Below are 144179 nucleotides of genomic sequence, written 5' to 3' on the forward strand. Positions count from 1 at the left end.
TATTAACCCCATGTCCTAAATCAGGAGCCTCTGGCTTTTGTTACTGAGTCGTGTATGGTTTTTTTTTTTAAATTTTAGTTCATTTATATGTTTTGGAGTTTAGTATGAAGTCCATTTTCACTGAACTTTCTTTTCTAAGTGTTCTTCGACTAGTTTTGAAGAGCTATTAATTATTGTAGAAAGATTATTTCCTATGACCTTTTATTGTTTACCATTTATGTCTATTAAATGGGCAGCTTTTATTAATATGTTCATGTTTAGTAATATTTTTAACAGTAATTTCATTAAATATAATAAACAAAATGTTTTATAGATTTCCGTATAAAAAAATGAGTGTCTAAAAAAAGAATGTAGGACAGAAAGTCACAGGACAAAAAGTCACAGACAAAAAGTCACGGACAAAAAGTCACAGGACAAAAAGTCACAATTCATTTTTTCTGAATATTTTCTTTGAATAACAAATGCTTATTTTTACAAAAACATTTTTGCATTTTTCTTGAAGTATTGTATATTACCCAATTTTGTAAGCAAAATCAAAAAAATATAAAAGATGATCAAATAATTGTTAAGAAAACAAAATGTCAAAGTAGATTGGCACTTAAATGGCTTCTTAGTGCCAAGAAATATGTCTTTTGCATGATTAAAATGAAATAAATCTTCATTTTTCAAGTAAAATGATAAATTTCATTAACTTTAATATGAATATATGTATTAAAAAGTAAATATTTAAAGATGTTTCTCTGAAATATTCAAACAATTGTAAAAAAATTGTTTGTGACTTTTTGTCCTGTGACTTTTTGTCCTATCAAATTTGTGACTTTATGTCCTGTGACTTTTTGTCCTGTGACTTTCTGTCCGTTTACCTAAAAGAATATGTACCTTCTTAAATCTAATCAAACGAAACAGTTTTGTTATCACTGGATTGTGTCTTGCAAGTTTTCAAGTAAAAAGGTTAATATCAGAATAAAAGATTAGAGAAAAAGATAAAACAACAACCGTATAAGAATATAAATCTTTCAAAATTTCTTTTTCGTGCATGAATTAATTTATAATTGTTTTGAACAGTCATGAAAATAACTTTTATTGCCTTTTTCCTGTTATCATGGTTATGTCAACATTTATTGGGGGAAGTTTTTATAGCTATTAAACGTCAGTCATATATCACAAGTAAAGCTTTGATAATCTGGTCACCTGTAATTACATAATCATTTAGTTGTTAAAATCACTCATTTTTGTTCCGGGAAGATTTAGAAACAGAACGAAAAGCTACTCTTGCCGAGGTTTTCTCTTCTTTCTCAGCGAGTACACATACATTTAGTATTTCCGACAATGTACATCTATTGATTATATTCTACAATTTACAACTGGGGCTCTAAAGTTTATTATTTAAATCCAAGTCTCTGATTCTTAACATTTTTCAAAGAAATCTACATAGTATAAACGCAGACCGCGAAGTGGTCACGACAGAAATAGAAATATTCTCATTACCGTTTGCTGATCTTTGCTCAATATGGAGTTGGAGTAACAAGAGACTTTATTTGTACAAGTAAAAAAAAACACTTTATTTTTCAACTTGTTATTTTTACAATAATTGGCTGATTGCCGGATAAAAGCAGGTGTTTCGTAGATGTTTTTGTTATTCATATTTTCCACTGATCTAGTTCAGCTACATGCTTGCAGTAAGGTATGATCATCGTAAATAAAAGCGCTCAAACAACTCTTACATACAGGTGGCGTATTTATTAATATTAGAAAATGATTTTTTCATATTAAAAAATCAACCTGAATATGTAATATTAAATATTCATTTTTTAATATTAAAAAATAAGACCATTTATTGATATTAGAAAATGATTTTTTAATATTAAAAAATGATTTATTAATATTAAAAAATGATTTTTTAATATTAATAAATAGGATCTATTTTTTAATATTAAATATTATTTTTTAATATTAATAAATCGAATATTTAATATTAAAAAATGATTTTTTAATATTAAAAAATAAAACCTATTTATTAATATTAAAAAATGACGATTTTTTAATATTAAAAAATATTTATTAATATTAAAAATTCGATTTATTAATATTAAAAAATAATATTTAATATTAATAAATGATTTATTAATATTAATAAATAGGGAATAAATTCCACAACGGCTTGCCATACTAAATAACGTTTAATTTATAAATCCGGGGCGAAATGGCCAGATGCGAACGGGAATAGGGGCGAAACGACCACATGGACTCAACAGGAAGTAAGCCCTGTACATGTGGTGCTGTTACATGTCAACATGGCTAGACCTCCGAGGACATCTTCTCTCCCAGATCTCTCTCGTGACTTTACAAAGCTAGCATTGACTAACATTGACGAAAGAGAATTTGTAGAGAAATCAGAAATTGTAAAAAAACGATCATATAGCTCACAGCTTCCATTTTCTTATAAGTGGGTATCGAAATGGGAGAGGCGGACTGTCGAGGATGTTTTTCAAATATATTACAATGAAAATTTTTGTGGGAGCCCTTCGGATATAATGAGCAGGATTGGATTTGTTGGAAACCTATCAATAGAGCAGAAAGAATACATTGAAACTATAAAAAAATATCTTCACATTAATGTTGGTGTTGGAGAACTGTCGGAGGTGTATATTGCAAATGTACCTCGGGACAGGCTAGTTGTTGACTCAAAATTAAAAGAAAGTTTGGAAAATCTGGATAATGAAAAGGAAGAGTATGACAATATTTGTTTTATTTACAACCGAATAATACCGTTTTATCCGAATAACACTTAAAATTTTAATATTAGCATTTATTCCATATTGGTATTATTAGCTCACCTGGCCTAAAAGGCCATGTGAGCTTTTCTCATCACTTGGCGTCCGTCGTCGTCGTCGTCGTCGACGTCGTCGTCGTCGACGTCGTCGTCGTCGTTAACAATTTTTCAAACATCTTCTCCTCTGAAACTACTGAATGGATTTGAATGAAACTTAACATGATTGTTCCTTAGTATATCCTGCACAAAATGTGCGCTTCGATTTTTGATCCGTCAAAAAACATGGCCGCCGTTACTTAAAATAGAACATAGGGGTCAAATGCAGTTTTTGGCTTATATCTCAAAAACGAAAGCATTTAGAGCAAATCTGACATGGGGTAAAAATGTTCATTAGGTCAAGATCTATCAGCCCTGAAATTTTCAGATGAATCAAACAAACCATTGTTGGGTTGCTGCCACTTAATTGGTAATTTTAAGGAAATTTTGCAGTTTTTGGTCATTATCTTGAATATTATTATAGATAAAGATAAACTGTAAACAGCAAAAAAGATCAGCAAAGTAAGATCTACAAATAAGTTAATATGACCAAAATTGTCAATTAACCCCTTAAGTGGTTATTGTCCTTTAATGACAATTTTTCACAATTTGTTCATCATATTTGCTAACTTTAAAAAATCTTCTCCTCTGAAACTACTGAATGGATTTGGTTAAAACTTAGCATGGTTGTTCCTTAGATTATCCTGCACAAAGTGTGTGCTTTGATTTTTGATCCGTCAAAAAACATGGCCGCCGTTACTTAAAATAGAACATAGGGGTCAAATGCAGTTTTTGGCTTATATCTCAAAAACGAAAGCATTAAGAGCAAATCTGACATGGAGTAAAAATGTTCATTAGGTCAATATCTATCAGCCCTGAAATTTTCAGATGAATCAAACATCCAATTGTTGGGTTGCTGCCACTTAATTGGTAATTTTAAGGAAATTTTGCAGTTTTTGGTCATTATCTTGAATATTATTACAGATAAAGATAAACTGTAAACAGCAAAAAAGATCAGCAAAGTAAGATCTACAAATAAGTTAATATGACCAAAATTGTCAATTAACCCCTTAAGTGGTTATTGTCCTTTAATGACAATTTTTCACAATTTGTTCATCATATTTGCTAACTTTAAAAAATCTTCTCCTCTGAAACTACTGAATGGATTTGGTTAAAACTTAGCATGGTTGTTCCTTAGATTATCCTGCACAAAGTGTGTGCTTTGATTTTTGATCCGTCAAAAAACATGGCCGCCGTTACTTAAAATAGAACATAGGGGTCAAATGCAGTTTTTGGCTTATATCTCAAAAACGAAAGCATTAAGAGCAAATCTGACATGGAGTAAAAATGTTCATTAGGTCAATATCTATCAGCCCTGAAATTTTCAGATGAATCAAACATCCAATTGTTGGGTTGCTGCCACTTAATTGGTAATTTTAAGGAAATTTTGCAGTTTTTGGTCATTATCTTGAATATTATTACAGATAAAGATAAACTGTAAACAGCATAAAAGATCAGCAAAGTAAGATCTACAAATAAGTTAATATGACCAAAATTGTCAATTGACCCCTTAAGGGGTTATTGTCCTTTAATGACAATTTTTCACAATTTGTTCATCATATTTGCTAACTTTAAAAAATCTTCTCCTCTGAAACTACTGAATGGATTTGGTTAAAACTTAGCATGGTTGTTCCTTAGATTATCCTGCACAAAGTGTGTGCTTTGATTTTTGATCCGTCAAAAAACATGGCCGCCGTTACTTAAAATAGAACATAGGGGTCAAATGCAGTTTTTGGCTTATATCTCAAAAACGAAAGCATTAAGAGCAAATCTGACATGGAGTAAAAATGTTCATTAGGTCAATATCTATCAGCCCTGAAATTTTCAGATGAATCAAACATCCAATTGTTGGGTTGCTGCCACTTAATTGGTAATTTTAAGGAAATTTTGCAGTTTTTGGTCATTATCTTGAATATTATTATAGATAAAGATAAACTGTAAACAGCATAAAAGATCAGCAAAGTAAGATCTACAAATAAGTTAATATGACCAAAATTGTCAATTGACCCCTTAAGGGATTATTGTCCTTTAATGACAATTTTTCACAATTTGTTCATCATATTTGCTAACTTTAAAAAATCTTCTCCTCTGAAACTACTGATTGGATTTGGTTAAAACTTAGCATGGTTGTTCCTTAGATTATCCTGCACAAAGTGTGTGCTTTGATTTTTGATCCGTCAAAAAACATGGCCGCCGTTACTTAAAATAGAACATAGGGGTCAAATGCAGTTTTTGGCTTATATCTCAAAAACGAAAGCATTAAGAGCAAATCTGACATGGAGAAAAAATGTTCATTAGGTCAATATCTATCAGCCCGGAAATTTTCAGATGAATCAAACATCCAATTGTTGGGTTGCTGCCACTTAATTGGTAATTTTAAGGAAATTTTGCAGTTTTTGGTCATTATCTTGAATATTATTATAGATAAAGATAAACTGTAAACAGCAAATATGATCAGCAAAGTAAGATCTACAAATAAGTCAATTTGACCAAAATTGTCAATTGACCTCTTTAGGAGTTATTGCCCTTTAAAGACTTTTTTCACAATTTGTTCATCATGTTGACTTACTTTAAAAAATCTTCTCTTATGAAACTGCTGTATCAATTTCAGCCAAACTTAGGCTAAATGAGTTTCAGAGTTTCAGAGTATCTAGTATAAATTTTATATTTCATTTCCTTGTATGTCAAGAAACATAGCTCCTATGGCTAAAATAGAACATAGGAGAAAATGATTTTTTTTTGCTTTTGAAGAAAATAGGACGATTCAAAGAACATTTAAATAAATTGAAAAGCCAAAATAATCATTGATGAGAGATTAAACCAAAAAAATTCAGGTGAGCGATTCAGGCTCTTGAGAGCCTCTTGTTTTAGTAGGTTTCTCTATATGAATTGGATTTTGAATAAAAAAGCATATTCACCTGAGAAAGTGTTATTCACCGCGCTAAACGTCTCGCGCTTTTACATGCAACGTTATGGTAAAATGTTTCATGTAAAAAAAAAATTGGTATATGTTCATGATGTTTGTCATTAGATACATTTTCTTCTCTCGGACTATGGAATAATACAATTACTGTCTTTTGTTTCGGTAAATATGGGGTTTTATTGACTTTTGAAAAACTGATATTCACTTCGGCCATCGGCCTCAGTGAATATAATTTTTTCAAAAGTCAATAAAACCGCATATTTACCTCATCAAAAGACAGTAATTGTATAACATTCATGTGTATTGGTGACTTTTAAACATTGATTATTAAATATTATTATACCTTACATATATTTCAAACAATTCTTTATCACGTGAAATGAAATAATTCAGTTAATTTTCATTCAATTGCAAGGAAGGACAAATAACCCCAGACCTGCCAACTTTTGAAAATCCCCATGGGGGATTTAGTGCGCGACCAGATTTTTAAGGGTTACAGTTTTTGCGGCATTTCTGCGTGCACTGTTTTTTACTCTTAAAATAGTCTCATATCTCTTCTTTTTTCTTTTGGTATACTGATGATAAGCTTATAAGCCTTGACTTCTTTTATTTGCATGATTCTTGTACTTATTTTAAAATTGACAAAACAATTTAAGAAAAGAGAAAAATGACAATAAAAAATGAAGGATTTAAAATGAAGACCCCCCCCTTTTCCCCCTCCAAAGTCCTGCTTGTCTTTAGACCAAGACTCAAAAGACATGCACCTATATGTCCTAAAGTTAGAAAAATAAATTCAGATTTTTATTAAGTCTGCCAGTATTAATGAGAAAATAGATAAAATTTGAGTTATCTTTCTTTGTGTTCAGAGGTGCTCTTACAGACTACACGAAATACGTCGGACCGTCGGACAAATCCGGTGAATAATGGATCGGTCTGGTAAAATTTTGTTGAATTCCGGTCCGAATGTCCGGTGTTTTTTTTTCATGGATTTTTCTAACATTCTAGCAAAATTGCCTAACGATCTCAAATTCATTTTCATCTTTATTATTCATCACAGCGATGTTTATTTTGTTCAACCGCTAGCTTTATGCCGAACATCGCCAACCAGTAATGTGTAAAAACCGGGTAAAAACATATCTGACTGTCAAAAACAACAATGGATGCCATCATTGGCACAACCGGAAATGTAAATAAAACCGGATCAGATTCTGGGAACGGATAAGGATAATTCCGGGTTTGCCGATTTAAATACAATAAATGAATAAAAATCCAAGCAGATCACAAAATTTAGCTATGAAATATAACCACAAGAATTGAAAACCAAAAGATATATGAAAAAGAAAGAAGAAACAGGAAATAATATTTTATACAGAAACTCTAAATTATGTTTAGTTCACAAACATTGTCAAAATCCAATAAAATGGGACATTACTCTTCACTGAAATACATTCAAGCAATTGTGCACAACTTTCATAACAATATCCCCTCTTGTTACATCATTTTGTTTTAATTTGTGCATTTTGGGGAGGAGTAGGGCACAACAAAGTCATATGTTTGTTGTTTTTTGTCGGATAATATACAATTAGATGTAAAAAAAAATTGGTCTGGTAAAATTTCATTCGGTCTGGTAAAGCTAGGATGCTTACCAGACCGAATGTCCTGTAAAAATAAAATTCATTCGCGTAGTCTGCTCTCACCGACGGAGGCTTATATACACTTCTACTGTATACAAAATGGCATCGATTTTAAATCAACAGACTCATGTCTGATTTCAAAAATTAAATGGATTTCAAGATAAACGAGTTCATTACACTGTTCTCATCTTTTAGTTAATATGATTTTGTCATGGAACTACGGTAAACGTTGCAAATTGTGCTTACAGTATATGATAAATTGGTTAAAAATCAAAGGCCGTCTGACTAAATTTCTGTTTACAAATATTAACTAATTTTGAGGATTGTTATGAACCATCAGGTAATCCGATTACTTGCAACAACAAATTATGACACCTGTTGTGACCGTTGATTAGCACAGGGTTAATATAAACTTGTCATAATATGTCCCCAGGTAAAATTATAGATTTTTAAAAATTGATCAGAAAAACTTCAAAATCGATAACCAATAATTTTTTCGGGTATATTTTGTGAAAATCGGGTTTTTTACATGTTTTAAGATCCCGATATCGGGATTCAGGTTGAGGGATGAAAATCGGGATGATACCGCGAAAATCAGGATAGTTGGCAGGTCTGTAACCATAAAAATTTACACCAGCGGTGAATAACCTTTTAAGTTTGTCTTTGTACTTGAGTCTGTACCTCCAATGAAAATTACGTCACAGACGTAAATAAACAAAATGGCAGCGTTCACGTTACATATGAAGCCCATCGCGAGATGAGGAAATAAGACATTGGACATGAATAAAGCTGAGAGTGCCAGAAGCCGGTGATATCTCTTATAAATGGTCCTTTTCAGGGCCATCAATATTTTACAAAAAGATTCTACTTTTGTTGTAAATTTGAGTAATTTATTCACAAAAATGTCAGTCTGTGTGTTATGTTAAAAATATAGACTATACAGTGTAATTGTTCATGCTGTTAGTTTGGTATAATAAAACAATTGTGGCCCGTTGAAAAGGTGTATATATATTCAAAAATGATTATACTTCAGTTATCATTTTTATACGACCGCAAAAATTGAAAATTTTTTGGTCGTATATTGGTATCACGTTGGCGTCTTCACACTACAAAATTCCAAAAGTCTGAAAAGACCAGTTTTTGTCTCGATCTGCATGAACTTTTACTCGACATTCTCTTTTTGTATGAAATTTTTGTAAAAATTCTCGACACAGTCTTAATTTTTCTGAAATATGTATTTATATTCTCGACATTGTTCTCGACTATCTGTATTGTTTCTCGACATATGTCTCGACAGTATTAACATTGTCTGAATATTCTCGACACTTTCTCAACAGTCTAAAATGTGTCTTGATTTGTCTTCACCTATTCTCGACTGTCTTGAATTTGTCTCGATAAGTCTTGACATATTCTTGACATTCTTAATGATGTCTGAATATGTCTCGACACATTCTTGACATTCTAAATGATGTATGAATATATCTCGACACATTCTTGACATTCTTAATGATGTCTTAATATGTCTCGACACATTCTCGACATTCTTAATGATGTCTTAATATGTCTCGACACATTCTCGACAGTATAAATTTCATCTGAATTGTGTATCGACGCAGTCTTACAGTCATAAACACTTTCTTGAGCTGATTTGTTTTCATTTCTATTATGGCTTAACTAGACTTAAAGAATTAGAATACAATATCACAATGCAAATTATAAAAACAACAATTTGGTCAATAATTGTTTATTAGCCATATAAACATTGAATATTATGCATGTAAAATGAAATATGTCTACAGTATGAGTGATTTCAATTATTAAGCACTTATTTATTATATGTATAATAAAATTAACGGTACCAATTTTCTTGCACCAGATGCGCATTTCGACAATATATGTCCCTTCAGTGATGCTCGTGGCCAAAATATTTGAAATCCAAAGCTTATATAAAAGATGAAGAGCAATTAACATTTGTAACCCACATTTAAATAGGTTTATATTTAACCATACTCACATTTGTATTTGTAACATTTTCATACCAATATTTGTTCTTATCAAAATATTTACATATAATACAAAATATTTAATTGCCAAAATTTTGTTTCAGTAGTAATAAGTGTAACTTGCAAAAGAACAGTAAATTCTAGGAAGAGAAATAAAGCAGAATAAATATCCTGTACAATGGTTGTAATTTGAAAGCTCGGAACTTTTTTTTTTTTCAATTACAGAAAAAAGTAGGATGTGAAATGTGTGTTTTGGTTTCCACATTTTGGCACTACGTTTCTGAATTTTTATAGAAGTCGTTATCCTCATTGCTTTTTAAATTGATAATACTGACCGAAACCAAATGAGGACATAAAAATTGAGTGTCCTAAAAATAAATCAAACATATGCAAATTTATATAAAAGATATAACAAAATACTGAATTCATCAAATATGGGTCCACTTTCTACATGATAACTTTTAAAAAGTACTCACAATGTTAAGGTAGATCATATGTAAGTTTCCTGAGATACATTTTTTTTATACTTTGCTTAAATGAAGATTTTTATATGCTCTTTTAAAAAATATAATAAAAAGAATGGGCCTCTGTGCTATTTTTAAAACTATGAGTCATTGAAAAATTGTAGGATCATGCAAAAACACATTTTTAATCCCGATCAGACCAGTAATTTTTTTTACTAAAAGAGTTATCTCCCCTTAAATGGCTCAGTTGAAAAAAAATGTCTCTAAAACACAAAATGTATGATATTTGTTTAAATATTTTGGATAATGCAATAATTATCTACCTATTGAAGTAACTCATTAATTACAAATTAATAAGAAATACTATAATAATATTAAGTCTTATATATCATTATTACCATTTTTTACAGGTGAAATACAGGTAAATGCGTAAAGGTGGCAACTATTTATTTTGGAAAAGTAATGCAAGAAAATGTTGGAAACGTAATACACCCTTTGAAAGGAATATCTCATATAAAATAGCAAAGTTGACTTCCATTTAAAAAATCTCTTTTTATCCACTTATTTTTTTCTTTTGAACAACTCGTTCTATATCAGGCCCGTAGCCAGGAATTTCCAAAGGGGGGTTCGTTGGACTCACAAACTCGACTTTAACAGTCACATCTCGAACAGAACATTGACTTTAACAGTGCTTGTTTGTTTTCAAGGGGGGTTTCGTCCGAACCTCCCTAACCCCCCCCCCCCCCCCCCCCCCTGGCTACAGGTATGTATATACAGCAAGAAAATACATAATAATGTACCTTTCCAAGTAAATAAACTATTTATCTACTTCATACAAAATACATACATGTATAAATGCATATCTAAACATTTAAAAACCATATTTTATTGTCTTCTGAAGCAAATACAACTGGATTGCTTATTTTATCAAAGCTAAATATATGTGTGTCAATCTTTCTGTCATCGGTGACCAAGAATAGTCCAGATTGTTCCGGAATGGGAAACATCTCCAATTTTACCCACATGATAGCTTTATCTAGATGGTTGTGTTTGAAAATCTTAGAAATTGTGCCAAAGCGACGGTTTGTCCTATGCGAAACGCTAACACAATAGTCATGTGAGCGTGATGCTGTCGTCTGATGCTCTGTTGTTGAGAAGAAAATTTGTCTTTTTAACTCAGCATCCTGTCTGTGGCTGAACTTAAGATATGTGACCACTGGGTCTATGTCAAATAGCTCATAATTTTGGTCATATATATTATTGTAATTGTCTTTTAGAATTGATAGATTCTCACTTTGCAATATGAATCTTTTCGTAGATGCTGTAGATATATCTTGATGGTGAATGGAATTTACTTTTTCTGCCAAGCGACACAGACTTGTTTGTCTGTTGTAATTTATAATTTCACCACTCAAAATATCGTGAGAGCTCCAATCGTATATCTGAAATATGAATTAAGGAAATTAATTTATGCATACTAGAGTAAAAAATTGAGATGTGATAAATTGTATCTTAACAAGACTGTATTCCTTAACTCTTGAAAGCCAAATCAGCAAATTGTAAATAGATAATGTTAAGTGCTGAAAACCATCACATATAGCTTGCTCATGTGAACCCTCATATGCAGTATCTCAAGAAAAATGCGACAACCATATAAATCTTGTCTGTCTTGTGTTAGAATAAATACATACGTTTTGACTTTTAAACCTGCAGCATTTGTTTACAACTGTCTTAAATAAGGTACCTGGTGTTCAGTTGTTGTTGTTTGTTGATGTGGTTCATTTTTCTTTTCATTTCTCATTTTTTATAAAAATTAGACGGTTGTTTTCCTATTTTAATGGTTTAACACTAGTCATTTTTTGGGGCCCTTAGTAGAAGTTGTTTGGTATGAGCTAAGGTTTTTTGTGGAAAACCGTTCTTTGGTCTTTAATGGTTTAATTTTAGTGATAATTATAAAAATGCAACACACAGTATAACTTGCTAATATGAACCTTGATTCAAATTTCACCAAGCATTTTGAGCGTATTGCAAGGCAAAACATAGATCCCTACTTATAATATTTCATTACACTGCAACAAAATGCTTTGACTATCACTTGTCAAGGTGTAAAGTACAAACAAATATCAAGTCAATATCTTAAAGAAGATAAAAAAAGGGGGAAAGTAATGATTTGAGTGAATTTTCAAAGTCCAAGGACCATAACTCTGCACATATTGTTTTCATAGTATTATTCATCTTTCTCAGTACATTTTTAATCTAAAAATGAAATTTTGATGCAACTCAAAACGCCTTCATTTTATAACCTATCATCTATATATAAGATGTTGTGGTCTGCTTGTTGTGGCTCATTATTGAAGGTCATATACGTAACCTATAGTTTTTAATGTTTTCGTCTCTGGTGGACAGTTGTCTCATTGGCAATTATACCACATCTTCTTTTTTTTTGTTATCCAATTCTGTTTTAACTTACCCGGTATGTCTGCATCACTGTTGATTCTTCATGTCCGTGTTGTAAAATTTGTCTGGTCACCCAACTGTTTGCTCGTTCCAAAGGATAAAGCCATCTATCATACAATGGTCCATAGTCTTCATAACCCTCTGGGATATGATGTAGCAGGTGTGTTGTGATATTCTACAAATAAAAATATTTTACACAAATGAAAAATTATAAATTCATACAGTATTATGTAGTACTATATACATCTGAAAAGAAAATTATATAAACCCTAATTCTGACTACAGTACTGATACTGGTTTAGTGTCTGTCTGTTATGATGTTACTGATGAAACTTAACACATTGATCAGCTATTCACAACTCCAGGATGTGTTTGAAGGAAGTGATTGCAAGGGAAATAATTGAATGTGCTTATTTTAATTGATATTGCAACAAGCATTATTGTTTAATTATTAACATCAAAGTCAAGTGTATCCCAAACTCTGTCTGAACGACAAAATGACAGATAAAAAATCATTCGGACAGACAGAAATTTTGAAATATTTTGTTTGAATATGTACAAAAACCCAGATTTCTCTTTCGGTCAGACAAACCCTAAAACAGTTTGGCACAGACTGAAAGTCCATTAATTGGTCACTGAGAGAGTTGTCTTTTTGAAATTATGTGACATCTTCTTACATTGCATTTTTATATCATTCAGCAATTTATCTGCCCTTTAATCGTTTTTTTTAAAATTATGTATTCATTTATAAGGGTGCTATAAACAGTTTCATATAAACAACTAGGGGTTATTCCCTGACTAAAAATAACCATGGAGGGAAACCCCTGTTTATTTACTTAATTAATGCTAAAGTATCATGTTTTTTGTATTTGATTGTAAAAAATAGTTAATTAGCTTTCAATTAAAAAAGGTTGAATATTGAAATAATTTTAAAAATTATATTAAATATACATGTTTTGAAGGGAGACAACACTGTAAACATCCTGTTTTTAGGCAGTGAAAAATGAAAACATATTTGCAGCCACTGTAGCTGTTTTCGGAACAGGAGACCGTAATTTTTAAAGGCCCGGTTAAAACCTATAAATTTCATACAGTTTTGATTATAAAAAATGTGCACGTCTGTATGGGTATGAACATAACCTGATTTCAGGTTTCTTATGTTCAAATAAGGCATTTTTTTTAATATGATAAAAGTACACTTTATATCTATGTTATTAGAAGCTAGAGAACATTCTGATTCCAGTGATATCTAGTTTTATACAAGTATCTTTATAAATCAGTCCACCACTAAGGGTCACTTATGCATGGTCCCTCAAAATAGAACATCATAGAAAAAACTGTTGATAGCACCCCAAGTACTTAAAATAAATAGTGCCTGATATTATTTGTTTTATTCAGCTCTCTAAGCCTACTTTTGGAAAATTAGATGATAAAAATATACTATTTCTTATGAGGCAAAAATCTACAATCTGATTGAACAATTACAATTAAGGCTGTAAATAACACTCCATCTAGCTTAGCAGCTAGAAGTAAGCAATCTTTAATTATGTGCAGAATTTTTTTTTTAACTGTTAAATAAATTGAAATGGTTAAAACAATCATGTGTGTGAAACAGTAGTTTTTTAATCAATAAACAAAATATCTTGTTTCAATTTGTTGGTTTTTTTTATCATTTACATTTCCTAGGAGAGGCATCAACAAAATGTTTTGAAATCTTATAAGAATTAACTTTATCTGGGTTAAACAAGGGTGTACGGATATTAACTATAAGCTGTGCCTCCTGCTGTTAATCATGTGAGATAATTAAAATGATGAAGTAGATTCTTATTGTTTACTTGATTCTTTCAATTGCAAATACGGATGAATATAGAACTCATACATCTAAGTAGATAAACTAACCTGCAAGGTCAAAGGAAAATCCCTTTCAAGTAACACCACTGCTGTACTTGTGTCTTCAATAAGTCCTTGAAGCTTCTCAGTTGTGTAGGATGGTTGTGTCAGTCTTTTGATCACTTCAAATAAATTGAACAATGTTTCTTCTTGTGGCTTTGCTAGGAGGCCTCTGATACACCATGCTGCAATATTCTTGGTTACGAACTGAAATAAAGTATTTATCTATATGAATATGAATAAAAGGAGAATATTCACTATTATTTGAGTTTGAATTAACAAATGTTCTAAAAAAAAAATTACTTATATCATACAAGTATCTGTCATGACTGAATTAACTGTACTCTAATAAACCCAATACAATATTTACACATTTGACTTTTTTCAAAAGTTCAAAATAATTTTTTATCTTTAATGACATTTATAATTGTCATAATTGATATTTTCAATAATTCTCAGTTTAGTGAACTTGACATACTTGTAATTGGTTTCCTTTAAATTCTATCTTCAAGTTAATCATTTTTTTTAGATCACTTTATTGAATATTTCATAGCATATGTGCATGGTAACTGCATTTTGTTAAAATACAAAGATTCAAAGCATTTGGATAAATATAGATTCTTTCATTGATACCAGTGGATTATCGGATTTATCCAATCGAGATAGTATAATTATCAATTTTAAAGTCCGAGCCGCCTCGGCCAGTACTTTAAAATTTATAATTTAACTATCGAGATTGGATAAATCAGATAATCCACGAGTAACTATGTAAGAATCTGTTTCTCTAATGATTAAAAAGACATTTTCTTTTTTTGTTAACCGAAAATCCCCTTCGAGTGCCTTTCACATTGCACGAAGTTGTCAATTTCATTAACACCTGTTATCAAATTTTGATTCATCCAGTTAGCCAAAAAAGGTCATGACCCTTAAAATCATCCAATGATCTTTTGAGATCACCAGCAACCACACTTGATTAAAATTTTTTATACAATGGGTTTGGAAAGGGATAAATTTCCATAGAATTAGAGAAAATGATATATATTACTAGATATAGGGCATACTTTCAGTATATATATATATATCAGAAATAAACAAAAGTTATACTTTTTTCCAGCTTTCAAATAACTATAATATTATCTAAAATTATTATTAATTATGAGTTATTATTCCCTCCCCTGAATGTGGAATATTTGGTACACACATTTTTCATGAGTCAAGGTTCCTTATTGAACATGTTGAAGGCTGTACAATGTGACCTAGTCTTAATTGTTTCTACTCTTATTCTGTGCTTTACTTTTGGGCAAATTGGAATGTTTTTTGTGCCAAAATAATCTTTTAATTACTCTAAAAATTAGAAATGAGTATGAACCCAGGGTGAAATATTCTTAAAAAAAATTATAACTATCTAAACCTTATTTTCCTTTATAGGTTACCTGTAAAATGGAACAAATGAAGTGTTATTTTTTGGCAAAAATGAAATATAACTGTGTGGCTGGCACAAATGGAAAATTGCATTTGTTAAATATTTGCTTATATTTACGACCTTAGTCTTGCATGGAGAGTATTTCATAATGACAATCATACCACAATGATAGACATCTTGGAAAGTATATAGATGTGTCACCAAAAAAGATCAATAATTCTCTTATATATACTTGTATGTTAATGTGAAATTTGCTCAAAAGGTGAAATCAGTTAAAATTTTGAAAAAAAGATATTAGATTTAAGGATGCTCGCAGGTATACAATTTTTAGAAAAAAAATAAACATTTATTTTTCATTACAAATTTTATCTATTAGCCTAAGAAGTTGTTACTTTATCTTATGGTACAAAAATCATTCCAAAAAATCAATTCGTGTTGGCCCCAGGTGACTTTTAAAATGTTGATGTCATTGAAAATGCTCCTAATTATCTCCCTTTGGTGCAAAAATGCCATTTTTTTGGAATTAAAATTGAAATATCTTTGTAACTCATCAGTGACCTATGTTTTTTATTGTTGTTTTCGAATAAGCTGTACATAAACTAAATAATGGTAAAATTTAAGCGATTTCTGTAATTTAGTTCTTTTTTTATTTCGATATTAACGCTATTTCTCCTATTAGTTCAACAGAAAAAAAGGACATTAACAAAAATGTATGTTTCTTTCGAAGGCAGATTGTGAGCGTAAATGAACGGTGACCCCATTTTGTTAATTCATTTTTCTATTAAGTATAAGATAAAGTTTATTTATAGAGAAATATAGCGAAATCCTATATTAAATTAAAAAAAAAATGATTCAGACCCGCGAGCCCCCTTAAGCTTAAAAGACACATTTTTTTAAAAACCAATGCAACTTACTCTAAATTCAGAAATTATTGTGATGTATCATTACTGCGAAAAATGCTGCAGAGTTACAATCACATCAGTTTGAGGTGGTACCCAACACCTTCACTAAAATTAATTTGGCCTGTTTAATTTTCATAAAATTTTGGCAAAGTCTTTACTTTGACCTTTTAACAAAAATATAAATATTTCAAAAAGTTTCAACCAACCAATTTATCAGAAAAATTTCACTGGTTATATAGCAGTTTGACAAACACTAATTTTGATCATTGAGAAGCTTAATATTCCCTTAACAACGCAATGTTACTAAAATGTTTAGTCAATTTAAAAGAGTTATCTCCCTGTAGTGTAAGGTACCACATTAACCTTGCATTTTGGAAATTTTGTATATATATGAATTAAACAGGATTTTTCTAAATATTGCTAAAATCTAAATTGCATTTTAGTCCCCAAAAAAAGTTGCAATAATAAATGCAAGCAATAATTTCTGAACTTACAGTATTCATATCTAATTCATTAAATAAGATATTTTCATAATCAATACCTGTTGTTTGCCATGCATTGTACGCAGTGTCCATGCTCTGGTAAAATGGTCAGCAGGAGTATAATCAAAGCCTTTAGGGTATTTAACACTCTTTGATCTGTTGTCAGCTAATTTAACATCCTGTTTTGTTAGTAACCAAGGAGCTGCTGGTAAAGGAGGCGCTTTTGGTGTTGGTTCAGGAACAGCTGTATCTACAGATGATTTCTTTGCCTGTTTGGATGGTCTCTCACATTCGGCAGTTGATGATGATGGTCTTTTTGGCCAGGTTTCTTTAAATCGATTATAATCTTTTTCGCACTGGCGAACTTTAGGTCCATCAGATTTGCCTGTTATCAGATCAAGAATGTTGCTGATGACATCTGCTAATGTGTGCATGCCATCTGGTTGCATCTGATGCACCCTGTCAAAATATGGTAGGCGATGAAGTGGATGCATCCCTTTAAATTCAGTTTCTTTTTGTAGTTTACATTTTTGGTTATTGTTTTTTTTTTTGTCATATTCTTTTCTTATTTCCATTTCTTCTTCCCTTGAATATGCTTGTGGTTTGGGAGCAACCTCTTCAGTTTTCTTGGCAAATAATGTCTTGTCTTTCCGGAATGGCGAATCTGTGGGTAAAAACTCTCTGTTCGATATGTGCAATACTTTATTCACGGAACTGCTATGGACACCTGTATCTTTGCAGAAAAAACAAGCACGAATAGCTGCTTGACCAGAACAGTGTAAAAGTTTAGAAAAAGCTGGTATATCACATAAATACTGTAATAAAGCAATCTTTACATTTACTGGTGCATCTGTGTAAGCGTCATACACGTTACATTCAATGTTTGATAAAAGTTCGTCAACTAAAACGTTAATATAAGGGTCCAGTGATTTTGGTTCTTTTCTACCATAGCCTGGAACAATACCTGCCAACATCATTGGTCCTAAAATATATCGCATTTCTTGTGGGAGTGTTATCCAGGTGATGATGAGAGGCCATATTGACTTCTGGACTGTTTGGTTCTTATTTGGATTCACACCATCAGCAAAAAGAGCCAATGGCACACAGTTCTGCTGTGGCTGATCTTTGAAGACACCATCTGTCATCTGTTGTTGAAATATATTGCCATCTGTGTAGCTGCTTAGCCTGCCAGTTGTGTTAAGCTTGTTCGCATACAGAATCTTTGCCAGGTTCCTAGTTCCATACCAACGAACTATGCGGGGTACTATAGGCATATATTGGAATGTTTTTTTGTTCCTGTTGTTTGAAAACACCAAACTTTCATTGCAGTCTGGACAGGCAAGAATGGTACTGCTGATAGGAAAAATTTTACAGTCATTTGTACAACATTTAAATTTTTCTATTGGCATCAGGTATGGTTGAATAATAGTGACAGCTTCACTATAAGTGGATGGCAGGTTGTTTGGTTGTGGTAGATTACACTTTTCGTGGTGAAGATACTGTGACAAAGCTGTCTTTGACATTCCATTATTAGATGAAAATATGAATAAATGTTCGGCTATGGCATCTTTTACAGTTCTATTAGTTCCTTCATGCAGTGGCTGATTTAAAATCAAAGTTTTTTTTTAAATTTCCTTAGAATCTCTTACAATCTCAGGTTGTTCACTATGAGTGTCTGATATTTCAGCATGGGTGTTATGAATTTTCTTTGAATGAGCTCGGAATGTCTTAATGTTGACAAATTTTCCATTACACTTTGAACATGTGCATTGTCTCTTCAAGTTATCCATTAAGGTGATGGTATAGCTGTATACTTCATATGACAAAGATGTTGATGATGTCATCCTGCAATAGAGAAAAAAATGACTGTAACTACTGCAGTGGTATATGGATCATGCAAATGACTTGAGAATAAAATAGAGAATTGAAATGGAAAATGTGTCCAGGTGACAACAACCCGATAAAAAAAAAACAATTTGTCCAGTCAATCTAGCATAAATTTGACCCAAACCTGAAAGTAATTGCAACAGAAGATTTTAAAGTTTTAATCTTTAGTATTATACCCCAAATATACACAGAAAAAAGTCCCATAAAATCTTACTTGAGGAAGACTAAAAATCTCCATTTAAAATTCATATGGAGATTTGCATTGAAGAAGGGAGATAACTCTTGCAAAAATGGTAGAAATATCAATAAAAATTGATACAAAATGATAATTTTTCCGCTTCTATTCATCAGAATGTATTGATTCTTGATTTTTAGCGGTCTTTAGAGTATAACAAACAACTCTAAAGGTGTTTTCATATCTTTTATCAAGCTATTATCTAGATTTCGTAATTATTTTTTTTACCATTTATTGAATTTTTCAACATGTCAAGTTAAAGATTCTCAAATTTAATAATAAGAATTAAGCATGTGTTCTTCTTTTTGTGGTTTAAAGTTTCTTTAGACAAGTAAGATGCTGAAAAAATATAATATACAGATATAAATAATACCAAATTTTCACATTATTTTTTCAAAATGGTCACAAAGCTTCAAATTTGCAATTTCTTCAATGAAAAATGCACCAAAAAAAAAATACCTTAGTTTGACTGGACTAATTGAACTAAAATTATAAACTGAACTTTAACCATTAATTCCAGTGGATAGGATTAGGGTTTTGATACAAGTAATAAACAAAGTTTGTAATTTAAAAACACATTTGGATCAAGACCACAGTGTACAAGTTTTTTAACTATCTTAATCTTCTTGTCAATTATTTTAATTGAAAAACAAAAATTATATCAAAAGATTTTTTTGTTGATGCATGAGATCTGAGTGTTTCTTGAGAAGAGAACTAGCCCATATTTGCCTGTTTTCATTAAAAATGTGGAAATTTTCTAATGGCGTTGATGTAAATTTTTCAAACATTTACATATTTTTTTATAATTTTAAAAACATTTGTGAAAAAAATTGTAACTTTTTTGTAAATTATTTATTATGTAGGATTGAAGTCTTATATTTAAAAATACATGTACTGGTTTGTTTAATATAGAGTAGAAACATAAACAAAAAAAAGTCACAAAACCTCAAGGAAAAAAAGTCATTTTGATAAGATATAAAAAAAAATAATTATGAAACAAAATTAAAAAAAATCAACCTAATAAATTGCTAAACTAGTTCTGGTGCTCTTGTCATGGTTATGTGCCATATGAATATAACAAGGCAAAAATTATAGAAATATGCTTTCTAAAGGTTAAGCTTAAATTTGATACTTTTTTTTTATTTTGTGTAGAATTTGAAAGTAAAATGTAAGTTATAATCTAGTTTTTCTTGGACATAATGAAATTAAGTGAATCTCATCATCCACAGACTGACTGTGGATTTTCATAGATTACAAAGTCTTTTGATTCTGTTGAATTAATTTTTATTTGACAAATTTTGCAAATAAATTGTTTCACATAGTCATATATTAAAGAATATTACTGGTTAGGGCTATAAACTTTAAAGTTAATAGTACTATTAAAAAATGTAAACACAAAACAGCTTTACATATAATGCACAATGATGCAGGAAAATAAATAATTTTTCATTTATATTTATTTAAAAACACTTTAATTATAAATATAAATGTATTATAAACATAAAACTTCTGATTGTAATTAATGCATATCATTAACATTGTAAATATATTTTTACACAACATTTCAAATGTATTATACATAGTAAAATAATTTAAATGTTGTTTTGATAGCAATTAGGAAAAACAATCCAAACATTTAATGAATTTGCAAAAAACCTTTCATCATTTGAAGTTTCCTATCAAGATATATTTGAATGGCTTCACAAACCCAATCATAAAATTTAAAACACAATAGAAATGGCATTTTCAATTTACAAGAGCTATATACATGTCAGCTTGGCATTGAAGCCATGTTCATCGTTATTATAACACCTGTAAAATTTTAAATAGAAAACACAAGTAGATGTTTAACCAATCAATTATCATCTTTTTAACCTTATAAAAGTAAAACTGAATTCTTGCACATTATTGTTTGCTTGTCAACATGGAATATCAACGTCACTACCAGCCAACCTTTACACATCTTAACAATGTGAGAAGTAACAACCAGATAATGCATCAATACCAGCCAACTTATTCTCTGCCAACTAGTAGTAGATCAACAAGTCAGATGTCATACCAGCAAAATACGGTGAGTTGCAATTACACTATTGTAATTAGTTTAAATAATTAACATGTGAATAATTAATATTAGGCATCAAAATCTGTCTAGTAAAGTTACTTATTTAGGTTTTTTATTTGGGAGGACAGATAGAAAAAGAGGGGAGGAGTGTTAATAACAACGAAAACCTAAGGACGATAACTGTTTCCTTGGACCAGATCCATGATTAACATAAACATTAGTATCAAATTTGAGATACAAATTTTTTTACCAATTATATTTAAAGATGTTTGCTTGTCATGTTTTGGAATTTTTGTCAGGTTTTCGAAATCCTCTGGTTTTAACCATTTGAATTATACCTTAAAACATTTTGACCATGAACCCCCATTTTCCTTTTTATAAATCTTATACATGTATAATTATAAGCCATTTGTAAAAGTCTTATAAATCTTACTTATTTTAAATAGTTTTTGAGAACTTTAACTGGTCAATGGTAAATATAATTAATTTTTCAACATGATTTCTTGCATTCCATGAATATATATAGGTTGTAAATTATAAAATATCCTTTTTGATGATTATTAAAACAATGTCATCTCAGTATAGGTGTTGCTCATTGTTGGAGGCCATGCAGTGACCTATACTTGTTAATTTCTGTGTCATTTTGGTAGCTTTTGGAGAGTTGTCTCATTGGCAATCATATCACATCTGCTTCTTTTGGAAACATCTGTGCAAGACATTATGATCTGATCTCCTAATGGTTTAACTTTGGACCCTTTTGGCCCCTTTTTCCTAAACTGTTGGGACCAAAACTCCCCAAATCAATCCCAACCTTCCTTTTATGGTCATAAACCTTGTGTTTAAATTTCATAGATTTCTATAAACTTTTACTAAAGTTATGGTGCAAAAACCAAGAAAAATGCTTATTTGGGCCCCTTTTTGACCCCTAAATCCTAAACTGTTGGAACCAAAACTTCCAAAAACAATCCCAACCTTTCTTTTATGGTCACAAACCTTATGTCAAAATTTCAATATTTCTATTTACTGAAACTAAAGTTATAGTGCGAAAACAAGAAATTGCTTATTTGGGCCCTTTTTGGCCCCTCATTCCTAAAATGTTGGGACCAAAACTCCCAAAACCAATCCCAACCTTCACTTTTTGGTCATAAACCTTGTGTTAAAATTTCATAGATTTCTATTCACCTTTACTAAAGTTAGAATGCGAAAACTAAAAGTATTCGGACGCCACAGACGACGACGCAAACGTGAAAGCAATATACTACGAAACAAATTTCAATTTTTGCAGTCGTATAAAAATTTAATATAATTTAAATCATTGTGAAATTAATTTTTAGTGGATATGTTATTAATGGATTTGCTTACAATTTATAAAATAGTCTTTAAATAGGTTAAATACTGATCAATACTAGGGGTCCTTGTTGAAATAAAGGTTAAGATGTAATAATACTTTAATGTTGTCATTAGTTTTTTGGTATACAAATCTTATTTTCAAATTGATTTAGTAAAATTACAATGCATATATATATATGTCATGTATGTGTTAATTACTATCAAACATCTCTCACACATGTATGTTTAACCCCAACCCTTTCTTTCCGACCCATTCTTTATGTGCCCTGAGTCTAGGGGTTTTGTTGGTGTAATGTCTGTTATACAGGTCTTTCAGAATTTTTTTAAAATATCTTGAGAGCCGTTATGATTTCATAGTTTATACTTGACATCCATTTTAACCACCACCAGAGGGCGTGTCATGATGTATGTACAACTTCCTAGGTCAAAGGTCAAGGTCAAAAAAACATTGGTTTCGGTTGTCCCGTGTCCTGTGGTGAAGATCGTGTCCGCTCTATATCTTGAGAACCGTTATGATTTCAAAGTTTATACTTGACACCCAATTTAACCAACACCAGAGGGTGTGTCATGATGGATGTACAACTTCCTAGGTCAAAGGTCTGTCTGTCTGTTGGTCTGTCCATCGCTAACAAATTTCATCCACACTATATTTTGAGAGGACAGCTGTTATTATTTCATACTTTATACCTGACAAACATTTTCAACTTAACATATATATTAACCAACACCAGAGAATGTGTCATAATGTATGCATCCTAGGTCAAAGGTCAGTCCGTCGGTCTGTCCATCCGTTCGTTGTTCTTGACAAATTGTGTCCGCTCTACCTCTCGAGAACCGTTAATAGTTCATGCTTCATATCAGATTATCCATACAACTTATTTACCCAACGTTATTGACAGCGGGACCCACAGAGATGGCTCCCATCTCAATAGTATCTAGTTATTTTACTATTCATGTTGTGTCCTTTTATAGCCTTTGCGGTATGGGTTTTTATAAATGTTTACAGCCTTGTGGTTTCCTATAATTATCACATTCACTTTAGGCCAAAAAATAGTATGTGTGGGTAGGGAATTTTTCTTATTTTACAATTATTTTTTTTACATCAAGTCTATGGGAGAGTAATTCTGACTTGAACAATATTTATTGAAAAATGACCATAAAAATTTAAGGAAGGCTATTTCTAAGCTTGAAATATAGGATAAGTAGGGGAACAGGAAACAAGCTTCTTTTTTATTTAGCCTTATTAGAACTCTGGTTGATAGTTGTCCCGATCATTGGAAATCATACCACATCTCCTCCTTTTTTATGTTATCACAACCTGATCTATATAAATCTAACAAATTTGTTATTTCAAATAGAGCTTTTTTGTCACACATAAAATGTCTGAATGTCAAAAAGTTTCATCTGCTATTGGTTCTGTTCAATTTTGTATTCTGTGTTTAAAACAAGTGTTGCATGTGATTTAAATATTCAAATGATTTTAAAGAGTTATCTTCCTGCTATGTTATACACATGAATATTTTTAGGTCCTCCTCATAGCCTAACAGTGAAAAACTGATGAAATAACATAAAATGAGAACTCACGAACAATACTTTTCAGATAACTAATATAACAAGACTAGTAGAAAGTTACTTTCACTTGAATGTCATTTAATCAAACCACTCAATAATACCTCTTATTATTTTGTATATTCTGTAAACAAACTTATATTCACAGATACTTCTTTTCACCTTTAACTTTCTCTAGCCAGTTTCAAAGTGATTTAATTTCTTGTACTTTTATTATACATAATTGCAGTCCCCTTGATAATTAAAAAAACTAGAGCAAGGAAAATTCACATAATTGTGATTAATTTAAACTTTGGAAATAAATGTATGAGCAATCCTGCAGTAGATACAATAAATTTTACAATTTTAATGCATCTTGGGAATTGCAAGTTTGAACATGATGAGTCTAAACTGATTTTGATGAGTCTGGGACTCATTGACTTGCCTTAGAGAGAACCCTGATAAGATTAGTCGAAATAATTATGACAGCCTTTCAAGACGTCATAAATATTTGGACTATGATAAGATATGCACTACAAGTATAAATAAAAAAAAAATCATTGAAAAGCAGGGGTGGATAAAGAGGGTTTTACATAGGGCACCCCCCCTTTTGTGGGAAAAATTGATTGCTTATATAAATCACTGAAGCATGACTGATGCAGGGACCCTCTTTGTTAGTCAGTGGACCCTCTTGTGAACATTTCTAGACCTGCTACTGAAATGGACACTATTCTTTTCACTATAAATATTGACTAAATAAATAACTATGCTGTGTTTTGTGAGGCCGCAACCTTTTGATTATCGGGAGGGGGATTTCAATTCCAGACAAACATCTCTTTTCTTTTTTTTCTTTTTGGCAAAAAACAATCTATTTTGTTTGGGACTAGTCCAAAATCAATTCGTTTTCTTTCAATTTTAGCATAATATTACACATAGTGGCAGCTGAGGATGAAACATACATATTCTAAATACTGGTCAAAAACAAATATTTTTTTCTCTCCAAAACCTGGAAACAAACTTATACCCCCCCCCCCCCCCCCCCTTTTCCCAAATCAAATGGTTACTGCCCTAAGTGCAACATTACCATTTCTATTTTCACCTGGATAAGGAGGTCAAGTTAGAAAAGGCTTTGTTTGAACAACAAATGAAGTAACTCTCTAAAAATCCTACATATATCCATCTGTCTAATCAATCTGTCTGTTTGTCAATGTTCACGAGATTGGCAAACACAGAAAAAATGTCACATGATACACCGTTTCAACCTTCACCTTGAAGCAGCTTCTATCTCTGTCGTCTGAACCACATGCAGCTAAGATGTCAGACAAAATTTCCTGTTTATTAACCTTTTTGCATAATAAGATGGGACTCAGTTATTTAAAAAAAGGTAGACAATATTCATTTGTTATAGTCATTGATAATTATGTGAGGGACTATCCACTAGGATGGGGGAAGGGGATGATTTTTCTTAAAAAAATTATCATGGTCAAGCAGATGACAAAAAAAATATATTCTTAAGCCAGTTTGTCCCATGCCGTAAATATACAGTATTAGTGTTGAATATAGAAAATTAATTTGAATAAAGCGCCTATAAGGGACTGTGCAATATTTATATGAGGGTGGGGCTAGTGCAAACATGGACGGGGCTAATAATGAGCGGGGTGAAAAGTTGATTAACTAACATATGGGGGGGTGCACACTTTTTAAAAACCCTTTCATGTGTGCATTTTAAAACAATTAAATCAAATCAATTCAATTCTTTATTACTTTAAGCACATTATGCTTATCAGTGCAATAAATACAAATACATTTCTATAACACAACATGACATAAATCAAGAGTGTAAAAGATTAAAACTATATTTTTTAAAATCAAATCGAATAACAGCACTTTAACAAATCAATGACTTGAGGATGATTGTTAGTTCATATACTTATATATTATCTGAATGCATTATGTTTATAGGTCTAAATGTTCTTATTTATTATACATATATTTGTAATTTCTGTGGAAAAAAAGAAAAGAAAAAAAAGCACAATTGAATGTAAACCAATAAAACCTAATACATTTTTGTGTGTTTTTGTGTCTTCAACTTCAACAAAAACTACTTTGACCAAAAACTTAAACCTTAAACTCCCACTATCAATTTCTATGAAAAGTTGACCGTGAAATTGGGATCAAAAGTTTAATTTGGCTTTAAAATTGGAAAGATCATATCATAAACAACAAGTGTACTTAGTATCAAGTTGATTGGACTTCAGCTTCCTTAAAAAACTACCTTGACCAAAAACTTTAACCTGAAGTGGGGCGAACGAACTCACAGACGTACTAACTGACGGACAAAGGAACGAAGGCACAGACCATAAAACAAAATGCCCCTCTTCTATTGTAGGTGGGGCATAAAAATATTAAATTGCTTATAGTACATTATTATTAAGCATTGTCTGTAATAAATAAAATATCTGGAAAACTAAAAACAATGTAAATTAAACATAGCATAACGTATGGTAAAAAATGCTTAAACATAAAATAATTTCAATTGTATTATAAACAAGCATTAGCCTTTCAAAAAGGTCTTAGTGCTCTTGCTTAGTAGATGAATTCATTTACTAGAATAGCCAAGTGCATCAATCAACAAATTTTACTACACACGTGAGGTCAAACGTTATGAAGTTACTAAGTATTTATCGATGAAAGTTGTTGTTTACTCCAAAAGATTCGCCTATTTTAGATAAAAGTTACCTGTGTAAAATTAAATTCTTAAGCATTAAAAGAATTTCAACCTAATTTATGATACAGCTGAATTATGTCCCTTGGGAGTATTAATTTCCAACAAAAGTCCTTGCACACAGTTGAAATGAAAAAAATGTATATGCCTCATATACAAAAAAGATAGAAACTACTAACTGAAGCGATATTGAAATATTTGCTGAATGAATTGCCAAGAATGTGAACAATTCTTTACACAGGAGAATATAAATTCTATCCAGCCTCAACTCAAGTTGGTCTCTTTTTTTCTTAGATGGACAATTTAACATTTCTTATTTTAATAGATTATGGCTATAGAGAAATATCCAAGTGATACATTTAGGGAATTACAAAGCAAATATAAGGCAAATACCTCATTTAAAATATTTGTTGCTACTTGAATTCTTGAGTTTCCAATTAAATTAATCATTGTGAAAGGTGAAAACAAATACAAAAGAACAATAGTTTGGTGCAGTTTATACAATATAGCTTATATTGAAATCCTAAAATACAGTTTAATTATTTACCCATCAAATTGACGTATTATGATGACTTGGGACTTTTTCTCAAAACAGTATTAATGTTCTCAGTGAAACATTTCTATACTTTGTGATAAAAATCAAATGTACTAAGCTTCAAAAAAGTAAAAACATAACTGAAGTCTGATGCCCACGGTCATTTAACACCAAATTAATGAATATTTATATAATATTTCAAAAGGTTTCAAATTGATTTTGTTAATATACACACTGCAGATACTCATAGATAAATAAAAAAAAAAATATTGTACCCTTGCATCCAATCACAGTGCTCCTAAGTTGACTTCCTTCACAAAAATTAAATCTATATAATATTGAAATATATGCACATTTTAGTTGAAATATCAACTCTGATATGTACATGTATTATTGATTTAGTAAAAAAAAATATCATATATGTGTACTAAAGTTTTTTTAAGCAGGGCAAGGACTTTTTTCCCATTAATTAAAGCCAAGCAAGAACTTTTTTTAATAATAAATATTGACCGGCATAATTTTCTTCTTATTTGCTCCCAGCAAAATCACACTAGCATTTCAAAAAGTCGTATCTATTATCATATGGTGGAATTAAGTCGAAAATTAAACATGAAATCCAGAAGTGGCATTATAGTAGACAAATATAGTGTTGCGAAATCTAGTACTTTTTATTTCTTTTTAACAGAGATTATCCCATTTGTACCATCTCCCTTTTTCCAAAGATCTTTCTCAAAAGTCATAATTATTTATTAGCTTTCTCTTTTAACAATACATACATGTAAACATGTTGTGCTACTTTTTTCTTTCACAAATACATGTTTTACTCTTTGGTCGGGTTGTTTTTCTGTGACATTCCTTGTTTCCATCTGTAATTTTATTGTAATTAACCTCATCCTATTTCTTTATATAAATCTAATTTTTTTTTAATTTTCAAACAATGTATTATGATAATTTGTGTTGATTATTACTGAATACAAACAAAAATGAAATTAAAACTCTGAGATGGGGAAATATGAACTTTTTGTTTACAGAGTATATTTATATATAGTTAATTAGCTAAATAAACATGATAAATAAACTTAAAACTATTTTGTCCAGGGTAAAACAGTTAAGATGGTTACACTAAAGACTGGTGTATGTGTTAATGGTGAGAAGTGAGGGTCTAGCATTGATATTAACCATTTATATCGTAAATTAATAAGTCATTTTGCAATAATATGTCCTAATAAAAACAACCATTTTTTTTCAAGAAACCAGTCAGGGTTACTTCTAACTACAAGTTATTTGTGTCTACTTGAAGCAGCTCATATAAGTAAATTTTGTTATATTCAAATTTCATTGTCCATGAAATTAAACATACATGTTGAATAATGACATCTGTAAACATATGGTAAAGGACAGACAATCATGTTTGATAAAAAAAATCTCAAAGAAATTAAGATAGTTTGACTTTTTTTTCTAGTAAAATTAAGTTGAAAAAATTTGAATGTCTATGGTACATACATGTACCTAAATTGGCCAATAAAATAATATATTAATAAAATTAAATAAAATACACTTGTATCAAAGTTGTATGTATATTTTTAAAAGTACATGTATCTTACTAATTAACTTCTTTAAATAAATAGAATAAAAGTAACTTGTACATGTATGAAGTACTATTGACTGTGATATTTCTGTACATTTCCGCATCTTTGGCAAATAACAATTTCTTAGTTAATTATTATTGTTCTATTTCAAAGGCAAAATACTCAAATAATTGCTATGACTGAGATAATAAAATAGTCTATCAAAAAGGATGTCTACCCCTGTCAGTGTGCAGTTTGAACCATGGTTAGAACCATGGTTAACCATGGTCAACCATGGTTGTATGACCATGGTTGACCATGGTTTGACAAAATTGTTAATTGGCCGACCATGGTTAACCATGGTTTTAATGACCATGGTCAACCGTGGTTACAACCATGGTCAACCGTGGTTCGAACCATGGTCAACCGTGGTCCCAACCATGGTCAACCGTGGTTCCAACCATGGTCAACCGTGGTTCCAACCATGGTCAACCATGGTTATTAATAAGTCAACCATGGTCAACCATCTCCATTAAACCATGGTTGGCCATTTTACATTCTTGTCAAATCAATCTTCAATTATCTTGAAACAGTTAGTCTACTTGTTATGGAGCCTGTATACTTCTCTTCCTTTTTGTGTCAGGACTACCAACAAATGCTAAATTGCATGAAACTCTTTAAAGCTACCCTTGCAGAAATGTTCATCCATAAAATGCAAAGCAGTTTCCACCTGCAAGAACATAAAATTTTCCACAAAGAATCAATTGTTCTTGATAATTTGTATACAATAACAGATTTTAAGGATCAAAAATGTTTTATCTTCTTTTGCAAATTTTCAATAATAAAAACACCCAACAAAATAAACATTATGAACATGTTTTTGTTTAAACAAATAATTGTAACCCCCCCCCCCCCCCCCTTTTTTTTTGGTTTACCTTTCAAACAAAAGAATGATTGTGTAAATTATTTTACCATTGACAAAATTTTCATATTGTACAGTTTTATCAGTTACACCTGGAATTAAAAACAATTAAATATAAAATTTATGTTGATATGGATAACTGACACTGACAAAAAAATTTAAAGACCCATTTCAGGTGGCATGTGTTCAATTAATGAAAGCCAAATCAAATACTGTAACAATTTTTACATCTTTTAAACAAAATATCAAACAGATTTCCTGTGAATGTACTTATCTGATAACAAATCTTCTTTACGTGACAACACTGGACATCAAATCCTTCACTTGATTTTTAAAGCGCGAAATAACTTTACTGAGATCACGTGACGTTTGTTCCAAGTCATTTAAATGTTTCGCACTGAGTGAATCATTGTTAACGGTTGGTGATAATAATTGATCATGACGTCGCATGTGTTTCTGGTTGGGGAATAAACATAAACAATAAAGACTAAAGATATCACTCTGAAATGTTTTCAAGTTCTTAAAATATGCCGTATAATGATAAAGAAAGGCAGATTTATGAACTTGGAGAGAAAGTCAGAAATTACGTCTTTGGAAGAAAGAAATACATCGTTAAATGACAGCGTACAACTGTTAAAAAACAAGGAATACTGATCGAAAGTAAGTTCCAACTTCCAGTTTGTAAAAGTTTGTAAGTCCCAAATTTGACCCGACTGTAACTAGCATTCTCTGCCACTATAGCTTTACTGCTCAGTTTATGTGTGGTTTAAAATGTATAGAGAATATATTGTTATTGAAATAATCATGAAAGGTCACAATTTACCTCTTGGGAAGAAAGAAATTAAAAATTGTCAATAACATTGTACCACTGAAAAAACGAGCACGATTTTTTAATATTGAAAGTCTCAAAGTAATTTACAATTTGTTATAAATTCCCATGGGTATAATCCAGATCAATATTTATTCACCATGGTCCAGGTTGTCAAGTTGACCATGGTCAGGTGCAAGACCATGGTTGTCAAATTGACCATGGTTGATTAGACCATGGTCAACCATGGTCAGAAGTTTACCATGGTCACAAACGTGGAAAACCATGGTTAACCATGGTTAAATAGAGCATGGTCAACCATGGTCAGATGTTGACCATGGTCACAATCATGGTTAACCATGGTTAACCATGGTTTTCAGCACAGTCAACCATGGTTTGACCATGGTTATCAATGGTTAGCGATGGTAACCATGGTCAACCATGGTTGCATTTTGACAGGGGTATGCTCAAGGCTTAATTTACTGAATCTTTTAAGAGTTCACTGAAATTATTTTAGATCTTAGAATCATGTATTAATATTTTATTATGCATACAAAAGTGATTTGATATACATTGCTAAATCTTATTTCATTTTCAGATGCTGAATCCTTCATCTCAAGACAGTCATAACAGAACTATGGCCACACTACAGAACTTTAATACACAATCTGACAGAGGAGATCAGCCACCAAAATGTGATCTAAGATGCAAGTGCTGTGCTGTTCAAATGGCTTTTGGACTAGTGTGTGCCTGTAATCTGACCAAAGAAAGTGTTGGTACACAGACTGATATTTTAGTTCTCAACATGACTACTGAAGACTACTTCAAACCAAAGACAACTGCCTTTAAGCTATTACAGGTAAGACAATAATGTATTTTATATTTTACAAGACCTTTAATGAAGAGTATCAGTTGAACATAATAAAAGTAATATTGAATTCTTGTATAGACATGATAGATGTAGTAATACTATCATACTTTGAAAAAATATAAAAAATTAAAGGTCTGTTCTAAAAAAAAAGTACTTTTATTTTCTAAACTAAATTCTAACCAATATTTTAAAAAGGAAATTTGTATTAAAGTAATTTAAAATCAAAAGATTGTTGGATTAGATATTGTCAGATGTGATCTTAATATTATTTATTTCTATTAGAAAGTAAAACAAGTCTTATCATATCAGAAATATCCTCTCATACATTTAGAAGTGATATTTTCAAACTAATAAGTTATCAGTATGATTGATAATGGTCTATGCATTCGTTATAGAGAGTGTTCAATGAAAGAAAGTAACATATTATTATACTGTATTAGTCTGGTACTAATTTAGCATGATCAAAACTACCATTCAGAAGCATACTACAATTTGTACATTGTATATCAACAGAAAGAACAAATTTAAAGTTGAAAAGATGATGATCAGCCTGAATTAACCATAATCAGAAAATCTTAACATTCAGCTATTATAGATATATAAATTTATTAATGTTTTTTCCCCATTTTCTAGCATTTAAAAAAGTATAATTTAAGTTTTAAAGTTATCCAATAAGTGACAAATTATAGATTAGCTTTAAACATTCAGTGGTAGTTCAGATACATATTCAGGACAAGCCATGATAATGAGAAATTTATCAATTATAATTGTTTTTATAGGGAAGGTGAATGTGACTGACATTGCCTAGCCTTCAACAATAATGAAATACTTCAATTTAGCATTAAGCCACATTTATACAAATTAATATCTAAAAATGTTTTATTTGTTTATGTGTCGATATTTATTTAAATGACCTGCTAATTTTAAATACTTTTTGAATTGTAATTGAAGAAATTATAAGCTATTTTACAAGCTTCTAAGAATTATTATAATATATATATAGCACAATGGTTTTTTTTTTGAAAATGCATTTTTGAGGGGAAGCTACTCTGAAAGAGTGCATTTTCTGAAGGAATCTACTTGTGTATCTTGCTGTTTGTATTATAGCCTAAACTGAGACCCTATTTATTCTTTAGATATTTTAAAAGCCTTTTCAAAGGTATCTCACTAATTGTTTAATTTTTTAACCATTCATAAACATCAAAATATATTTAGTTTTGTCTCTGCAGTATATATATAAATCAGTATAATTATATTCAAGTATGAGTTTAAAAAAATAAAGTTTACTCACCATATTTGAAAGGAACTGCAACACCCATAGTTTAATACAAGAAACAAGATTAACAACATTAATGCACTGACAGGATTATGAGATATGGATTTCAATTAAATAATTGAGGTTATATTTATATGGCATTGCTTATGTTTGTGCTTAAGACTTTCTGATTGGCCAATGAGTTTTTAAACATAGGTAAAAGTAAAATGATGCTGTTTCATGATTGGATCAAAAACATCAATCAAAGGATTAAATAATTATTTACCTTTGATCAGGTTGATAAAGTAATAAAATTTATTTTGCAAAAAGTTTTAACTATAGGTAATACACGAAAGGTGTGAAAAAATTTAAAGATCTAATATATAGTGCAATAAAGATGTCAAGGTTGATGATGTAAATTAAGATCAAAATGATAAGATTAAACTCTTACCTTCATCAATTGTACACTGACCATTTAAAGGTGTGAAAATTACTAATGAGTGAATTAAAATGTATTAAAGTAAAATAAAACGAATTGGAAAAATTATGATGGAATTATGAAAAAAAATAAAGCTTTTCTTTTAATGCATATTACACATCTGGGACTATTATTATTATTATACTGAGGTTCACTATTTTAAATGTTTTAAACACTTAACATGCTTAATGATAGGGTACTTTGATATTTTGTATTAAATGAGAATTTTTCTATGTTTTAAATAAATCTGTTTATTCTTTACATGCCATTAAGGTTTCACTTAATTTTAAATTAAAACTTAATGAATGATATTTGAAATGAAGTTAATTTATTGTTATATATAAAATTGTTTGGCCCATGAATTAATATTATTTCTTGAAAACTTTAAACAATACTAAGTTTTCTTATAAAGAAAATGGTTCTAATGGATAATGTATGCCTACGGCATGAAGATATGAAACAACAAATGAATTAAGTCAGAGAAAATTAATACACCTGAAATTTTCTTAACACATACAAAAAAAGCTTTTTTTTTCAGCTTAACCTTTTAGGCTATTTGTTAAGTAGTGCACTCTCTTTAGTTCATTTACTCCTAGCTTTTGTTAATTATGATGAATAGGAATACATTACATTATGATTATGAATAAATAGGTGTAATATACTGAGTAAGTTCCAGATACCTATTTAATCTTATAATATTAATGATTAATATTTTTCAACAGTTTTTTGGTAAAATTGTACGAGTGTCACCTAATAGTTAGTTTGATAAAAAAAATAAAAAAGATTCCAAATAAGATTCAAAATTTATCAAGGAAACTCAAATGTTACTATGCGACTTTTAGGTAAACAGGAAAAAGTCACAGGACATAAAGTCACAAAAAAAATGAAAATAATTGCAGTGAACATATTTAGTACAAAATGTTTATGACAAAAATGATACATGATTGTGTAATTTAAATATATAAAAGAAAGATCTTTAAATATTTTCTTTTTATGACATATTCATTATTCAGTTTAGGAAATTGTTCTTAAGGAGGCTTGAGGGTACAAAAAAATCTGCAAAAATTGAAACATTTTTTTTTCATTAAACATTTTATTTATTACATCAATCATTAGTTGTTACTTTATGATATGGTAAAAAAAAACAGTCGTTTTGGCCCCGGATGACTTTTAAAATGTTTATATGATTAAAAAAGCTACAAGTTATAATCCCTCTTTGGTGAAAAAATGCCATTATTTTGCATAGAAATTAAAAAATAAATTTTTTAACTCATTGGTGACCAACATTTTTTTTCAAATGAACTGATCTTAAACTAAACTATTGTAAAATTTAAACCATTTCTGTAATTTAGTTCTTTTTTTGTTTCAATTTTACCCTTTTTTCTCCTATTAGTTCAACAGAAAAAAAAGTATCTCAACAAAAATGCATGCTTCTTTCAAAGGTATATTGTGAGCTTAAATAAACAGTGACCCCATATTTTTATTTATTTATTTCCATTAAGAATAGGATAAAGTTTATTTATAGAAAAAATAGCGAAATCCTATGTTTAAAAAAAAAATATTATTTAGACCTGCCCCCTTAATAGAAAAAAAAAGTTGTGGCATGATTGCCAATTAGACAACTCTCAAAAAGGACAGAATGACACAGAAGTTAAAACTTATAGTTCACTGTATGGCCTTCAACAATGGGCATAGCCCACACACATAGTCTGCTATAAAAGGCCCTGACATATTTCTTGGTTAAAGACCCCCCTGGGAGCAAAATAAAAGCTGGATCTGCACCTGAATAGAGAGGGGAAAGGTACTAGAGGGATATCCAAACTCATATATAAAAAATATGACTATATATTTAACAGAAATAGGGGTCAGGTCAGTGAACCATGAAAATTGGGTAAAAACTTTCATATATGTCATAATTACTCATTATTAGATTTTAATCTCATATTATATTTAAATATACAAAAGTGTTGTCTGCTCTATGGTTGTCAAATGTCAATTTTTATGTCCCATCTGCTGTTTCTATGTTCTCTATTTTCTATGTTCCCTAAGATCTTTCTGTCAATAAAGATTGTTGCACCATTTCTTGTTAAAGTTTCCGGTCAAGGTAGATTTCAATGAAGTTTAAGTCACAGCTACTTAAAACTTTGAGAACATGTTCCTTATGAATTGTAAGTCAAATTAGTGTTCTGACCAAATTTCATGGTTTATTGGACATGGAAAATATAGTGTGTCACACTAAGTGAATGTCAGTACATCAGTACATCAGTACATCAGAACTTATTCCTTAATTTCTTTCTGTAATATTATCATTCATTTTATCATATTTATTCATCATTGTAGAACCAGATAACCAGTGTCCTCCATACAACCAAACTGAGCAGCACATCTGACAAAGCTTTTGAAGACAGTGTTTCTGAAGTTATCAACTTCATTAATGATCTACCAGACACACCTAGAACCAGAGAAAAAGTTAGAACAAGGTTCAGGAAAAGAATGTACAACCAAAAGGGATATGAAAAAACCAAGTGAGTATAATTTTGATTTAAGAAGTGTATGCATAATTCATGCTCCTGCCACCAGGTCAAAAGGGTGTTAAGTTTACCTTTGTCCCTAAGAACATCAGTACATGTATGTCTGTATAATGTGTTTAAAAAATAAGGGGGCGTAGCATACAACATTCTTGAGTTATATAAAAAAGAAGATGTGGTATGATTGCCAATGAGACAACTATCCACAAAAGACCAAAACGACAAACATTAACAACCATAGGTCATAGTACAGCTTTAACAATGAGCAAAGCCCATACCGCATAGTCAGCTATAAAAGGCCCAAATAAGACAATGTAAAACAATTCAAACAAGAAAACTAACGGCCTTATTTATGTAAAAAAATAAACGAGAAAAAAATATGTAACACATAAACAAACGACAACCACTGAATTACAGGCTCCTGACTTGGGAAAAGCACATACATCTTCTTTAAGGAGGCTAGCTGGTGTAAGATTGTCAGAAAAAAATTAAACATTTATTTTCATTACAAATTGTATAAATTACCTCCAGTAGTTATTACTTAATCATATGGTACAAAAAAATTTCTATTAAGTATAAGATAAAGGTCATTTATAGAAAAATATAGCGAAATCCTATATTATATAAATAAAATGTTTTAGACCCGCGAGCCCCCTTAATAAGGTTAAATATAAGCCAGGCTACACTATCAGTGGAATGTAGGACAAAAAGTCACAGTACAAAAAGTCATGGACAAAAAGTCACTGGACAAAAAGTCATAATTTAGTTTTAAGATTATTTTCCTTGAACAAAAAACAGTTAATTTGAAAATATTTTTTTGTGTATTTTCTTTAAGTATTATATGTGAAGCAACTTTGTAACTATTTTGTTTGAACAATAAATATCAATAATGATCAAATAATTGTTATGAACACAAAATGTCAAAGTAGCTTTGTACATAAATGGCTTCATTTTGCCATTAAACATATCCTTTGCATGATTAAAATTTAAACCAGATCATTGATGACTATATCTATATTTTATGAAGAGGTAAGGTAAGGTAAGATCTAAAAATTTCACAACAATTAAACACCTCAAATTCGAATTGAACAGTTCTATTGCAATGATTTTCATATCATCAATTAAATATGTGTTATGTGCTATAACCCATGGACAACTTTCCACCAGAGTCCCGAGAAAATCTATTCTACATTCTAAAAAATTATTCACCATACTACCTATATACCAGCATAGCTAGTTATAAGAAGACCAAGAGTAACACCTGTTTAACAATTCAATAATTGGTCTGAATACATTTTAAAATTAAAAACAAATAACATGTATATAAATCACAGAATTACATGCTCTTGATTACTTTAGACAAGTGAATTAGTGACATAGTACACTCAGAGAGTTGATATGAAAATGTTAATAAAAAAAACTATTGTTGATAAATATATTTTCAGTGTACGTTTTCCACTTCTGTTCTGTATAAACAATTAAAGAAACAGGAAACAAATACTGGCAAATAAACTTACCTTACAAAATGAGATGATGATACCAGTTTCTTTTTACTTCTTAGTCAGTTAGTGATCTTCTGAGATTTCTTGTTCAGTTATATCACGTTTCATGTTTCCGGTACTCACTTTTTAAATTATCATGCAATCCGTGAATTAAAGGTGTACACGATATATATGAGATATAGAAGTAAAAACAAATCTTCCAGTTAATCAAATTAAGAACTCTTTTTATGGAATGTCAGTTCCTGATCCTCATAATAGAATCAAGAAGTCAGGAAGATTTAACTTGCTTATTATTCCCAAATTTCTATAAAATTAAATGGTTTAATAAAAAAGAATTTAAAAAGACCCTTCCATCCATCTGATGTTAATATTTCCCTATTGTGGCTAACATTGGACACCATCTAAAAAAGGGAGATAATTGAATCTTTTGTGCAATAAGATAACAGTTATCATTATTGTTATTTTAAAAACCTTTGTTGTTGTTAACAGTTCAATATTTTAAGTAATATACTAGTGAAAGGGTGTGTTATAATGCAGCATATTCTGAAATGTTGGTGCATTAGTCATAACAGCTAAAACAAAATAATAACATTTCAGATGGCGAGTTAACTATATAAAAAAGAAATTACTTATAAAAAGAAAATCTGTATAAATATTTACAAACTTAGGTTTATAGAAGTACAAAGATACTAATTATTTATTTTTTTTATTTCAGAGAGTTAGCCATAGCGACTGGCGGTAGTGTTAGACAGTTGCAATGGAAGAAAGACAGAGAGGCAGTAATACCACCAAAACAACCCAGGGCATCCGTCAACCAAAGAAACATTTCTATTGTGAGTTCCTCAACAACATCACCGATATCTTCTCCTGCCGTATCTCCTGTATCTTCTCCTGCACATACTCCAGAAACTTCACCCACTCAACCTCCAATGATTTCTCCTGCTTCGTCAGTCACTTCTGATACACCAGTTTTGACAGAACAACTTCCACAGACCAATAGTATAGGAGTTCATTTTAAAGTTGGAGACAATGTCTGCATTGCAAGTGGCGGCAAGACTTATGACTTTGCAACCGTGGAAAAGATATGGAGCTCAAGAGTGGACATTACCTACTTAAAAAAAGCCGGGCCTAAGCTATCAACATGGAAGTTAGGTAGTGGTAAACCCTAAAAAGACAGTATCCATAAGAACAGTGTCTTTCATTGCTTGGGCAAAGTAGATCAAGTAGAGGTTCAGCTAATGCAGACAATAAAGAAAAAACTAAATAGCCTTTTTTAGTAGACAATTTGGTAAAAACATGTAAAGTTTGACTTTTGAAATATGTTATCTTATTGTCATTGAAATTTTATTGTCAGATTTTATCAAAATTTACTAGTAATTTAGGGGCCCTTTATGAACCAAGGCTTCGTGTTGAAGGTTTTTCATTGACATAAAATGGTTTACTTAATATTTAAATTGTTATTTTGATATATAGTTAAGTTGTCTCATTGGCACTACCACATCTTCCTATATCTATAAATTAACAGTTTTAATTATAGGTTAAGCTAGCTGATTGTTTTTTGTATATATTTATGTAAATATTTCAGGTTCGATTAGATATATAATATAAAGTACTCATTGAATTAAAATATATTTAATTCATTTAAGACTGTTCTCTTCTCTTCTACCTTAAAACTTGCCAGTATTTGGGAATCCTATAGCTTTGTTTAAAGTTTATCCATGAACTATCATTTAAAAATTTTGCACACTAACTTTTTCCCCTTAATTGTATCACATATAGTTAAAAATGTCTTGTTTAAAATCTATGAAAACCTTGTTATTTTTTCATGGTTTTTGAAAGAAAAAATGTGCCAATGTTAAATGTAGGAAAAGTCGAGAACAATATTTATTTTCTGTCAAATTTTCTATGTCTTTATCTTGAAAAGACACACACAGACCAATTATTTGTTTTCTGCTTTTTCAGTTCCTTTATTTATATTAAATCAATTTGTAATAGTATTGTAAAAAGCTGGTTATTTTTACATAGAGTAGAAAATACCCTTAATGTAAAGAGATAAGAAATACAAAAAAATACTTTGTTTATTGTTTAACCTAATTGTCTTGTATTTTTATTGTTGAAAGGCAAATATGTTTTGAATGATGAATTGTCACTTTACTGTTTGTCATCTTGAAGGATAAAATTAAATTTCTTTTTGTTGGATTTTCCCAGTGTTATTGTTATAGTATTTATAAGTTCAGAGTGAGAGTAGTTGTATAATAGGTTCTTGTTTTGGGGTAAATATATATAGGTAAAATATGCAAAGACATACTTTGGCGGTTCAAAAGGTGGGGTTCAGATATGTTATATTATTTTTTCACAGAAAGTGCACGGAGTAACTTAAGACAGTCATGCAGTTCACATAATAATGTATGATTACAATATCAAATATGACTTCAGTTTATTTAAATAATGTATTGGACATTTTGTAATTTGTTTTGTTTAAATATTGTTGTTATAATATATATGTTTATTTATAATGTTATTAACATGATTAAAATTGCTAGCTAGAAAAGAGAAATGTTATTGCTAGCAAATAAACCTATACCTAGAGTTTTGTTTTATTTATTATACGGAGGATTAACAAATGCCGAAAAAAAACTGTATATAGATTTACATATTACTATCTACACTTACACTTCCGAAGAAAAAATAATCTGCTTTAACTCATTAAGCGGAATAACTCTAACTAAACAATTGGAAAACTAGTTTGACCTAGTGTTAAGTACATTCAAGACAGATTTTAGCATGTTGAGAATATATCAAGAAAAATTAAGACACAATTCAAAATGTTCAGAATGTGTCGAGACATAATGAGGAAAAAAAAGAATGTCGAGAATCCGTCGAGACATAATGAGGAAAAAAAAGAATGTCGAGAATCCGTCGAGACATAATGAGGAAAAAAAAAGAATGTCGAGAATCTGTCGAGAAATTTTAAGACAGTATTCAAATGTCGAGAATTTGTCAAGAATTTTTTAGACATTATTCAGAATGTCGAGAATATGTCGAGTAAATTTCATACTTATTTAATATAAGTCAGAATTTGTCAAGAAAAATTCAGACATAATTCATTCTTTTTGAGATTGTCGAGTAAAAGTTCATGCAAATCGAGACAAAAACTGGTCTTTTCAGACTTTTGGACTTTTGTAGTGTCATCGTCCGAATACTTTTAGTTTTCCCACTCCAACTTTAGTAAAAGTGAATAGAAATCTATGAAATTGGAACACAAGGTTTATGACCACAAAAGGAAGGTTGGGATTGATTTTGGGAGGTTTGCTTCCTTACATTTTAGGAATTGGGGGCCAAAAAGGGCCCAAATAAGCATTTTTTTGGTTTTCGCACTATAACTTTAGTTTAAGTATTAAATAGAAATCTATGAAATTTTGACTAAAGGTTTATGACCACAACAGGAAGGTTGGGATTGATTTTGTGAGTTGAGGTCCCAACAGTTTAGGAATTAAGGGCCAAAAAGGGGCCCAAATAAGCATTTTTCTTGGTTTTCACACCATAACTTTAGTATAAGTAAATAGAAATCTATGAAATTTAAACACAAGGCTTATGAACTTAAAAGGATGGTTGGGATTGATTTTTGGGAGTTTTGGTCCAAACAGTTTAGGAATGAGGGGCCAAAAAGGGGCCCAAATAAGCATTTTTCTTGGTTTTCACACCATAACTTTAGTATAAGTAAATAGAAATCTATGAAATTTAAACACAAGGCTCATGAACTTAAAAGGATGGTTGGGATTGATTTTTGGGAGTTTTGGTCCCAACAGTTTAGGAATAAGGGGCCCAAAGGGTCCAAAATTAAACTTTGTTTGATTTCATCAAAAATTGAATAATTGGGGTTCTTTGATATGCCGAATCTAAAAATGTACTGTTGTGTCCATACTTGCCCCAACCGTTCAAGTTTCAACTTCTGCAGTCGTATAAAGCTGGGCCCTGCGGAGCTTCTGGTTCTATATAAAATAAGTACACAATGTTTTGACTATTTTTAGGCAGTTAAGCTGCCTTATGCGAGCACCCTGGATTTTGGTTCCCCCCTGGGAATTTTTTAAAAAGTGCCCTTTCTCTGATCTGGCAGGTCTGGTAGATTATTTATAACTAATTAGACATTTTTTTCACACTTTTTGTTATGAAAAACAATAAATATAAGGAAGATTACCTTAAATGATCGTCGATTTTCCCAAAACAATTGATGTTCCCCATTTGAAAAAGTGCTAATTAAAAAGTTAAGCATAGCTTTTTATCGTCTTGCTTTTGATGAAGATGTAAGTGAGCTATTGTAAGAATAATTTCATTGCCGAAAATGTTTGTAATGAAGGCATTAAAATTTGCCAAATGGCGCATGGATATAATTTTGCGGCTATTTTTAATCAGTGACGCCGTTGAATTTGGTGGATTCCATCCCAATAAAGGTAAATATTTAAAAACGTTGTCTTACTTCCTCTCTGTATAAGTCTTGAATTTGTAAGAATACTTGATTATTTTATTTCTACATTGCATGAAGATATGTATTTTATTTAATTATTTAATGCAAGCTGATGTTATTACTATTTGTCATCGTGTCTCTCGGTACTTGCTATGTATCGTGGAAACCCCCAAACATTATACTCGGTCAGGGCCTTTGCAATTTTAATCGGGACCTCATTTGAATACGTATTTATAGATTTTGTCGATGTCAAGGTCATTTCAAGTTGGTTTCCTTAATCGTGTTTCAGTTAAGGCTTTGGTGTTACAGACTGCTACATGTGCTTTGATATAGCCAAAGGCGCTTAAAAAATATTAAGATTACTATTTTATCAATAATTTGCTAATGGACAGCATTATTTCACTTCAAAAGTATATAATTGTAAAATATTAAGTACGAAATTTGTGACGCTTCCCAAGCCGTAATTGATTTGGATTTACAAGCACTTTTCATTTTCCAGATATTTATAAGCATTTGTGAATTTTTCAAGAATCATAACTTTTCGTTTCCTTCAGCAACTTGATTCTGGTAAACCACTTTTCTATGAAATTACTGTGAAATAAAACTCGCATGGTACGAAAAGAAGCCTGTAGAAGGTAACGTTGTGTGTTACGAAGTTACGTTTTTAACAAGTTACAAACAGTATTTTACTTAATTCCTACATCAATTATTTATAGAACAGATATATTTTTTTATTATAACATTGGCAATGGCTGACAGCGAATCCGTGATCAAGATATTTCACTAACAATTTCAAATAAAATTGGAATGAAAATGGGGAATGTGCTAAAAAGACGACAACACGACCAAAGAGCTGAGAACAGCCGAAGGCTACCAAATGATCTTCAATGCAGCGAGAAACTCTCAAACATGAAGGCTTGCTTCAATTGACCCCTAAACAAATGTTACTAGTTCAATGATTATGGAGTTCATGTCCTACTAAACTTAAGTTAGAATTATACACAAGAATCTATAATTGAAAATCATACAAGACTAACAAAGGCCAGACTATCCTGACTTCGGACCCTAGAGAATTTAAGCATTACAAATGTAATTATAAGGGCCTCAATGAACATGAACATGGACAAAACTAATACATAAAGATTTTAGACATGAATATATAAAAAAGAAGATGTGGTATGATTGCCAATGAGACAACTGTCCACAAGAGACCAAAATGACACAGACATTAACAACTATAGGTCACTGTGCAGCCTTTGACAATGAGCAAAGGCCATTACCCATATAAAAGGCCCCAATAAGACAATGTAAAACAATTCAAACGAGAAAACTAACGGCCTTATTTATATAAAAAAATGAACGAAAAACAAATATGTAACACATAAACGAACGATTACCACTGAATTACAGGCTCCTGACTTGGGACTGGCACAAACTTAAATAATGTGGCGGGGTTGAACATGTTAGCGTGATCCCAACCCTCCCCTAACCTGGGACAGTGGTATAACAGTACAACATGAGAACGAACTATAAAAATCAGTTGAAAAAGGTTAACTCATTAGATGGACAAAAATACAAGTGGACGTGACATGAAGCCTTTATGCTACATTGTATATGTAAAAAAATTAAAGCAATAATGAATATTATACCTATTTGTATTTGTTTTTATTTCAGCTTGATTCCAATCTTTTGCAATGGCTAATACAAGAAGAGGCAAGGCATGCATCTCTGTAGCAACTGGATTGTCTATTCACCCCTACAGTTCCAAAACAACAATGAAACTCTAGACTACTACATGTACTATGTTATGAAAATATTTACATATACCTACATGTACATCTACATGCATGATCAATTTTGAAGATTGTTTTTGCCAGGTGTAATCATGTCAACTAATACAACAAGTTTTGATTCAGCTTTCTGACAGGAATTATTTATAAACTTGCAAGCAGTTACAACAAATGAATATTATTTATTGAGTTAAAAATTAAGCTCATTTGGACAGTGAAGTGCTTTTGACGCGTATTGAAGTAGACATTAAACATGTTAAACGTTTCAAATTGATATCGAATTATGTGTAAATGCAGCATTGATTTATTAAAGAAATTAAGAATAAAGAAATATTAAAAAAAGATGGACAAAATATTTGTATTAAATTTGTTGGAATTTTTGTCTTGCCAAAGATGACAGAGTCAAAAAGAGAGACATACATGTATATATAGTTGTGTTGTTTTGTCAGCATGGTCAGCATCAACAATGTATTACAAAAATGTAGTTTGTGATTGTGTGATTGGGTCTAGTTTATAAGAGGTCAATGATATTTGGTACGCAGTTGTGTTAGCATAGGTATATCTCATTACCTGCAGATTACCAGAATATTTAGCCCCACCCCCTTTGTCATAGTCAATTGACTCTGAAACTTAGTTTACATGTATTAGTTTTTGATTAGGTGAGTTATTGAGGAACCACTAGTGAATGGTCAATGATATTTGGTGTGCAGTTGTATAAACTTTGTCACTTTCAATTTCTATTGAGGATATTTGACCCTGCCCCCTAAATTATTCTCTTTTTACTTGGAAACTTACGTTACTTTGAAATTTCATAAAGCTTTTGATTATTTTACTATGAAGGAAACCAATCGTCGTAAGTCAATGATGATTGCCATGTAGGTGAAGAAGCATTTGTACGTTTCAGTTCCATAGAGGATATTTGGTCCTTACCCCTCGGTCATATGCATGATCTATTGACTTTGACTATAATTATGTTAGTTTAAGAAACCAGCAATCTATGTGTTAAGGTTTGTTTAAAGGGGACAACTTATGAAAAGTCAATGTTATTTGGTAAGCAGTTGTATAAGTGTTGGCACATCTTATTTCCATAGGGATTGTTCAGCCCTGTACAATCAGTCATGGATCATTGTCTTTGAATATATTTTACATGTTAATGCATTTCTATTTTAATTGTATTATTTGTATTATCAAAATAACAAATAGGCAAAACATGTCTCTGTATTAAAAGCTGATTATAGATAAGACATGTACAATTATTATAAAGATAAGACTATGTGGAATGATAGCCAATGCATCATAATGAGACAACTATATATATATATCTCCACCAAAATAAATGAAGAAAGTAAGCAATTATAGTTAGGCAACCATACAGGCTTCAAAAATGTTGTATCATTGCTAGGCCATTATAACAACATCAGCATTTATTGTAATATAACTTACAAGAAAATTACACCACTTAAGATAGTTTCAGCTATGATTTGATGATTGTGCATACAATGTAGGTGCACCAACTGATGCAACTAAAACTGCTAATATGGCATATGCATACTTTAGAATATATTATAGTTGAATTAAACCATACGCCGATGCTGGACCCCATTATTGAAATTATTAATCTGATAAGAATAATCCTCCATGCAGCTTGTAACTATTAGCAAAACCTACATGTATACTGCATAGTAAGCTTTAAAAGACCAGAAAATTACAAATGTAAAACAATAAAACTACAACAGCCTGATTTATGTACAAAACAATTATGAAAAATGGATATGATATACAGCAACAATTACCAAATTACTGGGTCCTCAATATGGACAGGCACAATTTTAACTCCAAGTGGCAGGATTGGATAGTGAAAACTTTAGGGTACAAACATTATTCAATACTTGAGAAATAGCCGAGATAATATTTTCACCAATTTTTCACCAATATTCGTCTTAACTTCTGCCAAGTTTGCCTCTCCTTTTTTTTACTTAACTGCCTACAGCGCCTTTGGTGCTTTGATTCAAATTGCAAGCATTGAACTATTGGACTGGTCAAAAGATTCAAACTATTGGACCTCGCTGAAACTTTCACGGCAAGCATCATTATATTTCACATAATTTAAATGCAGCTACAAGATTGGAGGATTTTGAAAAATACTGCAAGAGTTATGATGTCACGTTTTACCTATTGTATCTAGGGTTAACTTCAGTGCAGGACAAAGTCAAAGATGGTGAAATAAACAAACACCTGAGTTTTCTTTGATACAGTCCACTTATTTAAATCACCTGTGTTGTGAGTAGATTTCTATTGTCCATTTCAATTAATGGGATACAATTTATTCTTGCTACAATTTCAATATGCATAAGACAGGTGGCTCCTGATGGAAATGTTTTTGTCGGTTTAATCCATTTTGTTTCAGGACACCTTGCAAAAGTAGAACTTGTTGAACTAATGAATATTTAATAAAAATAGATTTATTGTAGTGGCATTTTTTTATATTTTCAGATACATCCGTGGTAGAGTCTATAAATTCCTTTGTTCTATCACTGACCTTCTGGATGCATTAAAAGTTTGTAGAAATATTTCTGATGCTTATGAAGGACATTATACCACACTGTTTAGTACATTTGCAGAATTGTGTTGCTTAAATGCCAAGTAAGTTTTTTTTTGTACATCTGTTTTATTTGAGGTGGTACCCAACACTTTCACTAAAATTAATTCGACTCAATTAATTTTCATGAATTAAAAATTTTGACAATGTATTTACTTTGACTCTTTAACAAAAATATAAATATTTCAAAAATTTGGAACCAACCATTTTGTCAGAAAAATTACACTGGTTAGGCAGCAACCATTTGATTTTCTGGGGGGGCTATGGTTTTTTTTGGAAAAAAAAGTTTGTTTCCAGGTTTTGGTGAAAAAAAATAATTTGTTTTGGACCCTGAGTAAAAAAAATTGTTTGTTTCACCCTCAGCTGCCACTAAATGTAAATTGAAAGAAAAAAATTGTCTTCGGTTTGTCGCTAAAAAAATAGATTGATCTTCACCGAAGGCGAAAAAAAAAGTTTGCACAGAAAAAAAAACTATACCCCCCCCCCCCCCCAGAAAATCAAATGGTTGCTGCCTTATAAAGCAGTTTGACAAACACCAATTTTGATCATTGAGAAGCTTAATATTCCCTTTACAACACAACGTAATTAAAACATTTAGTTGACTTTACAGAGTTATCTTTCTTGAGTGTTAGAGGCTGCTTTACCCTTTTTCATCCATCAGTCAATCTGTGGAAAGTCATTTAATTCAATTTTTACAGTCAAAACAGTGAAGGAACTGATTGTCTAACTGTTTTTAAAATTCCTATATGTTGATTAAAACATTTGGTCTTGCTGCTTATTCACATTGTTACTCAAAAACAAATAAACAAAAACAAAAAAAGAGCAATATATATTTTTAGAAAATTTGAATATTTTTTGTAACTTCTAAATTTGATAACTAGCACTTTCAGTTTAACAGCAACCATGTAGTATTATTGTCCCCTGTGCAACGTGTTGTGTGGGGGGGGGGGGGGGGGGGGGGGGAATACTGGGCATCTGTCTTTACGGTCTTGTAAGCTCTCTCACATGTACATGTACAATTCTTGCCAGACTTGTATGAAAATTGTATTGTATGTGCTCTCATGTGTACATTTCTTGCCAGATTTTTTTAAAACTCATTTCAAAGGGTTATATCAGAAATGTCATGGTCAAGTTCAAAAATCTATGCCGATCAATTATCATACGACCGCAAAAATTGAAAATTTTTTGGTCGTATATTGGTATCACGTTGGCATCGTCGTCTGTGTTGTCATCGTCCGAAGACATTAGGTTTTCGCACTATAACTTTAGTATAAGTAAATAGAAATCTATGAAATTTTAACACAAGGTTTATGACCACAAAAGGAAGGTTGGGATTGATTTTAGAAGTTTTGGTTCCAACAGTTTAGGAATTAAGGGCCAAAAAAGGGCCCAAATAAGCATTATTCTTGGTTTTCGCACAATAACTTTAGTATAAGCAAATAGAAATCAATGAAATTTAAACACAAGGTTTATGACCACAAAAAAAGGAAGGTTGGGATTGATTTTGGGAGTCGTGGTCCCAACAGTTTAGGAATTAAGGGCCAAAAAGGGGCCCAAATAAGCATTTTTCTTGTTTTCACACCATAAATTTAGTATAAGTAAATAGAAATCTATGAAATTTTAACACAAGGTTTATAACCATAAAAGGAAGGTTGGGATTGATTTTGGGAGTTTTTGTCCCAACAGTTTAGGAATAAGGGGCCCAAAGGGTCCAAAATAAAACTTTGTTTGATTTCATCAAAAATTGAATAATTGGGGTTCTTTGATATGCTAAATCTAACTGTGTATGTAGATTCTTGATTTTTGGTCCCGTTTTCAAATTGGTCTAGATCTACATTAAGGTCCAAAGGGTCCAAAATTAAACTTAGTTTGATTTTAACAAAAATTGAATCCTTGGGTTCTTTGATATGCTGAATCTAAAAATGTACTTAGATTTTTGATGATTGGCCCAGTTTTCAAGTTGGTCCCAAATTAAACTTTGTTAGATTTCATCAAAAATTGAATAATTGGGGTTCTTTGATATGCCAAATCTAACTGTGTATGTAGATTCTTAATTTTTTGTCCAGTTTTCAAATAGGTCTACATTAAAGTCCAAAGGGTCCAAAATTAAACTAAGTTTGATTTTAACAAAAATTGAATTCTTGGGATTCTTTGATATAAATGCTGAATCTCAACATGTACTTAGATTTTTGATTATGGGCCCAATTTTCAAGTTGGTCCAAATCAGGATCCAAAATTATTATATTAAGTATTGTGCAATAGCAAGAAATTTTCAATTGCACAGTATTCAGCAATCGCAAGAAATCTTCAATTGCACAGTATTGTGCAATAGCAAAAAAAAATCAATTGCACAGTATTGCGAAATAATATTCAACAGCATAGTGAATTGCTCAAAGGCAAAAAAAAATTTTAAGTTCATTAGACCACATTCATTCTGTGTCAGAAACCTATGCTGTGTCAACTATTTAATCACAATCCAAATTTAGAGCTGAATCCAGCTTAAATGTTGTGTCCATACTTGCCCCAACTGTTCAGGGTTCAAGCTCTGCGGTCGTATTAAGCTGGCCCTGCGGAGCATCTGGTTTTTAAAGAGTTATGCCCCTTGTAAATATTAATTATCTTGAAAGTTTCATTGTAAGCGCTCTGACGTGATGATTTTTGCCAGTTTTTTTTATCAAACTTATATCAAAGGTTCATATCAGCAATGTCTTGGACAATTTAAAAAATCATGGAAATATTAATTATACAGAGAATTGCATTGTAAGTGCTTTCAAGCCTACATTTCTCTTATGATATTTATAAAAACAAATATTAGTTGTTGCCCTTGGACAGATAAAATATGTGCACCACAGGGACATTGGAACTCTGTTCTTTTATTTTGCATAAATTTGCACCAGGGTATCCCCTGGGTCAATTATTTTTTTCGCCACCTCTTTCGCCAAAACAATATATTTTTTGCCACTTCATTATTTTTTTCGCCAAGTAAGGGAGCTACCATTTGATTTTTATGGGGGGGCTAGGATGAAAAATTTTGTCCTGCATTTTTTTTTAGTTGTAATCTCTGTCCTGCTTTTTTATTTTTCACTCTATTCGGTCCTGCCTTTTTTTTATTAGTTTATCCTGACTTTTTTTACCTAAATTGTCATCCTGCCTTTTTTTTTTGCAAAGTGTCTCATCCTACCTTTTTTTTTTAACTCAAAACTCCTGTCCTGCCTATTTTTTTCAAATTTCATCCTAGCCCCCCCCATAAAAATCAAATGGTAGCTCCCTAACATAAATATATTTTTCCTGTTGTGCTCTTTTGTACTAAGAAGTAATTTTTACAACAAAACAAAAGCTTTTATCACATGAAATTGATCCCTCATTTCATGTGTAGTCATTACATTGAAGGGTTACTCTCATTCGAGGGGTTGTTCCCAGCCTTTTGGATAGATTTTTTCATAACGACAGTTTTCTTTTCTTGACCATCGTAAATGAAAAAGTTGAGACGTACAACTATGCTTGAAACACGTGCATGTGTCACTCAAATGACTTTATTAAAGTCAAAGGATAAAAGAATTAAAAGTTTTAAATCAGAGATTTTTCTTGCTTTTGAACAATTTTCGTCACAACAACAGCTTTCTTTTCAAAACTATCTTTAAAGGGAAAAATGTCAAAAGTTTGCTTCAAACACGAGCATCGCAAAGATGTAAATTAATTCTGTATGTGACATTTATAGCGGAAGCCATTTGACCATATCATTTTGTGAAACAATTCAATCAACACCTTTATTAATTAGTCCTTTGTTGTCAATAGCTATAAAATGCAATCAGCTGATTATTGATTTTCTGTCTAAATCTTAATGAGGTCAAGGTGAATTCCGAGTATTGTCTGATCGGGTAAAGTCCGAGAAACTCGAAAAAAAGTAAATAAACAAGATGGAGGAAAATAAATCGGTTTATATATTTCTTTCGCCAAATTCTTTCGCAAATGACAATTTTATCGCCACAATTAATTTTTTTTCGCAAATTGCGAAAATGGCGACCGCCAGCGGAAACCCTGATTTGCACAGAATACAAGCTGAAAACCATGTCTCAGATTTCTAATATAATGCCCTATTATGTTATAATAGATATAGGAAGATGTGGTGTGGGTGCCAATGAGACAACTCTCCATCCAAATAACAATTTTAAAAAAGTAAACCATTATAGGTCAATGTACGGCCAGCTGGATCAACCTGTATTATTTTTCTAATATTCATTTTATTTTAAGCTCACCTGGCCAGAAGCTTTTCTCATCACTTGGCATTCGTCGTCGTTGTCCTTCACCATTGTCGTTAACTTTTTACATTTTGAACTTCTTCTAGAGAACCACTGAATGGAATAAAACCAAACATTGCATGAATGTTCCTTATGAGGTGCTGACCAAGTGTTGTTACTTTGTAGCCGAACCATCATCTAAGATGGCCGCACAGGACTTAGTTTAACATGGGACCCTATGGAAAATACATACAAATGACTTCTTTTAGAGACCCACCAAATTGAATGAAACTAAACATAGCATGAATGTTCCTTTTGAGGTTCTGACCAAGTATTGTTACTTTGTAGCTGATCCATCATCCAAGATGGCCGCCAGCTTGGGACTAAGTTTAACATAGCACTTTATGGGAAATACATACAAATGTCTTCTTTTAGAGAACCACTGAATTGAATGAAACCAAACATAGCACGAATGTTCCTTATAAGGTGCTGACCATGTGTTGTTACTTTGTAGCTAATCCATCTTCCAAGATGGCTGGCTGCCTGCAAGGGGACTTAGTTTAACATAGGGCCCTATGGGAAATACATACAAATGTCTTCTTTTAGAGAACAACTGAATGGAATGAAACCAAACATAGCATGAATGTTCCTTATGAGGTGCTGACTAAGTGTTGTTACTTTTGTAGCTGATCCATCTTCCAAGATAGCCGCCAGCGGGGGACTCAGTTTAACATAGGGAAATACATACAAATGTCTTCTTTTAGATAACCACAGAATGGAATCCAATATTGAACCTTGGCCATTTATGTGAAAAATAGTCTACATTTTATTATACAGAATGACATATCTGTAAGCAATCTTGAGTTGCTTTGGGTTGAAGTGAGGAATTATAGTAATGAAAAAATTTTAGTTGGTGTTTTATACCGGCCTCCTAACTCTAATTCTAATATATGGGACTTATTTAATGAGTCAGTAGATAAAGCACTTGATTGTAATTTGCCAATTTTCCTTTGTGGTGATTTCAATTGTGATATGATGTCAAACACAAGTAACTCTTTTAAAAAGTTACTTAACCGTCTAAACTTAGAAAATGTTGTTTGGGAGCCTACCAACTTTACAACCCAAACTGGAACTTGTATTGATTTATGTGTGACTAATCGCAAGAACTTAATTAAATCAGTAACTGTTCTTACACCGATATGCAGTTCTCATTCTCCTGTTTCAGTCGAAATTTCATTTAAAACTTTTAAACAACACTCGTTTAAAAGACAAATTCGTGATTTTAAGCGTGCAGATTATGAAGGTCTTAAAAACCAGTTGAATGATACTGACTGGGATGATGTTGTTTTTAATTCAAATAATATAAATGATGTTTATATGAACTTTGTCAGAACATTAGAAAGTACTGTAAATAGATATATACCTACTAAAACTATTACAGTAAGACCAAATGATAAACCTTTTATGAACAACTTAATAAGAAACAAGATAAGACATCGTAATAGAATTCACCACAAAGCGAAATCTTCAAATAATCCAGATCACTGGAAAAAATTTAGAGAAATTCGTAATGAAATTATCAGCTTAGTTAGAAAGGCAAAAGAAGATTATAAGTGCAAACTGACATCTCAACTTATTGACAAAAATATTCCTCCTGGTAAATGGTGGCGCATTGCCAAGTCTGTATCAAATTTTACTAAAAATAGAGAGTCCCCCCCTTTTTTGGAACATGATGGCCAAATTTTTATTCATCCATTGGACAAATCAGAGATCCTGAACAATCATTTTGCTAATATAGCTAATATTGATACAGAACCAGAAATTCTGGATAATAACGAGCCTCCTCCATGTCATTTAAATAAATTTGTCATCACTGAGAAAGAAATTTTAGATCAGTTAAAAATCTTGAATGTTAACAAACCAGCTGGACCTGACGGTATCAGTCCTAGAATTTTAAAAGAGGTTGCTAGCTTTATTTCTAAACCATTAACTAAGTTATTTAATATGTCTCTATCAGTCAAACAGGTTCCACTGTTATGGAAAATTGCACATGTTAATCCTATTTTTAAAGGAAAAGGTAGTCCACATTCAGCTCTAAACTATCGTCCAATATCTGTTACTAGTATTGTTTGTAAGATTATGGAAAAAGTTCTATTTAAACATTTATATAATTATATGAGAGGTAACAACCTTTTGTCAAAGTTTCAATCTGGATTCCAGCCAGGTGACTCTACTGTTAATCAGTTAATTGAAATATATCATAAAATTATTAGTAATATGGATAGTGGGAGGGATGTAAGGTTTGTATTTTGTGATGTATCTAGAGCTTTCGATAAAGTTTGGCATAAAGGACTTTTATTTAAACTTAAACAATCTGGCATAAATGATCAGCTCTTATCTTGGATAGAAAGCTATCTTTCAGATCGTCAACAAAAGGTCGTTTCAGAAGGTTTTTCGTCAACTCTAAAAAGTATACATGCAGGTGTCCCCCAGGGATCAGTTTTAGGACCCTTTCTGTTTCTTATTTATATAAATGATATAGTAAATGACATTTCTAATGATATTAGACTTTTTGCAGATGACACCTCTTTATTTGTTATAGTAGATGATGATCCTGCTGTAGCAGCTGCTTCTTTGACTGATGACTTGGATGTTATCTCAAATTGGGCAAAATCATGGGCTGTTCAATTTAACTCTAAGAAAACCAAAAATATTGTATTTACAAGAAGGGAAAGGGAACACCCACCTGTATTTTTTGGGATAAATGGGGAAGAGGTAGAGAAAATAAATATTCACTGTCATCTTGGGATAACATTTCAGTCATCAGCTTCATGGAACTCACATATTGATATTATTTATAAAAAAGCATGCTCTCGTCTATCCGTGCTTCGTCAAGTTAAGCATTTATTAGATAGGAGTTCACTTATACGTATTTATTATGCTTTTGTTAGACCTATATTAGAGTATGGGGATGTTGTATGGGGCAATTGCTCCCAGCACGAGTCTGAGCTTCTTGAAAATATTCAGATAGAAGCCGCTAGAATAATTACAGGTTTACGACGTAATTCCTCCAGACAAAAACTTTATATTGAATTAGGTTTAGAAACTCTGGAGAATAGACGTAATAAACATAAGCTTGTACTATTCTATAAAATATTAAATGGGATGACACCTGCATACTTATATGAGTTAGTCCAGCCATATCTTCCCAGACAAACCCCTTATACTTTGAGGAATGAAAATAACACTTTTCATCCGCCTCTTGCTAGAACTAGCTCTTATTTCAATAGTTTCATTCCTTCCACTATAAGACTTTGGAACAGTCTTCCTTTGAGTTTACAAAAATCCCCAAGTTTTGGTATATTTAGAAGTGGACTGGAACAGTTTTATAGGACTGATGATATATTTAAACCCTTCAACTATGGGATAAGGAAACTTAATATAAGTCATTGTCAACTCAGAAATAATGCTAGCAACCTAAAATCTCATCTGTTTAATCAATTCTTATCCGAGAACACTTTTTGTGCAAACTGTAATCACCCTGTTGAGGATAACAAACATTTCTTTTTCATTTGCCCTAAGTACAATGATGTAAGACAGATCCTTCTTGATTCCATTAACTCCATTGCTGATAATGTTGATATAAATATTGAATTATTACTTTTTGGAAACAGATTATTTTCATATGATATTAATATTGCTATTTTTAAATCTGTTCATAAATATATCAGTGACACTCAACGTTTTGTTTGAAACTAACTTATTTTTTGTTTCATTTAGTTTTATTTTTTATTTTTTTTCCTCCACTTAAACATTAATTCATTTAATGCACTAAGCAAGCTTAGTGTCTCTTTCAAGCCATATATATATATTTCTAATGACTTATAAAGGATATTTACATGTTTCAAGGTTCTTAAATACATGATGAGTAATTGCCTATATACTTAAATATACTTTGCATTTAGTAAGTAACACTGTAAACATATATTTGCTTGTGTGTGCTCATAAGTAGCATGCATGTTCCACTACATGTATATTGCATTATTTTAATACAGTTGTTATAATTGAATTATACCCTGAACATGTAATATGGAGAGAGCTTTTATAGGCTGTGCCTGTTGCTCAATCCTTTTCATATCTTAATGAATAAAATATGTTTAAAATCAAATAAAATCGAACCTTGGCCTCAATCATTATTAAAGTACCTGTTAAGATTTTTATCATTTTTCAAAAACCCAAGTAGATTCAGTTGAGTGACACAGTCTCTTGACACTGTTTTGAAGCATGTTTTAGTACACATGTTCATATTGAAGTAAGGGCCTCAGTATTTCTGTATCACTAGCCTGTTAACACTGAGGTTGTGAGTTCGAACCCCCATGTGTCCAGTGCGCTTGACTCCAATCTTAATTGACATTATTGACAAGGATTGTCAGTTTTCCTGCAAAAGGTTCTCTCCAGGCACTCCAGCTTCCTCCCTGGTCAATAGTGCTGAAAGTGGCATTAAAAACCAACCAATCAATCAATCAATTAATATGAAGTGAACTATTTAACATATATTCCAAAATGCCCAGTTACGGTAATTTAGCATTAACACATGCCAGGATTATAGAATGATTTAAAATTATCTATATCATCAATACAAATGTCACTAAATTAGATTTACAAATAACAATGAATAAGCAAACATAACTGATTGCAATACAGATAAAATTATATGTAAGAATATCAAAATTGAAAATTTGAGCGATTCAGGCTCTTAGGAGCCTCTTGTTTATTTCCCCACTCAAGGAATGCACATACCGGACTCACCTTGGCTGTCCTTTGAGAAATGATTTAAAGTGAAAGATGATGAATGTATTTGATTATCATGTTCATTGTTTGTTGCATGTTCAATCCAACTTAATTTTTTCATATCATCTTTATTCATTAAAGTATTGTATGTTTCTAGACATAACTAAATGAAAGTATGACAGAAATGAAATCAATGTTTAATTTATTTCAGATTAGGCATTTTCAAATCAGATCAGTCAACATGGAAAAATTTAGGAGGTCTAGATAAAGTTATTTCACAACCAGATATTCGTTTATTTAAATATGGAGTATTTACAAAGTCTTCAATCGATCGTAAGAGAGTTGTGTCTGTTGTAGAGGTAATCTATGTGCTTTTCTTCATTTACATTAAGGTTTCCTGACAAAATCTATAGCAACTTTATATGTAATGTAGATAGTTTGTATAATTGACTTGAATTAATCAACCCAACGGTACATGTATCACTGAATCAGCTGGTCTAGTGAGCTTTTGTAATTGATGACTTTCAACAATATTTTGATAAGAAAAAATGTAGCCTTTAAGAAAACCTGAGTAAGAAAGAATTCAAGCTCAGAAAAATTGTAGAAAATTGGTATAGATGGGTTCATTCATGCTATCTTTTAGTTGACTTTTAGCAGGCTAATTTATACAAGATACACTGCACCAAAAATCATGTGCCTTTATATATATGTAATCTCTTATATTCACTTTTTACAGTTTTGTTTTAAATAACCCAGGGATCTCCATGGATGAAAATTGAACCATGGAGGAACTTTCACCATTACAAACCGTGTCTACGCTGTACAGTGTAACGCGATTGGAAGTATTTTATCCCTCCATACAAGGAATGGTGAACATGCTAATTCATTACTTATTTAAATTATATTTATTATAATTTTCATTATAGAATTAGAAGTATCAATATGTTCATTTATTGCCGTTTTTAACCATTCAAATGCCAAGTCTTCATGGTCCCCCCTTAGTCGAGAATGACCAAAAGCTGTCATGAAGGTCCCCATGTAGATTTCTTGTATTTTTGGTAATTGTTATTGGGGTTAAAAATCATATGATGTGGAGCTTATTTTTCATGGACACTGTCAAATTCAGAACCCATTACCGGTATGGCTGATTTGCAGCAACAACAAAACGATTTGTATGGGTTATGTAAAAGGTTAAAGAGATTTGTAAAGCAAATGAAAAGGTTTTTAATGACTTTATCTGACAAATTGATGCTGTGCAACATGCATCTTTCGAGTCTGAATAGAAACCGGAAACGCGGATGTATCAATTTGATTGTAATATACGAAATGAATTCGGAATTACGATACGATATTTCTTTACAGGAAATATTTCTAAGTTTTTACTTTTAAACTTTTAAAGTCATTCTAAATTATCGTTACAGCAGTACTCGAGTTATTTGTGATGAAATAATATTTACTGTTTTGCGTCTTATTTTGTACTTCTTAAAAAAGGGGGATGCTGATTGCGTAAGTCAAAATAAAGCACGTGTTCGACTTGTTTAATACAACTGTTTTCTTTGTAACTGGATTATTAATTTATTTATAATATTTAATCTAAATTATCATAATCATTTGCTGAAACTTAGTTGATTAATTCGACAAATGGATCGTCTATCCTCAGATAGTATTCTCCTGTCTGGTTTGTTGATCTACCTGTACAAGCTCAGGTACAAGTGATTAGCGATCTTAATCCGGATATCCCTCAGGCGTTAGAACTGTGTTGGATTATAACATAAAAAGCCTAAGGGTTATGCAATTACATGCATTTGATTATAATTGATAAAAAAAATGGCGTCGGGCTACAAAAAATGATGAAGTTTTGAACGATGGCGGAAGACTATTTAACGATGGCGCAAGACAATTTAACGATGGGGCGAGTCATTTGACGATGGCGCAAGACATTTGAACGATGGCGGGGCGCCATCGTTAAACAGGCCATGGAGATCCCTGTAACCTAATAACAAAACCAAAACATGCAACCCACAATGATGAGATGTGGAAACAACATTAACTTTTGCAATTGTAAATGAAAAAGGTGCTATGTTTAAGCTATTCATTTCTTTTATAATTGATGTAGTGTTGTTGTCTCGCCTTTTGTTGCAGAAAGTTAGACATAGGTATTACTATCCGGTGGGTTGGCGTAAACCATTTGTATAAAGATTTATATTTCAGAAGGTAGAAAACCTGAATGCTTCATACTTTGTATGCAGATACCTTATGTTAAAAAATGTCCAATGTCCTTGACCTCATTTTCATGGTTCAGCAACTGCTTGAAAAAAATTATAGTTTTTAGCTCACCTGGCCGTGGCTAAAATTGAACATAGTGGTAAAATGTAGATTTTGGCTTATATATCTAAAACCAAAGCATTTAGAGCAAATCTGACATGGGTTTATCAGGTCAAGATCTATCTGCCCTGAAATTTTCAGATGAATCGGACAACTCGTTGTTGGGTTGCTGCCCCTGAATTTGTAATTTTAAGGAAATTTTGCCGTTATGGTTATTATCTTTAATATTATTATAGATAGAGATATACTCCAGCAACATTGGTGTTGTCGTCATCAACATTTAGGTGCAGTCTGTGGTTACAGTTTTTTTTTACATCTATAAATTTGTCAAGACGGTATCAAGAGCAAAAACTAGAAGAATTTTTTTTCTTATATTTTTTCTTAATTTATTTTACCTTTTGCAACAAAGTTGTGAGTGTATAATGTTTTTGACCTGCCCACAAGTCCCTCCGTCAGTCCTGTTCTTGTCATCACAACTCCTCTGAAACCACACAACAGAATTTCATGAAACTTTGTAGATAATAAGGACATACTATGTGCATATCGACAGGAAATTATGATTCAATTTTTGAAGTTATCCCTCTTTGAACTCAGAATTTTGGCCTTTATACATGTATACTACTGCAACAGTGTGTCAACTGAACTCCTCCTTTGAAACCACCCAACAGAACTTGATGAAACTTGGTAGATAATAAGTAAATACTGCTGACTGATAATTTCCTTCTCAGCACAGTACAGTGAGATGGGAAATTATTGCTAAAAACTAAGGGTGCATGTGTCATTGTCAATGTAAACATTAAAAAAATATTTCAGGGGCCCAGCTGGCCCCTGGAGAAAAGAGTTAAGTTTAGTCCCTGTTGTAACATAGCCCATTTACTGTACCTTGACCTTAAATGTCTCTCCCACTCTTGGCCCTGATACCACTAAAATTTATTTCTTTTTTTTCCTTTATAATCTGCACAGGTAAAGAAAAGTAGACATCACAGAGATTTGGATTCATCTGATTCTGATGGAGAAGCATGCAAAAGCACTAGTTCAGTTTCTTCAGTTAGGTCAAGAAGTTCAGATACAAGTGAAAATGCACCCAAAATAGAACTGTTACTGAATAGGGCAGTTTTAGGACAGCATGCAGGCGAACTCTTGTTAGATCTCCACAAATTCGTAACAAAGGACTGTTATACAGATCAATATAAAATGCCAGGGATGATTGTAAAAGGCACTATGGTAAGTACTACGATTTTATCTCTGCTACCCTGAAATGCCATATCAGATATGCAATCATTTTGTTTGTGTTACTCAAAAGTATTGATCAGCATTAGCTTAGGCCAAATAAAAATATATGTGTGGTTCCAGTTACAAATTTTTAAAAATAGGGTCGGTAGGTCGGCAATTTTTTTTTTTATACCCCCGCTTTAAAAAAGGAGGGGTATACTGTTTTTTATACCCCCGCTTTAAAAAAGGGGGGGTATACTGTTTTACCTCTGTCTGTCAGTCCGTCCGTCCGTCCATCAGTCCGTCCGTCAGTCCGTCCGTCAGTCAGTCAGTCCGTCCCATGAAACTTTCGTCACATTTTTCTCAGGAACTACACATCCACCCTTTCTGTAATTTGGTATCAACATTTATATATGTCAGCCACACCGTGTGATGCGTTTTCAGATTCATCACTTGACAACTTCCTGTTTACCGAACACTTGTCTGATTTTACACATGATAGCCAAGTTGAAAATTTTCGTCACATTTTTCTCAGGAACTACAATACAAGGATTTCTGAAATTTGGTTTCAGGATTTATATAAGTCAGCTGTACCGTGTGATGCGTTTTCAGATTCATCACTCGACTACTTCCTGTTTACCGAACACTTGTATGATTTTACACATGATAACCAAGTTAAAAATTTTCGTCACATTTTTCTCAGGAACTACAATACAAGGATTTCTGAAATTTGGTTTCAGGATTTTTATAAGTCAGCTATACCGTGTGATGCGTTTTCAGATTCATCACTCGACAACTTCCTGTTTACCGAACACTTGCATATTTTTACACTATTAATATTATCCACTTGCGGCGGGGGTATCATCAGTGAGCAGTAGCTCGCAGTTTCACTTGGTTTTTTTATTTATTTTTTTTTAATGTCAAAATCCGGAAAAAAATCGTGTGTTTACCGAAATTGTTTCCGGTATTATACACGCCCCAACCGGAAGTCCCCCATTTTTACATGTGTTTGGTTGTAAAATAAACAGTCATGATACGTTTTTAGTTAATTTTGTTGCATTCTGTTATGAATTGTTGCATTTTAGCCATAACAGATACTTGTGATGGAAATTCAGATGACAGAAATCTATGAATTTAATTATTTTAATTCACAATCCTCAAAATTTGATCGTTTGAAAATTTATTTTTCAGAAATGAAAAAAAAAGTTCAAGGGTCGGGGGGGGTTTTAACTAGGGTCGGTCGGGTTACTGGAACCACACAAAAATCATTCAAAACAAACAATTCGTGTTGGCCCCAGATGACTTTTGAAATGTATACATCATTGAAAAAGTTCCAAATTATCTCCCTTTGGTGGAAAAATGCCATTTTTTGGCTTTAAAATTGAAATATCTTTTTTAACTCATCGGTGACCTATATTTTTTAATATAATTTCCATATAAGCTGTACTTAAACTAAATTATTATAAAGTTTGAGCGATTTCTGTAATAAATTTCTTTCTTTTTTTTCGATATTACCTTTATTTCTCCTATTACTTCAACAGAAAAAACCCAACTTTACAAAAATGTATGCTTCTTTCGAAGGCAGATTGTGAGCACAAATGAACGGTGACCCCACTTTTTTATTTTATTTTTCTGTTAACTATAAGATAAAGTTCATTTATAGAAAAATATAGAGAATTCCTATATAAATGATTTAGACCCGCGATCCCCCTTAACTATAACAATTGACTAATTGCAAAAAAAATGGGTGTGATAGTCGTTTGCAATTTTTTTTTCTCCAAATTTCTCAAATTCCCATTTTTTGAAGAGTTTGAAGAAGAAATCTTTAATTGCACTGTAATGTGCAATAGATTTGTAAGATCTTGACATTTGTTTTCTGTCAGAAACCTATCTTATGTAAAAAATTTGATCGCAATCCAAATTCAGAGCTTTATCAAGCTTGAATGTTGTGTCCATATTTGCCCCAACTGTTCAGGGTTTGACCTCTGCGGTTGTATGAAGCTGCGCCCTGGGGAGCACCTGGTTGGCTTATATCTCTAAAACTAAAGCATTTAGAGCAAATCCTTGTGTTTAGTATCAACAAATACCTTTTCTATAACATGGTAAAAATGTTCATCAGGTTAAGATCTATTATCCCTGAAACTTTTAGACGAATCACACAACCCGGAAATTTTGCAGTTTTTATACGACCGCAAAATTTGAAAAATTTTTCGTTGTATATTGCTATCACGTTGGCGTCGTCGTCGTCCGAATACTTTTAGTTTTCGCACTTTAACTTTAGTAAAAGTGAATGGAAATCTATGAAATTTTAACACAAGGTTTATGACCACAAAAGAAAGGTTGGTATTGATTTTGGGAGTTTTGGTCCCAACATTTTAGGAATTAGGGGCCAAAAAGGGCCTAAATAAGCATTTTCTTGGTTTTCGCACTATAACTTTAGTTTAAGTGAATAGAAATCTATGAAATTTTGACACAAGGTTTATGACCACAAAAGGAAGGTTGGGATTGATTTTGGGGGTTTTGGTTCCAACAGTTTAGGAATTAAGGGCCAAAAAAGGGCCCAAATAAGCATTATTCTTGGTTTTCGCACAATAACTTTAGTATAAGTAAATAGAAATCTATGAAATTTTAGCACAAGGTTTATGACCACAAAAGGAAGGTTGGGATTGATTTTTGGAGTTGAGGTCACAACAGTTTATGAATTAAGGGCCAAAAAGGGGCCCAAATAAGCATTATTTTTGGTTTTTGCACCATAAAAGGAAGGTTGGGTTTGATTTTGGGAGTTTTGGTCCTAACAGTTTAGGAATAAGGGGCCCAAAGGGTCCAAAATTGAACTTTGTGTGATTTCATCAAAAATTGAATAATTGGGGTTCTTTGATATGCCGAATCTAACTATGTATGTAGATTCTTAATTTTTGGTCCCGTTTTCAAATTGGTCTACATTAAGGTCCAAAGGGTCCAAAATTAAACTTAGTTTGATTTTAACAAAAATTGAAACCTTGGGGTTCTTTGATATGCTGAATTTAAAAATGTACTTAGATTTTTAATTATTGGCCTAGTTTTCAAGTTGGTCCAAATGGGGGTCCAAAATTAAACTTTGTTTGATTTCATCAAAAATTGAATAAATGGGTTCTTTGATATGCCAAATCTAACTGTGTAAGTAGATTCTTAATTTTTGGTCCAGTTTTCAAATTGGTCTACATTAAGGTCCAAAGGGTCCAAAATTAAACTAAGTTTGATTTTAACAAAAATTAAATTCTTGGGCTTATTTGATATGCTTTATCTAAATATGTACTTTGATTTTTGATTATGGGCCCAGTTTTCAAGTTGGTCCAAATCAGGATTCCATATCAAGTATTGTGCAATAGCAATTAATTTTCAATTGCACAGTATTGCACAATAGCAAGAAATATCTAATTGCACAATATTGTGCAATAGCAATTAATTTTCAATTGAATTATCTTTCTTTGTATAGAATAGTAGTTGATAATATATGTTGGAAATTTGCCAGACATGACTATGATGTCATTTTCTATTTTTATTTGCCAATAACTTTATGTAAATAACTTCATTGGAATTTTGCCAATATAAAATGTTGCTGATGAAGCTTTTTTTCCTTATCTTATCTAAAATGTTTTTAGATAATGTATGTTGGAAATTTGCCAGACATGACTATGATGTCATTTTCTATTTTTATCTGCCAATAACTTTATGTAAATAACTTCATTGGAAATTTGCCAATATAAAATGTTGCTGATGAAGTTTTTTTTATTGTTTTATACAATAAACAATGTATATTCACTTTTACTACCAACCAATCTTTACCATTCAGTGATAACAAGCACTTTATTTTACATTTTAATATTTTATGATGTATTTAAAAGAGTAGTTATTGTTGCAAAACTCCATTAGAAATTTGAATTGATATCAGTTTTGGAAAAAGGGAAACGGGGATGTGAAAAAAGGGGGGGGGGGGTTTAAATTTTTCTCATTTCAGATTTCATAAATAAAAAGAAAATTTCTTCAAACATTTTTTTGAGAGGATTAATATTCAACAGCATAGTGAATTGCTCAAAGGCAAAAAAAACTTTTAAGTTCATTAGACCACATTCATTCTGTGTCAGAAACCTATGCTGTGTCAACTATTTAATTTTAGATTTAAATAAGAAGAAATCTTTAATTGATTTGTAAAATCTTGACATTTGTTTTGTGTAAAAAAAACCATGTAATGTCAAAAATTTGATCACAATCCAAATTCAGAGCTGTATCACGCTTGAATGTTTTGTCCATACTTGCCCCAACTGTTCAGGGTTCGACCTCTGCGGTCGTATAAAGCTGCGCCCTGCGGAGCACCTGGTTGGTTATTATCTTGAATATTATTATAGAGATAAACTGTAAACAGAAATAATGATTAGCAAAGTAGGATCTACAAATGAGTCAATATGACCAAAATTGTCAATTGACCCCTTCAGGAGTTATTGCCTTTTATAGTCAATTTAATGTTTAATAGCACATGCAACCACTAACATCTTTAATAGTCAAATAGTAACCTGTTATTTACATACATCTCAATGAAGTCTAGTATATTTTTAAAATTTGTTGTTTTATTTTCAGGTATTTGTTACTGTACTGGAAATTTCAAGACAACATTATATAAAATTAGCAGCAAATAAGGAACTGGAAGATGGAGATAAAGCTATTATATACTATTCTCGTCCATTTAATATTCTCAATGAAAGAGATAGAAATGTATTAATTGAAAGTTTTGTAAGACTAAACAATATGCAATGAACAGATTTTGGCAAGGGTCCAGTTATGAGTTCAGCATAGGCAAGAAAAATATATGGTTCTTCTGATTTTGTAATCATGGTATAATAGTACATGTATTTTTTATGCACCAATCAAACTGTGGTGTCTTCACATATACAGTTAGGAATGTTGACAAAATATTAAATATTTACAGAAGAATTTGTACTAAAAGAATTTTCAATTTTTTTACCAGAGCTAAAGCACTTTAATCAATAAAATTTCAACAAGTACAACCAAACTCATCTTATCTCATGTTTGTTTAAACGGAAAAACTTGTTATATCCATGAGGGAAACCAAACCCCCTTTTGATTCTAAAGATTTTTAAGTTTTTATTTCCAGACTTATGAACCCTTAAGGGCATAAGATACAGTTTTGATCCCCAGGTGATTTTTGGAGGAAAATTTGCATACATGCTATTTTTCACCTGGTCAATTCAAATATGTAATAAAAAATATACCTTCATCTGCTACTTTTAGAGATAAATGAGGTTGAAATTTTACACATTTACTCAAAATTTTGGTTTCTTGGAAGAGACGTACATAACTTTTTTGTTTTAAAAATTAAACAGAAGCAGATATTCGTAAAAATATGGAATATCTTCTCTATATAAATGTGCTCTAAATTTGTGTAACAATTCTATGGAAATAAATCATTTTTATTCAATGTTCATGATTTTAAAAAAAAATGGCATTTTTTGGTGTATATTTATCTAATTGAAAAAAAATCATCAGTGATTTGTTCATAAAAATTGGTACACACAATCTTCATACATAATCAAGCGAAATGTTTAAAAAAAAAGAGGGATCCATGAACTTGTTTTCAAGCCAAAATAGGAGACTTTATACAATTTAAGTAAGGTATATCAATATTGTGATTTCCTTATGACATAGTTGTAATGGATTATTTATTGAAAATTAACTGAACCTTCCTCAGTCTGTATGTTTGTGCATATGCTGTTTCTTTTTAAGTTCATGTAAATTTATTTAATAGAATCCTAGAAATGGCACATTTAACTCATTGTTAACTCATATGACAAAAGATACAGTGATATAGCCTTTTTGCGCTTAGCAACCTAAAGCAAAACCAACCAATCAATCAATCATATGATAAAGGCAATAATCAATCATATCTGTCATATCTTTGAAAGAATCACACCAACAAAAACAGTGTTTTTTTTTTGTAACAAAGGTAACTTTAAAAATTTGAATACTTAATGTACAAGACCAATGTTTGTTCCTGGTATGATGTACATGATGTATAAACATTTGTCATAAATAAATTGTAATATTTTTCTTATAATAGTTTTAGTATTTGTTGATACTTAACACAAGGATTCTCAGAGACCATTGTTACATTGTATTATATTAGTTAAATAATTATGTATATACAGTTTGCAATGAATTTGAATCATGGAAATACCTATATAAAATATTTTACATATGTTGTCCAAGCTGTTTAATATCTGAATATATATACAAATTGTACAGAATACTTTTTAATTTGTTGATTTTACAATCTGTTTTACTTGGTAAGTATAGTTGCTATTTATGCAATTGTTTTTGTTTATAAACCTGCTTCTTGCTATATTAACATAGCTGCAAATTCTTTTATTTATACAATTGGTTCTGTTCTTTACACATCAATTTATAGACACTTTCATTTTTTGAAATACAGCATTGCTTTTTAGCTCACCTGGCCAATAGGGCCAAGTGAGCTTTTCTCATATTTTACCAAACTTGGCTACAATCATTATTAGGGTATCTAGTTTTAAAAATGTGTCCGGCAATCCGGCCAACCAACCAAGATGGCTGCCATAGCTACAAATAGAACATAGGGTTAAAATGTGCATTTGTAGATTTTGGCTTATAACTCTAAAAGCAAAGCATTTACAGCAAATCTGACATGGGGTAAAATTGCTGATCAAGATATATCTGCTCTGAAATTTTCAGATGGATCAGACAACCTGTTGTTAGGTTGCTGCCCCAGAATTTGTAATTTTGCCCTATATAGTCATTTCTAAAATTTGGTAAATTTTTGTAAATTTTTGCAAAATATTTTCAACTCACTTCTGGGCCAAGTTCATTAGAGTGGGGTGCGCATATTCGCCGCGGACACAATTTCGCCGTTTTATAATTTTGAGTTGTAAATACATCAAAAGATGGCTGAAATGGAAGACATATGCCGGTAACTAAGATTTTTATAACAAATATGATTTTATTTTAAACTACGACAAAATTGCGGCACTTACCGCAAAGGACCGAAAAACGGATAACGATTTAAGGCCAATTTTCTGAATGAATAACACGATTTCAAAGAAGTATTTCTTAGTAAATTTTTGACTGATTGTCCTAAATTTCAGTTCTGTACACCTTTGAAATGTCTGCTATTGCCATCTATAATGAAATTGATTTGAAAAATATTGTTTAAAGCTGCAGTTATTTGGGTTTAAATAGATGTATAAAAACGGCGAATATGTGTCCCCCATTGACAAAACATCAGGCAATTTCAAACACCCTTTAATCTAACTTTTCAGATGATTATTTTCAAACAAACACGTTTTCAAGCTTAAGAATATTTTGCATTTGAAGTTATCTTCATAAAAAAATATCAGTATACTTCAAAAACATATAGACCTGAACATAAACTGTGGAAAACATGGAAAGATATGGCGAAAATGAGCACCCCACTCTATAGGTAGAGATAATTGTAAGCAACAAGATTGTTCAGTAAAGTAATATCTAAAAACACATCACCAACACCAAAACACAATTTTGTCATGAATCCTTCTGTGTCCTTTGCTTATTATGCACATAGACCAAGGTGAGAGACACTGGCTCTTGAGAGCCTCTAGTTTGTCAAACCTTCCACTTTAGAAGAAAAGGCGAGGTGTAGCGATCCTACATTCTGTCATCGGCGGAGTTCACAAATATTCACTCTGTGGTTAAAGTTTTTGAAATTTTAATAACTTTCTTTAACTATTCTGGATTTCTACCAAACTTAGACAGAAGCTTGTTTATAATCATTAGATAATATCCAGAAGTAAATTTTGAATAAAAAAATCCATTTTTCCTGATTATACTTATAAATGGACTTAGTTTTTCTGCCAGGATACAATACATTCACTCACTGGATAAAGTTTTTTTAAATTTTAATAACTTTATTATACTATCCTGGATTTGTACCAAACTTGGACAGAAGCTTGTTATGATTATCAGATAGTGTCCAGCAGTACATTTTGTAAAAAAAATCTATTTTTTTCTGTATTTTACTTATAAATAGACTTAGTTTTTCTGCCAGGATACAATACATTCACTGTGGTTAAAGTTTTTAAAATTTTGATAAACTTTTTATACTATCCTGGACTAGTACCAAACTTGGACTGAAGCCTGTTTGTGAATAAAATCTATTATCTAGAGGGAAATTTTGTTAAAATTTTGTACCTGTTTATCTGTATTTTACTTATAAATGACCTTAGTTCTTCCCGTTAATATTACATACAGTCTGCAGTTAAAGTTTTTAAAACATTTATTAGATTCATAAACTTTACTGGATTTTTACCAAACTTGGACAGAAGCTTCTTACAATCAAATGATAGTACTGAGAGGAATATTTTTATTGTTTTTTTTCCCTCAATTTTGTTGAGCCTGCGATTAACAGCAAAAGTAGACGAGACACTGTGGTTCCACAGAACCCTTACAAATTTTTATAAAATAAAATGAAAAATGTGTTTATTCATATTGATTCTCATAGATGCTATGAACTGTCATTTAGACATTTTAAGTGGTATTTCTTATGAAATATAGAATTAAACATTGGTTAAATAAATATTCAAGATTGATTGTAAATGACATGTACATGACATATATAGACACAATAATTTATTCCTTTATATGCCAGGGTGGACACCTTTTAGTCTCCTACCAACAAAGTCAAAGGGGACTTTAGGTTTGCACTCCATCCATCAGTCTGGCAAATAAAAAAAAAATGAATTAAGTTATTGTGTTTTTTGCATGGAAATTTAAAACACTGGTTTAGTACATTGTGTTTTATTACAATGCTCTGGGGAAACTACAATCCTCATAATACTATAATATTTCACCTTCTTTGGCTTCAAAATTGAAAGCTACAAGGTGAATATTTGTTTTGTGATTAATTTTTTATAACAATTGCATCATCAATTTTCTTTAAATTTTTTTTATTATGTTTTGAATTTGTATAGATGCTTAGCTATTGCTTAGTGCATTTTCACATACCTAGTTATGTTTCTGTGAAATTATTTTAATATTTTAACATTATATTATTTAATTCTTTGTTAATGACTATTGAAGCTGCTTATTTTTGTTAAATGCATATTTACTGGTATATAGGGGACTAATTTGTTTATTCAAAATAAATTGAATCATTGTTTGCCTGTTTTATGACTATTTTAACATATACAAATGATTAGCTTTGTTGAATGCATAAAGTTTGGTACTGTTGAATACTATATATATCTGATTTTTAAAACTTCTAATCTAGTACTTTATACATTTTTTCACAGATAAATTTTCTATTAAAAAATTCAAAAAACAATTGACAGTTGGAAAATCTTCTATCTAGCACATATTGTTAATACTGCAAAATTAAGAAGTCCTAGGCTTGTATGGTTTTTAGTCCCCTACAGATGAAGTCAAAGGAGACTTAAGTTTGCCCTCTGCCAGTCCATCAAATCAGTTTTTCACACTTTTTTTGTGCTTGAAGATTTGGTATATTGTTTTATCATGACCAAGTCACAGATCAAGTTTGAATTTTGTTCTTCTCTGATGATTTTAAGCAGAATTAGGGTCCTTGGACTTGGAAAGTCACATGTCCAATGACTTTGACCTCATTTTCATGGTTCAGTGACTACTTGAAAAAAAAAGTTAAGATTTTTTTGTTATGTTAAATTATAAGTAATAGGATAACTATATTTGGTATGTGTGATCTTGCAAGGTCCTCATGCCAGTCAGACAGTTTTCACTTGACCTTGACCTCATTTCATGGATCAGTGAACAAGGTTAGGATTTGGTGGTCAAGTCCTTATCTCAGATACTATGAGCAATAGGTCTAGCATATTCGGTCTAAGAAGGACTGTAAGGTTTACTGGCAGGTGTCATCTGACCTTGACCTAATTTTCATGGTTCAGTTGTTATAGTTATGTTTTTGTACAACTGCAAAAATTGAAAAAATTTTGGTCGTATATTGGTATCACGTTGGCGTCGTCGTCTGCGTTGGCGTCGTCGTCTGCGTTGGCGTCGTCGTCTGCGTTGTCGTCTTCGTCCGAATACTTTTAGTTTTTGCACTCTAACTTTAGTAAAAGTGAATAGAAATCTATGAAATTTTAACACAAGGTTTATGACCACAAAAGGAAGGTTGGGATTGATTTTGGGAGTTTTGGTCCCAACATTTTAGGAATTAAGGGCCAAAAAAGGCCCAATTCAGCATTTTCTTGGTTTTCGCACTATAACTTTAGTTTAAGTAAATAGAAATCTATGAAATTTTGACACAAGGTTTATGACTACAAAAGGAAGGTTTGGATTGATTTTGGGAGTTATGGTTCCAACAGTTTATGAATTAGGGGCCAAAAAAGGACCCAAATAAGCATTATTCTTGGTTTTTGCACAACAACTTTAATATAAGTAAATAGAAATCAATGAAATTTAAACACAAGGTTTATGACCACAAAAGGAAGGTTGGGATTGATTTTGGAAGTTTTGGTCCCAACAGTTTTGGAATTGGGGGCCAAAAAGGGGCCCAAATAAGCATTATTCTTGGTTTTCACACCATAACTTTAGTATAAGTAAATAGAAATCTATGAAATTTAAACACAAGGTTTATGACCATAAAAGGAAGGTTGGATTTGATTTTGGGAGAGTTTAGGAATAAGGGGCCCAAAGGGTCCAAAATTGAACTTTGTTTGATTTCATCAAAAATTGAATAATTAGGTTTCTTTGATATGCCGAATCTAACTGTGTATGTAGATTCTTAATTTTTGGTCCCGTTTTCAAATTGGTCTACATTAAAGTCATATGAAACCTCAAATTAAAAAAAAAAATATGCATATGTTTTTTAAAACTAAATGGAGTTTTCATTATACAACTTATGAACATATACTTTTTTCTGAGGAAAATTCTTTGATTTGTCAACATTTAGAAGAAGTTTACTTATTTTTAATTGCTTGCTCCCAGGAAGCAATTCACCGACATATTTTCCGTATGCATAGTGACCTAAGCGTGACCCTCCTCGTAAAAATCCGGTGATAGCAATACGCATGAATCTGTCGAAAGATACCAAAAGGACAATCAAACTCATAAATCGAAAATAAACTGACAATGCCATGGCTAAAAATAAAAAAAGACAAACAGACACACAATAGTACACATGACACAACATAGAAAACTAAAAAACAAGCAACACGAACCCCACCAAAAACTAGGTGTGATCTCACATTACTAATCTTCTAAGTGAAACCATCCTGAATTATGGTAACCCTCATAGGTAACATCTACCAGAGATCTGTATTACATAAGGTGGACTACACCATCATAAGTAACATCCACAAGAAATCTGTATAACATAAGGTGCATTACACCTTCATATGTTACATCCACACATATTTTTAGATATTGGAAAGTTATTAGAATTTCTTTGTGAACAGTGATACTTAGATGTTAACAGAAATACTTTGTGGTGAAGGAAATATACACAAACTTTGTAAGCAACTGGGATTCTAAGTATTATCATCACAACTTTGGACAGCCTTTGTTTTCTTGAGATACACATCAACACTACTTCAAGACTGGAAGTGCAAAAACTATTCTACCTACATACACCCAGATATGATAAATGTTAATGTATTGCCATAAATAGTTTGGAAGGCTTTATCTACATGAGGTTCATATTATTTGAACCTAAAGTCCAAATTGTCTCGAACTTTATCTTAGATGGTATATATTACAGCTAGGACCTTGGTACTCGTTTAATACATATATACATGTACATCTAAATTAAGCCAAGAACAAATATTTTTTGAAAAGATTTGGTTATTGAAATAGATGAAATAGTTGATATAATTAAAACTTTAAATCCTAATAAGGCATCTGGTCCAGATGTCATAAGCCATAAAATGCTGAAAATGTGTCCTGAAAAAATAGCAATTCCCTTAAAAATAATATTTAATAAATCCCTACAACAATGCAAATTTCCCACCAGCTGGAAGATTGCTAATGTAATAGCATTTTTTAAAAAGGGAGATAGTTCGTTACCATCTAACTATAGGCCAATATCGCTTATAAGTTGTGTAGGGAAAATAATGGAGCGAGTTGTTTATAAACATGTCTTCAATCACCTACATAGAAATAAGTTAATATATGAATACCAGTCTGGTTTTCTGCCAAAATATTCGACAGTTCATCAGCTTTTAGAAATTTATAATTCTATATTAAATTCATTAGAAAATAAAGAAATTAGCTGTTTTGATTTTTGTGACTTTTCTAGAGCATTCGATAAAGTTTGGCATAAAGGATTGCTACATAAAATGAAGTCATACGGTGTTGACGGAAATTTATTAAATTGGTTTCAAAGTTACCTAAACAACAGACAACAGCGAGTTGTTATTAAACAATCTTCCTCTGAACTTTACAGTATTTCAGCTGGTGTACCACAGGGTTCTATTTTGGGACCGCTGTTATTTATTATCTATATTAATGATATTGCTGAACACTTGATTTCTTTAAGTAGATTATTTGCAGATGATACATCTCTGGGCTACTCTAGTCGTGACACGAAACAAATACAATCAGTGATCAGTCATGAACTGATCATGAGTGAGCTCAGCGATTGGTCTAAGAAATGGCTGATGTCCTTTAACTCAGCAAAAACAGAAATAATGTTGTTTTCATACATTGAAACTCCAGAAATGAATTTCACTTTCAATGGTAAGAGGATTGAAGTTACAGACTTCCACAAACACTTTGGTGTTACATTTAGTAAAGATGCTAAATGGAACACCCATGTGGAAAATATCATAAAAAATGTATCTAAACATTTAAATGTTCTTAGAAAATTAAAGTACATGCAGGATAAGTAGGAGCAACTTAGAAAAGATTTACTTGACTTTTATTAGACTGCGTCTCGAATATGCATGTGAAGTTTGGGATAATATGGGTGTTGGTTATTGTTAAAAATTAGAACAGCTGCAGCTTGAGGCAGCCATAATTGTAACAGGTCTTCCTATTTTTACAAGTAATAGAATTATTTATGATGAGATTGGTTGGGAAACTCTAGCTGAACGAAGAGAAAGAAGGAAGTTACAATTATTCTATAATATTCAACATAATAATGCACCAGCCTATCTTTGCAATTCAATTCCACCAACAATCCAAAGTACAGCTGTTTATCCATTACGTAATGGGAATGATATAATATACCCTTTTTGTAGCCTTTCATTAACCCAAGAGTCCTTCATACCTTCAACAATACGACGGTGGAATAACCTTAGTGTGGTGACACGCAACATTGACTCCTTAGGTAAATTTAAAACCGAACTAAAAAATCTTAAATTAAATTCAAAAGCCCAAGTACCAAAACATTATGACTTTGGCAATCGTAAACTCAATATTATATTGACACAACTTAGGTGCTCAGCTTCTTTTTTGAACTATGATCTTTACAGAGTCAACATTATTTCAGATCCGTCTTGTAGTTGTGGTGCTAAGTTCGAAGATTCACATTCATGTCCAGTGCAGGATGTTTATTCAATATTGTCGACATCGCGATATCTACAATGTTAACACGATATCGTGTCAACATTGTTTACATTGTTTGAACCCTTATATAATGTTTACATCGTTGACATCGCGATGTATACAATGTTAAAACGATGTTGTGTCAACATCGTTTACATTGTTTGAACTCTTATATATTGTTAACATCGTTGACATCGTTAACATCGCGATGTTTACAATGTTAACACGATGTCGTGTCAACATCGTTGACATTGTTTGAACTCTTATATATTGTTTACATCGTTGACATCGTTAACATTGCGATGTAAACAATGTAAAAAAAAAAGTTAAGTTAGGAACCACTGAATCAGAATATAAAACTGTAACCTTTGGAGTTCCTCAAGGTTCTATACTTGGACCTTTATTGTTCCTAATTTATATAAATGACTTACCATTAACCTTAGAATATACAGAATCTGATCTATATGCTGATGATACAACTTTACATTTATCATCTAAATCTATTGTAAATTTAACTATATGTTTGAATAAAGACTTAAACAATGTTATTTAAAAATGGTGTAAAGAAAATGATATGAAGATAAATAGCAAGAAATCAAAATGTATGCTTGTTGGATCAGACAGAAAACTGGTAAACTGTAATGAATGTTTATGTGTTTTATCACAAGATAATATCGCTTTAGATAATGTTGAAGTTGAAAAACTTCTCGGAATTTACTGTACAACAGTAGTCAATAATGGGTAATATATAGCTATTGTAAAAAAGAATAAGACCCTTTAATGGTAAATAACGTTTCAACCTTTTTAACAAATATATTCTGGTTGAAATAGTTTCGCATATTTTATTAATTTACTATTCAATATTTAAGCTGCTATATTTAACTGCATTATGTATTTTATTATGTATGTATTTTTATTCTTTTTTTTCTGTTTTCTATTTGTATTAATAGTTTTTGAAGGCCTCATGGAAGATTAACATGTAATTGTTAAATGTGTTACCTTCGTTAAATAAAGAATTTTATTATTATTATTATTATTATTATTATTATTATTATTATTATTATTATTATTATTATTATTATTATTATTATTATTATTATTATTATTATGTCTCCCTTGTTGCATATATTTCGTTATTGTATTAAGTATGTGAGACCCGCACGGGGGGGGGGGGGGGGGGGATAACTTCCTGTTATTGGGTATACGGGGATGTACCAAAAATATGGGTCATAATTTTGCGAGATTTCATATAAAAATGACCCTCCTTTTTAATGACATCCTATATTAAAATGCATTTATGTTTGATAACTGTGTTTATCACTATGTTTAGTACAAAATACAGTAATTTTGTATATATCTAATAAAGATTTTTGTCCAGTTTGTATCACCTACCCTGTATCGCATACCCCGTATCGCATGGCTAAACCCGTATCGCACACCCCGTATCGCATAGCAAAACCCGTATCGCCATACCTGGCATGACGTCACAATTCGAATGACGTCAACGTTTGACCTATGACGTTCAGTTGCTGTATTTCCTGGCATAGGAAAAAAAGAGTTTTCACAAAAAAAAAAATTCTATCATTTCAACTAAAATCGGTATTTTTTCCAAAAATTAATACCAATGGTCTTTAACATATATTGAGAATGTAATAAGATTATAGGGGGCATTACGATGTGGATATTAAGCAAACAAGCATGTCTATAAAAAAAAAAACCCAAGTCAGCTGGAAAAATACAGGAAAATCATAATAGAATTGAGAATGGTAATGTGGAATGTGTCAAAGAGACAACAACCCAACCATAGAGCAGACAATAGCTGATGTCCACCAATGCTAGCTTATAATTTCAGACGATTTAAAAAAAATGGATATCCCATAAATTTGATTCTATTAATATATATATGATAAACAGAATAATACATGGCAAAATCCGTATCGCATGCTGTATCACCACTCGACCAATAGCATCCCTCGGGACCTTCGGCCCTCGGGACTGATATTGGTTTCTCGTTGTGATACAGCATGCGATACGGATTTTGCCATGTATTATTCTATATATTGATTTGGGGTATGATCTACATATCATATATAAATACGCTATTGAGAATCTTACATTATTAATGGTCAATTATTATATTAAAACTTAAGGGTAGCTGGTATATTTATGAATTATGAGTGATGATGAGTTAGTGCTTATATAAGCATGGGTCATATTTTAAATGTTGTATATAAGTATAGGTCATTCTTTCTTAAAAATATTTATATAACTATGGGTACTGAATTTCAGTGAATGTTATATTAAAATGGGTACGTTTTTTTAGGCAAAAATGGCACACCCCAACCAAAAAAATATCGAAGTTATCCCCCCCCCCCCCCGTGGGGACCCGGCTCACAACTTTTTAAAAATCCTTAATCTGCATCGGATGATGATTCAGCATGCCATACAGAACAAAACAGAACAGAACAGAACATATTTTATTTCCAATTAAGGGCCCACAAGGGGCATACAGAGCATACATGAATAAGGCAAAAGAATATTGATTTGCATAGATACATAGATACAAACAATTTTTTACATACAGTTACAATACAATTACTAACTCATATTCACTTTAATAAATTTACCAACAGCATTAAGGACCTGGTTGTCTTCACAGTTTAATAAATAAATAAATTTATGCTGATTATCAAGTATAGAAAAATTTGGAATTCTTTGGCAAACAAAGTTAAAGAGAACATCTCTATCTGATTTAAAATTTTCAGTTAGTTAAAAAATGGATTTCATCTTCAACACAGCCAGAGGAGCATTTTTTTGCAAATTCTTTCATTTCGTGGAATATTTGAAAAACGACCAACTTCAATTTGAAGCTTATGAGCAGATATACGTAATTTGCATATAGATCTTCTAAAATCAAAGTTCTTAATTAGAGAAAGATAATTTTCATAACCAAAATTCTGCTTAAATTTCACATAATTAAACAGTTTTCCATCAGAAGCTTTATTTTGGCTAGCATACCAATTGCTAATATATTTAGTGTGAATTAATTTACTACATATGATCAAAAATTTATATTGTCCAAAATGTTTTACTTCTTGTTTAATTTCAAAAACTTCTAATACTTTTTTAACAAATGAGAACCAAGAAGTTATGTTAGTTTTGTGAAGCTCTTGGCTGCATTTATAAGCATCTTTCAATAGACTGAATTCAGTTGTAAGATTTTCAAATCTATACCAGTATTTTACAATTGACTTTACAATATCATAATGTAAGGGGAAACGTCCCAGTTCTGATAATACAGCAAAATTGACACTCCTTTTGTGTACACCAAGTATAAATTTAGAAAATTTAAGATGGAGATTCTCACACTTAAGATTTTTAAAAATATTTCCAAGATTAAATAAGGAAGACTGTAATTTATTACAAGAGACATTATAACCTCCCCATACCTCTGAATTATATAACAGAATGGGTTTTAGGGTATGATCAAAAATATGAACACAAGATTTTATTCAAGGAGATAAATTGATAAAATCCTTTCTAAGTTTATAGTAGGCCTTAAGAGCCTTATTATAAAGTTCAGTTTTAGCTAGATGAAAACTTCCAGACGCAGTAAAGTGAACACCTAAATATTTGTAATGAGCGACACAGTCAATCAAATTATTCTGCAGTCGAAAATTCGCCTGAATTTTCCTTCCAGCCTTATTAAAAATTATGACTTTAGTCTTTCTAATATTAACTTTCAGGCACCAGTCAGCACAATATTTTTCTAACTGATCAAGTCTACTTTGAAGCCCTGTGGCTGATGTTGACATAATCACAATATCATTCGCATACATCAAACAATTTAATTTCTCTGAGTGCAGGGAAACTGCATCCAGACAGAAGTCAAGATAAGAATGGAAGTCATTTATAAAAATTTTAAATAATGAAGGACTCAAGTTGTCTCCTTGTCGTACACCTAATTTAATGCTAAAAGGGTCAGTGAGAGAAGCTCTAACTCTTACACATGCTTTACTATTATTATACATATCTGATATAATATTATAAAATAAAGTACCAACTTTCATATTAATAAGCTTCAGTTTAAGACCTATATGAATTACACTGTCGAATGCTTTGTGAAAGTCTACAAAACAAGTATATAGTCTACCCTCTTTACTGTGACAGTATTTGTCTATCAGTGTTTTCAAAATAAATATATGATCTGAAGTTCTGGCATATTTTGTAAAGCCAATCTGAGAATTATGAATTAAGTTGTTTTGGTACAAAAATTTGTCAAGTCTTGTATTCAAAATATTGTTAAAAAGTTTACCAATGGTACTAGTAATTGTTATAGGCTACCTCTATAGTTAGATGGATCACAAGGATCATCTGATTTAAAAATTGGCAAAATAAAACCATCAGCCCAAATCTTTGGGTACACACTATTCTTGAGGCACAAATTAAATAATATATATAAGCAACCTATCAAATATGACTGACTATATTTTAGGCAGCAACCATTTGATTTTCGGGGGGGGCTATGGTTTTTTTTTCTGGACAAATTTTTTTTTCTTCAAACCAATCTATTTTTTTCGCAACAAGTCGAAAACAATTTTTTTCTTTCAATTTTAGCATAACATATAGTGGCAGCTGAGGGTGAAACATACAATTTTTTTTTCTCAGAATCAAAAACAAATTATTTTTTTCTCCAAAAACTGGAAACAAACTTTTTTTCAAAAAAAAAAACATAGCCCCCCCCCCCCCCCCCCCCCCCCGAAAATCAAATGGTTGCTGCCTTAATATTTCATTTGAAATCAAATCAGGTCCACAGGCCTTGCCTGATTTTAAGCTCGCAATAGCATCTGAAATTTCTTTTTTACTAATATCATTATCTAAATCATTAAAAACTAAAAAAAAATCTTTGTCATTCAGGATCATTTCCAACTGGTTAAGTCGTGAATAAAATGTGCTATCAATTGCAGAGTGAAGATTACGAAAGTGATTGGCCCATGTATCAGAATCAATTTGTGAAGAGCAGTTTTCTTTTTTGCTATCCTGAATGTCATTTATTAATTTCCAATACTGCTTAGGGGTTTCAACTCTAAGAGTATCATGTTTTTGTAGCATGGAATTGATAAATTGCTTATACAAAAATACAAAAAGAGAAAAAAATGAGGGATCGAAACGAGAAGACAACAAAGTCAGGTAAACTTGTACGCATGGCTAGCTCGAATTTTTTGTATGCTGCATTGTAATACACAAGTGTGTATTTATTAACAGATTAAACGTAATATTCGGGTTTAGTCGCACACCAGTCGTGTCCAATCCGGATATCAAAACCGATTCCGATATGCATTTCATTGTATAATCGATACGTCAGCAAAACCAGTGTACACATATTTAATGGATTTGTCATAAGGCGCTAACAACAAAACGCAACGATAAGAATAGGAAACACAACCATAAAAATAATTATGGAGGAATGGTGAGACAGTGGCGGACCTACCTCGGGGGGAGGGGGGGGGGGAGGGGGGCGTGGATGGGGTGTCAACATATATTTGTTCCACCTAACACTAACAGAAGTTCCAATGGTAACTTTGTTATAAACATTGTCATAAATTATATCTATAATTCCTGTTGGTACAAATATTCTATACCATTTATTCCGTTGGGAACATTTACTGTAATATTTATCCCTGTGGAAATAATATTCCAGAACATTTTTTCCTTTTGGAACTTATATTGTATTATGAAGGAAATTCTATTCCGTGACAGGGGTACCCTACACTTTATTTAGAAACAACAATTATTATTTTTTAACAATACACTATCCATTTTGAAACAGTTTAATATTCATTCAACACCAACAAAACATTGTCTCACTGTATTTTGAGACAATGAGACAATGACAACACCTATACTTATAGGAAAACACTTGCCAAAACTTGATTTATACAAATATATTCATGATATTAAACACAAAACAAATAAAAAATTTCGCACGAACATGTAAGGTATGAACGGACTTTGGGTGCCAACGTGTAGGGTGCGAAAGTGAAAGGGGGCAAAGGACCAGGAAATCCAGTTAAGTTATGAATTTTCTAAATCATACAATGCAATTGAATTCTTTTTATGTAGGGCATGCTATGCCTTAAATCCTCTCCAGATGCACAGGTTTGGAGTAAATTTTGAGGTTAAAATACGGCCATTTTAGCCATAGGGTCCACATGAACCTTAAAAAGTCTTATAGTTATACATTCAAATTAGTCTATTGAAATGAATGCATGATGATAAGTGTAGAGATCCTTATTCTTTTGTTACAATATACCATCAAGGTACTGATGTTTACTTTCCGGCTTATGCCTGGTAAATATTTCAAAATAAATAATATGGAGAAATTTTTATCAAAAGACAAAACATAGATTAACAGAGATGAGATAACTATCCATTTTGTATTAAGGTGGTACCTAACACTATAGGGAGATAACTCTGTAAAATCAGCTAAACGTTTTATTTATGTTGTGTTAAGGAAATATTAAGCTTTTCAAAAATCAAAATAAGTTTTTGTCAAACTGCTATATAACCAGTGTAATTTTTCTGATAAAACGGTTGGTTGAAATTTTTATATTTTTGTCAAAGGGTCAAAGTAAATACTTTGTCAAAATTTTAAGAAAATTAAACGAGCCAAATTAATTTTTGTAAAAGTGTTAAATAATAATAACTTTAAACAATGCAGTGTTTGTTTGATTCCACATGCCTGGATGCGTAGAAATTTGCCTTTGTAGGCTACACTTAACCGCACCCCGTTTTATAATATATGCCATCAGAACAGGAATAAATGTGAAATAAACATGGAATTTATTGCGGTCAGTGAATAAATTGATTACTCACAGATATTTTAAGATTTAAAATGTATTAACGTTGACTGTGTATCAAAAGTGCAATACCAATTTTTTATAAAAAAAGAGGATATGGTATGATTGCCAATGAGACAACTCTCCACAAGAGACCAAATGACATAGAAGATAACAACTACAGGGATCTCCATGGATGAAAATTGAACGATGGAGGAACTTTCACCATCATAAACCGTACATGTATCTACGCCGTACAGTGTTGCGCAATCAAAAGTATTTCATCCCTCCACATAGGGATAGGTGAACATGCTAATTCATTGCTTTTTTAAATTATATTTATTTGAATTTTCATTATAAATACTATAAAATAGAAGTATATATGTTTTCAATAATTGCCGTTTGTAACCCTTCAAAGGCCAAGCCCTCATGCCCCCTCCATTTCCCTTAGTCCAGAATGACCAATAGCTATCACAAAGGTCCCCATGTAGTTTTCCTGCTATTTTTGGTAATTGTTATGGGGGTTAAAAATCATGTGGAGCTTATTTTTCACAAACACTGTCAAATTCAAAAGTCATGAACCCATTACAATATGGCTGGTTTGCAGCAACAACAACAATGACAAAACGAGTCGTACAGGTTATGTAAAAGGTTAAAAAGATTTGTAAAGCAAACGTTGTCAAATGAAAAGGTTTTAATGACTTTATCTAGCAAATCGATGCTATGCAACATGCATCTTTCAAGTCTGAATAGAAACCGGAAACACGGATGTATAGATTTGATTGTAAACTACGAAATGAATTCGGAATTACGATACGCTATTTCTTTACAGGAAATATTAAAAGTTTTTACTTTTTAACTTTTAAAGTAATTCTATATTATCGTTACAATACAACAGTACTCGAGTTATTTGCGATGCAATAATAATGACTGTTTTACATCTTATTTTGTACCTCTTAAAAAGGGAGATGCTGCTTGCGTAAGTCAAAATAAAAGCACGTGTTCGACTTGTTAAACTTTGTATCTGGATTATTGATTTATTTATTTAATCTGAATTATCATAAGCATTTGCGGAAACTTAGTTAAATAATTCGACAAATGAATCGTCTATCTTCAGATAATATTCTCCTGTCTGGTTTGTTGATCTACCTGTACAAGCCCAGGTACAAGTTATTAGCGATATTAATCTGGATATCCCTCAGGTGTTAGAACTGTATTGGATTATACTATAAAAAAAAGCCTGAGGGTTATGCAATTACATGCATTTAATTATAATTGCTAAAAAAAATGGCGTCAGGTTATAAAAACGATCGCAGTTTTGAACGATGGCGGAAGACAATTGAACGATGGCGCGAGTCATTTGACGATGGCGCAAGACATTTGAAGGATGGCGGGGTGCCATCTTTAAACAGGCCATGGAGATCTCTGAACTATAGGTCACCATATTGCCTTCATCAATGAGCAAAGCCCATAACTCATAGTAAGGTATAAAATTTAATATGCAAGTTACCTATTGCAGGTTAAAAAAATATGTATGGAAAGTATATATAAATGTTTGAAAATTTAGTTGCCATAAGAACCCTATAAATCATGTGTACACATGTATAAGTGTAAGTTCAGTAATTTATTATTTATTAATTAGAGACTGACATTGTTATTGCAATACATAACATCACATTGGACCTTGATTTGAGAATGAGACGTCAGATTTTGACGTCGATTAGAGGCTGGATGTCTAGCTATCTGAGTCTAACAAATATATAAATTTAAATTGCATTTATTTGTAGTTGTTTAAGATAATTTTGTTTCTGTTTTGATTTTTTTTTTTTAGAAAATTACTTTCACAACAACTTTAGTTATGTGCAAAATCTGGTTCCTGGAAAATTCAGTATACAGTTCCAAACTTCTATCAGGTTAACACCTTCATCTACATGTACTACATTTATGTGTCTAGTACATAAGTTTTGCTCTCTAACCAATCTCAGCAACAACAATAAAGATACAATAAATGTTGATACATTTTGTAACACATACAATGTACATTGTTTTCTATTTGAATAGGAATAGCACAGGTGGTTTTGTTTCATCTGAAAAAGCAGTTAAAGACCTCATTGTTGAGTTTGAACTTAAAACAAGTTCTAAATTTATTGTGTTTAAAAAGGATAACTTGTTTGGGAAAGAAAATGGCTTAGGTATGTATACAACATTCATACATGGTAAGATTTAACATGTTTATGCTTTTGTTGCCACAATTTATAATTTTTCCGTCTAAAAAATTCTCAACACACAAGCGCTTTCTTTACAAATTTCATATCTCATCCTTGTAAATGGACAACAGTTGACCCATCCACTGCCATTTACCTCCGATATTGTCAATATAATTTTTCATCTGCTGTTTTATTTATAGGAACTCATCATTACTGCATGTTGCATTATAAAGAAAAAGACTATCATAAAACGATCCCGTGATTTTTGGGGAAAGACGGCTTCAAGCCGTCAATCCCCTATGGGGTTGACCAGAGTGACATTCCCTCACATCATTCCTTTTGTTTTTATAGTGTGGAAAACCCCCCAACAAATCTTACTGAAATTGATGAGAGGGAGACACACAAATGAATAGTTTCACTTTAAACACTTTTTTTACACATTTCCCTTCTGTTTATCGCAAAAATATCGTATATTGAGCTCTCCTTTACATTATTTACCGTTTCTTTTACAATCCGGAAAAATCAGGATGACGAGATATTCTAAATATATCCAACCTACATTGTATTTTATAGTGATGTCATTGTTGGAATGCCACACTACGCAGAAGCAGGGATATCCTTCACTGGTTATTCAAATCATTCTCATAGATCGTGCACTAATTAAAAATTGGTATTTGTTAAATTTAAACATAGTAATGTTTGCTGTAGATGATTCAAACATCAACATGCAATACTTTAATTTGTAGGTCAACAACTTTCAAAGAAAACAAAGATCATGGGGATGAGATAGGGGAGAGCAACGATTTTTTCATTTTATTCTGTAAAATTCTGTTTTGAGAATCTTCTTCCAATTCAGGAGCACCTCAATTGATTATTAATTATCCACTAATATAAAAGTTAATGTATCTGAACACTTAAAATGTGACATTTCATTTGATATATGATTAGTAGTCTTCCATTTAAACTAAATCTTTGTGTACCAACATAATCATTGTAATGGTAAAAATAAATTGAATTAAATTAAAAATGTTGCATTTTGTTGTGTGTACCTATTTATACATGAAATTTAGAAATATTTCAAAATTTGGAAACAAGCTTTACATCAATCATATTGTTTTTTATTAGTACCTGTATCCCTGTGATAAGAGTTGTAACTGGGAACTTTATCAACGGAAATCTAAAACTGAATTAGATTTTTCAGTCCAAACTTTCTTAAGAAAAAACTTTAAAATCTTAGAGTACTGTCACAAAAAATGGAGAATGGCCCTAGCCTGCCGTTCAGTGGTACACAATTAAGATTTCCAAAAATATTGTAGTTGTTGTTAAATGACAGAATTCAGTTGAATTTTAGATGATTAACTATATATAGCTGTCAACTTTAATCGAATGTTTAGATTTAGAAGATGCAGATCTCTTCCATTGGTCCAAATTGAATCCTAAACTAAGGAAAGGAAATTACATTAAACAACAATTGATTTCAATATTGTCAACCTTTCTACATGTTCTAGCTGTTCATTTTTTCATTCTTTATATGAATAAAATTGAGAATGGAAATTGGGAATGTGTCAAAGAGACAACAACCCGACCAAATAAAAAACAACAACAGCAGAGGGTCACCAACAGGTCTTCAATGTAGCGAGATATTCCCGCACCCGGAGGCGTCCTTCAGCTGGCCCCTTAACAAATATATACTAGTCCAGTGATAATGAACGCCATACTAATTTCCAAATTGTACACAAGAAACTAAAATTAAAATAATACAAGACTAACAAAGGCCAGAGGCTCCTGACTTGGGACAGGCGCAAAAATGCGGCGGGGTTAAACATGTTTGTGAGATCTCAACCCTCCCCCTATACCTCTAACCAATGTAGTAAAGTAAACGCATAACAATACGCACATTAAAATTCAGTTCAAGAGAAATCCGAGTCTGATGTCAGAAGATGTAACCAAAGAAAATAAACAAAATGACAATAATACATAAATAACAACAGACTACTAGCAGTTAACTGACATGCCAGCTCCAGACTTCAATTAAACTGACTGAAAGATTATGATTTCATCATATGAACATCAGGCACAATCCTTCCCGTTAGGGGTTTAGTATCATACCATCATAACATATATGAGAAGAACATAACCCGTGTCATGCCAACAACTGTATTTTAGAATAAATGTGTTTAGTTCCGATGCAAAGACCTTATCAGTGACTCAATATTAACGCCAAAATATGCAATCTTTAATGACTTGACAACAGTATCGTAATTATATCCCTTCTTAATAAGTCTATTCAAAGGTTTTGTAAGTTTCTGAGGTGAATACTGACACCTTTGTGCTTTATAAAGAATATTACCATAAAAAATTGGATGTGAAATACCTGAACGTATTAGAAGTCTGCATGTTGAGCTATATTTACGAATGATGTCTTTATACCGATGATAAAATTTAGTAAATGTTTTGACTAGTTTGTGATATCGAAAACCCTGGTGTAATAATTTTTCAGTAATACATAAATTTCTCTCGTTAAAATCGAAAACATTGTTACATACACGAGCGAATCGTACAAGTTGAGATATATAAACACCGTAAGATGGTGACAAGGGAACGTCACCATCTAAAAACGGATAATTAACGATAGGAAATAAAAAATCATCCCTTTTATCATAAATTTTAGTATTCAGCTTTCCATTAGTGATATAGATATCAAGATCAAGAAAAGGGCAGTGGTCATTGTTAGTATTAGCTTTATTTAAAGTAAGTTCAACAGGATAAATTTCATTAATATACATACTGAAGTCGTCATTATTGAGAGCCAAAATATCATCCAAATATCTAAAAGTATTATTAAATTTGTTTATCAGATGTTGTTTCGATGGGTCTTTGCTTATTTTTGTCATAAATTGTAACTCATAACAATACAAAAACAGGTCCGCAATAAGTGGTGCACAGTTAGTCCCCATTGGAATTCCGATAATCTGACGATATACGGAATCTCCAAAGCGAACAAAAATGTTATCTAGTAAAAATTCAAGGGCATATATAGTATCAAAGCATGTCCAATTAACATAGTTTTTTTGTTTATTGCTACTAAAAAATGACCTAAAAGAGTTTGAACATATATATTCACATTCTGATTTTTGGAATGCCCATTTAATTAGGTGTGTGAATTTTTTCTTAATGAGAATGTGAGGCAATGTGGTATACAGGGTAGAAAAATCAAAACTTTGAACAGATTCAAAATCACCAATATAAGCATGCAATTTATCAAGTACTTCCAACGAGTTCTTGACACTCCAAAAGTAATTTATTCCACTATTTTCGAAGGCCTTATTTGAACAATTTATTATCAGGTTTTTAATTGTACCAAGTGTGCTGGTAAGAAGAATAGACAATTTAGTAGTTGAACAATGGCTTGAAGACGAAATAAATCTATATTTGTAAGGGGTTTTGTGTAGCTTCGGAAGCCAATACATAGTTGGGACTTTCATTGTATTTGGCTCTGCTTGTAAAGCGGTGGCTAACAGTTTATGTTTGTTACAGATTTCGTTTTCTGAAAATGGAGTCAGTTGGAATGTTGGTGAATTGGTGATTTCCTTTTTCAGAACCTCAATGTAAAATTTACGTCAAACAATAATAATATTATTAGCAGCTTTATCTGCCGGGACAAAAACAAATTCCTTGGCTAGTTCTTTTAGTTTATGTTTGATACGAGAAATAGGTTTATTGTGGTTATTGTTTATAGTAAAATGTTCTTTAAAATGTTGAATACGTATATCAACTATCTTCATTACTGAATTAAAAAAAGAGTCCAAAGATTTTTTGTCAGCTTTTTCCCGTTTTATCCATTTCATACAGTAAGTATGGAGTGAGTCGTGGATGATATTACGACACTCATTCCAATTAATAATTGACGGGGGATGATATTTAGGTCCTTTACTGAGGAATGATTTTAACTCTCGGTCTTGAACGATGTTAAGATCTCCTGTAATAACATGGGAAATGGGTCCATAAATATATTCGGAATTACTGCAATTACATGAAGTAGGTGTATTTTCACTGATATTAACATCTTTACACAATTGACTATAATTAAACACAAATTTCCGGGTAGATTTCTTGTAAATATAACAAATAAGAGGTAGCTCAGTATTGTCAAAATATCCAGGAATTTGTTCTTTAACAGAATGGTCGTTAAATATACCGGCAATATTTACAAAATCAAAGCCTTTATTGACATACTTAATTTTAATAAAATGTTTTTTATGATCTTCAGGGCGATCAATTTTGGGAAATAATTTAGAATAACAATATGCCATAATAATTTGAACAATTTCATACTTAGGACTGCTATATGAAATTATGTTGCAATCCTCCCAAATTTTATTTAACTTATTAACCGGTAACGAACAGAGTTTTGTTAACAGATAATGTCTGCCGTTGTTTTTTGAAATAGAAATTAGGTCCGAAATATTGGTATGATTGGCCCGAAATTTTCTTTGATTGCGATTTGTTCTACGACCGTGAGAACGTTTTTTACGAACAGTTTTAGAAACTATATCTAAAATGTTAACGGAATTGGTTCTAGATATATTACCAATTCCCATGATATTATCATTTAGACCGAGAGGGTAAACTGTCTGTAATTTTTTAATCCAATTTAATTCAATTATTTTCCGTGATCGTACAAACTTTGAATGCGATTCACCAGGCTGCTTATTTACAACTTCTAAAGGTTGAACTGCTAAATATTTAAAAGGATGGTTGTGCTTCTTAAGGTGTTGGTAAATGATACTTTTGAATTTATTGGGTCTTTTAAAACGATACAGATGTTCTTGAGTGCTTTAGATAAATATCGTCCAGTTTCTCCTACGTACTGAATACCACACCCCGGTTTGTTTCATGTGAGTAAATAAATAATACTGTTTGTTTTTCAAGTTATATCAGTTTCAAAATTTAAAGAAAATGTGCGACCATTAAACGTGGACCTTACCGTATTGTTGGTGGAAAGACGGGGACATGTAAGTCATTTTTTGGCATGACACTTCGATAGAAGGGTAACCACGATTTTTATTGTTAAAAATGTTAGCGATGGTAGTATTTTTAGATAACCGGTTTTGAAGATTGAGACGTGTGGATACCCTTTGAACAAGTTTAGTATTTAGTAATTTTCCATTTCTAAGCTTCATAATTGAGACTATCAAAAGAAACCCCCCCCCAAAAAAAAAAAATTGAATAGAAACAAGGGCCGTCTTTCCCCACAGAGCTATTCAGCTTTTTGATTATAGTATAGTCACTACATGTACATATTATTGCTTACAAAACTCATTTAATTTTTTTTTATTTTCTGCTATCCCTATACAAGAGGTTTATTAACGGATCACCTTTTCCTTTCATAAATTTGTGCCATTCATATTTACTGTGCATGGTTGGATTTACCAGACAAATACATTACCGATATAAACAGGACCGGTATAAACAGGGATGACCAACTTGTTTTGTCGATTTTAATGTGTTATTATTGCAAATAAGGTGAATATAACACAAAGTCTATATTAAAGGTTTTTTTTTTAATTTAAGAAAATAGCTTATGGTGAAACAATAACCACTCCATAAAGTCAGCTACATGACAAGATGTGAAACCATTGATTCAAAGAAATTTATCACATTATAAAAATAAATCTTAAACAGATGTATATGAAATACAGCATCAATTTTATTTAATTTGACTTTGAGGTGTTAAATCGTGAAGACTGTTTAACTTATTTGCATATATTCACCATGCTTACATGTTTATTTTATAGAAAGCAACAGTATTGATGTAATAGTTCAACGTATAAATTTCAACCAGAACAGACTGTTTACATAACATGGTTTATTGGTTAAATTCGGTAAAATAACAAACCGCCAAAAATTATCCACTTTATTTTCATGGTATTTATTTGTTTGTTTTTTTACTGGAAGTATTTATACCTTTTTGTTATCTATGTTACAATCAAATACTGTATTGATATATTTTAGATTTGCAAAATATAACAAGTGATGTGAGGTGGAGAGATACGCAAAAAGATGCAGTGCCGCTCATCCCCTATGACAGAATCCCATTTTTTATTCTTGGAAAAAAAAAATGGGATTGTCATCAAGGCAGACAAAGGAACAAGAGTTCTATTGAAAGAAACAGAAAGAGATTAGAAGAAACAGTATACATATTATTTGATTGTTTTTCATAATTGAACATGATTGAACTTTAACCACTTTATATTTAGAGATATCAAATCCATTGCATATTGCCAATGATTGTTAATAGAGGTGCATTTATAGATATTCCAGATGAGCCTAACATTTTATAAGTTACCCAACCCTACTTTATTTTGATAAATGTTCATGCTTTATGGTTCTTTTTTGTACATCTTTAATTGTGGGGACGCAATTATTATGTATCCTTTTGTTTGAATGTCCTTCTGTATTTTAACATTTCTTACAATAACTAAAATTTGAAATTTCAATTGACTAACGAAGCTTCCTTTTGACTTTCAAAATCACAGATTTTGGACTTTTTAACAGTCATATTTAAGGCAATATTTAAATGCTGAAGAATATCCTCATGCAAGTTTTTCTAAAAAACTTGTTAATGATAGATGTCTTTTAAATATTTCATTTTAATCTCACCACAATTTCACTATACCTGTGAGAGGGTATGTGCTCATAATATTGATTATGTTATATTTACAGGGAGACCATGACTTCAAGAAAAGAAGGAAACAGATTCAAATCACAAAAAAGAAAAATTGTCCTGTACAAATCAGAGTTAGGCATATAGTTAAGTTTCCATATTTTAAGGTATAGAATTTCATGTCAAGCTCAACCTATAATTTTTTACTTTTTATACATTATGACTTGAAGGAGAGTTGTCCCATTGACACTCAAACCACATCTTCTTATTTATATCAAGTATTTTCATTCATTTTTTGTTTATGTAAGCAAGACACTTTATTTTTTATTGTTTTCTTTAATGCAAAAATCTGTAATTAGTTACCAATATCTAATTTTCTGCGTTTAATATTCATTACAATATGAAATATTTATATATCAGCAATGAATAAGTTGGTTATAATATGAAGTAGAAAAAAAATACATGGCAGTTTATCCTTTGCCAAATTTTTTAAAATATCAACAATTGGGACATAATGGGATTAAAAAAAAGTTTTGTTTTTTACTTAAGTACACTGTGATGGCTTGTAAGGGAATACTGCCTCTGCATTACTCTCAGAGTTTCTGCCTTACTGTGAATATGTTAAGCATGATAAGTTAATAATTTAAAACTATTTATTATGCTAAATACTATCTGTCTTTAAGATTGATAAAGAAAATGAAGAAGACAAGCATGAGAGGGATCGTCTTTCTAACAAGCTCAAAGAATGTATTAAAAATCAGCAAGAGGTACAAATGTGTCATCAATACCATGTTTACTTACCAAATGAAGATCACACAAACCATTTTATTGGAGAGGTAATCTTATAAATGCTTTTAACACAGTGGCCTATTATTTAACACTTTTTCATCTAGTCAGGTGAACTGTTGCAATATTTTTGGTATCTACTGCTACTTGGCTGAATTTAGAAAAATTAATAGCTCATATCAATTCAGGTTGATAAATCTATTTGTCTAGAACCATTGGGCAATCCAATATCAGTCAAAACCTGTATTTGGTGCAAGATTTTAATTTATACTATCATGGCAACTGTTCCTGTGTGTATGCAATGCAATGCAAAAAAAATAATACTCAAACTGATTGTGATGCCTCTGCTGGTGGACTGTTAGTCCCCAAGGTATCACCAGCCCAGTAGCCAGTACTCCGGTATGGCATGAAAATACAGATTTTTTGTGTTATTAAATTTGCTGTTACAAATTGTTAAAAATTATTATAAATTAAGGAATGTATCTCCTTCATGCAAAGCTCTGATTCCTTTCACAGATTTGGCTATACTTTTTGGAACTTTTGGTTTATAGCTCTTCATCTTTTATATAAGTTTTGGATTTTGCATATTTTGGCCACGAGCATCACTGAAGAGACATGTGTATTGTTGAAATGTGCATCTGGTGCAGAAAATTTGGTACTGTTAATGTTATTGTAGACATAATTCTCTCAAGACTTAAAGAAATGAAAGAAAGACTAACCAAATTTAACAAAATTTATTGAAATATATAATGTAACCATAACAGCAACTATTTCTAGTAGTAGTGGTATTGAAATTTATGCATATCAGTGCAAATTCATTTCCGATACATTGTTTTTCTGTTTTTAGGCAGCTTGCTTGATTCAGCCAGTTGATGAGGGAGTAAAAAAATTCATTCAAGGAATGGTTTTTGAGCAAAATATTCATAGCACAAGGCAGATGAAATTGATGGTGGAAATGTATGTACGGCAAATGTTCCAAAATTCCACTTTGCCTAAAAAAACAAACAAACGGTTCTGGCCCTCATCAAAAGATGTACAGAATCATATTGTGTTTGCCCTAATGAGGCAAAGAAACAGTACTGTGGATCAGGTAGAATTTCTTAGAGATTTGTTTTTCAGAAACATAGTTTCACCTTCATAAAAAAAAAAAAAAAAAAATTGATGAATATACTATTGAACATATGCTTTACATTTCATGGCTTTGTTGTTCTGCTAGAAAATCTCTGAATACCACAAAATAGTTATAAAGAAACTTTCTTGTTTTGTCATATGTCACATAATTGATTTTTACTCCTCATTTACCACCTATTTTGTACAAATTAAACTGACTACCTATGAACCACTTTTTAATTTTAGGTAAAAATATTTCTTTTTAATTTAGGTTGTAGTGAAAGAATTGGTAAACAAATGGGAAAATGAAAACAGTGATGACAAGTTCCATCTAAGATTAAAAGACGACTTAGATACAGAACCAGATTTAAAAGGTTAACAGTAAAAAAAAAATTAAAAAATAGTGTTTTTGTGTCTGAAGTTTAATTTCCCACTAAATACAATATATACATGTATATGCCTTTTATAAAGTGTTTGAATAACCTTCAAAGGACCAATATTTTTTAACTGGATCAGACCTGAATGTTAATTAAATGAAAGAAGATAAAAGAGAGGGAAAGATACCAGAAGGACAGTCAAACTCAAAGATAAAAAATAAACTTGACAACGTCATGGCTAAAAAAAGAAAAACACAAACACAAATATAAGTACATAAAACACAACATAAAAAACTAAAGACTAAGCCACACGAACCCCACCAAAAACTGGTGGTGATCTCAGGTGCTCTGCAAGAGTAAGCAGATACTTGAGAGACAAAAGAGATACTTGATTCAGTTTTGGGAACATTTGTCAAAATATAAAATAGATAATAGATAATAGATAAAGATATTTGCATATTAAAAAGAAGATATGAATTAGCAGTAAACCATGTATTCCATGACACAGACAGAGTCCCATGTAAAAAACATCATTAAATCTTAAGATTATTATAATATGAATAATGAATGAAAACAAAGAGCTTTTAAAGGATTTTCATTATTTTTTTTAATCATACTGTATTATACATGTTATAGGAATAGATCCATGTCAAAATCAAAACAGTGAAGAGGATGATGATGTACGATTAGGTGACCAGCTTGCCAGTTCTCTATATGGCTCACGTAAAAAGTTCCTTTTCATTCATCAAAATAGTTCTCAAAGAAGACTGCTGCAGAGATATGGCAATGATATTTGTCTTTTAGATGCCACATACCGCACAACAAAGTATGCATTGCCATTATTCTTTCTCTGTGTTCCAACAAATGTAAACTACTTTGTAGCTGCTATGTTTATTGTTGAAACTGAAGACAGTGCTTCAATAAAAGAGGCATTATCAAAATTGAAAGAATGGAATCCTGACTGGAATCCAGCTTTTTTTATGTGTGACCATGCTCAGGAAGAGATCAACTCACTTGAAGAAGAATTTCCAGGTAGTATCTTTAGATTAATGAAATTTGTTTCTTTAACATTGAGTTCATTTATAGTCTTGGGGACGTATTGAAAATGCAAGTCAAATATTTTGTGGGTTTATTTGGTTAGAAAGTAGATACAATGATAATATTGTCAGCTTTAATTTATAGAATCTTATGTTATGATTAGGTATTAAAATACAACCTTGTCTAACTTTAACTAGGTCAGTAGTATTCCTATATAAAATTAAAAACCAATTGTTCAGAGAACAATTGAAGGTCTTTCCACCAGTTAATATCTATTTTGATATTAAAATATAAAAAATCAGTCTAAAATGTCAGTTCATATGGCTTTATGATGTATAGCTATGAATTTAAACAAAGGTCAAAATCTAGAACGTCAAATTAACCTATGACCTTGACCTCAATTTCAAGGTCACAAACTGAGGATCTCAAATCAAAAGACCCTAGGTCTCTAATATGTATGGTTAATAAGTTATATCACTTTACACATAGTTTTAGATATGATAGGGGCAAAAACTCCCATTCATTGTCTACGCACCCTTTCAACTAAAATTATTAAGTTACGACATGATGCAACTAATAATTTAGTCAAAATAATTTGTCGATATCTTATACGGTTTCTGGAAATGAGTGGAAATAAGCCTAATTCAAAAATTAGAATATGACCTTGACCTTTGACCTTGACCTAATTTTCATTTTTTTGGACCAAGGACCTCAAATCAAAAGATCCTAGGTCTCTATCACTTATGGTGTTCCAGTTTAAAATACATTTCAAAATTTCAAATACAAAAGGGGAAATAACTCTCATATGGAGCGTTCATATTGCTTCGGTCGAAATTGGACAAATCATGCGAAGGATATAACGAGCAATTTGATAAAATAAATTTGTCGTAATGTTTAAGGTTGCGAAGGAGTTGTGATCACAAGGAAAACAGTGTTTTGGGAGATAACTCCTACAAAGAAAAGTTTCGGTTACGCAGGGTAAATTTCAAAAGCGCATAAACTGTTCGATATTATATACCAAATATCTAAGCGACATATTGCGAAACAAATATTTATCGCAAGAACAAAATTAGGCGGAAGAAAAAAAAAATAATCAGAAGAAAAACAATAGGTCTTTCCACAGAAAAGTGGAAAGACCTAATAAGGATATGTGGTATCATTGATAATTAGACATCCATCCAACAGAGTCGAAGTGCTGTGAATTTAAGCAACTAGAGGTGTCTGTAAGGCAAATAAGCAAACCCAATATCATATAAAAGTCCAAGACATGACAATGTGAAACAATTTCAACGAAAAAGAAAGCCTGGTGTTTTATGAAAATCAATATAACAGATTCATGTAGTAACAAACCACAACCACTAATTTACCAGCAGTTTCACTTTGGACAGGCACATATATATAGAATGGTTGTAAATTGTTGCTTATATCACTGCATTTTCTTTTATTGTACACCTGGTCCTTTTAATGGAACATATTTTAAAAGTTGTACCTTTTAAGGTATTTGCTTTAACGGTCTAGGTTGATGTACAAAAAATGGTACAAATACAACATTTGGGACACATACAATACACTGTCATAAATTTATGTTTCTCCCATCTTCTGTATAATATAAGAGGATCTCTGTAAAACTTTCACATGTTTCAGCATATACCTTCACTTCACTATAGAATTAATTGTGTAAATTCCTTTTGAATGTGGCAAACTTAATTGCAGGATCAATGATAAAGTACAGAACTAACCATGAAGTATAGTATAACACAGCCTCTTTCTTACTCAATCATTTATTTCTAAACATGCAGCTTTCTGACATTGCACATTTATTGTATATATCATTTTGTATTATATTGAATTATTGAAATCTAACAACTTGCATTATTTAACAAATATTTACTTGCACATGTTCTTAATGGTTAAATACCAATACACTTACTTGTGATGGTTGCAATAAAAGTTATTATAATTTTGATACCATATAATCAATTTTTCTTATGTACAATATTCTTCCTTCTAACTGGGCACATTTGCTTTATCAAGTCTTTAGTCACCAAATCCTATTTTTTTACACTTCATATATTTCAATTATTTTGCTTTTTCTTCCTTTTTGTTTCTGCATAATTCATGCAATGACAGCACCTTTCCAATTACTATTTATGTGTTGCGTCTTAATATCAAATGTAACACTTTAAAGTGACTGGAAAGGGTAAACAAATCATCAGAAATGTAGAAGACATCTGGAAACAGCACCAGATAATTTGATATTGCAGCTTATAAAAGGGAACTCAGATTTGGATAGTTCCACTTTAAGGTAAAAAATTTTAATCTCTTGTGAAATGAAATAAAAAATATGTTATCATTGTAGTTAGTTGATAAAGATATCATTATGCGAGTATTTCTGAATTGGCTGTGTTATTGGTCCTTGGTCAGCTGTATTGGCTTTGTCTTCGCCTAAGGCCAACACAGCAAGCCTCAAACCAATAACAATACAAATACAAAAATACTGGCATCTTCAACAAATAAAAACAGCATGGTAAACAAAATTTGTTAAGCTGAATACTATAATTTCTTCTTTTCAGTACATATTTTAGATGGATTATAAGAGAATTGGTAATGGAGGCCTTGCATGGTTTTTTTCTTTAAGGTAACAGATTTAAGGTTACTTTAATATCAATGTAACACTTTAAAGTGACTGGAAAGGGTAAACAAATCATCAGAAATGTAGAAGACATCTGGAAACAGCACCAGATAATTTGATATTGCAGCTTATAAAAGGGAACTCAGATTTGGATAGTTCCACTTTAAGGTAAAAAATTTTAATCTCTTGTGAAATGAAATAAAAAATATGTTATCATTGTAGTTAGTTGATAAAGATATCATTATGCGAGTATTTCTGAATTGGCTGTGTTATTGGTCCTTGGTCAGCTGTATTGGCTTTGTCTTCGCCTAAGGCCAACACAGCAAGCCTCAAACCAATAACAATACAAATACAAAAAATACTGGCATCTTCAACAAACAAAAGCATGATAAACAAAATTTATTTAACTAAAAACTATAATTTCTTCTTTTCAATACATATTTTAGATGGATTATAAGAGAATTGGTAATGGAGGCCTTGCATGGTTTTTTTCTTTAAGGTAACAGATTTCAAATATTATGTGTCATTCTTTTTGTATTATACATAAATGGCAAACACTTGTGCAACAAAATCATGAACATTTAGCACAATAAATGGAATTGTATTGTATATATATGTGTGCCGAATTGTATAAAAAAAATCTGTACAATACATATTGTAGGTTCTTTTGTGTATCTCTGTGACTTCCATAGAGAACAGGCATGGGAGAGGTGGGTTACTGCAATGCATAATGGAGTCTCTCAGTTTAAACCAGAACTACTCAAGATGTTCAGAGACATTGCAGCATCAACAACAGAAGATGAATATGTTAGAGCAAAAGAGTTCCTACAGGTAAAACATTGCATATGTAGATAGTCAAATGCATTACTATAGATATAAGAAGATGTGGTATGAGTGCCAATGAGACAACTTCCAATCAAGTCATAATAAGCAGAAGTAAACCATTATAGGTCAAAGTATAGTCTTCAACACAGAGCCTTGATGCAGACTGACCACAAGTTATAAAGGGCCTAAAAAAATGACTAGTGTTAACCCATTCAAACAGGAAAACTAACAGTCAAATGTATATATAAACAGAGAAATGAGAAACACATAGTACAAGAACAGGAGTGAAAATTTATAGTCATACTAAAGTTTAGTAATATTACATGTAAACTCAACAATAATCAAAGCTAGTATATATTAAAAATAGAGAGAAGAGATATAACTTTTAATAAGTTAACTTAAAATAACCAAAAAGCATTACAAATTGTATCAACAGGTCAATTTAACACAGAAATATGATTTGAGAGTACTCTAGTTAAAACTATACCTGATTGTTTTTTTAATAACCTAAAAATATTTTAATGTTTATACAGACTGTGACAAGAAAAGTTTGATTTCCTGATAATGATTCATTTTCCACACAACATGGGCAATTAAAATGTGGAAGAGTTCTAAATGTTTAACTGCACCTAGTACAAAATGTTATATGTCTGTGGGACACAGTAATAAATGTAATGTCACAATCACTGAACATATAAATGTAATGGTTATATGTTTTGGTTAATGGTATTTTGTATTCATTTCAACTTGAAACTTAGTACAGATATTCATTATTACATAAATTAATATATATATATACGCCTACTAGGTTATTTTTTGCAAGATTTCGCTGATCCTTTAACAGGGTCCATTGTACTATTAACAAATATTATTATGACTTCTGTAAGCTACTGAAGATATTAATTTGACATCTTTTTAGTACATCTAGGTTATGTATGTTTTATTCTTGTTTAATAGGCCAGTGTTATCTGGAAAGAGAATGACCGGTTAAGTAACTGGTTTGAGAGAACCTGGCTAAGCAAGTACAAGGTATTTAACTTCTAATTATTTCTTTTTCTTGTATGTTATCAACAACATTCAATTATACTATTGCACTGTGGTGAAAATTATTCAGGCTCTAGTATACAGTTCTGGAAGTTATTAACATAGTTACTTGCATAAGAATGGTTTTGATGAAATAATCATAATGTGTAGTGCATGGTAGAATTGTAGTTGGTCATTTAATGACTAGTAGGTCAAAGGTACAAATTTAATTAAAAAGTAATCTAATTTCAGCGCTGGGTAAAAAGTTTTCGTGAAGGAATATTTAATATATTGGTAAACACAAACAATGGTGTGGAGCGTCAGAACAAAGCCTTGAAGTATGACTATTTAGATATGAAGAAGTCAAAGTCATTAAGCCAGCTGCTAGGAACACTTGTAAAGAAGTTCTTTCCAGATTCATACACCACGTGAGTATTATGTAAAACATACACACATTGATTAGGAAGTGCAGGAAATAAATATACAAAAATGTTATTGTTCACTTTTTTATTTCGTGTTTACTTTACTCCTTGATATTTAAACCACAAGGCATCTAGAATATGTTTGATTTTCATTAGCCCAATTAACTATTTAATTACAAAATCTCATATAGTTCAAATGTATTTTTTACTGACAATCAAGATGATTCACTATTCCATATTTCAGATACATTTAATAGATAGTAAGTGACTTTTTGGTAATCAATTAAAATATGGTGATGGACACATATAAGTAATTTTATATATTACAATGTATAACTCAATATTAGTGTTGCAACATATTCACTTGTTTTTCCTCTCATCCTTTAATTTCGTGGTTCACCTTTACCCACAAAATCCACAAAATTTGGTAAATAACAAAATAATAAGGAATAAACAGTATCTTAAAATGTTGGTTAGATCTTTGTTGACCTTCATTTTGTTGCATTGCTTTGATCTGTACAATTTATAAACAGTTGTATATCATCATTTCATCATAACAGTCATCATATAATAGCTCTTCCATTACAGGACCTCAGCTCTTTTATATGCTTATTTATGCAATTTATTTTTTTACAACAGTATAGCTTTGTCAAATTTTGTGGTTATATATTTCCATTAACATATCACATTTGTCAGCATTTTTGGGGATATTTTTTCAAATGTCACCAAAATTTTAAACTGCAGTTTTGTTAAAGCAATAACTTCAGATTTATATTTCAGTAGTATATATATGTTATTAAATTATGATTTTTTTCTCTGGTACTAATAAGTAATATGATCAATACATTTCAAGGAAATTCAATGACAATTGAAGAGATGGATGTACAAAACTGTATGTTTTATGGATCAAATAGCTAATTCTATTTGAAACCATATGTTTTTAACATATCATGTATTTGTTATATGTTTAATGTAAAGATGAAAAAAAAATATATAAATTATTTATGTGTAAAGAAACAAGTTATAGTAAATAAGCAATTTTAAGTTGAAAAACTTCAGCATATATTGAAAAGATAAATATTTATCTAATTAACATTTTCCAGGTACTACAGGTATGTTTAGTTTTAAAGTCAGTGTGAGGTTAATGTAATAAAATTCCAAATCATCACATACTGTTTTGTTTTGTAATTTTTATTCTAAATATATGTGGTACACCTATTATGCAAAGCTTACTGATGAGTCCCACTGCATATGATCACATTTTAAACAGTGTGAGCAGGACGAAACTCGTAAGGTCAAACAGATGCTAAATTTATTTATTGTATTTTTGGTATCGTACTGATATTCTATTAAGTTCTGTTTATATCATACATTAAATAAAAATTTTGATAGATTATATCTACTTTTATTTTTACTTTAATCCTTTAAATTTCAGTTTGGCCTTAGGAGTATAGGCAAGATAAAAAAAAACAAAAACCTACAGGCGAGTTGTATTGCAAATTATCACATTTCATACAGTGTAAATGGGTTAAAACTTGCAAGGTTAAATGTATCGATTGCATTTTCAGCATTATGGTTATTGTTTTTGCTGATATTCTGAAGTAGTTGTACTATTATCTTGCATTCAATTAAATGAATCACATCAGTCAATGTTTCTCCTCTGCAATGTCATTCATTTTTATTGTTTAGTGACTTATGAAGTATCTGCACTACTGTTTCAATGTAAAACAGTGTACATTAGCCAACCAGACAACACAAAAAAGGGACATAGATACCAAAGATAATCTGTCTCTGCCTAAGTAATTATTAACATTATACCATTAATGGACAAGAAAAGTCGGTTTCCACACTTGTACTTTGTATTGAAATTTAATTCACATGAGAGGTAAACATTTGAGATAACATCTATTTTCTACATATATATATATATATATATATATATGACTTGAAGTCACCATTTGTTTTCATACAACTAAATAGAATACATATGCTTTTTTGATAGGTATTTGAGTTTGAATTTTATGTCATCAGAAAAGGCTCGAAGTTATGGGGAAAACATTCCAGATTTTTTGAAGAACAGGCCAAGAAACCTAATCGAGCACTGTTTTCCTAGATGGGAGGATTCAGCAAACATTTCAAATGAAGACATTGATGATTTAGGTGAAGGTCAATTTCTTGTTAAAAGTCAAAACGATTCTTCCTGTGTGTACCTACTTCAATTTTTGCAAACTAACACTGGACTACCCCACTGTGATTGCCTTGATTGGAATAATAGTCATCTAATATGCAAGCACTTCATGGCAGTTTTCCGAAAAACTGAACAGTGGGGATGGATGGCTCTTCCAGTAAGATACAGAGAACATCCATTGCTCAACCTTGACTTACAACATTTTGAAATGATTGATGTCCCCATGTTGGATAATATTGATGAATATGGGCCAGATTATGTTGTTCAACATAGTTCACCTGCAGCTGACCTTCCAATGCCATCTACAGCTAGTTTGAAGAAACAGCGTTCAAAGATTGTAAGTCTGTGTCAGGTGATGAGGGAATGGATTTTCCATTGTTCGAATAATGGTACACTGGATCATGTTGAAAAAGAGCTCACATCTCTAACACTGATGGTAAGAAATGCAACACCTAGAGATGGCAATTTTATCATCGATAATAACCGCATGACCAACATTGCTACCAAAAAGCATGACAATAGAAAACAGCGAGTAGCCAGCAAAAATCTGCAAGCAAAGAAAAGAGTGAAACCATTACCGGTAGCCAGAAGGAAAAGAAAGGGAAGTGGTCGTGTTGGTAGCACTGCTGAAAAGATTCGAAGGCTACATACCAACAAAGGAGTTGAGCAGTTGCAGTCAACAAATCAAGGTATTCAAAATAGCTTTCTCTTTTTTTCGAGCCTGTGAGACATAGTTATCCTAGAGTCTATCTTGAAATTTTTAGGGACATCAATAACTTTATCAAACCTCCATGGAATTTTATTAAATTTAAACAGAAGTTTTATTGTCGAGTCTGCAACTTTTGTTGCAGAAAGCTTGACATAGGGATAGTGATCCGGTGGTGGCGGCGGCAGCAGCAGCAGCGGCGGTGTTAGCTCACTTCTTAAAAGCTTTATATTTTAGAAGGTGGAAGACCTGGATGCTTCATACTTTGTATATAGATGCCTCATGTTACAAAGTTTCCGTCAGTCACATGTCCAATGTACTTGACCTCATTTCAATGGTTCAGTGACCACTTGAAAAAAAAGTTCAGATTTTTTGTAATGTTGAATTCTCTCTTATTATAAGTAATAGGATAACTATATTTGGTATGTGAGTACCTTGCAAGGTCCTCATGCCCGTCAGACAGTTTTCACTTGACCTCGACCTCATTTCATGGCTCAGTGAACAAGGTTAAGTTTTGGTGGTCAAGTCCATATCTCAGATACTATAAGCAATAGGGCTAGTATATTCGGTGTATGGAAGGACTGTAAGGTGTACATGTCCAACTGGCAGGTGTCATCTGACCTTGACCTCATTTTCAGGGTTCAGTGGTTATAGTTAAGTTTTTGTGTTTTGGTCTGTTTTTCTAATACTTTATGCAATAGGTCTACTATATTTGTTGTATGGAATGATTGTAAGGTGAACATGTCTAGCGTACAGATGTCATCTGACCTTGACCTCATTTTCATGGTTCAGTGGTCAAAGTTAAGTTTTTCAGTTTTGGTCTTTTTATCTGATACTATATGCCATAGGTCAACTATATTTAGTGTATGGAAATATTTTATGATTTATATATATTAGTCGCGCAGGTTTTATTTGACCTTGACCTCATTTTCACGGTTCATTGCTCAGTGTTAAGTTTTAGTGTTTTGGTCTATTTTTCTTAAACTATAAGTATTAGGTCAACTATATTTGTTTTATGGAAGCATTGTTAGCTGTACATGTCAGCCTGGCATGGTTCATCTGACGTTGACCTCATTTTCATGGTTCATTGGTCTTTGTTTAGTTATCTTGGTTAATGTAATGTTTATGTGACAGTTGTAATAAAGCTTTATACTTAGGACTATCAACATAATATCAATGATTAGTAAAGAAGGCGAGACATTTCAGTGTGTGTACTCTTGTTTATTAACAAACTACAGTATCCAGGACAAAACTTTAAAAATATTAATTTAAGCCAACATTACACTTTTACACTGACAGCAGCAATCACCAAGACACATATAAGTCTTATAAGCAGGAAAATGTGCTCTTCTGAAAGGGTCTAGATAGATGTAAGTCACAGTCCAACTTTTCTTGAAAATGCTATTGTTTATTTGCTTGTACTTAATAATTAAAGGTTAATGTAAGTACATGAATTAAGAAATCAAATATGTTGAATTGGCAATAATTTTTAGGCAGTTAAGCTGCCTTATGCGAGCACCCTAGATTTGTGTTCTACCCAATAAATGCTGAAATATGACGCCATTGTTATTATCTAGCTGGATGTTGTGTTATTCATAACTAATTGGACAGTTTTTTCATACTTTTAATTCTTGATTAAAAAAAATATGATCAGAAAAACCTTAAATGATCGTCGATTTATCTAAAAGTTTTGAAGTTGCACATAGGAAGTAGGGCACATTAGGAATCTTTATGTAGTTTATTATCCCCTGAGATTTTGGCTAAGCTGTCAAAGAACAAATGTATGAAATGTTTAATCGCCGAATTTTTTTAAAGACAAGTAGTTTAGATTTCCCAAATGGCAAAAGTCGTAGGAATATTGTTTGTCGTCAATACATAGTTAACTACGTCAGTAGTCTTAAAATAAGTTCCACTGTTCATGCTGTTGGCGGCAATTTTAAATTATAATAAGACGAAATTTTTGTATCTTTTCAATTTGGAGGCAGGGGTTCAATTAGCGGTTGTCCAAGGTCTTTGAACTTCCACTTTTACAGTCGGACTTTCGACTTGGTTAAATACAATGATGATGAAGAAGAGCAGAATATAATGGTGCAACAGTGCCAGTGTTCTGAAGATCCATAGGTATTCATAGGAAACTCAAAATTACTTTTTGACAAATTTTAGGGTCAAAATCCAATACAATGTGAGTCTTTGTGACAGCTGGGAACAGTATATCTAACAATATATATGGTCCTGGTGACAGTATAAATTTTCTTTATCAGTAATAAATGTTGGTAAAGCAAGTTAGATGCTTTTAAAGTGTAAACATATTACTAAATGAGTATTTTTTTTCTCAATTTTGATGGGTCAGTTAAAATAGCTGAAAGTTTCTTATTTTACACATATAGTGCAACTAGATTCAATGATACCTGAATGTAAGCAAATTATATGTATGTGGAGTCCTTTGGGGCACTCTACCCCCTCCTGTTTGATAACTTTGAAACGGATGAGATCCCCACCTCTCAACCATATACATTCATGTATGGTATCAAATGAAATATAGGTGAAGTCCCTAGGGTCACCCACCACTTCCTGCTTCAGAAACAGTCGAGATCCTCACCCCTCAACCATATTTATTCATGTATGGGACAATATAACCAATCAAATGAAATACAGGGGGAGTCCCTTGGGTCACCCCACCACTCCTGTTTGGGAACTTTGAAACAGTCGAGATCCCCACCCCTAAACCATATATATTCATGTATGGGACAATATAATAAATCAAATGAAATATAGGGGGAGTCCCTGTGGGTCATCCCACCCCTCCTGTTTGAGAACTTGGAAATGGTCGAGATCCCCACCCCTAAACCATATATATTCATGTATGGGACAATATAAGAAATCATATGAAATATAGGTGGAGTTAGTGCGGCCACTCCACCCCTTCCTGTTTGAGAATTTGAAAACGGTTGAGATCCCCTTCATAAACCATATATATTCATGTATTGGACAATATTACAAATCAAATGAATTATAGGGGGAGTCCCTAGGGTCACTGCACCCTCATGTTTGAGAACTTGGAAACAGTCGAGATCCTCCTGACCTCCTGACCACGTAACCATATTTACTCATGTATGGGACTAAATAACAAATCAAATAAAATATAGGGGAAGTCCCTGCGGTCACCCCACCCCTCCTGTTGTTTGAGAACTTGGAAACAGTCGAGATCCTAACCTTAAATTAAACCATATATTTTCATGTATGGGACAAAAGAACAAATCAAATGAAATATAGGGAGAGTCCTAAGGGTCACCCTACCCAATCCTGTTTGATAACTTGGAAACAGATGAGATCCCCACCCCTCAACCATATATATTCATGTATTAGACAATATAACAAATCAAATGAAATAGAGGGGAAGTCACTGGGGTCCCCCACCCCTAAACCATATATATTCATGTATGGGACAATATAAAAAAATCAAATGAAAAAAAGGGGTAGTCCCTAGGGTCACTCACACCCTCTTGTGTGTGTTTTGAGAACTTTGAGATACCAACTCCTAAACCATATTCATTCCTGTTTGTCATTTCAAAAAAATTGAATGACATACAAGGTCAATCTCATAGGCGTCACATATGCATATCACTTTGCTAGACCTAACACCTGTCATTTTATTCCAAACTTAGACATCATGGACTTGGGTTGAAGGTGGGAGTCATTTACATTTACTATGGACAGGTCAGTCAGACCTCACTATTGAGGCCATAAAAAAGAATAGCTTTGTTTGCCCAAACGCTACCTACCCTGAAAAAAGCTGCCTACTCAAATTCTTTTATTGTCCTGATTTGAAGAAGTTTTTTTTTAATCAGATAGGCATGAAGACTAATAAACACCCGATACTTCAATTTCTCTTTTTGAAAAAAAAAAAAAGAAAATGCCTACCTACCTACCCACTGTCTCAACCTTTGGGTAGGGTTTGGCCAAACCAAATTTTTTTTAATTGTGGCCTGATCCCTGTAGTAGTAAACATTTCTCTGATTTGTGTCTCATAACTGTTGTACTGTAGAACACAAACTCAGTTTTTTTTCCAGGGAAGCAAGTCCATTCATACTTTTACAAGCTCGTACTAAAGTCAACTTGAAATACTAACAGTCAACTAATACGAACAATTACGATCAACTAGAAGAACTGCAATCATTGCGAATTTGTACCACTGCTGACTCGAGACTCATGACCATGAAAAAAAAATATACTTGATGTATATACGTTGCTATTGAAAACCTTGATAAAATATTTGCCTAAATGATTAATTCATTAAACATTGCCACAGTTTTCATAATTATGTTTGCCTTGGTTTTTGGTTAACTGCCTACAGTGCTTACAGCGCTTTGATTGCGACAGTTGTAACTTGTGAAGTCATTTTTGATTGGTAAACATTTAAAGTTGATTCCTTAATTATATCATGACCATTTGTTGGTTCTAATAGTATTCTAGTATTTACTATATGTTTCAAAAATGGGTTTACAAAAGGACAAAAATCTGTTGAATAACGAACCCCTAGTTTGAAGTTACCACTATTGTTTGGTTTGGTAAAATACATGAAATAGATTGAAACACTGGAATCAATTAAAGTTATCTATAAGGTGGTTACCTCAATTAAAAGTTATCCCTGTGTAACATGCATTTATGAATGGAACATTCCTTAATCATTTACTGCTTAAATATGATACACTGATTTGTTTCAAAGACTTAATTGATTGGTTTTATTTGTAGATGATCATGATTCTGAAATACAGTTGAATCAGGAAACAGTGGAGAATATTTGTCAGACAGAAGATTTGTCTCAAAGTAATTATTTGGCATACTGGTACTTGCAATTGTATTATAATGCACTAAGTTTATTATACTTACTGTAAATGCAGAAGTTATTGCATTGTTTTTATAAATGCCAAAAATGCGACTGAATTATAACCATCACAATAATTTAAATTCTCATTTAAAAAAGAATTATAGGAATTAAACAGGATTTGTTTTAATATCCCAAAAATTAAAATCACGTTCTACTCTAAAATGACAAAATCCCAAAAATAAATGCATGCAACAGTTTCTGAATTTACATTATATTAGAATTTGGTACTTTTAAGGTATCAAGGCATCTTAATATAAATTGAGCAACTCAAACATTACGAAACTTAATGACACTATGATGTCTTTGAAAATTAGAACAGAAAGCAACACTGTTTCTTTATTACAAAATAAGGAGTTGTGGTATGATTGAGACAACTATCAAATCAAGTTTAAATGGAGTGAACTTTCAAAAATGAGAAAAACTAATATGATATAGGCGGCTAAAATAGGCCCCAAAATAATAATATGAAACAACTCAGTTGTGAAAATTAACAGCCTAATTACATGAATTAATAACAAAACAATTTACTGAAAAAAAAATATGATAAAAAAACATAAACCAACAACAACCACTGAAGTTCAGTGGTTGTTGTTGGTTTATGTGACTGAACTACAACCTCCTGACTTAAGATTTAATTTCAAATACATAACTGTATTATTCTTGATGATTTTAATACAATGTTAATGCATCTTTTAGGGAGGAAAGGGTTGCAAGTTTCATTTGACGATCCAATTGAAAAAGTTAGGCTGTTCCCAAAATCAAGTATATGTAAGTACTGCTGATTTTCTGTTTACACTTTATGGAACAAGCTGACATGAAATAATACTGAATGTTTTAGTTTGTTTTTGTGACAGTTTTTAGAGCCCGGTTGACCATGATCATCTGAACTGCCACTTGATATTTGTTTTTTCTTATCAAGTCATGCTTTCAGCAATATCAATTGCAAACATTTTTTGTTGGTACATGTATTCCCCACTTTAAAAAAGGGGGGGAATATTGTTTTACCTCTGTCTGTCCATACATCCATCTGTCCGTCAGTCTGTCCGTCCATCAGTCCTTCCGTCCCATGAATATTTAGTCACATTTTTTTCAGGAACTACTTGACAATGATTTCTGAAATTTGGTTTGAGGGTTAATATTAGTCAGCTATACTGTGTGATGTGTTTTCAGATTCATCACTCAATAACTTCCTGTTTACCCAAATATTCTGGCGGGGGTATCATCAGTGTGCTGTTGCTCACAGTTTTACTTGTTTAATTATCTTTGCTTAATTATATACTTTACAAATACTGACATTGCTTCGATATATAATATATACTATTCATGGTGTTGTAACACTTGGCTGAATAGCTTTCATTTTATATTTTAACTTGGTTTATAATCTTTTTTACATTGTTTCAATTTATTACTCTTTGGCTTGCAGTGGAATCATGAACAAATTTATATGCATAAAAACAAACTATATAGATCACATTTATACTCTTTTTTTTACATTACAACATGAAAATTTTCAGTAAATCCAAGCAAAAGGAATATTCCGCTTAATGTGGGCGGCTACATGATTAACCAACAGAGTTTGGATGATTTAGATAGTGAGTTGCCAGATGAGGTATGTTAATATATACAATGTATTCATCATCATTTTCTTAGAATGTCACTTAATCTAGTTGAAATTACTCTCCTTTTGTTGTTGTCATAAAATGATTGTTCATAAATCACATAATTTTTAAAAGTTAAATATTAAAGACATATGACAATAGCTAAACTCATCATAGATACCAGGAATGAAATTTTGTATTTACGCAAGACACACGTTTTGCTATTAAAGACTCATCAGTGACGCTCCAATAAAAAAAAAGTTAAAAGGCCAAATAAAGTACCATTAAAAGTCCCTGCAAAATTACTATTTATTTTTTTCAGGTGATGAATGCATACATTTCTTCAAAAACTAGACAATGCAAGGTTGGTGAATAATTGATTTTAATGTGTTTTAATACTTAGCTTGCCTTCACAGCCATATTTGAAAGAGATCATTTTAGAACTTGAACAGTTAAAAATATTTGCTAGGGATTTTTTTTTAAGAGTTAGCAGATACTAGTATTAGCACTTTGAATCCACAAATTTTAAAATGTGGTAGAGTGGGGCGCTTATATTCGCCGGGGACACAATTTCGTCGTTTTATGATTTTGAGGTGTAAAAACTTCAAAGCATGGCTGAAATGGAAGAAATATTCCAGTAAAATATATTTTTATAACAAATATGATTATTTTTTAAACTGAGACAAAATTTCAGCACTTACTGCAAAAGACCGAAAAACGGACTACAATTTTCGGCCAATCTCCTTATTGAAAAACATGATTTCAAAGAAGTATTTCTTAGTAATTCTTTTGACTGATTGCCCTAACTTTCAGTTCTTTACACCTTTAAAATGTCTGCTATTCATTTATAATGAAATTGATTTGATGAATATTGTTTAAAGCTGCAGTTATTCGATTTTAAATAGACGTGTAAATACGGCGAATGTGTGTCCCCCTTTGACAAAACAGCAGGAAATTTCAAACACCCTTTAATCTAACTTTTCAGATGATTTTTTTTCAAATGCACACGTTTTCAAGCTAAGAATATTTTGCTTTTGAAGTTATCTTCATATAGAAATATCAGTATACTTCAAAAATAAAAAGACATGAACATAAACTGCAGAAAACATGGAAAGATATGGCGAAAATGAGCGCCCCACTCAATTTCATTTGCAAAGCTGGATAAGTTTTCATTTTGTTTCTTTTCAAATTTCTGAGTTTAGAAATGTTATTTGTAGAATAGAAGTGTAGCATTCATACCATGTGCCACCATAACATCGATTTTCTTAGAAGATATTGATTCAAATGATCCATTTCCCTCACATGGATACCTTCAACAGGTAATTTTAATTTAAACATTTTAGTGTCTTGCAGTGATATCACTAGTGACCTATCTGCACTTAAATGCACCATTTGTAACCTGTATTCAGAAATAAATCAACATAATTATGAAAAGCTTGAATAAGTTTACTTTTTTTAAAATATTAATAACTTTGTTAAGCAACATGGAATTACAAAGAACATGGACAGAAGCTTTTGAATTTTTGAATGTCACAGACTGTCAAACAAGTTTTATTCCATAGTCAAAATTCAAACAGTAGCCACTATCAATAACTTTCAGTTTAAAGGGCACACAATTATATCAATGTCCATCAATTTCATCTGTATGAATTTTTTTTCATTTAATTTTTTAAGGTGAATCTAGACTATTATGAAGTTTTGATTGGTGCTATATGTGAGAGCGAAAGCCATTGGTGTCTTATGGTATGTGCTATTTATCAAATATCAGATTCAGCTTAAATTGTAATCCTTTTTAGTTTGAAAGATATTTTCTGAAACCCATCATGCTTTATTGAATTTTCAGTATGGAGCTTAATTATCATCAGATGTAAATCAATACTTTATTTGCTATCAAATCAGTTTATTCATTGCTGATGAAGTGAGATAGACACAAGTGACATAAAAGAAATTTGCCTGTGAATAATTAGCAAGTTTAATAGTTCCAAAGCAGCAGATTATAATGCCTCATAATTCTAAGCATGTCAAGAGAATCTAAAACCAGTAATAAACTAATTAAATATAACAGAAATGACAAATGTCATACTTACTATTAAAAAGGAAAAGAATTAAGTGTCCCTCTCTTTTTAACCTCTTTCAATATTAAAACTATTTTATTTGGTAGGTGATATTTCCTCAGAGAAGACATATAATATATATGAACCCGCTTGGAGAATCGAAAAAAAGACAAGAGGAGTATTTGCAGAATTGGTTGTATGCATAGTTTTAATGCTATTATTATATTGATAAACATTTAATATGCATATTTAATAAGAGAAAAAATGAATTTTGTATTATTCATCTCTATTCTATTTATATAATTTAACAAACAAGTCTCTATGATAAGGACAAAATGATCAGCAAGAAAAGGTTTCTATCACCTTTTAGCCTCCTGTTGTGTTGAAGATCACACTTGAAGTGGTTGACTCCCTTACTTTTAGACGGGTAGAATAAACATTTACCTGGTTGTCTTCGAATCACAATCATTCATCAATGGTATTTGCATTAAGTTTATTTATATACTCCTTGCGACGTAATAATATCGTTTAGTTTGTAACACAATATATATTTCTTTTAATGTCTTAGACCCCTCCAGCAAACAAAAAGAAGTTAACAGTTGTAAATCGATCTTTTTGTAGTCATAATTGTACAAGATATATATTTTATGTGTTTCACATGTTTCACTATGTTTAAGATTAATATATTTTATGTGTTTCACATGTTTCACTATGTTTAAGATTAATATATTTTATGTGTTTCACATGTTTCACTATGTTTAAGATTATTTCTGGCAGTAAGAAACAACAGAGGAATTGGCCAAATTCCTTTTGAAGGCTGGTCAATTGGGACCAAGGCACACCGGAAACAGATGGATTCAAATTCTTGTGGAGTTTTTACCCTAAAGGTAAACTTTCTCAAAGTCTTGGGTATTAAAAATAAATAGCACCACAAAATTTCAAATGTATACTATGACTTCAAGGCATATTTTTTTTCGGCATCTTTGAATTATTTGCTTTGTTGATAACAAACTTTACTAAACTCAACAATCAGAATGTAATAAAATTTGACAAAAAGAAGATTGTCAGATGAAATGTGGGAGTGTTTTGTATATATTTGAAGAAATCACAGATGTCCGTTGACATGGGAGAAATGTACATCATCTTATGCTTTGAAAATCGTTAATGAACTCACGAATAGCCAATGAAAATGCAGTACTATTGTCTTGTGATGCTGGATAAGCAATCAAATTAACACAGATTATTGTAATCACTTTTGTGTATCGCACTCCATGCAGTGTGATACAAGAAATATCTGTTCATGCAAGAAATAGATAACAGGCCACAACAAAAAGAGAATACATGATAATAGATTTAAGAAGAACACAAAGATCATTAATTGGCATAATTGCACATTTGTATAAATGACAGAAGATATATTTAGAATAGAATAAGAGATTTTTATTCCTTTTTTTTTTTTAAGTTTGCAGAATTGATACTTGATGATGATGAGAACTTCAAGTTTGATTCAACCATCAGAGGAATAAGGGCATTACGCCATGTAATTGGGCAGTTTCTTGTGGAAAACAGTGGTAAGCTTTTTAATTTGTTGCAAACCCTTTATTTTTAGCTCACCTGGCCCAAAGGACCAAGTGAGCTTTTCCCATCACTTGGCGTCCGGCGTCCGTCGTCGTCGTCGTCCGTCGTCCGTCGTCGTTAACTTTTACAAGAATCTTCTCTGAAACTACTGGGCCAAATTAAACCAAACTTGGCCACAATCATCATTGGGGTATCTAGTTTTAAAAATGTGTGGCGTGATCCGGCCAACCAACCAAGATGGCCGCCATGGCTAAAAATAGAACATAGGGGTAAAATGCAGTTTTTGGCTTATAACTCAAAAACCAAAGCATTTAGAGCAAATCTGACATGATGTTATATTGTTTATCAGGTCAAGATCTATCTGCCCTCAAATTTTCAGATGAATCCGACAACCTGTTGTTGGGTTGCTGCCCCTGAACTGGTAATTTTAGGGAATTTTTGCTGTTTTTGGCTATTATCTTGAATATTATTATAGATAGAGATAAACTGTAAACAGCAATAATGTTTAGCAAAGTAAGATTTACAAATAAGTCAACATGACCAAAATGGTCAGTTGACCCCTTTAGGAGTTATTGACCTTTATAGTCAATTTTTAACCATTTTTCGTAAATCTTAGTAATCTTTTACAAAAATCTTCTCCTCTGAAACTACTGGGCCAAATTAATCCAAACTTGGCCACAATCATCTTTGGGATATCTAGTTTAAAAAATGTGTGGCGTGACCCGGCCAACCAACTAAGATGGCCGCCATGGCTAAAAATAGAACATAGGGGTAAAATGCAGTTTTTGGCTTATAACTCAAAAACCAAAGCATTTAGAGCAAATCTGACAGCGGTAAAAGTGTTTATCAGGTGAAGATCTATCTGTCCTGAAATTTTCAGATGAATCGGACAACCTGTTGTTGGGTTGCTGCCCCTGAATTGGTAATTTTAAGGAAATTTTGCTGTTTTTGGTTATTATCTTGAATATTATTATAGATAGAGATAAACTGTAAACAGCAATAATGTTCAGCAAAGTAAGATTTACAAATAAGTCAGCATGACCAAAATGGTCAGTTGACCCCTGAAGGAGTTATTGCCCTTTACAGTCAATTTTTAACCATTTTTTCGTAAATCTTAGTAATCTTTTACAAAAATCTTCTTCTCTGAAACTACTGGGCCTAATTACACTAAACTTGGCCACAATCATCATTGGGGTAACTTGTTTAAAAAATGTGTGGCGTGACCTGGCCAATCAACCAAAATGGCTGCCACGGCTAATAATAGAACATAGGGGTAAAATGCAGTTTTTGGCTTATAACTCAAAAACCGAAGCATTAAGAGAAAATCTGACGGAGTTTAATTGTTTATCAGGTCAAGATCTATCCGTCCTGATGTTTTCACATGGATCGGACAACCCGTTGTTAGGTTACTGTCCTGAATTGGTTATTTTAAGGAAATTTTGCCATTCTTTGTTATTATCTTGAATATTATTATAGAGAACTGTATACAGCAATAACGTTCAGCAAAACTGTATACAGCAATAACGTTCAGCAAAATAAGATCTACAAATAAGTTTCCATGACCAAAATAGTCAATTGACCCCTTAAGGAGTTATTGCCCTTTATAGTTAATTTTTAACATTTTTCATAAATTTTTGTAAATTTTTAGAAAATATTTTCCACTGTAATTACTGGGCCAAGTTCATTATAGATAGAGATAATTGTAGCAACAAGAATGTTCAGTAAAGTAAGATCTACAAACACATCACTATCACCAAAACACAATTATGTCATGAATTTATCCGTGTCCATTGTTTAATATGCACAAGACCAAGGTGAGCGACACAGGCTCTTTAGAGCCTCTAGTTATATTTCCTGAGAAGCAGTTACTTCCAAGTGTTTCCTAAAATAGTTGTAAAAATATAAAAATGAAACAATTGAAAAATACTTTACATGATAAAGAGTTTGAGGCCATCTGTTATCCTTTTTTGCTTTTTATGCCTCACCTGGAGGCATTGTGTTTTTAGGTCTATGCATCCGTTCATCTGTTTTGGTGCTCATAATAAGCTTGGATTTTGAATTAAGACAATAATTTGGCCCTAAAAAAAATTCTTATAAAAACTTATTAAATGCCTTTCCTTTTTGTGGCAAATGTTCAATCTGATTGTAAACTTAATATCTTTTTATTGCGAACCCTATAATAGTTTTCCATAGATTCACCTGCAAGTTACCTGTCGATTTAAACTTTTGGCAGTTCTATTGTCCCATCTAACAAATACAACAGGTATTGTTCTCTGTGTAGTTTATTCACTGGGACCTTTAAATTTCTTCCAAGAGAAATATATCACTCATTGATTAATTTACCTGAACAATAAATTGAACTGTCAATGATGAAAAAATACTTATACCAATACTAAGTAAGGACTCACAAAACTGCATGTGGTGTTGTATTTATTCAATACCAATAACTCATTTTTAATGTGTTTAATATTAATACTGATTCAAAAATTAAAAGTTGATTTCTGATCAAATATTCAATATTTTTGTGTGTTTGATAAATAAAAATTTGAATATTATTATTTTTAAATTAACTAGGTCTTCATAAACATAAGTCTATAAATAAACAACAACAAAAACATGCAAATTCATTTGAAAATACTAAAAAATGTGTCTGAAATAAACTTTTTATTATTAAACCAGATTTTGTATTGAACAGATTGAAAATATATTAATGATATATTGAATAAATACAATATTGCATACAGTTTATGTGAGTTTATAGAAGTATTTCAATAAAAAAGAAGATAATTTTTTGGTCAGGTAAATTAATCAATGAGTGATAAATTTCTCTTAGAAGAAATTTAAAGGTCCCATCAAATAAACTACACAGAGAACAATACCTGTTGTATTTGTAAGATGGGACAATAGAACTTAAAAAAAGTTTAAATAGACCGGTAACTTGCAGGTGAATCTATGGAAAACTATCATAGGGTTTGCAATAATACTCATGTTTTTGCTAAAGTATACTTTATCTATATATTGAAGAGAGCAATGAGCAAGCTTCTGAAGAGTCTGATATTTCTACTGTTTATGAAGTTTATGAAGTTTCATCAGACAACCAAAGTTGCTGTAGCAAAACATCTGTCAATGATGGTGTAGAGCCATTGGTAATTATATGATATTCAAATGATAGAACTACTCTTGAACAGAAAATTCTAAACATAAATACATTACTTCAAAACAAGAATACACAAATTATCTGATTTTACTCAGTGAGATGTTTTATGTGTTTACATTATCTAGATCTAAAAAAAGATATGATAATAAAATCAAACCATTTTTTGCAGTCACACAGATGTTAAGGGTTTACTTTAAAAATAAAGATAACATTTACTGGAACAAACATACAAAATTATTAGAATTATTTTCAGTACAAATGTAGTATGAAAATCATTATGGGCTATACAACATTTTATATATATTATAATTACCTAGGTTCAGAAGGCAAAGATTCCAAAGCTTAGAAAACCAAGGATTAAAAAAACGGTAAATTTATTTAGGTTTTTATAATTTTTAAGGACAATTTATTGGTTATTATTCATTGCCTGTTTGTAGCAATTAAAGTATAAAAATTCTCAATATTAATCTTTTTACAGTAATGAATGCTAGCCAATATTACATACTAAAAAATATCCAAAGCTATGTTTATAAAAATTTGTTAAACTTCTTTCTAAAATTTACAGGTTGGTGTTGCAAGTTCAGAAAAGATGTCATTAAGTTCTAATTGGTTGTATAATGCAGTATTTGCAAACGTAAGTCAACTTCTTTATCTGATCGAGAACTGCCTCTGTAATCATTTCATTTTGCTTTGTGATGGATCTTACTTTCCCTGTGAAATTTTATTATCACTTTCACTCCGAAACAATTTAGCATTCGCATGTGGAATAGAGAATGGAAACTGGGAATGTGTCAAAGAAAAACAACAACCCAACTAAAGACAACTGCAAAATGGAAATGAACCAAAATTGAAAAAAACAAGAGACTTACAAAGGTTAGAGTTTCTGACTTGTGGTATTGTTTGAAAGAGGAAACTGTAGTACAGAGCTAATACAACATTATCCTGAGATACATTATTTTTATTATACAGACCAATAAAAAACATTGATATGGGAAAAAGCATTGTTAACACTCTCATGTGTACAATGTTTGCCAGATTTTAACAAATTTATATCTAAGTTGAAGCTATGTCTCTGAACAATTGCAAAAATCAGTGTGTATCAAATATTTTTATAAAAGTTATTCCCCTTAGGAATATTGACTATATTGGAAAATCGCATTGTATTTGCTCTAAAGTCTTCATTTCTCTAAGATATTGGTAAAAGTTTTAAAGAACAACAAAAAATAGTTTTTTTGGTTATTTTAAGATATTGCACTTGGATATTTCAAATACAAGCAAGTAGAACTCTGTTTTATTATTTATTCAATATTAATACTTACAGACCAAAATCACTCAACGAATAACAAGTGGTATGTGTGGAATTATGGATGACCTGCCAATGACCATTCAAAAAGGCACTGCATCAGTTAATGGCAAAAATTTAGCATCATTGGTAAATATGTTTTCAAGGATAGAAACCAATTCAACAAATATTGTTTAATTATACCTGCACATCATGACACGACATGTGTTTTGTAATATCTACATACTGCTGAACACATAAGTGTCCTGTTCTCCTAAATCCTAATCAAATTGCAATGAAATCTTTACCACCTCATTCAATTAACTTAATGATGCAATTTAATGGCTTAGGGTTCAATTTTCAGGCCAGAACAACCTGTTATACCACTGTCCCATGTTAGGGGGAGGGTTGGGATCCTGCTTACATGTTTAAACCCGCCACATTATTTATGAATGTGCCTGTCCCAAGTCAGGAGCCTGTAATTCAGTGGTTGTCGTTTGTTGATGTGTTACATATTTGTTTTTCGTTCATTTTTTAATGCAAAAGAGGCCGTTTGTTTTTCATTCATTTTTTAATGCAAAAGAGGCCGTTAGTTTTCTCGATTGAATTGTTTTACATTGTCAAATCAGGGCCTTTTATAGCTGACTATGTGGTATTGGCTAAGCTCATTGTTGAAGGCTGTACGGTGACCTATATAGCTATATTTGTTAAGGTCTGTGTCATTTTGGTCTCTTGTGGATAGTTGTCTCATTGGCAATCATACCACATCATCTTTTTTATATAGACTCTAAATTTGTATCTAATGGACAAGTATGCAGTATTTAAATGTAGGAGCAAAGACTGGCTTATGTGCATGTTCACATCAAATTCATTTGCTCTTAACTTGGTTGATGATAATCAGCTATTTGTCACCTTTCTCCAAATCACATACAGTAAAGACATGTAAATTTGTGAATAATTTATAGAAAAGAATACACACAAAAACTTAGTATCAGGAATATAGTTAAACATTTTTTTAATGGATACTAATGAATATAAAATGGTGGATGTTGTACTGAAATTTATAAATAATTTTTAGTATTAGTAAAGTTGAAAAGTGGAAACCATTTCACGGATTTTGTTTTACAGTTTGAAGATCATGTGAAAGAAAAACTGAAGAGTGTATTGGAAATCACAGATGGATGTACACGGTAAACTTTAAATTTAGGAACTGTGGAAGCAGGATTGTCATTGGTTTATGTCTGTCTTATTTGTATTTTTAAATTATTGCTTTGTACATAGATCAGGAACTGAAACTCATAGGCCATATTATTATTGAAGAGGAAAGTTGTCATTAGCAAATGTATTTATTATCCAGGTGTTCATTTTTGTCAAAATTAGATAAATTTGGTCGAAATATTTTTTATTTAGATTTATATCCAATTTGCCTTTCTGACAGCCTTTCAAAGAGGCATTATATTTATTATTAATTGGATTTTGCCTACAGTTGTTGTGTGTATAAGGTGAAAAAAAAAGTTGTTGTGTGTATAAGGTGAAAAAAAAACATGTTCAAAGAGTTTTATATTTTGTTTTGAATGATATCACCAACACAATATTATATTTATCTTAATAGTTTCAATATAAAAGAATCATACCGTAAGAAAGTTGTATTATTTCAGTTATTACAGCCCTCACTGGCGTCACATTAGATGGATAAAAGAAATCCCTTTGAATATGCAGATGGAAATGAGAAAAAGCATAGCTGGCCATTGTGAGCGAAAAAACTTTTTCGGCGATATTGTAACTATCAAAATCATTAAACTGTAAATTCAGAAATTATTCCGACGTTTTTATTATTGCAAAAAATGTGACTAGATTATAATTGCAATAATTTAAACTTGCATCTTGAATTTTTTCATATGAGTTTTTTCAATATTGCAAAAACTGAAATTATATTTTAGTCTAAAATGACAAAATCACAATAATAAATGCACACAATAATTTCTGAATTTACAGTATGCTTTAAAAAATTAATAAGATAGTATATATACTGTATTCTGATAAACCGCTGTAAATACAATGGTACACAGAAAAACATAGACATTATGCAATATTACAAAGGTACATATGTTGAGGAAATAAACAATACAATAGAAATACATAAATATGTTTACATGTTAAAAAAATTGCAGTGTATATTAAATGGAAGACATTGAAATATGACAGAGGAGGGAGAATGTTAATTGAGAGAATCAACTTCATCGTTTATAACTCTAATAAAATTGCACAAAAAAGTTAAGTGGTGTGAAAATGGAAGTGTTTGTAAAACAATACTTTATACATTTCATTCAAATAGATTTGATCTACAACCCTATTTAAAGTGCAAATAGAATTCTCAACACTGACAGTGGACACTGAATCAGATTTACCAGCCCATATGAGTATTGAATGGTGTAGCATTTAAGTACCATGTAATATAAAAAAATAATGTATTCTTAATACCAACTTCTCAGTTTGAGATACAATTTATATACAATACTTGATGAATAAGCAAACTTATATTTTGGCTTTACACCAGGTCTTGTTTTTTACTGTAAATGCCTGTGTTCAATAGTTGTGGTTCGTTCATGTCTGTCTTATTTTTTTTCATATATTGTTTTGTTATAAATTAGTTAGTTTTCTCAATTGAATTGTTCCCCAAGTTTGCTTCTGTCTCCATGCATGCAAAATAAATTTATTGTTAATTATGAATCTACATGTAGTTTTGTAACGTATAGTCTGAATATTTGCAATGACTAGACTAATTTGAATGTTGAAAATTTATTTATTATATCCAAAATTTACAGGGATCGAAAGAACTTAATGCACTTGTTCTCTCTACCTTTGGAACATGGAAGCAGAAATTTAAATTGTAAGTACATTTTAAATTATTATTATGCACTGAAAATGAAAGCATGATGCTATAAATATAACTAGTTATTGTTTATTAATTCCTTGTGTGACTCATTGATATGGGTATTAAACTTTGATGTATGACCACTGATATTCTTATAGGTTTCATAACGAGTGAGAATTGGATATCGCTTTATATCAACTCCGCTCAAGTAGGATATAGGGACAAATAGTTCATGTTAAAAATATATTCATACACTAAAAAAAATAGAAAATCATACTCTAAATGTATTCAAATAATGTTGAAGTGCTTTCCTGTAGTAACCTTCTTGGTATATGTTGTTAAAAAAAGTTCCTACAAGTTTTATTAAGAAAAATGTGTGATTGCAAAAATAAGTTATATAGTTATATATTTTTCCCTTTTATTCATAATGTGTTGTCCTCTTTATATATACTATATAAATCTATATAATTGTGTTTGTTTTACGAACAATATTTGTTTTAGAGGAATTTTAGACTTTTAGTGCTTTAATTAAGCTGATCCATAATAGTTGCATACCTATTTAACTGAAGTGTTGCCATAATTCAGCCCTGACATGAGCTTAAACACTGACAAATCAAAACATTCTTTATGATTTCATTTAGGAGAGTGGGTTGTGGACATGGATATTTCCTGACTGTAAAAGATATAGAAAATGGTGAATTGTTGGAAAGAATAGAAAGTTTGTATGTAATTTATACTTGTCTTCCATAATAACATTTTGGATACCAGATTGGCAGTTTGATAATTAATGTCTAGTCAGTACTTGTTATTATCCTAAATAGTTAACTAGCAAGCGTTCATTGCAAGTTATTTATTATAAATGCATACCCAATAAAATGTTTTTTATTTTTTTTAAACTGATAGAACAAACTAAATGCTCTTCCATAAAAAAAAAGTACACAGAAAAAATGGGAGGCACTCTATGAGTGGTTACTCCAAGTATGAAGGTGCTTTCCCTTGGTACCATGTTTTTTTAATTGAAACAAATTTCAATATTTTACTTCAAACTTCAAATAAGTATTTACATGTCAACAACGAATCCTTTTGGACAAAGCCAACAGTGAAATTTGATGAAATATTGAGACTATAAACTAGTAACAGCTTCATGCAATATCAGGATTATAGAATAGTTACTTTTTTTTTTATAAAAATAGAAAATGGAAAAATATTTAAAAACATGTAATGTTAAATTTTATTTTGTTTCATCTTTTACAGAATGTCACAGAATTTAAATCACGGATACGATTACTTTATGGATGTCGTTTTTGTCGAAGCCGAGATTTTAGTTGTATCCCATTTAAGAGGAATAACAATAACTGAGGCAGATAAACTTCTTTATCCAGTTAAAAAACATAATGAACAAGTTTGATGTTTTCTAATTATCGTATATTAAGAGCCTGACTATCATCTTACAAAAGCATGACTGGGTGTTAGATATAAATAATATATATTTACGTGTGATATATATTATATATGTAGGTGTGATATATATTATATATGGAGGTGTGATATATATTATATTTGTAGGTGTGATAGATACAATAGAAGAATTATTACAAAGATATGATGTCTGTACGTATTATAAAGTTGATTGTGTATGACTAGGATGTCACAAATACCAGACTAGGGTGTTACAAGGGCATGACTGAGGTGTTAGATGTAGACCTTATATATGTAGGTGTGATAGATACAATAGAACAATTATTACAAAGATATGATGTCTGTATGTATTATAAAGTTGATTGTGTATGACTAGGATGTCACAAATGCTAGACTAGGATGTTACAAGGGCATGACTGGGGTTTTAGATGAAAAATTATAAATGAAGTTGTGATAGATACAATAGAACAATTATTACAAAGATATGATGTCTGTATGTATTGTATAGTTGATTGTGTATGACTAGGATATCCCAAATGCCTGACTAGGGTGCTATGAGGGCATGATTGGGGTGTTAGATGAAAAATTATAAATGAATTTGTGATAGATACAATAGAACAATTATTACAAAGATATGATGTCTGTATGTATTGTATAGTTGATTGTGTATGACTAGGATATCCCAAATGCCTGACTAGGGTGCTATGAGGGCATGACATGGGTGTTAGATAGGACATTATATAAAGGTGTGATAGATACAATAGAGCATTTATTACGAAGATATGATGTGTTAGATGTAGACCTTATATATGTAGGTGTGATATATACAATAGAACAATTATTACAAAGATATGATGTCTGTATGTATTATAAAGTTGATTGTGTATGACTAGGATGTCACAAATGGCTGACTAGGGTGTTACAAGGGCATGACTGGGGTGTTAGATGAAGACATTATAAATGAAGGTGTGATTGATACAATAGAACAATTATTACAAAGATATCATGTCTGTACGTATTATAAAGTTGATTGTGTATGACTAGGATATCACAAATGCCAGACTAGGGTGTTACAAGGGCATGACTGGGGTGTTAGATGAAGACATTATAAATGAAGGTGTGATAGATACAATAGAACAATTATTACAAAGATATGATGTGTTAGATGTAGACCTTATATATGTAGGTGTGATAGATACAATAGAACAATTATTACAAAGATATGATGTCTGTATGTATTATAAAGTTGATTGTGTACGACTAGGATGTCACAAATGCCTGAATAGGGTGTTACAAGGGCATGACTGGGGTGTTTGATGAAGACATTATAAATGAAGGTGTGATAGATACAATAGAACAATTATAACAAAGATATGATGTCTGTATGTATTATATAGTTGATTGTGTATGACTGGGATGTCCCAAATGCCTGACTAGGGTGCTATGAGGGCATGACTGGGGTGTTAGATGAAGACATTATAAATGAAGGTGTGATAGATACAATAGAACAATTATAACAAAGATATGATGACTGTATGTATTATATAGTTGATTGTGTATGATTAGGATGTCACAAATGCCTGACTAGGGTGTTACAAGGGCATGACTGGGGTGTTGGATGAAGACACTATAAATGAAGGTGTGATAGATACAATAGAACAATTATTACAAAGATATGATGTCTGTATGTATTGTATAGTTGATTGTGTATGACTAGGATATCCCAAATGCCTGACTAGGGTGCTATGAGGGCATGATTGGGGTGTTAGATGTAGACCTTCTACATGTAGGTGTGATAGATACAGTAGAACAATTATTACAAAAATATGTTGTCTGTATGTATTATATAGTTGATTGTGTATGACTAGGATGTCATAAATACCTGACTAATGTGTTACAAGGGCATGATTGGGGTGTTAGATGTAGACCTTATATATGTAGGTGTGATAGATACAGTAGAACAATTATTACAAAAATATGTTGTCTGTATGTATTATATAGTTGATTGTGTATGACTAGGATGTCATAAATACCTGACTAATGTGTTACAAGGGCATGACATGGGTGTTAGGTAGGACATTATATAAAGGTGTGATAGATACAATAGAGCATTTATTACAAAGATATGATGTGTTAGATGTAGACCTTATATATGTAGGTGTGATAGATACAGTAGAACAATTAATACAAAGATATGATGTGTTAGATGTAGACCTTATATATGTAGGTGTGATAGATACAGTAGAACAATTATTACAAAAATATGTTGTCTGTATGTATTATATAGTTGATTGTGTATGACTAGGATGTCATAAATACCTGACTAATGTGTTACAAGGGCATGACATGGGTGTTAGGTAGGACATTATATAAAGGTGTGATAGATACAATAGAGCATTTATTACAAAGATATGATGTGTTAGATGTAGACCTTATATATGTAGGTGTGATAGATACAGTAGAACAATTAATACAAAGATATGATGTCTGTATGTATTATAAAGTTGATTGTGTATGACTAGAATGTCATAAATGCCTGACTAGGGTGTTACAAGGGCATGACATGGGTGTTAGGTAGGACATTATATAAAGGTGTGATAGATACAATAGAGCATTTATTACAAAGATATGATGTGTTAGATGTAGACCTTATATATGTAGGTGTGATATATACAATAGAACAATTATTACAAAGATATGATGTCTGTACGTATTATAAAGTTGATTGTGTATGACTAGGATGTCACAAATGCCAGACTAGGGTGTTACAAGGGCATGACTGGGGTGTTAGATGAAGAGATAAATAAATGAAGGTGTGATAGATACAATAGAACAATTATTACAAAGATATGATGTGTTAGATGTAGACCTTATATATGTAGGCGTGATAGATACAATAGAACAATTATTACAAAGATATGATGTCTGTATGTATTATAAAGTTGATTGTGTACGACTAGGATGTCACAAATGCCTGACTAGGGTGTTACAAGGGCATGACTGGGGTGTTAGATGAAGACATTATAAATGAAGGTGTGATAGATACAATAGAACAATTATAACAAAGATATGATGTCTGTATGTATTATATAGTTGATTGTGTATGACTGGGATGTCCCAAATGCCTGACTAGGGTTCTATGAGGGCATGACTGGGGTGTTAGATGAAGACATTATAAATGAAGGTGTGATAGATACAATAGAACAATTATAACATAGATATGATGTCTGTATGTATTATATAGTTGATTGTGTATGATTAGGATGTCACAAATTCCTGACTAGGGTGTTACAAGGGCATGACTGGGGTGTTGGATGAAGACATTATAAATGAAGGTGTGATTGATACAATAGAACAATTATAACAAAGATATGATGTCTGTATGTATTATATAGTTGATTGTGTATGACTGGGATGTCCCAAATGCCTGACTAGGGTGCTATGAGGGCATGACTGGGGTGTTGGATGAATACATTATAAATGAAGGTGTGATTGATACAATAGAACAATTATAACAAAGATATGATGTCTGTATGTATTATATAGTTGATTGTGTATGACTGGGATGTCCCAAATGCCTGACTAGGGTGCTATGAGGGCATGACTGGGGTGTTAGATGAAGACATTATAAATGAAGGTGTGATAGATACAATAGAACAATTATAACAAAGATATGATGTCTGTATGTATTATATAGTTGATTGTGTATGATTAGGATGTCACAAATGCCTGACTAGGGTGTTACAAGGGCATGACTGGGGTGTAAGATGAAGACATTATAAATGAAGGTGTGATAGATATTGGTTAGAGGTATAGGGGGAGGGTTGAGATCTCACAAACATGTTTAACCCCGCCGCATTTTTGCGCCTGTCCCAAGTCAGGAGCCTCTGGCCTTTGTTAGTCTTGTATTATTTTAATTTTAGTTTCTTGTGTACAATTTGGAAATTAGTATGGCGTTCATTATCACTGGACTAGTATATATTTGTTATGGGGCCAGCTGAAGGACGCCTCCGGGTGCGGGAATATCTCGCTACATTGAAGACCTGTCGGTGACCCTCTGTTGTTGTTGTTTTTTATTTGGTCGGGTTGTTGTCTCTTTGACACATTCCCCATTTCCATTCTCAATTTTATTTACAATAGAACAATTATTACAAAGATATGATGTCTGTATGTATTATATAGTTGATTGTGTTTGATTAGGATGTGACAAATGCCTGACTAGGGTGTTACAAGGGCATGACTGGGGTGTTAGATGAAGACATTATAAATGAAGATGTGATAGATACAATAGAACAATTATAACAAAGATATGATGTCTGTATGTATTATATAGTTGATTGTGTATGACTGGGATGTCCCAAATGCCTGACTAGGGTGCTATGAGGGCATGACTGGGGTGTAAGATGAAGACATTATAAATGAAGGTGTGATAGATACAATAGAACAATTATTAGAAAGATATGATGTCTCTTTATGTATTATATAGTTGATTGCCTATGACTAGGATGTCCCAAATGCCTAACTAGGGTGCTATGAGGGCATGACTGGGGTGTTAGATGTAGACCTTATACATGTAGGTGTGATAGATACAATAGAACAATTGTTACAAAGATATGATGTCTGTATGTATTATAAAGTTGATTGTGTATAGTTAGGATGTCACAAATGCCAGACTAGGGTGTTACAAGGGCATGAGTTGGGTGTTAGATGAAAACATTATAAATGAAGGTGTGATAGATACAATAGAACAATTATTACAAAGATATGATGTCTATATGTATTATATAGATGATTGTGTATGACTTGGATGTCACAAATGCCTGACTAGGGTGTGACAAGGGCATGACTGGGGTGTTAGATGAAGACATTATAGATAAAGGTGTGATAGATACAATAGAACAATTATTACAAATATATAATGTCTGTATGTATTGTATAGTTGATTGTGTATGACTAGGATGTCACAAATGCCTGACTAGGGTGTTACAAGGGCATGACTGGGGTGTTGGATGAAGACATTATAGATGAAGGTGTGATAGATACAATAGAACAATTATTACAAAGATATGATGTCTGTATGTATTGTATAGTTGATTGCGTATGACTAGGATGTCCCAATAGCCTGACTAGGGTGCTATGAGGGCATGACTGGGGTGTAAGATGAAGACAATATAAATGAAGGTGTGATAGATACAATAAAACAATTATTACAAAGATATGATGTCTGTTTGTATTATATAGTTGATGTGTATGACTGGGATGTCCCAATAGCCTGACTAGGGTGCTATGAGGGCATGACTGGGGTGTTAGATGTAGACCTTATATATGTAGGTGTGATAGATACAATAGAACAATTATTACAAAGATATGATGTCTGTATGTATTATAAAGTTGATTGTGTACGACTAGGATGTCACAAATGCCAGACTAGGATGTTACAAGGGCATGACTGGGGTGTTAGATGAAGACATTATAAATGAAGGTTTGATAGATATAATAGAACAATTATAACAAAGATATGATGTCTGTATGTATTATAAAGTTGATTGTGTATGACTAGGATGTCACAAATGCCTGACTAGGGTGTCACAAGGGCATGACTGGGGTGTTGGATGAAGACATTATAAATGAAGGTGTGATAGATACAATAGAACAATTATTACAAAGATATGATGTCTGTATATATTGTATAGTTAATTGCGTATGACTAGGATGTCCCAAATGCCTGACTAGGGTGCTATGAGGGCATGACTGGGGTGTTAGATGAAGACATTATAAATGAAGATGTGATAGATACAATAGAACAATTATTAGAAAGATATGATGTCTCTTTATGTATTATATAGTTGATTGCCTATGACTAGGATGTCCCAAATGCCTAACTAGGGTGCTATGAGGGCATGACTGGGGTGTTAGATGTAGACCTTATACATGTAGGTGTGATAGATACAATAGACCAATTATTACAAAGATATGATGTCTGTATGTATTATAAAGTTGATTGTGTATGGTTAGGATGTCACAAATGCCAGACTAGGGTGTTACAAGGGCATGAGTTGGGTGTTAGATGAAAACATTATAAATGAAGGTGTGATAGATACAATAGAACAATTATTACAAAGATATGATGTCTATATGTATTATATAGATGATTGTGTATGACTTGGATGTCACAAATGCCTGACTAGGGTGTTAAAAGGGCATGACTGGGGTGTTAGATGAAGACATTATAGATAAGGGTGTGATAGATACAATAGAACAATTATTACAAATATATAATGTCTGTATGTATTGTATAGTTGATAGTGTATGACTAGGATGTCACAAATGCCTGACTTGGGTGTTACAAGGGCATGAATGGGATGTTAAATGAAGACATTATAAATGAAGGTGTGATAGATACAATAGAACAATTATTACAAAGATATGATGTCTTTATGTATTGTTTAGTTGATTGCGTATGACTAGGATGTCTGAATAGCCTGACTAGGGTGCTATGAGGGCATGACTGGGGTGTAAGATTAAGACATTATAAATGAAGGTGTGATAGATACAATAAAACAATTATTACAAAGATATGATGTCTGTTTGTATTATATAGTTGATGTGTATGACTGGGATGTCCCAATAGCCTGACTAGGGTGCTATGAGGGCATGACTGGGGTGTTAGATGTAGACCTTATATATGTAGGTGTGATAGATACAATAGAACAATTATTACAAAGATATGATGTCTGTATGTATTATAAAGTTGATTGTGTACGACTAGGATGTCACAAATGCCAGACTAGGATGTTACAAGGGCATGACTGGGGTGTTAGATGAAGACATTATAAATGAAGGTTTGATAGATATAATAGAACAATTATAACAAAGATATGATGTCTGTATGTATTATAAAGTTGATTGTGTATGACTAGGATGTCACAAATGCCTGACTAGGGTGCTATGAGGACATAACTGTGGTGTTAGATGTAGACCTTATACATGTAGGTGTGATAGATACAGTAGAACAATTATTACAAAGATATGTTGTCTGTATGTATTATATAGTTGATTGTGTATGACTGGGATGTCGCAAATGCCTGACTAGGGTGCTATGAGAGCATGACTGGGGTGTTAGATGAAGACATTATAAATGAAGGTGTGATAGATACAATAGAACAATTATAACAAAGATATGATGTCTGTTTGTATTATATAGTTGATTGTGTATGATTAAGGATGTCACAAATGCCTGACTAGGGTGTTACAAGGGCATGACTGGGGTGTTGGATGAAGACCTTATACATGTAGGTGTGATAGATACAGTAGAACAATTATTACAAAGATATGTTGTCTGTATGTATTATATAGTTGATTGTGTATGACTAGGATGTCATAAATGCCTGACTAGGGTGTTACAAGGGCATGATTGGGGTGTTAGATGTAGACCTTATATATGTAGGTGTGATAGATACAGTAGAACAATTATTACAAAGATATGTTGTCTGTATGTATTATATAGTTGATTGTGTATGACTGGGATGTCGCAAATGCCTGACTAGGGTGCTATGAGAGCATGACTGGGGTGTTAGATGAAGACATTATAAATGAAGGTTTGATAGATATAATAGAACAATTATAACAAAGATATGATGTCTGTATGTATTATAAAGTTGTTTGTGTATGACTAGGATGTCACAAATGCCTGACTAGGGTGCTATGAGGACATAACTGTGGTGTTAGATGTAGACCTTATACATGTAGGTGTGATAGATACAGTAGAACAATTATTACAAAGATATGTTGTCTGTATGTATTATATAGTTGATTGTGTATGACTGGGATGTCGCAAATGCCTGACTAGGGTGCTATGAGAGCATGACTGGGGTGTTAGATGAAGACATTATAAATGAAGGTGTGATAGATACAATAGAACAATTATAACAAAGATATGATGTCTGTTTGTATTATATAGTTGATTGTGTATGATTAAGGATGTCACAAATGCCTGACTAGGGTGTTACAAGGGCATGACTGGGGTGTTGGATGAAGACCTTATACATATAGGTGTGATAGATACAGTAGAACAATTATTACAAAGATATGTTGTCTGTATGTATTATATAGTTGATTGTGTATGACTAGGATGTCATAAATGCCTGACTAGGGTGTTACAAGGGCATGATTGGGGTGTTAGATGTAGACCTTATATATGTAGGTGTGATAGATACAGTAGAACAATTATTACAAAGATATGTTGTCTGTATGTATTATATAGTTGATTGTGTATGACTAGGATGTCACAAATGCCTGACTAGGGTGTTACAAGGGCATGACATGGGTTTAGATAGGACATTATATATAAAGGTGTGATAGATACAATAGAGCATTTATTACAAAAATATGATGTGTTAGTTGTAGACCTTATATATGTAGGTGTGATAGATACAATAGAACAATTAATACAAAGATATGATGTCTGTATGTATTATAAAGTTGATTGTGTACGACTAGGATGTCACAAATGCCTGACTAGGGTGTTACAAGGGCATGACTGGGGTGTTAGATGAAGACATTATAAATGAAGATGTGATTGATACTATAGAACAATTATAACAAAGATATGATGTCTGTATGTATTATATAGTTGATTGTGTATGACTGGGATGTCCCAAATGCCTGACTAGGGTGCTATGAGGGCATGACTTGGGTGTTAGATGAAGACATTATAAATGAAGGTGTGATAGATACTATAGAACAATTATAACAAAGATATGATGTCTGTATGTATTATATAGTTGATTGTGTATGACTGGGATGTCCCAAATGCCTGACTAGGGTGCTATGAGGGCATGACTTGGGTGTTAGATGAAGACATTATAAATGAAGGTGTGATAGATACAATAGAACAATTATAACAAAGGTATGATGTCTGTATGTATTATATAGTTGATTGTGTATGATTAGGATGTCACAAATGCCTGACTAGGGTGTTACAAGGGCATGACTGGGGTGTTGGATGAAGACATTATAAATGAAGGTGTGATAGATACAATAGAACAATTATTACAAAGATATGATGTCTGTATGTATTGTATAGTTGATTGTGTATGAATAGGATGTCCTAAATGTCTGATTAGGGTGCTATGAGGGCATGACTGGGGTGTTAGATGTAGTCATTATATATGTAGCTGTGATAGATACAATAGAACAATTATTACAAAGATATGATGTCTGTATGTATTATATAGTATATTGGTTTTGATTAGGATGTGACAAATGCCTGACTAGGGTGTTACAAGGGCATGACTGGGGTGTTAGATGAAGACATTATAAATGAAGATGTGATAGATACAATAGAACAATTATAACAAAGATCTGATGTCTGTATGTATTATATAGTTGATTGTGTATGACTGGGATGTCCCAAATGCCTGACTAGGGTGCAATAGGGCATGACTAGGGTGTTAGATGAAGACATTATAAATGAAGGTGTGATAGATACAATAGAACAATTATTAGAAAGATATGATGTCTCTTTATGTATTATATAGTTGATTGCCTATGACTAGGATGTCCCAAATGCCTAACTAGGGTTCTATGAGGGCATGACTGGGGTGTTAGATGTAGACCTTATACATGTAGGTGTGATAGATACAATAGAACAATTATTACAAAGATATGATGTCTGTATGTATTATAAAGTTGATTGTGTACGACTATGATGTCACAAATGCCTGACTAGGGTGTTACAAGGGCATGACTGGGGTGTTGGATGAAGACACTGTAAATGAAGGTGTGATAGATACAATAGAACAATTATTACAAAGATATGATGTCTGTATGTATTGTATAGTTGATTGTGTATGACTAGGATATCCCAAATGCCTGACTAGGGTGCTATGAGGGCATGGTGTTAGATGTAGACCTTCTACATGTAGGTGTGATAGATACAGTAGAACAATTATTACAAAGATATGTTGTCTGTATGTATTATATAGTTGATTGTGTATGACTAGGATGTCATAAATGCCTGACTAGGGTGTTACAAGGGCATGATTGGGGTGTTAGATGTAGACCTTATATATGTAGGTGTGATAGATACAGTAGAACAATTATTACAAAGATATGATGTCTGTATGTATTATAAAGTTGATTGTGTACGACTAGGATGTCACAAATGCCTGACTAGGGTGTTACAAGGGCATGACTGGGGTGTTAGATGAAGACATTATCAATGAAGATGTGATTGCTACAATAGAACAATTATTACAAAGATATCATGTCTGTACGTATTATAAAGTTGATTGTGTATGACTAGTATGTCACAAATGCCAGACTAGGGTGTTACAAGGGCATGACTGGGGTGTTAGATGAAGACATTATCAATGAAGGTGTGATAGATACAATAGAACAATTATTACAAAGATATGATGTGTTAGAAGTAGACCTTATATATATAGGTGTGATAGATACAATAGAACAATTATTACAAAGATATGATGTCTGTATGTATTATAAAGTTGATTGTGTACGACTAGGATGTCACCAATGCCTGACTAGGGTGTTACAAGGGCATGACTGGGGTGTTGGATGAAGACATTATAAATGAAGGTGTGATAGATACTATAGAACAATTATAACAAAGATATGATGTCTGTATGTATTATATAGTTGATTGTGTATGACTGGGATGTCCCAAATGCCTGTCTAGGGTGCTATGAGGGCATGACTGGGGTGTTAGATGAAGACATTATAAATGAAGGTGTGATAGATACAATAGAACAATTATAACAAAGGTATGATGTCTGTATGTATTATATAGTTGATTGTGTATGATTAGGATGTCACAAATGCCTGACTAGGGTGTTACAAGTGCATGACTGGGGTGTTGGATGAAGACATTATAAATGAAGGTGTGATAGATACAATAGAACAATTATTACAAAGATATGATGTCTGTATGTATTGTATAGTTGATTGTGTATGAATAGGATGTCCTAAATGTCTGATTAGGGTGCTATGAGGATATGACTGGGGTGTTAGATGTAGTCATTATATATGTAGCTGTGATAGATACAATAGAACAATTATTACAAAGATATGATGTCTGTATGTATTATATAGTATATTGGTTTTGATTAGGATGTGACAAATGCCTGACTAGGGTGTTACAAGGGCATGACTGGGGTGTTAGATGAAGACATTATAAATGAAGATGTGATAGATACAATAGAACAATTATAACAAAGATCTGTTGTCTGTATGTATTATATAGTTGATTGTGTATGACTAGGATGTCATAAATGCCTGACTAGGGTGTTACAAGGACATGATTGGGGTGTTAGATGTAGACCTTATATATGTAGGTGTGATAGATACAGTAGAACAATTATTACAAAGATATGTTGTCTGTATGTATTATATAGTTGATTGTGTATGACTAGGATGTCACAAATGCCTGACTAGGGTGTTACAAGGGCATGACATGGGTGTTAGATAGGACATTATATATAAAGGTGTGATAGATACAATAGAGCATTTATTACAAAGATATGATGTGTTAGATGTAGACCTTATATATGTAGGTGTGATAGATACAATAGAACAATTAATACAAAGATATGATGTCTGTATGTATTATAAAGTTGATTGTGTACGACTAGGATGTCACAAATGCCTGACTAGGGTGTTACAAGGGCATGACTGGGGTGTTAGATGAAGACATTATAAATGAAGATGTGATTGATACAATAGAACAATTATTACAAAGATATCATGTCTGTACGTATTATAAAGTTGATTGTGTATGACTAGTATGTCACAAATGCCAGACTAGGGTGTTACAAGGGCATGACTGGGGTGTTAGATGAAGACATTATAAATGAAGGTGTGATAGATACAATAGAACAATTATTACAAAGATATGATGTGTTAGATGTAGACCTTATATATGTAGATGTGATAGATACAATAGAACAATTATTACAAAGATATGATGTCTGTATGTATTATAAAGTTGATTGTGTACGACAAGGATGTCACAAATGCCTGACTAGGGTGTTACAAGGGCATGACTGGGGTGTTAGATGAAGACATTATAAATGAAGGTGTGATAGATACTATAGAACAATTATAACAAAGATATGATGTCTGTATGTATTATATAGTTGATTGTGTATGACTGGGATGTCCCAAATGCCTGACTAGGGTGCTATGAGGGCATGACTTGGGTGTTAGATGAAGACATTATAAATGAAGGTGTGATAGATACAATAGAACAATTATAACAAAGGTATGATGTCTGTATGTATTATATAGTTGATTGTGTATGATTAGGATGTCACAAATGCCTGACTAGGGTGTTACAAGGGCATGACTGGGGTGTTGGATGAAGACATTATAAATGAAGGTGTGATAGATACAATAGAACAATTATTACAAAGATATGATGTCTGTATGTATTGTATAGTTGATTGTGTATGAATAGGATGTCCTAAATGTCTGATTAGGGTGCTATGAGGGCATGACTGGGGTGTTAGATGTAGTCATTATATATGTAGCTGTGATAGATACAATAGAACAATTATTACAAAGATATGATGTCTGTATGTATTATATAGTATATTGGTTTTGATTAGGATGTGACAAATGCCTGACTAGGGTGTTACAAGGGCATGACTGGGGTGTTAGATGAAGACATTATAAATGAAGATGTGATAGATACAATAGAACAATTATAACAAAGATCTGATGTCTGTATGTATTATATAGTTGATTGTGTATGACTGGGATGTCCCAAATGCCTGACTAGGGTGCAATAGGGCATGACTAGGGTGTTAGATGAAGACATTATAAATGAAGGTGTGATAGATACAATAGAACAATTATTAGAAAGATATGATGTCTCTTTATGTATTATATAGTTGATTGCCTATGACTAGGATGTCCCAAATGCCTAACTAGGGTTCTATGAGGGCATGACTGGGGTGTTAGATGTAGACCTTATACATGTAGGTGTGATAGATACAATAGAACAATTATTACAAAGATATGATGTCTGTATGTATTATAAAGTTGATTGTGTACGACTATGATGTCACAAATGCCTGACTAGGGTGTTACAAGGGCATGACTGGGGTGTTGGATGAAGACACTGTAAATGAAGGTGTGATAGATACAATAGAACAATTATTACAAAGATATGATGTCTGTATGTATTGTATAGTTGATTGTGTATGACTAGGATATCCCAAATGCCTGACTAGGGTGCTATGAGGGCATGGTGTTAGATGTAGACCTTCTACATGTAGGTGTGATAGATACAGTAGAACAATTATTACAAAGATATGTTGTCTGTATGTATTATATAGTTGATTGTGTATGACTAGGATGTCATAAATGCCTGACTAGGGTGTTACAAGGGCATGATTGGGGTGTTAGATGTAGACCTTATATATGTAGGTGTGATAGATACAGTAGAACAATTATTACAAAGATATGATGTCTGTATGTATTATAAAGTTGATTGTGTACGACTAGGATGTCACAAATGCCTGACTAGGGTGTTACAAGGGCATGACTGGGGTGTTAGATGAAGACATTATAAATGAAGATGTGATTGCTACAATAGAACAATTATTACAAAGATATCATGTCTGTACGTATTATAAAGTTGATTGTGTATGACTAGTATGTCACAAATGCCAGACTAGGGTGTTACAAGGGCATGACTGGGGTGTTAGATGAAGACATTATCAATGAAGGTGTGATAGATACAATAGAACAATTATTACAAAGATATGATGTGTTAGAAGTAGACCTTATATATATAGGTGTGATAGATACAATAGAACAATTATTACAAAGATATGATGTCTGTATGTATTATAAAGTTGATTGTGTACGACTAGGATGTCACCAATGCCTGACTAGGGTGTTACAAGGGCATGACTGGGGTGTTAGATGAAGACATTATAAATGAAGGTGTGATAGATACTATAGAACAATTATAACAAAGATATGATGTCTGTATGTATTATATAGTTGATTGTGTATGACTGGGATGTCCCAAATGCCTGTCTAGGGTGCTATGAGGGCATGACTGGGGTGTTAGATGAAGACATTATAAATGAAGGTGTGATAGATACAATAGAACAATTATAACAAAGGTATGATGTCTGTATGTATTATATAGTTGATTGTGTATGATTAGGATGTCACAAATGCCTGACTAGGGTGTTACAAGTGCATGACTGGGGTGTTGGATGAAGACATTATAAATGAAGGTGTGATAGATACAATAGAACAATTATTACAAAGATATGATGTCTGTATGTATTGTATAGTTGATTGTGTATGAATAGGATGTCCTAAATGTCTGATTAGGGTGCTATGAGGATATGACTGGGGTGTTAGATGTAGTCATTATATATGTAGCTGTGATAGATACAATAGAACAATTATTACAAAGATATGATGTCTGTATGTATTATATAGTATATTGGTTTTGATTAGGATGTGACAAATGCCTGACTAGGGTGTTACAAGGGCATGACTGGGGTGTTAGATGAAGACATTATAAATGAAGATGTGATAGATACAATAGAACAATTATAACAAAGATCTGATGTCTGTATGTATTATATAGTTGATTGTGTATGACTGGGATGTCCCAAATGCCTGACTAGGGTGCAATAGGGCATGACTGGGGTGTTAGATGAAGACATTATAAATGAAGGTGTGATAGATACAATAGAACAATTATTAGAAAGATATGATGTCTCTTTATGTATTATATAGTTGATTGCCTATGACTAGGATGTCCCAAATGCCTAACTAGGGTTCTATGAGGGCATGACTGGGGTGTTAGATGTAGACCTTATACATGTAGGTGTGATAGATACAATAGAACAATTATTACAAAGATATGATGTCTGTATGTATTATAAAGTTGATTGTGTATGGTTAGGATGTCACAAATGCCAGACTAGGGTGTTACAAGGGCATGAGTTGGGTGTTAGATGAAAACATTATAAATGAAGGTGTGATAGATACAATAGAACAATTATTACAAAGATATGATGTCTATATGTATTATATAGATGATTGTGTATGACTTGGATGTCACAAATGCCTGACTAGGGTGTTACGAGGGCATGACTGGGGTGTTAGATGAAGACATTATAGATAAAGGTGTGATAGATACAATAGAACACTTATTACAAATATATAATGTCTGTATGTATTGTATAGTTGATTGTGTATGACTAGGATGTCACAAATGCCTGACTAGGGTGTTACAAGGGCATGACTGGGATGTTAAATGAAGACATTATAAATGAAGGTGTGATAGATACAATAGAACAATTATTACAAAGATATGATGTCTGTATGTATTGTATAGTTGATTGCGTATGACTAGGATGTCCCAATAGCCTGACTAGGGTGCTATGAGGGCATGACTGGGGTGTAAGATGAAGACATTATAAATGAAGATGTGATAGATACAATAAAACAATTATTACAAAGATATGATGTCTGTTTGTATTATATAGTTGATGTGTATGACTTTGATGTCCCAATAGCCTGACTAGGGTGCTATGAGGGCATGACTGGGGTGTTAGATGTAGACCTTATATATGTAGGTGTGATAAATACAATAGCACAATTATTACAAAGATATGATGTCTGTATGTATTATAAAGTTGATTGTGTACGACTAGGATGTCACAAATGCCAGACTAGGATGTTACAAGGGCATGACTGGGGTGTTAGATGAAGACATTATAAATGAAGGTTTGATAGATACAATAGAACAATTATAACAAAGATGTATTGTATAGTTGAATGCGTATGACTAGGATGTCCCAAATGCCTGACTAGGGTGCTATGAGGACATAACTGTGGTGTTAGATGTAGACCTTATATATGTATGTGTGATAGATACAATAGAACAATTATTACAAAGATATGATGTCTGTATGTATTATAAAGTTGATTGTTTACGACTATGATGTCACAAATGCCTGACTAGGGTGTTACAAGGGCATGACTGGGGTGTTGGATGAAGACACTATAAATGAAGGTGTGATAGATACAATAAAACAATTATTACAAAGATATGATGTCTGTTTGTATTATATAGTTGATGTGTATGACTGGGATGTCCCAATAGCCTGACTAGGGTGCTATGAGGGCATGACTGGGGTGTTAGATGTAGACCTTATATATGTAGGTGTCATAGATACAATAGAACAATTATAACAAAGATGTATTGTATAGTTGAATGCGTATGACTAGGATGTCCCAAATGCCTGACTAGGGTGCTATGAGGACATAACTGTGGTGTTAGATGTAGACCTTATATATGTAGGTGTGATAGATACAATAGAAAAGTTATTAAAAATATATGATGTCTGTTTGTATTATAAAGTTGATTGTGTACGACTATGATGTCACAAATGCCTGACTAGGGTGTTACAAGGGCATGACTGGGGTGTTAGATGAAGACATTATAAATGAAGATGTGATTGATACAATAGAACAATTATTACAAAGATATCATGTCTGTACGTATTATAAAGTTGATTGTGTATGACTAGTATGTCACAAATGCCAGACTAGGGTGTTACAAGGGCATGACTGGGGTGTTAGATGAAGACATTATATATGTAGGTGTGATAGATACAGTAGAACAATTATTACAAAGATATGATGTCTGTATGTATTATAAAGTTGATTGTGTATGACTAGGATATCCCAAATGCCTGACTAGGGTGCTATGAGGGCCTGGTGTTAGATGTAGACCTTCTACATGTAGGTGTGATAGATACAGTAGAACAATTATTACAAAGATATGTTGTCTGTATGTATTATATAGTTGATTGTGTATGACTAGGATGTCATAAATGCCTGACTAGGGTGTTACAAGGGCATGATTGGGGTGTTAGATGTAGACCTTATATATGTAGGTGTGATAGATACAGTAGAACAATTATTACAAAGATATGATGTCTGTATGTATTATAAAGTTGATTGTGTACGACTAGGATGTCACAAATGCCTGACTAGGGTGTTACAAGGGCATGACTGGGGTGTTAGATGAAGACATTATAAATGAAGATGTGATTGATACAATAGAACAATTATTACAAAGATATCATGTCTGTACGTATTATAAAGTTGATTGTGTATGACTAGTATGTCACAAATGCCAGACTAGGGTGTTACAAGGGCATGACTGGGGTGTTAGATGAAGACATTATAAATGAAGGTGTGATAGATACAATAGAACAATTATTACAAAGATATGATGTGTTAGAAGTAGACCTTATATATGTAGGTGTGATAGATACAATAGAACAATTATTACAAAGATATGATGTCTGTATGTATTATAAAGTTGATTGTGTACGACTAGGATGTCACAAATGCCTGACTAGGGTGTTACAAGGGCATGACTGGGGTGTTAGATGAAGACATTATAAATGAAGATGTGATTGATACAATAGAACAATTATTACAAAGATATCATGTCTGTACGTATTATAAAGTTGATTGTGTATGACTAGTATGTCACAAATGCCAGACTAGGGTGTTACAAGGGCATGACTGGGGTGTTAGATGAAGACATTATCAATGAAGGTGTGATAGATACAATAGAACAATTATTACAAAGATATGATGTGTTAGAAGTAGACCTTATATATGTAGGTGTGATAGATACAATAGAACAATTATTACAAAGATATGTTGTCTGTTTGTATTATAAAGTTGATTGTGTACGACTAGGATGTCACAAATGCCTGACTAGGGTGTTACAAGGGCATGACTGGGGTGTTAGATGAAGACATTATAAATAAAGGTGTGATAGATACTATAGAACAATTATAACAAAGATATGATGTCTGTATGTATTATATAGTTGATTGTGTATGACTGGGATGTCCCAAATGCCTGACTAGGGTGCTATGAGGGCATGACTGGGGTGTTAGATGAAGACATTATAAATGAAGGTGTGATAGATACAATAGAACAATTATAACAAAGGTATGATGTCTGTATGTATTATATAGTTGATTGTGTATGATTAGGATGTCACAAATGCCTGACTAGGGTGTTACAAGGGCATGACTGGGGTGTTGGATGAAGACATTATAAATGAAGGTGTGATAGATACAATAGAACAATTATTACAAAGATATGATGTCTGTATGTATTGTATAGTGTATTGTGTATGAATAGGATGTCCTAAATGCCTGATGCCTGATAAGGGTGCTATGAGGGCATGACTGGGGTGTTAGATGTAGTCATTATATATGTAGCTGTGATAGATACAATAGAACAATTATTACAAAGATATGATGTTTGTATGTATTATATTGTATATTGGATTTGATTAGGATATGACAAATGCCTGACTAGGGTGTTACAAGGGCATGACTGGGGTGTTAGATGAAGACATTATAAATGAAGATGTGATAGATACAATAGAACAATTATAACAAAGATCTGATGTCTGTATGTATTATATAGTTGATTGCCTATGACTAGGATGTCCCAAATGCCTAACTAGGGTGCTATGAGGGCATGACTGGGGTGTTAGATGTAGACCTTATACATGTAGGTGTGATAGATACAATAGAACAATTATTACAAAGAAATGATGTCTGTATGTATTATAAAGTTGATTGTGTATGGTTAGGATGTCACAAATGCCAGACTAGGGTGTTACAAGGGCATGAGTTGGGTGTTAGATGAAAACATTATAAATGAAGGTGTGATAGATACAATAGAACAATTATTACAAAGATATGATGTCTATATGTATTATATAGATGATTGTGTATGACTTGGATGTCACAAATGCCTGACTAGGGTGTTACAAGGGCATGACTGGGGTGTTAGATGAAGACATTATAGATAAAGGTGTGATAGATACAATAGAACACTTATTACAAATATATAATGTCTGTATGTATTGTATAGTTGATTGTGTATGACTAGGATGTCACAAATGCCTGACTAGGGTGTTACAAGGGCATGACTGGGATGTTAAATGAAGACATTATAAATGAAGGTGTGATAGATACAATAGAACAATTATTACAAAGATATGATGTCTGTATGTATTGTATAGTTGATTGCGTATGACTAGGATGTCCCAATAGCCTGACTAGGGTGCTGTGAGGGCATGACTGGGGTGTAAGATGAAGACATTATAAATGAAGGTGTGATAGATACAATAAAACAATTATTACAAAGATATGATGTCTGTTTGTATTATATAGTTGATGTGTATGACTGGGATGTCCCAATAGCCTGACTAGGGTGCTTTGAGGGCATGACTGGGGTGTTAGATGTAGACCTTATATATGTAGGTGTGATAGATACAATAGAACAATTATTACAAAGATATGATGTCTGTATGTATTATAAAGTTGATTGTGTACGACTAGGATGTTACAAATGCCAGACTAGGATGTTACAAGGGCATGACTGGGGTGTTAAATGAAGACATTATAAATGAAGGTGTGATAGATACAATAGAACAATTATTACAAAGATATGATGTCTGTATGTATTATAAAGTTGATTGTGTACGACTAGGATGTCACAAATGCCTGACTAGGGTGTTACAAGGGCATGACTGGGGTGTTAGATGAAGACATTATAAATGAAGATGTGATTGATACAATAGAACAATTATTACAAAGATATCATGTCTGTACGTATTATAAAGTTGATTGTGTATGACTGGGATGTCACAAATGCCAGACTAGGGTGTTACAAGGGCATGACTGGGGTGTTAGATGAAGACATTATAAATGAAGGTGTGATAGATACAATAGAACAATTATTACAAAGATATGATGTGTTAGATGTAGACCTTATATATGTAGGTGTGATAGATACAATAGAACAATTATTACAAAGATATGATGTCTGTATGTATTATAAAGTTGATTGTGTACGACTAGGATGTCACAAATGCCTGACTAGGGTGTTACAAGGGCATGACTGGGGTGTTAGATGAAGACATTATAAATGAAGGTGTTATAGATACTATAGAACAATTATAACAAAGATATGATGTCTGTATGTATTATATAGTTGATTGTGTATGACTGGGATGTCCCAAATGCCTGACTAGGGTGCTATGAGGGCATGACTGGGGTGTTAGATGAAGACATTATAAATGAAGGTGTGATAGATACAATAGAACAATTATAACAAAGGTATGATGTCTGTATGTATTATATAATTGATTGTGTATGATTAGGATGTCACAAATGCCTGACTAGGGTGTTACAAGGGCATGACTGGGGTGTTGGATGAAGACATTATAAATGAAGGTGTGATAGATACAATAGAACAATTATTACAAAGATATGATGTCTGTATGTATTGTATAGTTGATTGTGTATGAATAGGATGTCCTAAATGCCTGATAAGGGTGCTATGAGGGCATGACTGGGGTGTTAGATGTAGTCATTATATCTGTAGCTGTGATAGATACAATAGAACAATTATTACAAAGATATGATGTCTGTATGTATTGTATAGTTGATTGTGTATGAATAGGATGTCCTAAATGCCTGATAAGGGTGCTATGAGGGCATGACTGGGGTGTTAGATGTAGTCATTATATCTGTAGCTGTGATAGATACAATAGAACAATTATTACAAAGATATGATGTCTGTATGTATTATATAGTATATTGGGTTTGATTAGGATGTGACAAATGCCTGACTAGGGTGTTACAAGGGCATGACTGGGGTGTTAGATGAAGACATTATAAATGAAGATGTGATAGATACAATAGAACAATTATAACAAAGATCTGATGTCTGTATGTATTATATAGTTGATTGCCTATGACTAGGATGTCCCAAATGCCTAACTAGGGTGCTATGAGGGCATGACTGGGGTGTTAGATGTAGACCTTATACATGTAGGTGTGATAGATACAATAGAACAATTATTACAAAGAAATGATGTCTGTATGTATTATAAAGTTGATTGTGTATGGTTAGGATGTCACAAATGCCAGACTAGGGTGTTACAAGGGCATGAGTTGGGTGTTAGATGAAAACATTATAAATGAAGGTGTGATAGATACAATAGAACAATTATTACAAATATGTGATGTCTATATGTATTATATAGATGATTGTGTATGACTTGGATGTCACAAATGCCTGACTAGGGTGTTACAAGGGCATGACTGGGGTGTTAGATGAAGACATTATAGATAAAGGTGTGATAGATACAATAGAACACTTATTACAAATATATAATGTCTGTATGTATTGTATAGTTGATTGTGTATGACTAGGATGTCACAAATGCCTGACTAGGGTGTTACAAGGGCATGACTGGGATGTTAAATGAAGACATTATAAATGAAGGTGTGATAGATACAATAGAACAATTATTACAAAGATATGATGTCTGTATGTATTGTATAGTTGATTGCGTATGACTAGGATGTCCCAATAGCCTGACTAGGGTGCTGTGAGGGCATGACTGGGGTGTAAGATGAAGACATTATAAATGAAGGTGTGATAGATACAATAAAACAATTATTACAAAGATATGATGTCTGTTTGTATTATATAGTTGATGTGTATGACTGGGATGTCCCAATAGCCTGACTAGGGTGCTTTGAGGGCATGACTGGGGTGTTAGATGTAGACCTTATATATGTAGGTGTGATAGATACAATAGAACAATTATTACAAAGATATGATGTCTGTATGTATTATAAAGTTGATTGTGTACGACTAGGATGTTACAAATGCCAGACTAGGATGTTACAAGGGCATGACTGGGGTGTTAAATGAAGACATTATAAATGAAGGTGTGATAGATACAATAGAACAATTATTACAAAGATATGATGTCTGTATGTATTATAAAGTTGATTGTGTACGACTAGGATGTCACAAATGCCTGACTAGGGTGTTACAAGGGCATGACTGGGGTGTTAGATGAAGACATTATAAATGAAGATGTGATTGATACAATAGAACAATTATTACAAAGATATCATGTCTGTACGTATTATAAAGTTGATTGTGTATGACTGGGATGTCACAAATGCCAGACTAGGGTGTTACAAGGGCATGACTGGGGTGTTAGATGAAGACATTATAAATGAAGGTGTGATAGATACAATAGAACAATTATTACAAAGATATGATGTGTTAGATGTAGACCTTATATATGTAGGTGTGATAGATACAATAGAACAATTATTACAAAGATATGATGTCTGTATGTATTATAAAGTTGATTGTGTACGACTAGGATGTCACAAATGCCTGACTAGGGTGTTACAAGGGCATGACTGGGGTGTTAGATGAAGACATTATAAATGAAGGTGTTATAGATACTATAGAACAATTATAACAAAGATATGATGTCTGTATGTATTATATAGTTGATTGTGTATGACTGGGATGTCCCAAATGCCTGACTAGGGTGCTATGAGGGCATGACTGGGGTGTTAGATGAAGACATTATAAATGAAGGTGTGATAGATACAATAGAACAATTATAACAAAGGTATGATGTCTGTATGTATTATATAATTGATTGTGTATGATTAGGATGTCACAAATGCCTGACTAGGGTGTTACAAGGGCATGACTGGGGTGTTGGATGAAGACATTATAAATGAAGGTGTGATAGATACAATAGAACAATTATTACAAAGATATGATGTCTGTATGTATTGTATAGTTGATTGTGTATGAATAGGATGTCCTAAATGCCTGATAAGGGTGCTATGAGGGCATGACTGGGGTGTTAGATGTAGTCATTATATCTGTAGCTGTGATAGATACAATAGAACAATTATTACAAAGATATGATGTCTGTATGTATTGTATAGTTGATTGTGTATGAATAGGATGTCCTAAATGCCTGATAAGGGTGCTATGAGGGCATGACTGGGGTGTTAGATGTAGTCATTATATCTGTAGCTGTGATAGATACAATAGAACAATTATTACAAAGATATGATGTCTGTATGTATTATATAGTATATTGGGTTTGATTAGGATGTGACAAATGCCTGACTAGGGTGTTACAAGGGCATGACTGGGGTGTTAGATGAAGACATTATAAATGAAGATGTGATAGATACAATAGAACAATTATAACAAAGATCTGATGTCTGTATGTATTATATAGTTGATTGTGTATTACTGGGATGTCCCAACTGCCTGACTAGGGTGCTATGAGGGCATGACAGGTGTTAGATGCAGACCTTATACATGTAGGTGTGATAGATACAGTAGAACAATTATTACAAAGATATGTTGTCTGTATGTATTATATAGTTGATTGTGTATGACTAGAATGTCATAAATGCCTGACTAGGGTGTTACAAGGGCATGACATGGGTGTTAGATAGGACATTATATATAAAGGTGTGATAGATACAATAGAGCATTTATTATAAAGATATGATGTCTGTACGTATTATAAAGTTGATTGTGTATGACTAGGATGTCACAAATGCCAGACTAGGGTGTTACAAGGGCGTATTTTTAGATTATTCTATTTTAAGAACAACCAATACATTTATGAATTCCGTATAAGTCATCATTTCACAAAAGTATGCACGGGGTTTAAGTATGCATTTCGCTGCATACATAAACTTTAACGATATATTTTTCTATGAAAAAAACTTATTTGTTCATTAAATTATGGTATTATCCTTAAAGGCTTTTACATTATCTTTCAGATGCACCAAAAATTAGCTCAATTGCGTTAATTTTTGTAAAATGCTGACACTTTGAAATTTGAGGACGTATATATGATGACCTATGCGCTTGCTTCAAACATATAACTTAAGAGTGCACAGTCTTTAATCATATATAATATATCTCAATTAAACTGATATATATATTGCTTTTTATTTATGAAATAGATAAAGTGTAAAATACCTTTATTTTTGGTTAAATTATATAAAACCAACTTTCTTAGTTAAAAAGATATATTTAATAAACCGATATATACGACTCGTTAAAAGGTCTTTTTTTTCTAGCAATGAATCTCAAGGTGTCATTTTCATCGTAGAGGCCTTGGATAACTTTAACATGTGCTTTTCAATAGAGTTCTTATATATTTAACTACTAGTATGCTGTATTCATTGTTGTAATGCACTGAAATATGGGCCTTTCCCAATTATTGTTATTGTGTTTGTGCCAATAAAATATTTGTATATTTGTATTTGTATATAAATAGGTGCTTTATTAAGCGTAAAACACGATAAACCACCATAAAAGCCTAGAAAAACCAACATAAAGGCAACTACCCATAAGAGTAACAAGAGTGCACACACTGAAATGTCTCGCCTTCTTTACTAATCATTGATATTATGTTGATACTCCTAAATATAAAGCTTTATTACGACTGTCACATAAACTTAACATGAATCATGAAAATGAGGTCAAGGTCAGTTGAACCATATGCCAGGCAGACATGTACAGCTAACAATGCTTCCATACAACAAACATGACAAATATAGTTGAGCCTATTGCTTATAGTTTAAGAAAATAGACCAAAACTCAAAAATTTAACACTGAGCAATGAACCGTGAAAACCAGGTCAAGGTCAAATAAAACCTGCACGATTGACATATAGATCATAACATATTTCCATACACCAAATATAGTTGACCTATGACATATAGTATTAGATAAAAAGACCAAAACTCAAAAACTTAACTTTGACCACTGAACCATGAAAATGAGGTCAAGGTCAGATGACATCTGCCCGCTAGACATGTACACCTTACAATAATTCTATACAACAAATATAGTAAACCTATTGCATAAAGTATGAGAAAAACAGACCAAAACACAAAAACTTAACTATAACCACTGAACCATGAAAATGAGGTCAAGGTCAGATGACATCTCCCCGCTAGACATGTACACCTTACAATCATTCCATGCAACAAATATAGTAAACCTATTGCATAAAGTATGAGAAAAACAGACCAAAACACAAAAACTTAACAATAACCACTGAACCATGAAAATGAGGTCTAGGTCAGATGACACCTGCCAGTTGGACATGTACACCTTACAGTCCTTCCATACACCGAATATGCTAGACATATTGCTTATAGTATCTGAGATATGGACTTGACCACCAAAACTTAACCTTGTTCACTGATCCATGAAATGAGGTCGAGGTCAAGTGAAAACTGTCTGACGGGCATGAGGACCTTGCAAAGTACGCACATACGAAATATAGTTATCCTATTACTTACAGCAAGAGAGAATTTAACATTACAAAAAATCTGAACTTTTTTTTCAAGTGGTCACTGAACCATGAAAATGAGGTCAAGGACAATGGACATGTGACTGACGGAAACTTCGTAACATGAGGCATCCATATACAAAATATGAAGCATCCAGGTCTTCCACATTCTTAAATATATAGCTTTTAAGAAGTGAGCTAACACCGCCGCCGCCGGATCACTATCCTTATGTCGAGCTTTCTGCAACAAAAGTTGCAGGCTCGACAAAAATCTTCCCCCAGCACCACCCAGGCATTTGTGTATATTACAGGTATAGCCCAAACAAATGCTTATAGTGTCTTTTACATGCCTGAATCTTTATTTATAATACAAAAATATGTGGACGTAGGCCAAATTTTTTTTAATCGACCCTACCCTCAATTTGGATAGCCAGACGCCAATATTGACCATATCAACCCCGGATCTTTTCACCCTAGTGACCAAACTGACCATATTATTGGTCTATACAAGGTGTCATTTTCATCATAAAGGCCTTGGCTAACATTAACATGTGTTTTCCAACATAAATAGGTGCTTCATTAAGCGGAAAACACGATAAATCATCATAAAAGCCTAGAAAACCAACATAAAGGCAACTACCCATAAGAGTGAACATCTTCCACCAGCACCGCCCAGGCATACCATTGGTTATTTCGTGGCAGCCAGTTTTTATTATTGTCAGTGGAGGATGCCGGAGTGCCCAGAGAAAACCACCGACCTTTGATAGGAAAACTGACAATCCTAATCAATTAAGTAGGAAAGGTCCAGTGCCAAGTATTTCACGTATGATCAGGACGAAAGAGTATAATAGGTATATATCTGCATTGAAGGTCGGGAAAAGGAGTAGGTCCGGTAAGGCCCCTTTTTGGCCCAAAAATATAA

At 31.9% G+C, this 144179-nt stretch overlaps 3 protein-coding genes across 3 annotated transcripts; all 3 read left to right on the forward strand.

The window, feature by feature from the left end:
* The first annotated feature begins 2256 nt into the window (after positions 1 to 2256).
* Positions 2257 to 64325, forward strand: LOC139529141 (uncharacterized). The gene is made up of 5 exons (XM_071325461.1): positions 2257 to 2731; positions 46070 to 46219; positions 55416 to 55563; positions 58493 to 58753; positions 63356 to 64325. Exons 1-5 carry the CDS (start codon positions 2295 to 2297, stop codon positions 63530 to 63532), a joined length of 1173 nt encoding a protein of 390 aa, XP_071181562.1. The 5' UTR covers positions 2257 to 2294; the 3' UTR covers positions 63533 to 64325.
* On the forward strand, positions 31296 to 38697 carry LOC139526116 (uncharacterized). The gene is made up of 3 exons (XM_071321258.1): positions 31296 to 31546; positions 35632 to 35816; positions 38037 to 38697. The coding sequence occupies exons 1-3, from the start codon at positions 31325 to 31327 to the stop codon at positions 38488 to 38490; spliced, it is 861 nt and encodes a 286-aa protein (XP_071177359.1). The 5' UTR covers positions 31296 to 31324; the 3' UTR covers positions 38491 to 38697.
* A 13369-nt stretch (positions 64326 to 77694) lies between the features above and the next one.
* Positions 77695 to 117976, forward strand: LOC139526471 (uncharacterized). Its single transcript, XM_071321620.1, has 28 exons — positions 77695 to 77786; positions 81217 to 81347; positions 87378 to 87556; positions 88089 to 88196; positions 88713 to 88865; positions 89663 to 89905; positions 90197 to 90299; positions 90939 to 91334; positions 94634 to 94803; positions 95755 to 95826; positions 96073 to 96248; positions 97346 to 97354; positions 98245 to 99119; positions 103889 to 103963; positions 104721 to 104792; positions 105539 to 105633; positions 106840 to 106941; positions 107297 to 107365; positions 109139 to 109247; positions 112279 to 112400; positions 112729 to 112779; positions 112977 to 113045; positions 113733 to 113843; positions 114822 to 114883; positions 115352 to 115472; positions 116519 to 116583; positions 117210 to 117290; positions 117823 to 117976. The coding sequence occupies exons 1-28, from the start codon at positions 77776 to 77778 to the stop codon at positions 117974 to 117976; spliced, it is 3984 nt and encodes a 1327-aa protein (XP_071177721.1). The 5' UTR covers positions 77695 to 77775.
* Positions 117977 to 144179: the final 26203 nt, after the last annotated feature.

The sequence above is a fragment of the Mytilus edulis genome, chromosome 6 (assembly GCF_963676685.1).
Source record: "Mytilus edulis chromosome 6, xbMytEdul2.2, whole genome shotgun sequence".
NCBI classification, from domain to species: domain Eukaryota; kingdom Metazoa; phylum Mollusca; class Bivalvia; order Mytilida; family Mytilidae; genus Mytilus; species Mytilus edulis.

Excerpts from the sequence above, each read along its gene's own strand:
- LOC139529141 (XM_071325461.1), top strand. The coding sequence starts at position 2,295 with ATGGCTAGACCTCCGAGGACATCTTCTCTCCCAGATCTCTCTCGTGAC. Across the intron at positions 46,220-55,415 it reads TTGTGTTGCTTAAATGCCAA|ATTAGGCATTTTCAAATCAG; the intron begins GTAAGTTTTTTT and ends AATTTATTTCAG. Across the intron at positions 55,564-58,492 it reads GAGTTGTGTCTGTTGTAGAG|GTAAAGAAAAGTAGACATCA; the intron begins GTAATCTATGTG and ends TAATCTGCACAG.
- LOC139526116 (XM_071321258.1), top strand. The coding sequence starts at position 31,325 with ATGGCCACACTACAGAACTTTAATACACAATCTGACAGAGGAGATCAG. Across the intron at positions 31,547-35,631 it reads CTGCCTTTAAGCTATTACAG|AACCAGATAACCAGTGTCCT; the intron begins GTAAGACAATAA and ends TCATCATTGTAG. Across the intron at positions 35,817-38,036 it reads AAGGGATATGAAAAAACCAA|AGAGTTAGCCATAGCGACTG; the intron begins GTGAGTATAATT and ends TTTTTATTTCAG.
- LOC139526471 (XM_071321620.1), top strand. Across the intron at positions 90,300-90,938 it reads TACAGAACCAGATTTAAAAG|GAATAGATCCATGTCAAAAT; the intron begins GTTAACAGTAAA and ends TACATGTTATAG. Across the intron at positions 106,942-107,296 it reads CACATGGATACCTTCAACAG|GTGAATCTAGACTATTATGA; the intron begins GTAATTTTAATT and ends TAATTTTTTAAG.